The 100957-nt window shown below is 45.9% G+C and overlaps 1 protein-coding gene and 1 long non-coding RNA gene across 5 annotated transcripts; one reads left to right on the top strand and one right to left on the bottom strand.

Annotated features, from left to right (window-relative positions):
- Positions 1–26261: 26261 nt before the first annotated feature.
- Positions 26262–94273, bottom strand: LOC129826531 (methylcytosine dioxygenase TET3-like). 4 transcript variants are annotated; one of them, XM_055887377.1, is made up of 11 exons: positions 93536–94273; positions 83318–83377; positions 57214–60127; positions 44289–44379; positions 39595–39688; positions 37681–37889; positions 36051–36201; positions 34224–34313; positions 33170–33307; positions 32570–32924; positions 26262–32215 (listed from the first exon to the last, which is right to left on the bottom strand). In XM_055887377.1, exons 1-11 carry the CDS (start codon positions 93923–93925, stop codon positions 30543–30545), a joined length of 6165 nt encoding a protein of 2054 aa, XP_055743352.1. In that variant the 5' UTR covers positions 93926–94273; the 3' UTR covers positions 26262–30542. The 4 variants fall into 4 exon arrangements, with proteins under 4 accessions (XP_055743352.1, XP_055743355.1, XP_055743353.1 ...); XM_055887380.1 differs by lacking the exon at positions 93536–94273 and adding an exon at positions 84098–84188; XM_055887378.1 differs by lacking the exon at positions 83318–83377.
- On the top strand, positions 71347–74759 carry LOC129826534 (uncharacterized). Its single transcript, XR_008755042.1, has 2 exons — positions 71347–71858; positions 71975–74759. It is a non-coding gene; the product is annotated as an uncharacterized LOC129826534 (long non-coding RNA).
- Positions 94274–100957: the final 6684 nt, after the last annotated feature.

The raw sequence follows: 100957 nt of genomic DNA, 5'->3' as shown, positions 1-100957 counted from the left end.
GCTGTTTTTGTTGAAAAGTTTACATCTGCTCCAATGCTAACACCGATAAGGCATTCACCCAAACTGGATATAACAACTGGCGACATGTCATTGATAGCAACAAGACACTGGGGAGGCACGCATCAAGCAAAGAACATTTAAAATACATGGCACTTTGGACAGAAAGACAAGCAAGGAATGCACAGGGAGCGAAGATTTCAACACTTGTGAATACTGCACAGCTTGCAAGAAATCATATGTATTGTGGACATTGTGGAATTTCTCTTTGTCAACGAGCTTCCTCTCAGGGGAACTTTGGATGCGATGGATGGCGATGTTAGATTATACACTTAGTAAAGACAAGGAACTTGCTAGTGCCTTAAGGACAATTCCCCGCAATGCCACATACACCTCATGACATCCAGAACTAAATAATGGGACTCATGAGTAAGTTAGTCAAAGAGGAAATTGTGAAGGAGGTCGGTGATTCATGGTACACACTTAAAGTGGATGGGACTAAAGACCCAACTGGGTGCCAGAACATTTCAATTGTACTCCGTTACGTGGACAAAAACAATCTTGTTTGTGAGCGGCTACTGTCAATGGCAACGGGTAAAGAATGTGATGCTTTATCGCTAACTAACTTGGTCCTATCAGAGCTAACAAATGTTGGCCTTAGCACCGAGAAGATTCTTGTTCTATGTTATGAGTGAGCCAGTGTAATGTCTGGTAAACATGGGGGCATGCAAAAGGTAGTGCAGGACAAGCTGAATCGGGGAGTACTGTATGTGCATTGCTTTAAACACCAGCTGCATTAAGGCATAGTGCAAGCTATGTCCTCTAATATGTGTATTTCCCTTTACAAGTTTCTCAAGAAACCAACTGTGGCTGTGCAATATATGGGAGAGAAACTGAAACGGCTGCTTGAGCAGTGATGGACTGTGAGTGTCATTATAAAATCTCTGGATAGCATCATCCACCTGCTCAGAGAAATCAAGAGTACCCGCACCTACAGTACAGAGGTGCGCCTTGAGGCTGTGGGCCTATTGAAAGCTGTTTCCGAGCCGAGCTTCAGATCCATTGCCTTCATGGTCCACAAAGTCCTCAGCCTGCTCGACCCCCTAACAAGTTACTTCAGGCTGAAGCAATTGATCTGTACACTGGCATCTGAGTCGTCCACAGTGCCCACAATTGTGTGGAAAAACTGAGACGTGACAGTGAGTTTAATGAGTTACGGGAGAAATACAAGCACACGGACACCCCCCGCCTCTCCAAGCAAACGGCAAAGAGTAGAACATTTCCTGTTCCCCGCACTCGCCCTGAGGTGCGTGTTCCCAGCCCGGTACCACCAGTTCCGGCATCACGCACCAGGCCTACTGTGCGCCTCAGCAGGCCTGAGTCTCCCGTCTGTCCAGCGCCGCCTGAGTCTCCCTCCTGTCCAGCGCCGCCTGAGTCTCCCTCCTGTCCAGAGCCGCCAGGGTCTCCCTCCTGTCCAGCACCGCCGGAGTCTCCCGTCTATCCAGCTCCGCCTGAGCCGCCCGTCTGTCCAGCGCCGCCTGAGCCGCCCGTCTGTCCAGCTCCGCCTGAGCCGCCCGTCTGTCCAGCGCCGCCTGAGCCGCCCGTCTGTCCAGCGCCGTCTGAGGCGCCCGTCTGTCCAGCGCCGTCTGAGGGGCCCGTCTGTCCAGCGCCGTCTGAGCCGCCCGTCTGTTCTGAGCCGCTAGAGCCGCCCGTCTGTCAGGAGCCGCCAGAGCCGCCCGCCAGTCAGGAGCCGCCAGAGCCGCCCGCCAGTCAGCCACCGCCAGAGCCGCCCGCCAGTCAGGAGCCACCAGAGCCGCCCGCCAGTCAGGCGCCGCCAGAGCCGCCCGCCAGTCAGGAGCCGCCAGAGCCGCCCGCCAGTCAGGAGCTGCCAGAGCCGTCCGTCAGTCCAGAGCTGCCCTTCAGTCCGGAGCTGCCTTTCAGTCCGGAGCTGCCTTTCAGTCCGGAGCTGCCCTTCAGTCCGGAGCTGCCCTTCAGTCCGGAGCTGCCCTGTCCAGCGCCGTCTGAGGCGCCCGTCTGTCCAGCGCCGTCTGAGCCGTCCGTCTGTCCTGAGCCGCTAGAGCCGCCCGTCTGTCAGGAGCCGCCAGAGCCGCCCGCCAGTCAGGAGCCACCAGAGCCGCCCGCCAGTCAGGCGCCGCCAGAGCCGCCCGCCAGTCAGGAGCCGCCAGAGCCGCCCGCCAGTCCGGAGCTGCCCTTCAGTCCGGAGCTGCCTTTCAGTCCTGAGCTGCCCCTCAGTCCGGAGCTGCCCCTCGGTCCGGAGCTGCCCTTCGGTCCGGAGCTGTCCCTCGGTCCGGAGCTGCCCCTCGGTCCAGAGCTGCCCCTCGGTCCGGAGCTGCCCTTCGGTCCGGAGCTGCCCCTCGGTCCTGAGCTGCCCCTCGGTCCTGAGCTGCCCCTCGGTCCGGAGCTGCCCCTCGGTCCGGAGCTGCCCCTCGGTCCGGAGCTGCCCCTCGGTCCGGAGCTGCCCCTCGGTCCGGAGCTGCCCCTCGGTCCAGAGCTGCCCCTCAGTCCAGAGGCGCTCCTCAGTCCAGTGGGGCCCTTTAGTAGGGTTGCCAGTCCTAGGTTGGCGGCGAGGGTCGCCACTCAAAGGACGCTACTAAAGCGGAGTAAGACTATGGTGGAGTGGAGTCCACATCCAGCGCCAGAGCCGCCACCGCGGACAGATGCCCACCCAGACCCTCCCCTATAGGTTCAGGTTTTGCGTCCGGAGTCCGCACCTTGGGGGGAGGGGGGGGTACTGACACGTTCTGACGTTAGTTCTTTTGTATTTTCTTTGTTTTCGTATGGTCAGGGTGTGAGTTGGGTGGGTTATCTATGTTTTGTGTTTCTATGTTGGGTTTTTCGTTTGGCCTGATATGGTTCTCAATCAGAGGCAGGTGTTAGTCATTGTCTCTGGTTGGGAACCATATTTAGGTAGCCTGTTTTCTGTTGTGTTTTGTGGGTGGTTGTCTTCCGGGTCTGTGTGTTCCACACGGAACTGTTTTGGTTTTCGTTCGTTCAATTTATTGTTTTGTATTTCAGTGTTCAGTTTGTTCTATTAAAGTTTCATCATGAACACTTACCACGCTGCGCTTTGGTCCTCCTCTCTTTCTCCAGACGAAGATCGTTACAGAAGAACTCTGTATGAATAAGTTAGTTCTCTGCTTTACCCTGGTGGTGATACAGTGAATCCGTTTATACGAAAATGTACCATTTATCGCTTGAGTTTAATTGTCACGACTCCGACCGAGGCAGGCTCTCCTTCCCGTTCGGGTGGCGCTCAGCGGTCGTCGTCACCGGCCTATTAGCTGCCACTGATCCTTTTCTCCCCCTCCTTATGTGTTTATTGGTTACACCTGTTTTGTGTTTATTCTAATTAGTTGGGCTTTATTAGTCAGCCGGCCCGCCCGTTTCTTTGTGCAGGATTGTTATTTGTAAGCTTGGTGTTTGTTCGGACGTTACGTGTATGTTCAAGTTTGTTACTGGACTGTTTTCGGTCCCCGTGTCTGGGGCAGTTTATGTTGAGCACCCAGTGTCGAGTGGGGTGGACGAGGTTCTCCGTGTTTCATTAAATGAACATTATTATTGAATCCTCTGTTTTCCTGCGCCTGACTTCGCACTCCGACACCCAGTCATTACAGAATCCCGCACCTATTAAATGTCAGCAGGAGCAGCGGCCAACCCTCTCCCATCGATGGAGGAACGGGTGCTCCACCATACCACCGTTCTCCACCGTATTGGATCGGCTATGGATTCAATGATGGAGAGAATGGACTGATGGGAGAGGAGGGGTCTCCTCTCTCCACCTTCGGCTCCCCCAGCTCAGGACTCTCCATCCCCCGGCTCCAGCGCTCTCCGTCTTACCCTCCCGAGGGATTATGATGGAGCGGCGGCGGGGTACCAGGGGTTCTCACTCCAACTGGAACTGTACCTGGCCACCTTAAGACCCACTCCCTCGGGAGCGGAGAGGGTGAGTGTCCTCGTCTCCTGCCTCACGGGTCGTGCTCTGGAGTGGGCGAACGCAGTCTGGAATGGCCCAGACTCAGCGAAGGAGCACTACCCAGAGTTTACTCGCCGTTTTCGTGCCGTGTTTGACCACCCTCCAGAGGGCCGAGCGGCGGGAGAACAACTATTCCATCTCAGGCAGGAGAAGAGGAGCGCCCAGGATTACGCGCTGGAGTTCCGGACCCTGGCAGCATGATCTGGGTGGAACGACAGGGCCCTTATTGACCACTACTGGTGTAGTCTCCGGGAGGACGTCCGCAGGGAGCTAGCGTGTCGGGACACCGCTCTTTCCCTGGATGAGCTGATTGACATGTCCATCCGACTGGACAATCTGCTGGCTGTCCGCGGGCGTTCGGAGAGGGTCCACCACCCAGCACCTCCGCTCCCATTCCGATGGAGTTGGGAGGGGCCGTGTCGAGGGGTACCGGAGGAGGAGGCTCCCCCTGCACCAGCTGTGGTCAGAGAGGACACACGGCTGATCGGTGCTGGGGGGGTCGTCTGGGAGTCGAGATGGCAGGCAGAACGCTTCTCGATCACCCCAGGTGAGTCAGCACCAAACTCACCCAGAACCCCCTGTTGGTCACATGTTTGTCTTCATTTTCTTACATTTTTTCCCTCTTCCCAGCATAGGGCGCTAGTCGATTCAGGCGCAGCTGGGAACTTTATGGATCGCGGACTCGCTCTTAAGTTAGGTGTTCCGCTTGTGCCGATAGATTCTCGTGCACTCCCTAGATAGCCGGCCATTAGGGTCAGGGGTGGTCAGGGAGACCACGGTTCCCCTGGACATGGTGTTGCAGGGGGATCATAAGGAGCGTATCAGTCTTTATATTATTGACTCGCCTGCGTTTCCAGTGGTGCTAGGGATTCCCTGGCTGGTCCAGCACAATCCTAACATTTTGTGGAGACAGGGGGTTCTCCAGGGGTGGTCAGAGGAGTGTTCTGGAAGGTGTCTGGGAGTTTCCATCGGTGCCACGTCGGTGGAAAGTCCAGACCAGGGTCCCACGGTGTGCATTCCCCCATAGTATGCCGATTTGACAATCGCTTTCAGTAAAAAGAAAGCGACTAAATTACCACCTCATTGACCGGGAAGGGATTGTGCAATAGATCTTCAGGTAAACGCTGCGCTTCCCAAGAGTCACGTGTACCCATTGTCCCAAGAGGAGACGTTGGCTATGGAGACATATGTCACTGAGTCTCTGGGACAGGGGTACATTCGGTCCTCCATCTCACCCGTCTCCTCGAGTTTCTTTTTTGTGAAGAAAAAGGAGGGAGGTTTGCGTCCGTGTATTGATTATAGAGGTCTAAATGCCATCACAGTGGGGTTTAGTTACCCACTACCTCTCATCGCTACGGCAGTGGAATCATTTCACGGAGCGCAGTTCTTCACAAAACTGGATCTCAGGAGCGCGTATAGTCTGGTGCGTATTCGGAAGGGAGACGAGTGGAAAACCGCATTTAGTACCACATCGGGCCATTATGAGTACTGCGTCATGCCGTATGGGTTAAAAAATGCTCCAGACGTTTTCCAATCCTTTGTAGACGACATTCTCAGGGACCTGCACGGGCAGGGAGTGGTTGTTTATATCGATGACATTCTGATCTACTCTGCCACTCACGCCGCGCATGTGTCTCTGGTACGCAAGGTGCTTGGTAGACTGCTGGAGCATGTCCTATATGTCAAGGCTGAGAAGTGTGTGTTCTCCAAACGAGCTGTCTCCTTTCTGGGTTATCGCATTTCCATCTCGGGGGTGGTGATGGAGGGTGACCGCATTAAGGCCGTGTGTAATTGGCCGACTCCGACCACGGTAAAAGAGGTGCAGCGGTTTTTGGGTTTTGCCAACTACTACCGGAGGTTTATCCTGGGTTTTGGCCAAGTAGCAGCTCCCATTACCTCACTGCTGAAGGGGAGTCCGGTGCGGTTGCAGTGGTCAGCAAAAGCGGATGGAGCTTTCAACAGGTTGAAGGCGCTGTTCACGGATGCGCCCGTGTTGGCGCATCCGGACCCCTCTCTAGCATTCATAGTGGAGGTGGACGCGTCCGAGGATGGGGTGGGTGCCGTGCTATCACAGCGCTCGGGTACGCCACCAAAACTCCACCCCTGCGCTTTCTTCTTGAGGAAGCTCAGCCCAGCGGAGCGTAACTATGATGTGGGGGACCGGGAGTTGTTAGCGGTGGTCAGTGCTCTGAAGGTGTGGAGACACTGGCTTGAGGGGGCTAAGCACCCCTTTCTCATCTGGACCGACCACCAGAATCTGGAGTATATTCGGGCAGCTAGGAGACTGAACCCACGTCAGGCAAGGTGGGCCATGTTCTTCCGGTTTACGTTATCGTATAGACCGGGCTCCCAGAACGTAAAGGCGGACGCACTGTCCCGCTTTTACGACACGGACGATCGGTCCACCGAATCCTTCCCGCCTCGAGGCTGATAGCACCAGTGGTGTGGGAGGTGGACTCGGACATCGAGCGGGCGTTACGGGCGGAACCCGCTCCTCCTCAGTGTCCGGCGGGGCGGAAGTACGTGCCGCTTGGTGTTCGGGACAAATAGATTCGGTGGGCTCACGTCCTACCCTCCTCGGGTCACCCTGGGTGGCGAGGACAGTGGGGAGCCTTCGGGGGAGGTATTGACATGTCCATCCGTGGGTTGTGGGTGATTGTCTATGTTAGTTGCTTGTGTCAGCACATTTCTTATATAGCTTCACGTTCGTCGTTCGTTTATTGTTTTGTATAGTTTGTTCAGTGTTCTCTGTTTATTAAATTGATGATGAACACATACCACGCTGCATTTTGGTCCTCCGATCCTTCCAACTACTCCTCCTCAGACGAGGAGGATGACGAGCGTGACATCGACTTTTGGTCTGATAGCATAAGGTACTCGTGCTTTCAGAAACTTTGGTTTGGTGTCTGGCTTATTGCTAAACTTCACTGTAGTCTTTAATGCTTCCCAGCTCTCCATTAAATAATTATCCATGTTTCTTTAAGATGGAGGGTATGCCTGTGTATTCATGTGTCATTGTATGCACTGATGGCCAGTCCAGTGTGATTTTCTCCAACCACAAATGTCCCAGTAGTGATGGCTAGTCTCCTTTCACGATGTAGAGTGGCAGCTTTTCAGTTTGTCCGTTTAACTGAACTGTGACCTTAGTTATACCTCTCACGGCGACAGATTCACCTGTGTAAGTCTTTAACACGATGTGTGCTGGCTGAAGTGGAAGGTGTTTCAATGTCTTTTTGTGGACTGTGTCTGAAACAAGAGCTACAGCTGCCCCTGTGTCAACCTCCATATGATACTGGCTGCCCCTCTAGCAAGGGAGAGACATATTAGCTGTGCCCCCCCCCCCCAGAACCAGTCAGTATTTTCAGTGTGACTTCCTCATCTGAGGAGTGACTCACCTCTCTCAACAGCATGAACATGTCTATTTTTCTTTTGTTGGAATGTCTTTTTTTTCTTCAGTCTTTGATGTTTTCTCTGAACTCTTTTTGTTTCTACAAGCTTGTTCGATGTGTCCCTTTTACCACAGGCTCGGCAATCCATGTCCTTACACCAGCATGTAGACGGCTGATGTCCTACTTTGCCACAGCGGAAGCATGTGCCTTGATTTCCCTGTCTCTGATTTTCAGTTGCAACTCGGTGCACTTTTCCTGAAGAACTCAACTCCCGAGCCTCTTTAGCAGCAAGTTCCATGGACACACTGACTTCAACAGCCTTTGCCAAGCTCAGATTACTTTGTCAATAGTCGCTTTTGTGTAGCTTCACTCTGTAGCCCACATTGTAGTCTGTCTCTAATGGTGTCATTTAGAACATCATTAAACTCAGTGCGCGGATAGTTTCTTTAATGCAGCAGCAAACATTGTCACTGATTCTCCCTCTTCCCGATTTCTTCTGTGGAACCTTTCAGCATAATAACTAGTGGTTTTGGTAAAAATATCCACAATATCCCCATATTGTACGTCTTATTACCTGGTCTGTCTGGCTTGTTGCAGGCTGCATAGTAAATTATATGTCTTTGGCCCCATAACACAAAAATATGTAGGCACAATTGCAAGAACAAAATAGTCAAACCATTCTGTATATGAGCTCCACTGCTCAATACTTTCATCAAACTGTCTAATGTTTCCAACAATTCCAGACATTTTTAGTTTCTCAATAAGCTCCTGATTGTCACTCACTTCAATATTGTCCTCAACCATGACAATATTTTCTTCAGTCATGTAATCTTCATTCACTTCACTTACTAATGTTTCATCCTCAAGTTCGCTTATTTAGCAGTTTTTAATTTCAAAGTTCGCCTTCACGGTTGAGTAAATGTCCTTTCCTTTACTCACTCTATATTCCTCCCTTTTAAATCACCTTGTTTTCCTTCTCCGAAGTCCGTCTCAAATCCTTTTTTGTAGTGACGATGCTAACTCTGTCTCTTAGCTAGCTCAACTATGCACTTGCTTCTGATAACAATACACTGTGCTAACATTAACTTAGACTCTACCATGGAAGATAACAGTTGTAAAAACAACTTTTTCGGGACTGAATAGTCACTGTAGGTTCACACATACTCTTCACCACTTTTGTTATGTTTCATTGGTTTCCTAACCACACAAAAAAATTCAATTCAATGATGATGAGATGGGAATCAGTTCAACCAGTTCAACCATAGAAAGTGCTCATCTCAACGCATACAACCCCCATGATGCTCTGCAGCACAACTCCAATACACAACACTTGCCACTTCCAGGCAAGATTCCAGGAATCTGTAATACTGTGCAGTCAGTGTCTATACGATTAGGTGTGAATATGCTTGTTAGGTGGTCTCTCCCTCTAAGTTACTCTAACTAGCCATTCAGCTAACTGCTAACCTCTGTACTTAGCCTGCAAGCTAGCTAGCAAAGCTAACGGGATTGCAAACGGGTTAGCATAAAAATCTTATTTAACTCCAGCCAAACCCCCCCCCAAAAAAATCTAAATATTAGCTAGCTAACATTTATGAAGCCAGCAAACACGTTCCTCGCACACTAGGAACATATTCCCTCCAACGTTATAACAAAAAGGTTTAGCTCGCTCCCAAAACACACGTTTTCTGGAGACTTGTGAGCAAAATGCTGATGAAATCACCCACTGTATGCGTTTTTGGTAGACTGATTGTGTCCAGAACGAGGGTAAATCCACACACAATGCTTCTCTGACCTGAACACAATCAGACCTCAATGCAACTTTTGTGCATCTAGACTTTTCATCTTATTCTAATAGCAGAAGTCACATGTAAGTGTCAAGTGTAGACATGCCCTCAGTGGCTTGTGGTTAGAATGTCTGCCCTGATATCAGAAGGTTGGGGGTTTGATCACCAGTCATACCAAAGACTCTCAATATGGAACCTGATGCCTCTCTTGTTGGCACTTAGCATTAAAGGCCCAATGCAACTCTTTTTATATCAATATCAAATAATTTCTGGGTAAAAATTAACTACCTTACTGTAATAGTTTTCCATTCAAATTGACAAAAAAAAATGCTTTTTAGCAGATAACTTTTTTGCTAGGACTGTCTGGGCGGGTTCTGAGTAGGGAAGGGAAAAATTTCAACTAGCTGTTATTGGCAGAGACGTTTGGAAGTCTTTGTTATTGGTCAATTAACCAATTTACCTCCTGATGTCACCAGGCAAGCCGAAACTTCGGCCCATGCAAACCTGCTGATTATTAGGTCCTGTGTACAGTGTTGTAGTGGAGGCTATAAGCAGGTATACACTGTACACCCACTTATTTTTCAATGGACATTGCGTATACTCACTTCTTAAACCCCACAATGCATATCAAAGTAGTGTAGTGGAGGTATATGCTGTATCAATGAATAAGGTTGATGGAACAGATCAGGGCCCGGCTTCCCAAAAGCATCTTAAGGCTAAGTTTATCGTAAGAGCCTTCTTAGGAGCATCATTAAATCTCGGAGCTGTTTCCCAAAACGATCATTATTAATATTGCACTTAAACGCTCATAATGCCGGCCCCAGACCACTCGTAGAACAGCTAAGTGTGTGGTTAGATTAATTTTTTGCCCTCCCGTATAATTTTATACACAGAACATATTCGCTAAACATAGAACCACATGGTTTATGCATCTCTCTGTGAAGGCTGATAACTTCAGAACAAATATACTGAACAAAAATATAAATGCCACATGAAAAGTGTTGGTCCCATGTTTCATGAACTTAAATAAAAGATCCCAGAAATTTTCCATGCACACAATAAGCTTATTTCTCCAAAATTTGTTTGTGAGCATTTCTTCTTCTCCAAGATAATCCAGCCACCTGACAGGTGTGGCATATCAAGAAGCTGGTTAAATAGCATGATCATTACGCAGGTGCAGCTTGTGCTGTCGGCAGACATTCCTGCTGTTCCAGAGCTGTTGCCAGGGAATTTAATGTTAATTTCTCTACCATAAGCCACCTCCAATGTCATTTTAGAGAATTTGGCAGTACGTCCAACCAGCCTCACAACCGCAGACCATAAGTAACCACGCCAACCCAGGACATCCTCTCGGTTTCAACTGTACTGGGAAGATGGCGTTGTGTGGGTGAGCAGTTTGCTTATGTCAACGTTGTGAAAAGAGTGCCCCATGGTGGCGGTGGGGTTATGGTATGGGAAAGCGTAAGCTACAGACAACGAACACAATTGCATTTTATTAATGGCAATTTGAATGCACAGAGATAACGTGACGAGATCCTGAGGCCCATTGTCGTGCCATTCATCCGCCGCCATTCCATTATGTTTCAGCATGATAATGCACAGGCCTATGTTGCAAGGATCTGTACACAATTCCTGGAAGCTGAAAATGTCCCAGTTCTTCCATGGGCTGCATACTCACCTACATGTCACTCACTGAGCAGGTTTGGGATGCTCTGGATCGACGTGTACGACAGCGTGTTCCAGTTCCCGACAATATTCAGCAACTTCGCACAGCCATTGAAGTGGAGTGGGACAACATTCCACAGGCCACAATCAACAGCCTGATCAACTCTATGTGAAGGAGATGTGCTGCGCTGCATAAGGCAAATGGTGGTCACACCAGATACTGACTGGTTTTCTGATCCACACACCTAACTCTTTTTTAAGGTATCTGTGACCATTAGATGCATATCTGTATTCCCAATCATGTGAAATCCATAGATTAGTGCCTAATTAATTAATATCAGTTGACTGATTTCCTTATATGAACTGTAACTCAGTAAAACCTTAGAAATTGTTGCAATGTCTTTGAAATGTATACAAACAAACGATGTAGGCTATAAAAAGATACTTCAAATGAAAACTGAAATGACTGCATAAAAACAGTAGGCTATAGGCCTATTTCAATCATATTGAAATACATTTCCTGTTCAATGAATTGAGTTCTATTTTGCTACATGTGGGCTACTGCCTGTAATTTGTCTCAATATATTTCATGATGTGTAGCCTAACAGGTGAGCAATAATATTCCAATAGGGTTAGGAGGTAATATCTCTCTAGGAGCTGATCCGTCATCAGTATTGTGAAATAATTCTAAAGTTATAGCGGCAATCAGCAGTTGAAACATTAACAACGCACATCCTCGCCCCTTTCACAGTAAAAAGCTGAGGGATGGTGCTGGAGAAATTTTACCACTCTCAAATTCATAGAGAGAACTAAATCTACAAGGACTGACCATCCATGATATACAAATGATAGTTTAACCATGTTTTGAGGCTATATAGTGTTTGTTTACATTTACTTTCTTTACAAACATTGGCGTAAAACAAGCTTATATTTTGGGTTCTGATGCGGTACGACAGTTGAAATAAGCTCATGAGGCATTTACACTGAGTGAACAAAACATTAGGAACACCTTCATAATATTGAGTTGCACCCTTTTTGCCCTCCGAACAGCCTCAATGTTTAAGGGCATGGACTCTACAAGGTGTCTGTCAAAAGCATTCCACAGGGACGCTGACCCATGTTGACTCCAATGCTTCTCACAGTTGTGTCAAGTTGGCTGGATGTCTTTTGGGTGGTGGGCCATTTTTGATACACACGAAAAACAGTTGAGCGTGAAAAACCCAGCAGTATTGCAGTTCTTGACACACAAATCGGTGCGCCTGGCACCTACTTCCATACCCAGTTCAAAGGCACTTACATTTTTCTCTTGCACATTCACCCTCTGAATTGTGCACACACAATCCATGTCTAAATTGTCTCGAGGCTTACAAATAGTTATTTAACCATGTCTCCTACCCTTCATCTACACTGATTGAAGTGGATTTAACAGGTGACATCAATAAGGGATCACCTGGACTCACCAGGTCAATCTACTGTATCCTATGGAAAGAGCATGTTTTGTACACTCAGTGTATAAGTTATATTCTTCAAGAATCAATGCGTACATATCATTAATTTACAAGTCCAAAAATAGATGTAGCAACTGCAGATTGCCTCTTTATTAAGGAAAGATTTGAATGGAGATAACTGATCCAAGAGCAGCACTCTCTTTCTTTTGATCATATCAGTATCGACACATGCTCCAACGATGCACTTAGTGACCGTTCTCTCTGCGTGGCATGTTACATCTTCGGCCGTTGTAGGAAACAAGCATAGTTAAAACACTAGTAAGCAGTGTTTATCTCTATCTTAAACAGATGTCTATTTGATGGGGATTTTTAAAATATGCTAATTCGATTTCAGAAGGGGCGCGGACATCGACTCTAGGGGATAACATTGATCAAATGTTTTCACACGTTTACAGTGTTCGTTTCATCAACTGTTGTACAATATGATACAAAACACAAGAAAAACTTAATTTTCACTGTACGGGGCCTTTAAGGAGATGGATTGTGTGTAAAACCCTGCATCAGACTAGCTTCTTGTCCAGGGGGTGTACTTGTAAATCAAGCTATGTAACGCTAAAAACAGCCTATGGGCTGTCTAGTTTAGACAAGGCTTACTTACTCAATGCTTGTTGCTCTGTCAATCTAAGAGACCATGGTGCAGATGGAAATCACGTCTTTTTAGCATCCCCCCACAGACAACAGGCTGCCAATTAAATTCAGGAATGTTTGAACTGTGTCATGTAGAGCAGGTGGACAAGACACCGCTATAAGTGACGCAGGGAGACGGATGATCGCGTTGTCATGAATGGATGTTTTCTGGTTGATGTATTAATTATCAGATATTTTGGATGTTTGTATAATTGGGATGCAGTTGTTGACTTGGCTATTCAGATGGTTGGGTAAAGAGCATAAAGACACATTTCCATTCCATTAAAAAAGGATTAAAAGCTTTCTTTCTAATTAATAAGTACTAGAATTACTATATTATATTATTACAGCACTTTCATTAGAGCTCTTTACACAGGCCAAACTATGGATTATGGCCTAATTACGCGTATTTGAAATGGTGAATTAATGCCAAAATGGTTTACCTTTGTTTTCTTATCGATCTACACAACCTACTCCACATTTAAGTGAAGGAGAAATTACAGAAACATTTTCTCTTCACACCACAGAGTTAATACTGGTCTAAGCACCTTTGGCAGCCATTGCAGTCTTTTCTTGCCAGCAATGATTTTGCTGATAGCTGCTTTACTTAGAATGATTGTGAGTTATGTGGTTTCTTACCTAGCTAACTTATTAAAGTTGAATGCACTGACTGTAAGTCGCTCTAGGTAAGAGTGTCTGCTAAATTACCAAAATGTTAAATCAAAATGTCTATCTCATGTTAATTCCCGGAGGGATCACGTACGCATAGATCTACAAAAATGGATGCACTCTGTGTCCTGAAAGTCCCTTTGTAGACAGTATAAAGTGCCTTCAGAAAGTATTCACAGCTCTTGACTTAAAAAAAAAAATCATGTTTTACAGCCTGAATTAAAAATGTATTAAATTGTGATTATTATGGGGTCACTGGTTTACACACAATACCCCATAATGGTCAAAGTGGAATTATATTTTTAGACATTTTTACAAATTATTACAAAATGAAAAGCTGAAATGTCTTGAGTCAATAAGTATTCAACCTCTTTGTTACAGAAAGCCTAAATAAGTTCAGGAGTAAAAATGTGCTTAACAGGTCACATAATACGTTGCATGAACTAGCATTGCAGTGCTAGAGGCGTCACTACAGACCTGAGTTCGATCTCGCTGGTTGCAGCCGGCCGTGACTGGGAGACCCATGAGGGGGCACAAAATTGGCCCAGTATCATCCGGGATAGGGGAGGGTTTGGCGGTGAGCCGGGCCCATGCACGCTGATTTCGGTCGCCAGTTGTGCGATGTTTCCTCCGACACATTGGTGGGGCTGGCTTCTGAGGTAAGCAAGCAGTGTGTCAAGAAGTAGTGCGGCTTGGCAGGGTCGTGTTTCGGGGGACGCATGGCTCTCGACATTCACCTCTCCCGAATCCGTACAGGAGTTGCAGCGACGGGACAAGACTGTAACTACCAATTGGATATCATGAAAAGGGGGTCAAAAGTACCACATAAAAAATGTATGACTACATCATCTCTGCACTCTGCACATACAATTATCTGCTCAGTCGACCAATGAATTTCAAACACAGATTCAACCCCAAACGCCAGGGAGGCTTTCCAATGCTTGCAAAGAAGTGCACCAATTGGTAGATGGGGAAAGAATTGAATAGCCCTTATGAATTACACTTTGGATGGTGTATCTATACACCCAGTCACTACAAAGAAGTAAACCGCTAAGGGATTTCACCATGAGGCCAAATGTGACTTTAAAACAATTACAGAGTTTAACGGCTGTGATAGGAAAAAACTGAGGATGGATCAACAACATTGTAGGTACTCTACATACCTAATTGAGTGAAAAGAAGGAAGCAGAATAAAAAACATTCCAAAACATGCATCCTATTTGCAACAAGTCACTAAAGCGCTAAAGTGATACTGCCAAAATGTGGCAAAGCAATTCATTTTTTGGCCTGAATACAAAGTTTTATGTTTGGGGCAAATATAACACATTGCTTAGTACCACTCTTCATATTTTCAAGCATAGTGGTGGCTGCATAATGTTATGGGTATGCTTGGAAAGGTTGTAAAGGACTGGGGACAGAATTAAAAAAAAACAGAATGGAGCTAAGCACAGGCAAAATCCAAGAAAAAAACCCTGGTTCAGTCTGCTTTCCACCAGACACTGGGAGATTAATTCACCTTTCAGCAGGACAATAACACAAGGCCAAATCTACACAGGAGTTGAATAACAAGAAGACAGTGAATGTTCCTGAGTGGCCGTGTTACTGTTTTGACTTAAATCTGCTTCAAAGTCTATGACAAGACCTGAAAATGGTTATCTAGCATCGATCAACAACCAATTTGACAGAGCTTGAAGAATTACGAAAAGAATAATGGGCAAATGTTGCACAATCCAGGTGTGCAAAGCTCTTAGAGACTTACCCAGAAAGACTCACAGCTGTAATTGCTGCCAAAGGTGATTCTAACATATATTGATTCAGGGGTGTGTATACTTATCTAATCAAAATATATTAGTGTATTTTTGTTTTATTTTTTACAAATGTTAGAATTTTTCTTCCACTTTGACATTACATATTATTTTGTGTAGATCATTGACAAAAAAATGACAATTAAATATTTTTTAGTCCCACATTGTAACACAACAAAATGTGGATACTTTCTGAAGGTACTATATCTGCTAAGTAACATACACTATTATAAGTGACCCACGTTTCTAATATTGATTGAGGTACTACAGATACTGCACAAGGTAGTACTGTATTTTAAATCCCAGAAAATTTCTGATGCAAAAGTCTACGCTCTCTTCCAATTCTGTAACACTCTCAGACAACATATTGATGTTAATTACTATTTTAATGGAAGAGTGCCCAACTGCATAAAAAAGGAAGAACAGTACACAACCACAACAGTGGATTCATGTGGAGTAGTAGCCCGTTGTATAAAACATCTTATGGAGTTCACTGGTCTCTCGTGGAGAGATTAGGCGCGGAGATTAGGGTTTCACTTAAGATGTTTTATGCAACTGGACTCCTCAACTCTAAGACACCATCTGTTTAGTAGTCTGTAGCAGGGTTCTAGTGTGAGACAGACGATGCTGTCAATATGGGAGATGTATTGATGCTATATTGCTATAGGCTGCTCGGACAGCCCAGGGTTCTCACAGACTATTTGATTGATCTGGCATTGTGTCACCTCTGTCTTATGGATAGAAAGCCTGAGTTAAGCTAGGGCGCTTAAATGGTATCAGACTCAACAGGACACTGTGCACCTGTCCAGAGAGCATAATCAGGTGAGCTCTCAGGACAGTTATGAAACCTTTCCAACCTTTTTCTGAATGAATGACACTAACACTGTGTGGTGTCTGGTGTGAAGGTGTACTGAACTGTTCTACCATAGCTAGACATCTGGCTTGTGTAACTGATCAGGTCACCGACCTGGGCATGAAGACGTGACATCTACATAACAACACCTCACACTCACAAAGCAACTTCCAACCAATCGCTCTACCAAAACCATGGTCTTGCACTGGTTGAGCAAAGGAAAGTCTCAGGCAGGGTGAAGACACTGTGCAATGCTCGCTCTGGTGCTCAGCCAACCAACTAGTAATACTACATCTTAGCTCACACATGCACACATACAGTGAGGTCCGAAATTATTGAAACCCGTGATAAAGATTATAAAGAATTACTGTATAAAATAATTATTCAAATACAGCTTCAAAAAATGGGGAAGTTATATTATTTAATACTGATACCTCACCTTGCAAGGATAACGGCACTGAGCCCTTTTCCAAAATGTTTTATAAGTTAGAGAACACATTGGGAAGGATCTTAGACCATTCCTCCATATAGAATCCTTCCAGATCCTTGATATCCTTCACATGCACTTTATTTATGGACTGTCCTCCTTCAATTCAAACCACAGGTTTTCAATGGGTAACAAGTCCGAAGACTGAGATGGCCATTGCAAAATGTTTATTTTGGGGCCAATTAACCATACCTTTGGATTTTGATGTGTGCTTGGAGTTATCCACTTGCAGCCAAGTTTCAACCTCCTGGCAGAGTCAAAGAGATTTTTTGCTAAAATGTCCTGGTACTAGGTAAAGTTCATGATGACATTAACCTTAACAAGGGCCCCCGGGCCAGTGGAAGCAAAATAGCCTCATAAAATCAAAGATCCACCACCATATTTTACAGTAGATATGGGGTTATTTTCTGCTCATGCATTCTCATTTCGAAGCCAAACCCACCACTGGTGTGCGTGCCCATCTGACCAAAGCACCAGTTCCAATCCAAGTGTCAATGCAGTTTAGCAGGCATGTGTTGGATGACATGAAAATAGAGCTCTTTGAAGCTCTGTCGCAATCGTTGGACCAGCCAGAACAGAATCCCAATAGGATTAAGGTTTGAAACTCTCTCTGCCCTGGGGTAAAATAATATATTTCCCAGTACTTAAGTTTACTTTAGTTATTGCCTTAAAGTGACAGTGTTTAATTTGGGAGTGTTTGCCATGTTTCAGTGAACTTTATTTTGGGACATGAAGAGTTTCCAAGCTACCTGTTAAACTTTTTGAGTTAATAAATCCCCATTTGAGAACTGAATTGCCTTGCCTGACTCTTGGTTTTGCACTAACGCACATGACACACTCTTCCATCTACGGAGTTGTTACAACTTGTACAACAAAATCTCTTTCTCTCAGCAATTGTATTAGTATAAAATAGTATAACTTCCCAGTTGTTTAGAGCATACAATATAGCTACATTTTATAGTAATTTTTGCCTATCTTTAACAAGGGTGTCAATCATTTCGCCCCACTGTATGCACACACACACACACACACACACACACACACACACACACACACACACACACACACACACACACACACACACACACACACACACACACACACACACACACACACACACACACACACACACACACACACACGTGTGCAAGTAAGCATTTCATTGTACTGTGTACCATGTGTATCCTGTGCATATGACAAATACATTTGACTTCTATAGGGTACATCTGTTCCACTTGAGAGCAGTGGGTGTGTTTGACAATCTTAGCCTACAATCAACCTGCCATCATGGCTTAGAAATCCATTGGCTATGCTCCTTTCATCAGTACACTCCTAGAAAAAAAGGTGCAATCTAGAACCTAAAATGGTTATTTGGCTGTCCCCATAGGATAACCTTTTGAATAACCCTTTAGGTTCCAGGTAGAATAACCATTTTGGGTTCCATGTAAAAACCCTTTCCACAGAGGGTTGTACATGGGACCCAAAAAGAGTTCTACCTGGAACCAGAAGGGGTTCTCCCTGGAACCAAACGGGGTTATCCTATGGGGACAGCCGAATAACCCTTTTGGAACCTTTTCTTCTAAGAGTGGTAGCCATAGCAAACAGACTCTATCTGTATAGATGTGCTTCAATGATTTCAATGCATATTCAATGCATCAATATGCTGTGCAACCATCTCAGTGCTTTGCCTTGCATTCCAGAATGTGCATCACATTCCAAGAGTTTAACGCTCCATTAAACAATGCTCCATCGAAGGGGCGTTTGACCTTCGATCAAATGTGTTATCCATTAGACTGTATTATCTGTATTTCATTTTTATTTTAGTGCTGTAGTCTAACCTTCCAATACATGCAGGCCTGACATTAGGATAGCTATGAAGCTCATGTGCGAGAAAAAAATGATGATATTTTGGGACCAAATTAATGGTGAATTGATGAGAAATATATGAAGAAAGGTTTTCCAAGGGAAATGGCCTGGTACTGACATTTTCAGGGTTTTCAATAATTGCTGAATTAAGGATATTCTCTGTGTTAGCTGGTTGGGAAATGCTTCTAATATATAAAATAACACGTGGGAACCTACTGTAGATTTGGCACCTATGTAAGCAATTGTTTATGCTTTTGTGACGGTTTATGGAATTTGAACGTTTTGGCAGCATGGCCAGTCTTTGGCAGCAGAGTCAAACCACTGGGCACACACTGGTTGAATCAACATTATTTCCATGTAATTTCAATGAAATTATATTGAATCAACATGGAATAAACATTGTATTGAAGTCTGTGCATAGTGGAAAATGCCTTGTGTTATCGTGCTCTTGCTTTTGAACTTTAAATGGATTTTCCTCGATTGTCCGCTTAAAAATGACTGATCCCGGTCACTGTCATTACATCCTGCAGGGCTTTGACTTGCTAACTGTACCAAAAAATGGAGAGACACTCAGTCAATGACATTGAACAAAGGGAAAGTCTTCAGTTCCTATTGATTTCTGCCACAAAGTGCTTCTTGGCAACATATGCTTTTTGGACAATTATTTCCCATTGAAGACATGATTGAAGAAAAATAGTTTTTTGACCTCCCTGGACTGAACAATGAAAAAGGGCTGGACAAAAAAAAAGAAAAGAAAAGGGAATCCATCCATCCTGGCTCTTGAAACAGAGACAGAGAACGTGTGTTTTTCATAGCGTAAAGCAACAGGTGGTACATACATTACAAACTGTAACTATTTTTGCCCAAGGAACATGTAAACACAATGTTGAATGAATAGCACTTAAATAGAATAAAATATGGGATGTGTGAGATGTAACATACAGATGTAGGATCTTAATTGAACCTATATTGTCACAGAAACAGGATTTGAACGTTTAGTCCATGATGTTGCTTGATTGGTGGATCAAATTTGCTGATCAAAATGAGGCTACATGAAAAGCGGAATACTGTTAATATAACCATGTGTAACCATGCAGGTTTTCAGTGAATTTATGTAAATCATGAAGCTCATCCGCATATCCTATGGCACAGGAAAATTCTAAGCAACTAAGAACAACTAAGATCAAATTAAGATCCTTTACCTGTATGCATCAACTGACTTACTAGGAAAAGTGGGCATCCATTAGAAGGTTTAAAGGTACCAGCACTCCTGTGCATAGCATGTGTATCCTTATACTGTACATAGCAATAATAAAAACTTGGAACCAGCTTAAGCGCCGCTTAAGATACATTATGTGACGCACTGCTCTTTTTAGCAGCTGACTTTGTTGAAGCTAACCATCCCATCTCCTCCCTCAAATACACAGGCATTGAGCATGTTGCTCTACCAAGGAGAGGAGGTAACATTGAGATCCTACTACTACAAAGAGAGGCTTACTGGATATCCTATCTAACAACATTGACCCCTAGTGGTCTGAATATTGACTTTGATCTCAGACACTTCGAATGAACAAATTTTCCTTTATGAACAAGTCTTATAAATTGAACAAATATATATTTTTATTTTTACAGCTTATTAGCATACATCTAATATGTTCCCTCTGTTGATGATGTTCATTATATATTAAGGTTGAACCAATATTACATGTAACAAAAATTCAATTATGTGAAATTGAATGAAACAATAATTTATGAGGATGCTAATAGGATGTACAATATTCCATTATGTTTCTATATGATAACAATATATTTAATATGCAATATACTATTTTTTAACAGTTTCACTAATTCATTTTAATTAACTTAATCATTATGACACACCCCTCACTACTTCATTGGTTACACTAATTGCACTGTGTGTCTACATAACCTGGTTCAAGGATTCAATACACACCATGAGGAAGGCACAGTGATGCCGAAACGTTGGTAAATACCCGTTAAATTGCTGGGAGTTTACACATGGAGTGTACGACTTTCTTTATTTTAATAGTTTATAGTTTATTCGCCGTTAGTCAGCACCTCCACACAAACTATTATTCTGGGTGTGCGTCAGCTCATGTTTTTTGAATCTACTTTAAAGAATCTAAAATATATTTTGATTTGTTTAAAAACAAATTGGTTACTACATGATTCCATGTGTTATTTCTTAGTTTTGATGTCTTCACTATTATTCTACAATGTAGAAAATAGTAAAAATAAAGAAAAACCCTTGAATGAGTAGGTGTGTCAAAACTTTTGATTGGTAGTGTATACATATATGCCAAAAAATATATTGGGGATTGGAAATGATGCAATTACATTGATAGAATCCACAATCTATTTGCAATATTAAAGCTGTTCCACCCCCCTCAAATGATTATTATTTTTAAAACAACTGGACCTTGTCTCTTCAGATAGGGTCATTCTATTTATATGGTGCCTTCACCTTGCTTTTAGGAAATTGATTTCTGGAGAGGCCTGAAAAAGCACTGCGTCATTTGCGCTACACTCTGGCGGGCATACGTGCTGATCTGCCCTGAGTTCCCTCCAGATGTGAAAGTGTCTATTCATTTGAATGTATTCTATGCTTTTCTCATCTTCACATTTGAATGGCAGTTCAGCCCGGGGAATAAAATCATCATATTTTGCATATCATCATGCCTTGCCCCCTGCTCCTGGGCTCTTAGGACCCGATTCAGAATTACTGTAGGAAATCTATCTATTTTTTACACATTTTGATTTAAGCACTTCTCAGTAGTTGGTATTCAGACTTAACATATTTGCAGGTGGGTAACGGGCTTCGCAGATGTTGTTCTCTTGCACATGCTGAATAAATTGAATTCAACCACTGAAGCCCTCCCACTTGCTGGCCAACACATTTTCTCATTGAGTTTTTATTCAATAGTGTTTTCAGTACATTTATCTAAAGCTTTAAATAGGGTGTACCTTTAATTAGGATTTCCGGTAACACACTCAGCGTCATAACCATGTCATAATATGTCATAACAGCTGACATAACTTGTCTTAACCTGTCATAATATGGTCATACCACTTTCATGACCCATATACTTACATCTGTTGTAACATATATTGTGTTATTTTATGGTTGTTTATGACACCACACAAGAGTGTCAAAACCCACATTAATTCAAATGTGTTTTTCCCTGCCAAGAAGTTTCATTTCATTTGAAAGTTTATTTATTTTGCCCTTTGTTGTGTTATAATAAATGTTTTACAGTCATGTTTTTTTCATCATATTTTAAATAACTTGCAGGAAATGTAGTTTATGACACTGTCATGAAGCATTATGACCATCCTGTGTCACTTTACTTGGACTAAGAAAATGCACTTTATGACACTGTCAAGAACCATTATGACCATCATAATCATACAGTGCATTCGGAAAGTATTCAGGCCCCTTGACTTTTTCCACATTTTGTTACTTTACAGTATTATTCTAAAATGTGTTTAATAGTTTTTTTCCCCCTCATCAAGCAACACACAATACCCCATAATGACAAATCAAAAAGAGGTTTTAAGAAATTTTACATAAGTATTCAGACCCTTTGCTATAAGACTCGAAATTGAACTCAGGTGCATCCTGTTCCCATTGATCATCTTTGAGATGTTTCTACAACTTGATTGGAGTCCACCTGAGGTAAATTAAATTGATTGGAAATGATTTGAAAAGGCACAAGCTTGTCTATCAGTTGACAGTGGAAGTCAGAGCAAAACCAAGCCATGAGGTGAAAGATATTCTCCATAGAGCTCCCAGACAGGACTGTGTCGAGGCACAGATCTAAGGAAGGGTAGCAGAGCATTTCTGCAGCATTGAAGGTCCCTAAGAACACAGTGGCCTCCATCATTCTTAAATGGAAGAAGTTTGGAACCACCAAGACTTTTCCTATAGCTGGCCACCCGGCCAAACTAACCGACCCGATGGTCATCTTTGGGGATGGGAGAATCTTCCAAAAGGACAACTATCTCTGAAGCACTCCACCAATCAGGCCTTTATGGTAGAGTGGCCAGACGGAAGGCCAGCATCCCAGAGTCGCCTCTTCACTGTTGACGTTGAGACTGGGGTTTTGCAGGTACTATTTAATGAAGCTGCCAGTTGAGGACTTGTGAGGTGTCTGTTTCTCAAACTAGACACTCTAATGTACTTGTCCTCTTGCTCAGTTGTGCACCGGGGCCTTCCACTCCTCTTTCTATTCTGGTTAGAGCCAATTTGCTCTGTTCTGTGAAGGGAGTAGTACACAGCGTTGTACAAGATCTTCAGTTTCTTTGCAATTTCTCGCATGGAATAGCCTTCATTTCTCAGAGCAAGAATAGACTGACAAGTTTCAGAAGAAAGTTCTTTGTTTCTGGCCATTTTGAGCCTGTTTTCGAACCCACAAATGCTGATGCTCCAGATACTCAACTAGTCTAAAGAAGGCCAGTATAATTGCTTCTTTAATCAGAACAACAGTTTTCAGCTGTGCTAACATAATTGCAAAAGGGTTTTCTAATGATCAATTAGCCTTTTAAAATGATAAACTTGGATTAGCTAACCCAACGTGCCATTGGAACACAGGAGTGATGGTTGCTGACAATGGGCGTCTGTACGCCTATGTAGATATTCCATTACAAATCAGCCGTTTCCATCTACAATAGTCATTTACAACATTAAGAATGTCTACACTGTATTTCTGATCAATTTGATGTTATTTTATTGGACAAAAAAATTGCTTTTCTTTTAAAAACAAGGCCATTTCTAAGTGTCCCCAAACTTTTGAACGGTAGTGTATGTGGGCATAACTGACGGTGGCTACCGATAGTGGCTAATATTTAACATGATACAAATTGCAGTGAAAAGTCTAGGCATATAATTAAAACATTCTAGAAATCATAAATCAGCTCGGTCGGTTTGGGGCTATAATGTCATTTGCAAATGGATACAGAAGCCTATAGCTTGGGTCTCCATATTTCATATCTGCAAGTTATAAGGCCAGCATTTCATTTACTGTGGAAAAGGTGATATGTTGATATGCTTCCGTTTGCTGCCATGTTACTGGTTTCAAACGTGTCTTCATAAGGTAAAATGCACTATATATACACAAAACATATGTGGACACCCCTTCAAATGAGTGGATTCAGCTATTTCAGCAACACCTGTTGCTGACAGGTGTATAAAATCAAGCGCACAGCCATGCAATCTCCATAGACAGACATTGGCACTAGAATGGCCTTCCTGAAGAGCTCAACGTGGCACCGTCAAAGGATGGCACCTTTCCAACAAGTAAATTTGTCAAATTTCTGCCCTGCTGAGCTTCCCCGGTCAACTGTAAGTGCTGTTAAGTGGAAATGTCTAAAAGAGCAACAACGGCTCAGCCGCGAAGTGGTAGGCCACACAAGCTCACAGAACGGGACCGCCGAGTGCTGAAGCACATAGTGCGTAAAAATCGTCTGTCCTCATTTACAACATTCACCACTGAGTTCCAAACTGCCTCTGGAAGGCCCTTTCCTGTTTCAGCACGAAAATGTCCCCGTGCACTTGACTGGCCTGCACAGAGCCCTGATCTCCTCAACCCCATCGAACATCTTGCAGCTGTATTGGAACGCCGACTGCGAGCCAGGCCTAATCACCCAACATCAGTGCCCGACCTCACTAATGCTCTTGTGGCTGAATGGAAGCAAGTCCCCGCAGCAATGTTCCAACATCTAGTGGAGGCTGTTATAGCAGCAAAAGGGGGGACCAGCTCCATATTAATGCCCATGATTTTGGAATGAGATGTTCGACGAGCAGGTGTCCACATACTATTGGTCATGTGGTGTATATATAAAACAATTATAATTTATATTTACGATCCCCTTATCCAAACGGAATAGTCATTTATCTAGCTCGTATCAATTTGTAAATTGCAGTGCATGAAGAATGGTGTTATTTCTATCAGAGAAAAAGTCGATGTTGTTTCACTTGGAACCGACAGGTTGCGCGACCTTATTCATTGTGCATAAAGGTGGTGCAATTATGAGGGAATTAAGTCAAGTGGTATCTGTAGACACACCGCAACACCTTCATTTCTTTGATCTCCCAAAACGAATAGCGTTTGAATAGTATGCTATTCTCATGCTTAAGTTCAACGTCAGAATACACGTTGAGGAAGGTGCATAAGGAAAGGGAATAACATTCCATTTGGAATTGGCCCCTTATTGCACAAGTATATGTGCAGACAGACAGACACCTATAGAACATCATATTGCTTTGCTGCCCTCATGTGGACATGAAGAGTTAACTGAACCACGGTTTGTGTGATTGTTATACTAGTTTAAAACTAATATACTATTTACTGTCATACAAGGCAGAAAGTATTCAGACTTTGTCCACATTTTGTTACGTTACAGCCTTATTCTAAAATGTATTAAATATTTTTTCCCCTCATCAATCTATACACAATACCCAATAATGACAAAGTGAAAACAGATTTTTTGAAGTTTTAGCAAAAAAACAAAAACAAAAACAGAAATACCTTCTTTACATAAGTATTCAGAACCTTTGCTATGAGACTCGAAATTGAGCTCAGGTGCATCCTGTTTCCATTGATCATCCTTGATTGGGAGGTGGCCAAGAACCCGAGGCTCACTCTGGCAGTGCTCTGAAGTTCCTCTGTGGAAATGGGAGAATCTTTCAGAAGGACAACCATCTCTGCAGCACTCCACCAATCAGGCCTTTATGGTAGTGGCCAGAATGATGCCACTCCTCAGTAAAAGGCACATGACAGCCCGCTTGGAGTTTGCTAAAAGGCACCTAAAGGACTCTGACCATGAGAAACAAGTTTCTCCGGTCTGATGAAACCAAGATTTAACTCCTTGGCCTGAATGCCAAGCGTCACGTCCAGAAGAAACCTGGCACCATCCCCACGGTAAAGCATGGTGGTGACAGCATCATGCTGTGGGGATATTTTTCAGCGGCAGGGACTGGGAGACTAGTCAGGATCAAGGGAAAGATGAACAGAGCAAGGTACAGAGAGATCCTTGATGAAAACCTGCTTCAGAGCACTTAAGACCTCAGACTGGAAGGTTCACCTCCCAACAGGACAACGACCCTAAGCACACAGCCAAGACAGCGCAGGAATGGCTTCGGGAGGCTCTGAATGTCCTTGAGTGGCCCAGCCAGAGCCCGGACTTGAACACGATCTAACATATCTGGAGACCTGAAAATAGCTGTCCAGCGATGCTCCCCATCCAACCTGACAGAGCTTGAGAGGATCTGCAGAGAAGAATGGGAAAAACTCCCCAAATACAGGTGTGCCAAGCTTGTAACCCAATAAGACTCAATGCTGTAATCACTGCCAAAGGTGCTTCAACAAAGTACAGAGTGAAGGGTCAAAATACTTATGTAAATGTAATATTACATTTGTGTATTTCTTAACCAGTTTTTGCTTGTCGTTATGGGGTATTGTGTGTAGATTGAGGGGGGGAAACTATTTAATCAATTTTAGAATAAGGCTGTAATGTAACAAAATGTGGAAAAAGTCAACGGTTCTGAATACTTTCCGAATGCATTGTATATAGCAAAAATGTTGATCATAACACTAATTATTTATTTTTTTAATTTTTATTATCTCGCAACATAAAACAATATTGTGGGTTGTACCACATACATTATGTATTCACATAGTACACCATACATCTACAAAGAGAGACTGAACAAAAACAAAGACACAAATCTTTTTTTTTTTTTTTTTAACATACTGCATACTTGACATGAAAAAATAGAACCATGAACAATCTTTAAACTCAAAAAGGAATGTAGCTGCCAGATGTGATGTTTTGTTTATTTGGGACAGGATTTAAGCCTGAGCCAAGATTGAGTCCAGCTTGAGTCCACCCTGAGCCCAGCTTGAGTCCAGCTTGGAAGAGTGGGCAGATGGGGTGATCAATGTAGATCAGAGATCAGTACTGAGCAGATTATACATCCTGATAATATTTCTGTGTGTGTGTGGGGGGGGGGGTGGGTGGGTGGGTGTGAGTGTGTGAGAGAGAGAGAGAGGGAGGAGGGAGAGAGAGGAGAGAAAGACAAAGTATGAGATAAAAATTTAAAATATGTGAAGTGTGTATAGGTAAGGAGTTAGTGAGTGTATAAGTATGTAAGTAAATAAGTCTATGGGGGAGAAACATGCAGGTTGATGTTTATTGTCATAAGTCTTGCCCTGGAGGCAGAATTGAGCTGTTTCTGCTAGATGGGCCAGCTGCAAAGTCAACATTTGCTATATCGTAGAAATGTTTGAAAACAAAAATGTGCTTTTTGGTCTTCAATTAAGGTAAGGGTTATTAGGCATTAGGGTTAGCAGTGTGTTTAAGGTTAGGGATAAGGTCAGGTTTAAAATCAGATTTTATGACTTCGTGGCTGTGCAAGCTAATGAACACCCTGCAGAGCTGCCTCCAGTACATGAGTAATCTCAATAAATGCCAACCTGTAAGAAACATAGGGAGGGAGTATGCTCTTGTTGTTTCAATATCTTAACATTCTCCCATCACCATAAAAATGTACAACATACCCAAAAGAGTCATGTATAATAGCTTCCAGCACATACACTGCACCAAGTTTTTAATTAAGATAACAGTCTGTTCACTTCAATATAATATGATTCTTCAATCCCCATACCAGTTAAAGCGAGAATAGAGTTCCTTTTCAAGTAGCTTATGTGGACGAAGGATTAATAAAAGTTGTGTATGAACTGTGTGAGTGGTTCAATTCAACAGTTTTCTTCTTATTTTTTAATTACCTTGAACATGAATGGGAAATTCCCATTACATCAGCACCGGAGTCGTTCCCCATCATTGAAACTGCAATATTCAAAGAAATAGTTTATCTTATCATTCTAAGAGCTCAGAAAAATATCAGTGATATAATCATGTCCCCCCATTTTATTCCACAGTGAAGTTAGGGAGTAGCACCATAGCATTAGCCTCCCAAAATGTTTTGTACAAATCAAAAATGAATATGCAGTATATATGATCAGCACCCATTATTACATAGGTCATAAATATGCCTGAATCATTATAACTGTGTGTCGATCATGCATTGCCGTTGTTAAAGGGGGAGTTTGTTCTAACGGTGGGAATAGAATAGCCATATTCCCCCAGTCCCTAAATTAGTCAAAGTCCTGTTGGTCATGTCTGTGACAATCTACAACAACCAATAAAAGATATTACAAACTAAACTACCAGTTATTATCTGGTGTCTTCCATTAATACACTGCACCTTCAGTCTGGTACTACAAGTGTTAAGTTGTCATAGTTTTCCATTACTGTTACATCTTTTACTACTGTTAAAATCACTATCATTGATAATACCACATTAAAAACAAGTTACGGTGGTGACAACCTCTCACCTCAGTCTAACACAATGGACAAGACAGATTGCTGGGGCTACACCTCACCTCTGTCACTAGAGTTCTCTCATACAAGCACTTCTGACAACTTTGATTCTGCAACTGTTTGATTCTTGTGTTAAAAAACAAGAAATACTTTGTTTCTCATTGATTCTCAGAGTGGAATGCTAGATATCATACTCTGGCTTATAAATGGCCTGATTACTGATTAGGTCAATCTTTTCTCATGAAGGAAGGGTGGCTGGTTGGTTGCTGTCAGAGGTATCGTGTAGTACAGTACTTATGAAATCAGGACAGCAGTATTGAGTATACATCTACAGACATAACAACACATTGGAAATCACTGAGTTGTTTTCTGTTACTAAGGGCTGTCTGGCAAACTGACTGGACTAAAAAGCCTGGAATAATTTATGATTTAGTCATTATCCCTCAACAGTTAAATAATCTTACCTAAATATTTTAAATATGTACCTTTTTTTTTTTTTAAATCTCTCTTGAGAAAAAAACAAAAAACGTTAAAAAAACGAAGCTTCAAGTTGTCAATAATCTGTTCTCTTTTTTCTCTCAATGAAATCAAGATTAAAAGTGCTTTTATAAAATATTTTCTTCTGTATGTACAATTTCTATTAGCTATAACAAAACAAAAAAACAATAACAATAATCATCATCATTATCATGTAATAAATAATAAAAAAGTGGATTAAAATGAGTTTGTAGAGCACACGGGGAATCTGTGGACTAATATTTATCATGTTCCTCTGACCTCAGTGGTGCCTGTGTGTGTGTGTTTGTAGCGTTTTGCAACCATGACCAGTGTCTCTGCAACGTTGAGGTATAGAGAGCTCTATCTCGACCACTTCATAAGCACCAAGATTTCTCATCTCAAAAGTGAGCCCCAAGCAGGCTCTGGCTCTGACACGCAAGCAATGCAGAGGCAGCCATGATTGGTGAATAAGGATTTACTGGCTCTGTCGTGACAGTGTGTGCATAGAGACAACCCTTGCTCTGCTTCAAAACGAATAACAGCACCAGGCAGAAGCAGGACTCACTGACTGAGCCCTTTGTGTGTCAACATGTGTAGGGAAAGCACCAGTGTGTTTAGGAGTGCATTTCTGTCCACACACTATTCCCATCATTGTCTCTGGTTCCAGGATAAAGGGCTTGCGTGGCCCGTGCTGCCTGTGGTCATTGGAAGGACCAGACTTTGGCGGCCATACTTCGGTGGTTTAAAGCAGTAAGGCATTGCTCTGTGCTGGCTTGATGACAAGAGCTTTGCGTGTGTGTGTGTGTGTGTGCCCATGTGTGTTTGTAAGTGAGAGTTGGTTTCTGTGTGTATCAGTGCACCATTTTACAGGGGTCACTGCTGCCCTCTTGTGCTTCAAATAGAAAGCGCTCACTAATCCCCACAGGAGCCATAGAACTGGAGGGATAGATCTCTCAACCAACACCTGAAGGAAGATGAGGACTTCTAGTGCCTGTTGTTCTCACTCTACATCTATGCTATAAGAGCACCCTTATATTCAGCATCTAGTGCCGTGAAGAAGAGATGAATGGAGAGACTGATATCATCCCTGTAAAAGGGATAAAGATCAATGAAGCACCACAGCAGTAGAGTGATGCGGATCGGGGGGTGAGAGTACAAATGGAGAGAGAAGAACCCTTCTCTTCACAGCAAGGCAGACAGGACAGGAGTTGGTTTAAAAAAGGCTTGACTTTGGGGACGTTACTAAAAACCTTCCACTATGTGGGATGGTTCAGAGAAGTTTCTGTGGGTTTCTCTTCACTCTTTTGGTCAAGATTAATGATTCAAATGTAAAACATGTGTATGTCATGCTTGTTGGAAAGACAGTCTTGAAGAGCCTTGCCGTGTTGAGAAAGGCCTTTCTCCAAGTACAGTTACAAACATTTCAAAACCCCCTCCCAAAAAAGAAAAGGGCAGATATATAGAAATATGTGAAAAAAGCAAGACAGACCCCTCGGTAAAAAAACACAACATAAACAAAATAATAATTAATAACATGAAAAAACAACCACATCAATAAACAAACAAATCAAATCAGCATCTTCATAATAATAATAATACCTGTAATAACAACATTGACAGTAACAATAACAATCGTAATAATATTGATAATAATAGTAATAATTAGGAGGATCATTAAAATTCTAGGAAGAAGGAGAAGCAATGGAGTCCCTCCCGCAGAGGAGAGAGAAAGAGCACCACAGGCAGTGTGTCTGTCTGGTCCAGGGTCGGGCCCAAACTGCTGCCTGACATGAGGTAAAAAACAAACAAAACAAAAAGAGGAATCAAACCAGTAGTCCCCCTCCTTCCAGCCCAGAGCACCAGAGTGAGAAAACAGAGCAGGAGGAGGAGAAGGATGGAGAGAGACACAGGACTAAAGGAGGGGCTGAGATACTCATCTCTGTCCTGCTCAGCCCGCTCTCCCTCCACCAGCCTGTGTGTCCGTCTGTCTGTCCATCCTCACACAAAGTGGCTGTAGGGCCCTGTGAGGGTGGTAAAGGCATAGGGGGACACAGTGACCGTGGAGGTGGTGTGGTGGGTGGTGGCCAACCGCGTCACAATCCCCATCACTGGCCCCTCCATGGTCTGGCCAGGCCCCGGGCTGGCCCCTCCTGCCGTGGCCCCCAACTTGCGTTTCTTCCCAGGTTTGATGTCCTCGTAGGGCAGCCCCAGTAGTGCTGCCTCCTGCTGCCTCTCTCTAGCCCGCTCCGCCAGCATCTTCATCTTAGCCTCCCAGAGCCACTGGCCATGGCAGGGCTGGTTCATGTTCTTGTGCTGGTAGAACACCAGGGAGATGCGGGTGGGGTGAGAGCGGTCGGGCCTCTTGAGCGGCGTGGTGGCGTGCAGCTCACGCCGGGCACACTCGATCAGGATGGAACCGTGGGCAGGTGCCACCGCCACCCCTCCGATGCTGGGGTCCAGGAAGTTATGCTCGCTGTCCGACCACTGCTCTTCCTCGTCCAGGTCGCGACCTCTCTGGCTCTCGACGTCGCTCGGGGTCTCGGCCCGGTTAGGGTCCCAGCAGGCCTCTGGGGCTGGAGACTGTGTACCTGCCATGGATCCTTCGAAAGACTTCCAGGCCTTCTCCTGGAGACCTAGGGGGGTCGAGCCCTGACTCTCGCCCGCTTTGGAGCATATCTTGTCGGGGAAGCCTCCGGCGGGGCTAGGGCAGTACCCAGCAGGAACAATGCCCATGGGCCAAGCCTTAGGCTGAGGGCTGGGAGCAGGGCTGTCCCAGTGGCGGGGGGTGCTGGGGTGTGGGGAAGAAGAGGGTGACGGGGAGGGAACAGGGGAGGCCTTGGGGGTGTTGGGGCCAGGGTAAGAGTTCCACTGCTGGGGGTATGGGGAGGGCTGTTGTGGGGGATGCTGATGCTGCGAGTATGGAGACTGGGAAGTCTGGTGAGGTCCCTGCTGGTGGACCTGCTGCTTGTCTGAAGTGAAGGGAGCCTCCGGGGGGCATGGTGGTTGGAGGTTGCCTTCCCAGCTGCCTGGTACCATACTCCCGTTGAGCTTGTGCCCGGGCCAGGGCCCTTCAGGCTGTGGGGTGGGGATGGGAGTGTCGGGACAGCTCTGGGTATTGCCCCCCTCATACACTGGCACATCCATGGGCTCCTGCTTGATGACAGGGGTCCCTCTGTGGGAGGGCTCTGAGGAGACTGAGGAGGGACGTGATTGGTTATAGTCAGGCTGGTGGGGGTGTGGGTAAGCGTTGCATTGGTGTTGGTTGGCTGGGTCTCCATGCTGCTGCTCAGGGAGGCCTGGGCCTGAATAGGAGTGTGCCAGCCTGGCCTGGAGGCTCTGAACGTCTGGCTTCTTGTCCACAGGGCCGGGGGAAGCATTGTGCCCTGCGTGAAGCCAGGAGCTGTTGCGGCCCTCGTAAGTGAGCTCATGGGGGAAAAGTGGGTTAGGGTTGGGGGGATAGTTGTAGTAGCCGTAAGGCAGTGCTGAGGGTAGATTGGGGTGGTAGCCAGTGACAGGGCCTGGGGGAGGTGGAAGTGCAGGGGCCTGGCCATTGGAAGGGGGGCCTCCAAGTGCGTAGTAGCCAGGGTTGGAGGGGTAGACGTGGTAGGGGTATTGGCACTGGTCCACTGGCTCCTTCTTTATGGTGGGCTTCACCTCCTGCTTAGTGATCACTGTGGGGGAGAGTAGGCAGAGGAGAGAGGGGTGATAAGACATGAGATAATCATTTGCCTCTGCACAAATCTGTGGTTTTTATGGTTCACTTGGTTGGAGTTTTGCTTAGAACACCAGTAGTGGGTTTTATTCCTGAATGGGCTGCATACTGTATGCTGACTAGCTATAAGTCTTAACCCCGAGGTCAGTTTGGATTAAATATACACTATGACCATATTATTATCGTCATATCGTAAAGTTGGCTGGAGTTTTGTTTAAAACACCTGAGTTCTGGGTTTATTACTAGCATGAAGCTCACAACACTCATGAAGCCACTCTCCCATGTTTCTAGTAGAGTTCAGGGGTTATCTCGCCTTTATTGCCGTGCTGTTTGACAGGGGAGCCAGCGTGCCGGACCTCCGTCTTGATCACCGTCTTATCCGACGTCTCCGTGGGCAGCTGCTGCTTGGCCTTCTTCTTCTCCGAGGCGCGGTTCTTAGCGTCCAGGCGGCGCTGGCGGCAGGACTTGGCGGGCTCGGGCAGCTTGCGGACCTCACGGCGGAAGTTGCTAAGCACCTGAATGGCGCCAGTGCGCATCTTTTGCCGCTGGCCCTCCTCGCTGCCGAACTCGTCTGTGAGGGCGGCCTTGTAGAGGGGAAGTACGTGGAGCTGCTCGTCCTCTGGGATCTCCCCCACTGTACGGTTGTCCTCTTTAGTCAGAGTGCACACCTTGGGGAGGGGGGGGGGGGGGGGGGGGTTAGTGTGGGACACTCACTGTCTGTACCATCCAAACAGTCTCTATACCACCACATGCCCCTGCCACACATACACACATTCAAACACACACAGCAGAGCATCCATTCGATGTCCACACAAAGAGAGGGAAAGAGTGAGAAAGAAGACAGACTGAAAGCTATTAAGACAGTGACAGAGAGAGTGACAGAAAGAGAGAGAGGTAGGGCTGTGTGTCGTACCACAGTGCAGCCATTGTAGAGGTTGTGCTGGTCCTTGTGAGCGTGGGCACAGAAATCCATGCAGGCGGTGACACCAGAGAAGGGCCGGCCCTCCTTCAGACCCAACCTGCAGTCTGGAGCCGTCACCTCATTCTGACACTGAGGGACAGGAGAGGGGACACAGCAGGGTAAGCATGGGAATACTCTACAGACTATGTCTAACACTCATATCATCCTTGAGTTTCTATCGTGTACTTTTGGGGGGAAGTATACCAAGTAATTCTCCAGTAGAGTGTAAAACTACTGAGGGACACAGGGGGAAGAGGATGGTCAGCATGTCAAAGGACACCATGTTACACAGACTATACATTATGACACTGAGGGACACACAGAAGAGGATGGTCAGCATGTCAAAGGACACCATGTTACACAGACTATACATTATGACACTGAGGGACACACAGAAGAGGATGGTCAGCATGTCAAAGGACACCATGTTACACAGACTATACATTCTGACACTGAGGGACACATGGAAGAGGATGGTCAGCATGTCAAAGGACACCATGTTACACAGACTATACATTATGACACTGAGGGACACATGGAAGAGGATGGTCAGCATGTCAAAGGACACCTTGTTACACAGACTATACATTATGACACTGAGGGACACACAGAAGAGGATGGTCAGCATGTCAAAGGACACCATGTTACACAGACTATACATTATGACACTGAGGGACACATGGAAGAGGATGGTCAGCATGTCAAAGGACACCATGTTACACAGACTATACATTATGACACTGAGGGACACAGGGGGAAGAGGATGGTCAGCATGTCAAAGGACACCATGTTACACAGACTATACATTCTGACACTGAGGGACACAGGGGGAGGAGGATGCCATATCCAATAGCAACCTGTTACTACACACAACATATCAAAAACTCATAGCATCCTGCAGCTTGTGTTGTTTACTATTGGAGGGATAGACTACTATTTAGAGGGCTCTGGCGCTATAACTTAACAGCTGCAGCTAGGTGAAGGTGGGTGTGAAGGCAGGTGTTACCTGGTTATTGTATGCCTGTGGGGCCAGCTGCTTGTACAGGGGAGCCAACTCAGTGGCCAGATCCTGGAAGTTATCCCTGAGTTGATCCTCCTGACACACACACACACACACATACACACACACACACACACACAACAGGTTAGCATAACCACATCAGTAACAGTTTTATCTTGGTGTGGTGCTGTCAATTTTATTTTATTTATTTATTTTATTTAACCTTTATTTAACCAGGTAGGCAAATTGAGAACACGTTCTCATTTACAATTGCGACCTGGCCAAGATAAAGCAAAGCAGTTCGACACATACAACAACACATAGTTACACATGGAGTAAAAACAAACATATAGTCAATAATACAGTGAAAAAAAATAAGTCTATATACAATGTGAGCAAGTGAGGTGAGATAAGGGAGGTGAAGGCAAACAGATATATGTATAAATAAATAAAAATATAAAAGGCCATGGAGGCGAAGTGAGTACAACACAGCAAGTAAAATAAAAACTAAAAAAAACACTGGAATGGTTGGTTTGCATTGGAAGAAAGTGCAAAGTAGAGACAGAAATAATGGGGTGCAAAGGAGCAAAATAAATTAATAAATAAATACAGTAGGTAAAGAGGTAGTTGTTTGGGCTAAATTGTAGATGGGTTATGTACAGGTGCAGTAATCTATGAGCTGCTCTGACAGCTGGTGCTTAAAGCTAGTGAGGGAGATAGGTGTTTCCAGTTTCAGAGATTTTTGTAGTTCGTTCCAGTCATTGGCAGCAGAGAACTGGAAGGAGAGGCGTCCAAAGGAAGAATTGGTTTTGGGGGTGACTAGAGAGATATACCTGCTGGAGCGCGTGCTACAGGTAGGTGCTGCTATGGTGACCAGCGAGCTGAGATAAGGGGGGACTTTACCTAGCAGGGTCTTGTAGATGACCTGGAACCAGTGGGTTTGGCGACGAGTATGAAGCGAGGGCCAGCCAACGAGAGTGTACAGGTCGCAGTGGTGGGTAGTATATGGGGCTTTGGTGACAAAACGGATGGCACTGTGATAGACTGCATCCAATTTATTGAGTAGGGTTTTGGAGGCTATTTTGTAAATGACATCACCGAAGTCGAGGATTGGTAGGATGGTCAGTTTTACAAGGGTATGTTTGGCAGCATGAGTAAAGGATGCTTTGTTGCGGAATAGGAAGCCAATTCTAGATTTGACTTTGGATTGGAGATGTTTGATGTGGGTCTGGAAGGAGAGTTTACAGTCTAACCAGACACCTAGGTATTTGTAGTTGTCCACATATTCTAAGTCAGAGCCGTCCAAAGTAGTGATGTTGGACAGGCGGGCAGGAGCAGGCAGCGATCGGTTGAAGAGCATGCATTTGGTTTTACTTGTATTTAAGAGCAGTTGGAGGCCACGGAAGGAGAGTTGTATGGCATTGAAGCTCGCCTGGAGGGTTGTTAACACAGTGTCAAAAGAAGGGCCAGAAGTATACAGAATAGTGTCGTCTGCGTAGAGGTGGATCAGAGAATCACCAGCAGCAAGAGCGACATCATTGATGTAAACAGAGAAGAGAGTCGGTCCAAGAATTGAACCCTGTGGCACCCCCATAGAGACTGCCAGAGGCCCGGACAACAGACCCTCCGATTTGACACACTGAACTCTATCAGAGAAGTAGTTGGTGAACCAGGCGAGGCAATCATTAGAGAAACCAAGGCTGTCGAGTCTGCCAATGATATAGCAGTGCTGTGAAGGTGGTATCAGAGTTGTGTGTTCCACGAGCCCGTTCTCCACAATTAAGGTGCCACCAACCTCCTGTGAGATAGACCATAGATCTCGTGGTCCCTTACCTCTTGGGGGTGGTCTCCTGCCAGTCTGAACTTGCGGGGTGTTTTGCTGCGGGCGTACTTGCAGCCGTTAAAGTACATGCTCCAGGAGCAGCCGAAGGAGAAGGACGCTCCACAGCTGTCAGGGTCCTTGCCTTGGCACGCACACGTACGACTGCAGGCAGGCAGGCCAGGGGCGAAAGAGAGCAACAACACAGTCATCAGACACTGACACAGTCGTCAGACACTGACACAGTCCTCTTCATCATTCTGGAACAGATGCCTCAGTGCATATTGAATATCAGTAAAAAAAGGATAATGAAGTGATCTGCAGTCCAGAAGTAGAACTAGAATAACATATTAACTTATTCTATTATTTCAATCTACAACAGCGATTATCATGCAGATGTTTCGGCTGAAAGCCTCCCTCAGTCTGCCATCTAAATGGCAACACACTGCACTGTATAGACTCAAGTTTAATGCTAATTTAAAAGAAGAACATGAGCATATTCAGATAAGTGCTGTCACTTATTCAGATGAGCCATGGGTCTGTGCTGTCACTTATTCAGATGAGCCATGGGTCTGTGCTGTCACTTATTCAGATGAGCCATGGGTCTGTGCTGTCACTTATTCAGATGAGCCATGGGTCTGTGCTGTCACTTATTCAGATGAGCCATGGGTCTGTGCTGTCACTTATTCAGATGAGCCATGGGTCTGTGCTGTCACTTATTCAGATGAGCCATGGGTCTGTGCTGTCACTTATTCAGATGAGCCATGGGTCTGTGCTGTCACTTATTCAGATGAGCCATGGGTCTGTGCTGTCACTTATTCAGATGAGCCATGGGTCTGTGCTGTCACTTATTCAGATGAGCCATGGGTCTGTGCTGTCACTTATTCAGATGAGCCATGGGTCTGTGCTGTCACTTATTCAGATGAGCCATGGGTCTGTGCTGTCACTTATTCAGATGAGCCATGGGTCTGTGCTGTCACTTATTCAGATGAGCCATGGGTCTGTGCTGTCACTTATTCAGATGAGCCATGGGTCTGTGCTGTCACTTATTCAGATGAGCCATGGGTCTGTGCTGTCACTTATTCAGATGAGCCATGGGTCTGTGCTGTCACTTATTCAGATGAGCCATGGGTCTGTGCTGTCACTTATTCAGATGAGCCATGGGTCTGTGCTGTCACTTATTCAGATGAGCCATGGGTCTGTGCTGTCACTTATTCAGATGAGCCATGGGTCTGTGCTGTCACTTATTCAGATGAGCCATGGGTCTGTGCTGTCACTTATTCAGATGAGCCATGGGTCTGTGCTGTCACTTATTCAGATGAGCCATGGGTCTGTGCTGTCACTTATTCAGATGAGCCATGGGTCTGTGCTGTCACTTATTCAGATGAGCCATGGGTCTGTGCTGTCACTTATTCAGATGAGCCATGGGTCTGTGCTGTCACTTACTCAGATGAGCCATGGGTCTGTGCTGTCACTTATTCAGATGAGCCATGGGTCTGTGCTGTCACTTATTCAGATGAGCCATGGGTCTGTGCTGTCACTTACTCAGATGAGCCATGGGTCTGTGCTGTCACTTATTCAGATGAGCCATGGGTCTGTGCTGTCACTTATTCAGATGAGCCATGGGTCTGTGCTGTCACTTACTCGTCATTGAGTCCACAACGGCGGCTGGTGGGGTTGCCGAACTTGGTGATGGTGGCGGAGAGCTCTCGGTAGAGCTTGTCGCCTAGCGCCCGTGGCACGCCCTCCCACGCCATGATGAGGATGATGATGACAGCGTTGGGACAGTGGTGACCCGGCCGGGGACGCACCAGACACAGCAACTTCTCTGTCTCACTGCCCCGACGAATCACCTGAGATGAGGAGAGGGGGAAAGAGAGAAAGGGTGAGAAAGAGAGAGAAAGAAAGAGAGAGAGAGAAAGGGTAAGATCGACACCTGTCTTGTCTTCCCCCAGCTCCCTCCCACCTTGTGTCTATATTGTCACTAACAACCTGTCTTCTCCTCTACTCTCTCCATAGTGTTTGTTTTGAATCCATAAAGCCATTAGCAGGGTGTCAGAGGGAGTGACAGAGGTGGAGAACCCTAACTGGGAGGGAGAGGGACCAGGGAGACCCCCTACTGCTTTACTGTCTGGGGTTGAGGATGTGGTGTCTGAGGGGGTGATACTGTGGTGTCTGTAGGGGTGGGGCTGTGGTGTCTGTGGGGGTGGGGCTGTGGTGTCTGTGGGGGTGAGGCTGTGGTGTCTGTGGGGGTGAGGCGGTGGTGTCTGTGGGGGTGAGGCTGTGGTGTCTGTGGGGGTGTGGGGGTGAGGCTGTGGTGTCTGTGGGGGTGAGGCTGTGGTGTCTGAGGGGGTGATACCGTGGTGTCCGTGGGGGTGATACCGTGGTGTACGTGGGGGTGATACTGTGGTGTCTGTGATGTTGAGATTGTGGTGTCTGTGAGGGTGATGCTGTGGTGTCTGTGGGGGTGAGGCTGTGGTGTCTGTGGGGGAGATACTCTGGGGGTGAGGCTGTGGTGTCTGAGGGGGTGATACTGTGGTGTCTGTGGGGGTGATACTGTGGTGTCTGAGGGGGTGATACTGTGGTGTCTGTGGGGGTGATACTGTGGTGTCTGTGGGGGTGATACTGTGGTGTCTGAGGGGGTGATAATGTGGTGTCTGAGAAGGGTGGTACTGGGGTGTCCGAGGGGGTGTTACTGTGGTGTCCGTGGGGGTGATACCGTGGTGTCCGTGGGGGTGATGCCGTGGGGTACGTGGGGGTGAGGCTGTGGTGTCTGTGATGTTGAGGCTGTGGTGTCTGTGAGGGTGAAGCTGTGGTGTCTGTGAGGGTGAGGCTGTGGTGTCTGTAAGGGTGAGGCTGTGGTGTCTGTGAGGGTGAGGCTGTGGTGTCTGTGAGGGTGAGGCTGTGGTGTCTGTGAGTGTGAGGCTGTGGTGTCTGTGAGGGTGAGGCTGTGAGGGTGAGGCTGTGGTGTCTGTGAGGGTGAGGCTGTGGTGTCTGTGAGGGTGAGGCTGTGGTGTCTGTGGGGTTGAGGCTGTGGTGTCTGTGGGGTTGAGGCTGTGGTGTCTGTGGGGTTGAGGCTGTGGTGTCTGTGGGGTTGAGGCTGTGGTGTCTGTGAGGGGTGAGGCTGTGGTGTCTGTGGGTGAGGCTGTGGTGTCTGTGGGGTTGAGGCTGTGGTGTCTGTGAGGGTGAGGCTGTGGTGCCATCTACTCTACTCTTATTCATTTTTGCATGTTTTTTTAACCTCATGGCTCTTAGTATATAGAAGAGTATAGAAAATGCACAGAAAATAAGCCTAATGAAACATTGTGTGATGATATGAAATAGTTTTTGGTTGCCTACACTAGTGTTTTGTGTTAGCCCGACGAGGGCCAGTCTGTTTGTGCTACCATGCCAACCATTTACACTCATTTTCATGTTTGGCTTGACAATGACAACAATGGAGTTGGCAAGAGCCCAAACAGATCTGGGACCAGGCTAGTGTTGTGTAGGGTGGTCAGGCTTGGTTTGTTCTGTGAAAGGTATAGGTTCAGTTTGTTATGTATGGCTACTTGTACTCACCCACTTGGCGATGGGACATCCCTGAGAGCTCTTGCCTTCCCGGCCGGTATAGATCACCTTCTCAATACGGATAGCATCTCCCTTCTCTCCATACCTGCACAGAGAGACAGACAGCACAGTGTGAGTGTGTGTGTCTTACTGAACACAACAACACACAATCTATCCTTCTCTCTTTCTTTCTCTCTCTCGGAGGACCTGAGCCCTAGGACCATGCGTCAGGACTACCGGGCATGATGACTCCTTGCTGTCCCCAGTCCACCTGGCCTTGCTGCTGTTCCAGTTTCAACTGTTCTGCCTGCGGCTATGGAACCCTGACCTGTTCACCGGACGTGCTACCTGTCCCAGACCTGCTGTTTTCAACTCTCTAGAGACCGCAGGAGCGGTAGAGATACTCTTAATGATCAGCTATGAAAAGCCAACTGACATTTACTCCTGAGGTGCTGACTTGCTACACCCTCGATAACTACTGTGATTATTATTATTTGACCATGCTGGTCATTTATGAACATTTGAACATCTTGGCCATGTTCTGTTATAATCTCCACCCGGCACAGACAGAAGAGGACTGGCCACCCCTCATAGCCTGGTTCCTCTCTAGGTTTCTTCCTAGGTTTTGGCCTTTCTAGGGAGTTTTTCCTAGCCACCGTGCTTCTACACCTGCATTGCTTGCTGTTTGGGGTTTTAGGCTGGGTTTCTGTACAGCACTTCGAGATATTAGCTGATGTACGAAGGGCTATATAAAATAAACTTGATTTGATTTGAATAGTTTAACTGTATTGTATAGTGTTCATTATAAACTGGGTGGTTAAAGCCCTGAATGCTGATTGGCTGAAATCCGTAGTATATCAGACCGTATACCACGGGTATGACAAAACATTTATTTTTACTGCTCTAATCACATTGATAACCAGTTTATAATAGCATAAAGGCACCTCGAGGGTTTGTGGTATACGGCCAATATACCACAGCTAAATCAAATCAAACTTTATTTGTCACATGCGCCGAATACAACAAGTGTCGTCTTTACCGTGAAATGCTTACTTACAAGCCCTTAACCAACAGTGTAGTTCAAGAAGAGTTTAGAAAATATTTACCAAGTAGACTCAAATAAAAAGTAATAATAAAAAGTGACACAATAAGAATAACGAAGCTATATACAGGGGGCACCGGTACCAAGTTAGTGTGCGGGGGTACAGGTTAGTTGAGGTAATTTGTACATGTAGGTGGGGGTGAAGTGACTATGCATAGATAATAAACAGCAAGTGGCAGCAGTGTACAAGAGGGAGGGGGTCAATGTAAATTGTCCGGTGGCGATTTTATTAATTGTTCAGAACAGCCCTTAGCCGTGGTATATTGGCCATATAACACACCCCTGGTGCCTTATTGCTTAATTATAAAACTTTCACACCTAAAAACACCCCTTAGCTGTGGTATATTCACAATATATCACACCACCTCTGGCCTTATTGCTTAATAAGCAAGTAACCTATGTGCTTCTGCAAGACCATAATGTAAGCCTTTGTTCTCCATGAGAGTTGGACGTGTCTTGTCAAACAAAGACACCACAAGCTGGCTGACCCTGGCTGGCCAAGAGGAGTGTTCACAGGGCACCATTGATATTCACAGAGGCATGACAGTAGCAGCCAAAGCCCAACATAATCAGACCTAAATCTGACCCTAACCTTAACCCTTACTCCAACCCGAGCTGACAAGGTAAAAACCTGTTGTTCTGTTCCTGAGCAAGGCAGTTAACCCACTGTTCCCTGGGCGCCGAAGACATGGATGTTGATTATGGCAGCCTCCCGCACCTCTGATTCAGAGGGGTTGGGTGGAAGACACATTTCAATTGATTGCATTCAGTTGTACAACTGATTAGGTATCCCCCTTTCCCATTCCCTTAAAACCTTTTAGGGTCACAGAGTGTTTCTTGGTAGTCTTAAACAAACTACTAAGAAACAAAAGCATACACCTCACACACATTGTTATGGGCTTAAAAAAGAAGACACCTGTACCATGTCAGATATAATATATTACATTTTGAGTTTGCATCCCAATATTACATCACAGAAGACTGAAATATAACAAAGTCGTTTGACATTTTGCTTAAATATTGTTTAGTAATTTTGAAATTATGAAAAATATTAATAACGTTCCACCCATGAGGCCACTAGAGGGCGATTTGGTCATTTGAATGCAGGAAAGGGCTACTCCTAACCCTTACAGTAACCCTAGCAAGCGGTTGCATTTCAAAAGAGTTTGTTGATATACTATCTGCTATCTAGAACCTAAGAGTGTGAGCATCTGTAGATCATTTATAGGGGACTATTCAAATAAAGTGTAACCACGCGAATGCGTGTTTGCCCGGTTACGTTCTGGCGTGTCTCTCTCTCTCTGCACAATGTGCAGGGGGTTAACTACCAGCATTACTCAGATGTTCGCCCACAGCTCACCTTTTCCTCCCTGTGTATCATACATGTCATGTGGATGTCATGTCACCCCTGAGCAGGTCTACTATGGTGGGACACATGTGGCTCTGTCCTGAATGGGAACTCATTCACCAATCACCAGCCAGTCGGAAGGAGTGGGCTTGGCCTCCATAGGGGTGGGCCAATGGGGTCAGAGGTGGGTTCAGGGGTCGGGAGAAGACTATAGAGGGCTTTAGGTCTTAAGTCACCTCTCAAATAGAAACAAAGAGGGATCTTCCCCTCTTCTCCTCACCCATCCCCCGCATCTTCTACCCCGCCCTCTCTCAGGAGAGTGATGAGTCACTGGTCTATGGAAATATCCTCTGTTACTATAATGGCCAGTCACTCTCGGCCCGGTCCCCTATACAGCAATGTATGGGACATGCACTAAGCAGCCCCCCCCCATATTTAGTCAGCAAAAACACTGATCCCAAGACATTCCAGCTGCCAATGAACTATTCCTGTTTTGTCAGTTGAGATTTCCCCGACTTTTAGGGTACTGAATTGGTAAATGTGATTAAGTAGCTACTGTATGTAATGTTTCCATTCACTAGTTTCACGTTACAATACTCCCATGAGAAAGCCTCAAACCGAGTCTATCTATTTCCTAATGCAAATGTATCCCTGTTTGACTCTCTCTCAATGTCTCCCCCCTTCTTTCTCTCATCGCTCTCTACCTCTCTCCGTCTGTTCCTCTCCTCTGTCTCTTCATCTCATCTCTGTCTCTCCTCTGATTTCGCATTTCAGTCATTTAGCAGACACTCTTACCCAGAGTGATTTAAGGAGCAATTAGGGTTATGTGCCTTGCTCAAGGGCACATAGACATATTTTTCACCTAGTTGGCTCTGGGTATCGAACCAGTGACGTTTTGGTTACTGGCCCAACGCTTTAAACCGCTAGGCTACCTGCTGCCTCTCTCTCCTCATCTCCTTTCCTCTCACTGTGCCTATCCCTCTGTTCTGTCTAATCTGCTGATACTGATAGTTCCTGTTCCTCCTATTGGATTCTGGGTCAGGGATTCCCTGGGGACAGGATCAGAGGAGTGGGGAGGGGAGAAGGGGATGGAGAAAATGGAGAGGGGGATAGACAGCAGTGCTGGGGGAGAGGGAGAGAAATAAAGAGAGAGAAAGGGAGGCAGGGAGAGAGGGAGGGAGAGAGAGAGTGATGCTAGCTCAAAGCTGTGGGAGAGTTGGATGCCAAGACAACAGGCCATAGCCAGCAGCTCTGGATAACCTCCTGTTCACAGGCAAAGGTGACGAGAGAGGGAGAGGAGGGAGCGGGAGAAAGAAAGGGAGGGAGAGAAGGACAGAAAAGGAGAGGAGGAGAGGGAGAGACGGAGAGGGAAGGGGAGAGAACAGCTAACTGTTCCAGGAAAATCAGGAGGCTGCCATCAAGAGTTTTGTGGCTATAATCTAGGGGGCTAAAATTCCTGAACAAGCACACTACAACAGTATTCTGTAGTGTTTCCTCCACCCATCTATTCCCTGATATTTCTCCTCAGGTTAAGGTTATTTCAGTCCTTGCTCCTTTGCACTATGTCTTATCTATAGGGAAATACACTACATATACACAAACGTATGTGGACACAGCACACAGCTTTGCAATAAAACATTGTCAAATGAATGGCCTTACTGAAGAGCTCAGTGACTTTCAACGTGGCACCACCTCGGTCAACTGTAAGTGCTGTTATTTTGAAGTGGAAACGTCTTGGAGCAACAAAGGCTCAGTCGCAAAGTGGTAGGCCGCACAAGCTCACAGAACGGGACCGCTGAGTGCAGAAGCATGTAACAATTGTCTGTCCTAGGTTGCAACACTCACTACCAAGTTCCAAACTGCCTCTGGAAGCAATGTCAGCACAAGAACTGTTCGTTGGGAGCTTCATGAAATTGGTTTCTATGGCTGAGCAGCCGCATACAAGCCTAAGATCACCAATGCACAATGCCAAGCGTCGTCTGGAGTGGTGTAAAGCTCGCCGCCAACGGTCTCTGGAGCAGTGGAAACGCGTTCTCTGGAGTGATGAATTACGCTTCACCATCCGGCAGTCCGATGGACGAATCTGGGTTTGACGGATGCCAGGAGAAAGCTACCTGCCCCAATGCGTAGTGCCAACTGTAAAGTTTGGTGGAGGAGGAATAATGGTCTGGGGCTGTTTTTCATGGTTCGGGCTAGGCCCCTTAGTTCCAGTGAAGGGAAATCTTCGCTACAGCAAGTCTGCTCCAGAAGTCTCACCTGGTCTCCATCAGCTCTCGTATGGAGGCTACAGTGGGCCCGGAGCCCAGGTGATTGTAGTACGGACCCTCATCCTTCTCCAGGACTTGCTCTGGGAAGAGGAGAGAGAGAGAATTACAAAGAGTTCACAATGCAATATAGTACACCTCTAATTCAACCACATACTTTTTTACTTCCTCACAATAATATCTGTATGATTTGGATGAGTGCAGGGCTGTTCTGTGACATTGAAGGTATCAGAAGTAGTAGTGATTGCTTATTCATATCTAACAGGCCATGGAAACCAAGAGGGACCATAGATAGGTGTGACTGAAGATAGATGTAAAGCCACACACACTTCCTCTAACCTGAAACTGACTATGCTGAAACTGACTATGTTATAACTGGGGGGATAGTCGGGGTGGGGGCACTACATTAGAACCAAGGCTGTTTGAGGGAGTGAATGAATCAGTGTGTGGTATGTGGTGTGTGTGTGTGTGTGTGTGTGTGTGTGTGTGTGTGTGTGTGTGTGTTTAACTCTTCTTGTGGGGACCAGAAGTCCCCACAAGAATAGTAAACAAACAAACATTTGACCAACTGGGGATATTTTGTTAGTCCCCGCAAGGTCAAATGTTATTTCTACGGGGTTTAGGGTTAAGGTTAGAATTAGTGTTAGGAGCTAGGGTTAAGGTTAGGGTTAGGTTTAAGGTTAAGGTAAAGGTAAGAGTACAGGTTAGGATTAGAGTTAGGTTTAGGGTTAAGGGTTAGAGAAAATAAGATTTTGAATGGGACTTAATTGTGTGTCCCCACAAGGGTAGCTGTAATAGATTGTGTGTGTGTAACAAGGGAGGCTAGAGGATGAGAGTGTGTGTGTGTGTATCTGGTTGAGAGGCAATGAGATCACATTCCAGTGACACAGTGCAAGGAGGAACCAAGCAAGGCATGGTCAGAAGTAGGCGGGAAACACTACATTGGACTAGTAGCCTAAATAGAACTGTGTGTGTGAAAATTGTTGTGTGAGAGGCAGAAGTCGTCTCATTTTTGTAAGCAGCAGAGTAGAGGGCAGTGTAAAAGTATACTTGCTTCTCTGAGAGAGTAGGAGACAGATTTTTTGAAAGAGAAGTGTGTGTGTGTGAGGGAGGGAGGGAGGGAGGGAGGGAGGGAGGGAGGGAGGGAGGGAGGGAGGGAGGGAGTCAGGTTTAGGGCTGTGGCGGTCATGAAATTTTGTCCGCTGGTTATTGTCATGAAAAAAGACTGCCGGTCTCACAGTAATTTACTATTAATTAACATAAACATGTTTAGCATCTCCAGGCCTCCACACATACAAGCCAGTGATGCATGCCTTCGGAACATCTACGTTTAAAAAAGTCTAATGAATCAATTTAATATACACCATCACAATAAATCCATTATTTATTTTAGTCAGGTCTAAAGAAACATGATATGAAGAAAATGTATTTCAGGAGAACAGAATATGAGTTGGCCTACTGTATGTTAGTTATCTGGCTATGCTCCATGCCATAGGCTGTAGGCTTTTTCATTCAGCTGACAAGATATGCTTATAAGTCTCCTCCATTATCTTTATTTTATATGATTTTATAGTAAGAAGAATATAATTGAACTTCGCTGAATGAAATAGAAAGTATATTTTTCCCATTACGGAGTGAGTGCACATATGAAGTGGCTATGTTGAGTGTAAAAGTGATCATTTGAAACAGGTCCTATAGGGTACGTTAGATTAGAGTTATTTGGCAACTTTAGTTGTTAATAATACAAACCTTAGAAAGTCTTAGAAATCAGAACATATAGTATATGGGCTACATGATGTGACTATAGGCTATTGATGGTTTGATAAAGTAGCAAAAAAAGGTTGAGCTCTGTTCCTTGTCTCAGGCTGCACAACTGTTCTCTCAAGTATTCATATATTCAACCATGAGACTGTTCTCAATTTAATTTGGTCTTTACTAATATGTCAAATTAATTTTGATTTATAATTGGCCATTATCAAAACGGGCAGGAAGAGGGGCAGGGGAAAACAGACAAAGCATATTCTGAAAGTATTCAGACCCCTTGACTTTTTCCACATTTTGTTACATTACAGCCTTATTCTAAAATGTATTAATAAAAAACATGTCTCAATCTATACACAATACCCCATAATGACAAAGCTAAAATAGGTTTTGAGAAATGTTTGCAAATGTATTCAGACCCTTTGCTATGAGACTCAAAAATTAGCTCAGGTGCATCCTGTTTCCATTGATCATCCTTGAGATGTTTCTACAACTTGATTGGAGTCCACCTGTGCTAAATCCAATTGATTGGACATGATTTGGAAAGGCACACACCAGTCTATATAACGTCCCCCAGTTGACAGTGCATGTCAGGGCAAAAACCAAGCCATGAGGTCGAAGGAATTGTCCGTAAAGCTTCAAGAGAGGATTGTGACGAGGCACGGATCTGGGGAAAGGTACCAAAAAATGTCTGCATCATTGAAGGTCCCCAAGAACACAGTGGTTTTCATCATTCTTAAATGGAAGAAGTTTTGAACCACCAAGACTTTTCCTAGAGCTGGCCGCCCAGCCAAATTGAGCAATCGGGGGAGAAGGGACTTTTTTCAGGGAGGTGACCAAGAACCCAATGGTCACTCTAACAGAGCTCCAGAGTTCCTCTGTGTTGATGGGAGAACCTTTCAGAAGGACAACCATCTCTGGAGCACTCCACCAATCAGGACTTTATGGTAGATAGGCCAGACGGAAGCCACTCCTCAGTAAAAAGGCACATGACAGCCCACTTGGAGTTTGCCAAAAGGCACCTAAAGGACTCTCAGATAATAAGAAACAAGATTCTCTGGTCTGATGAAACCAAGATTGAACTCCTTGGCCTGAATGCCAAGCGTCACGTTTGGAGGAAACCTGGCACCATCCCTACAGTGAGGCATGGTGGTGGTAGCATCATGCTGTGGGTATGTTTTTCAGCAGGTAGTGACTGGGAGACTAGTCAGGATCGAGGGAAAGATGAACGGAGCAAAATACAGAGAGATCCTTCTCCAGAGCACTCAGGACCTCAGACTGGGGCGACAACCCTAAGCACACAGCCAAGACAACACAGGAGTGGTTTCAGGACATGTCTCTAAATGTCCTTGATTGGCCCAGCCAGAGCCCCGACTTGAACGCGATCAAACATATCTGGAGACCTGAAAATAGCTGTGCAGCGACGCTCCCCATCCAACCTGACAGAGCTTGAGAGGATCTGCAGAGAAGAATGGGAGAAACTCCCCAAATACAGGTGTGCCAAGCTTGTAGCATCATATCCAAGAAGACGTGAGGCTGTAATCGCTGCCAAAAATGCTTCAACAAAGTGAATGTGATATTTCCGGGGGGGGTTTTGTGGATACATTTGCAAAAAAAATCTAACAACCTGTTTTTACTTTGTCATTATGGGGTATTGTGTGTAGATTGGTGAAGAAGAAAAACGATTTTAATACATTTTAGAAGAAGGCTGTAACGTAATAAAATGTGGAAAAAGTCAAGGGGTTCGAATGCACTGTATTATCTGTATTCGCTAATCCAGTGCATGGAGGCCGCAAGCTTTTCCGCCAATCCGTTTTGTAGGCTACTTTGCTTTTATAGCGGAGCATATGCTTAATATGAGTAGTTAAGCATTAAATACAAGAAAATGTATTTCACGCCATACATCAACCACTATTTGAGGAGCATGCTCTCGCTGCCCGACAGGGGATATATATCGGTCAAACTCTGTATGCCTTGGGCTCTCCAACCCTGTACCCATGCTTAGTTTTGGAAACTATGTGAAATTTGTTCACGAAAATCGAAACAAAACATATACTACATGACCAAAGGTTTGTGGACATCAGCTCATCGAACATCTCATTCCAAAATCATGCGCATTAATTTGGAGTTGTTCTCCCCTTTGCTGCTTCAACAGCATCCACTCTTCTGTGAAGGCTTTCCACTAGATGTTGGAACAAAGCTGCGGGGACTTGCTTTCATTCAGCCACAAGAGCATTAGTGAGGTCGGGCACTGATGTTGAGCGATTAGGCCTGGCTCACAGTCGGCGTTCCAATTCATCCCAAAGGTGTTCGATGGGGTTGAGGAGATCAGGGCTCTGTGCAGGCCAGTCAAGTTCTTCCATACCGATCTCGACAAATCATTTCTGTATGGACCTCGCTTTGTGCACAGGGGCGTTGTCATGCTGAAACCGGAAAGGGTCTTTTCCAAACTGTTGCCACAAAGTTAGAAGTACAAAATCGTCTAGAATGTCAATGTATACTGTCGCGTTAAGATTTCCATTCACTGGAACTAAAGGGCCTAGCCCAAACCATGAAAAACAGCCCCAGACCATTATTCCTCCTCCACCAAACTTTACAGTTGGCACTATGCATTCAGGCAGGTAGCGTTCTCCTGGAATCCGCCAAACCCAGATTTGTCCGTTGGACTGCCAGCTGGTGAAGCATGATTCATCACTCCAGAGAACGCATTTCCACTGCTCCAGAATCCAATGGCGGCGAGCTTTATACCACTCCAGACGATGCTTGGCATTGCACATGGTGATCTTAGGCTTCTGTACGGCTGCTCGGCCATGGAAACCCATTTCATTAAGCTCCCAACTAACAGTTCTTGTGCTGAGATTGCTTCCAGAGGCAGTTTGGAACTCGGTGGTGAGTCTTGCAACCAGCCTATCACTTCGCGGCTGAGACCTTGTTGCTCCCAGACGTTTCCACTTCACAATAACAGCAATTACAGTTGACCGGGGGAGCTCTAGCCAGGCAGAAATTTGGTAAACTGACATGTTGGAAAGGTGGCATCCTATGACGGTGAAACATTGCAAGTCACTGACCTCTTCAGTAAAGCCATTCTACTGCCAATGTTTGTCTATGGAGATTGCAAGCTGTGTGCACAATTTTATACACCTATCAGCAACAGGTGTGTCTGAAAAAGCCGAATCCAATCATTTGAAGGGGTATCCACAATCTTTTGTATGGCATATTTACAACAGTTTAGTGTAGTTTAGTGTATTTAGTGTATTTCACTAAAAACTGTTGACAGCACGTCTGCGCGCTTGAGAAAGGAATAAAGGAGAGAGAAGGAGATGGATACTCATGATGGTGAGATATTCTGTACAGCTAAAGGTGATGTGTCACCCATTTCATTATGAAAATTTAAACAACTTCCTATTATTAGGCTATTCAAAATCAAATACAAATTCACTGTATAGGCTAGACCAAATATGTACCACAGACATGTTAAATCCGTTAAGTTTGATGTTTTTCTGCCATGCGTAATATGAGAGGCTGTATTGTATTATGGCACAATCATCATTTTAATTCAGATTTTTGGGGGGCTTTGGCTCATAAACATGATATGCCTAAGCTCTAATATGCATATGGATGTTTTGATTTAATCATCACATCAGAAAACGCTGTCCATTTCGTTGTTAGGCTTTGAAATAACATCCACAACAACCATGTTTTACACCGTTTCAAACTGCTGTTGAACTTGTTTCTTTAAATTGATCATCACAGTGAGGTGAGTTTTAAAAGTAAGATAGGCCTACTGTTTTGATGGTACCCTTTTGATGTGATTTCCAATAGCATTTGCACTGATGTCAGTGGTTAGATGGACAATAGAGCCCTGAGTACCAGGCAATTAGGACCTGATGGTCATTAGCAAGTTGGGTACTACCAAAGAATGTCCAGAGTGCATAAAAGGAGATTACTGTAACTCAACAATAACACAGAACTTTACTGCGTTCATGACTCATGATTGCCGGTGTGGTGGTAATACGGTCACAGCAACAGCCCCAGTCAGGTTACACATGGGGTGTTTCAGTGTGGTGTTGTCAGGGGAGTGTGTAGGCTTCACTATGGAGACCCATTGTCTGGCGTCCTTGGCTTTTGGTAACAGCCAACAGCCTTACAGCACAGCAAGTGTTCCCTGCATCTCTCCCTAAAGGGCTTTATTGGCATGGGAAACATATATGTTTACATTGCCAAAGCAAATGAAATAGATAATAAACAAAAGTGAAATTAACAATTACAAATGTACAGTAAACATTACTACATTCACAAAAGTTCCAAAGGAATAGAGACATTTCAAATGCCATATTATATTTATGTACAATGTTGTAATGATGTGCTAATAGTTAAAGTACAAAAGGGAAAATAGATAAACATAAATATGGGTTGTATTTACAATGGTGTTTGTTCTTCACTGGTTGCCCTTTTCTTGCTGCTCTGATGGCACACCGTGTACTCTCATGAGTGTCAGGTTCTTGTCCAGTTCTGACATTTAGGTCGCCACAGACTAGTACATGTCCCTGGGCCTGGACATGATTGATTTCCCCCTCCAGGATGGAGAAGATGTCTTCATTAAAGTCTGGCGATTCTATTGGGGGGATATAGGTAGCACACAAGGTCATTTTTCTCTGTTGACATCATTTCATTATTAATTTCCAGACAGATGTGAAATGTTCCTGTTGTGACTAATTTAATAGAGTGGGTTAGGTCTACTCTATACCAAATTAGCATACCCCCTGAGTCTATTCTCTGTTTCACACCTGGTAGTTTGGTGGATGGGACTTCCAGCTCTCTGTATCCTAGAGGGCAACCAGTTAGTCCATCTCCTCTATACCAGGTTTCTTCTAGGATGATAATGTCTGTATTTCCAATTTCTTTGGTGAAGTCTGGGTTCCTGCTCTTTAGACCAAAGGCAGATGACCTTAGACCTTATTTACTCCAGGATGATATGGAGAAAGTTTTGTGTTTCATAGTGTCTAGTGTTGTTTTCGTGTGGTTTAGGCTGGGACCATTACAGTAGGTGTGAGCAGAGCATGTTGAGCATCTGCTACATACCTCTTATGTCACGGGATGGTGTTTGGGCGGGTGTAATAGTGGGGGTTGGGCCTGTTCCTCTGCTCACAGCCTGGGCATATGTGCACCTTTTATGTTGAGGTCCTTGCTGCAGGGGCAGGGGGCATGGGGGGCAGAAGGGCATTGAGACTGATTTGGGGGGCCTATATAGGGTGTTGCTAGGGTTTGTTTGGGGAGGGGTCAACTGGTTGGGGTGGGGATGTGGCTGGTGGTGCTGTGGTCTGGGTGTAGGTCCTCTTGGTGTGGATCCTCCATCACGCAGTTCTGGGAGAGTGTCTGGCTGGTCTGGGAGGGGTGTCCGTTTCTCTGTTGCTCCTATATGAGGTGCTGGGGCTGCAGTTGAGGGTGACATCCTTCAGGGTCCTGGCAAAGGTGGGGACTGCTGCCTTGTAGAGGTGGACCTGGTCATAAAGGCTGGAGGAGTAGTGGGTCAGGTAAACATTTGGTTTTGAGGCACAGTCCCAGGAAATGCTTGCATTCACCCGCTGCATAGTGGCAGAGTGAAAGTATTTTTGTGGTAGCAGGGTGGAGATAACCACTTGTGCATTGGGGGAAAGTGGAAGAGGCTTTTTCAATCACTCCCTTGAGTGCTGTGGCCACACTTTCCTGCTGGGCTCTCAGGTCATTTGTGCCTGTGTGTATTATAATGTGGCTGGGGGAACCTAGTCGGTCCTCTGACAGCAGCGCCAGGGGACACTGGGTGTTCGGACACCAGAGTTTAGCCACTTGGTGTTTTGGAAAAAGTTTCCTCTCATCAACATATTTCCCATTTGAGTCAATTAGGAGTACAATCTCTGTCTTTTGTGTGTCCTTAGTGGGTGTGGGGGTGTTGTCAGGAGAGCTATCCAGTGGGCTGACAGAGGGATGCCAGTGGGGGGAGTCTGCTGAGTTGGTGGATCCTTCCTTGTCTGTCCTGCTGTGGCGTTAAGGCTGTGGTTGAGGTCTGAAGTGGGTTGTTCTATTGGCTTCTCTAGGGGGTGGCTAGCTCTCTCATGAGTGGTTATTTGTCGCACCTCAGCTTTCTCACCTCCTCCTGCAGTGCTGTTAGCTGGGCTGTGTGCTCCGGGGGGATGTTTGTCTGGCGTGTGTGTCTGTGCTGCCTAGACTGTGTGGACTAGCTCTCTGAGCTCCACCATGTCACTCTCCAGCTCAGTAAATTATTCCCTCTCGATGATGGAGAAGCAGTGCAGTTGTGTGACCTGGGTGTATTCAGTGCTGGGGGGTGACTATCTTCATCTGCAGGACAGTTTGAAGAGGTGTGATCAAACTCGCTCGGGGTGGGGGAGTCGTCACCAAGAGAACTTCTCATGCCATGCTCTCGCTTTGATTCATTCTGTCTCTCTCTTCCTTTCTGTCTTCCCCACTGCGCTGAGCACACTAAACTGTTTAGAGAAACACTGGCTCTGCTTACCACTGCGGAACACTTAAAAATGTTAAATTAACACACTGTCAGACCATTTAGACAACTGACACGGAACACTAGAATCCTTTGACCAGTAGTGACTTACAGGACTACAATATAGTCCTGTAATATAAACATACACTGCTGTAGACTACATAAACTACTATCCAGGTCTACAGTAGATCTACCACAGTACTTACTGTATATGTCAAGCTAGTCTCTGTATGTCAGAATCCGAGCAGTGGCCTAATTTTGACCAGTGCACTAAAAACAGGAAATAGGGTGCCATTTGGGACGAAGCCAAAGAGACTGTGTCCCGCTCTGTCAGACATGTAGCCTAGACAGAGTATCTGCTCTGTGCTGTCTGCCAGCCAGCCAGATCCACACAGCCAACCCACACAATGGGCACAATGGCTGCCCTATTGTTACCGCTGTCTCTCTATGCACATTGCACTGTAGCTTACTGGAGAGTAGTGGCTCGGGACGCACATCCCGGCAACATACACACACCCTGGCTGGCTAGCAACACACACTCAGACACACTCATGTCCAGCAAGAAGAGCTGGAGAAGAAGTGATTGGACCACCTGATGTACAGTAGTAACAGCCTCTATACACCAAGAAAAAAAGGTTCCCACAGGAGAACCCTCTTAGGTTCCAGCTAGAAACCTTTTGAGTTCCATGTAGAAACCTCTGTTCAAAGGATTCTACATGGAACCGAATCGGGTTCTACCTGGAACCAAAAAGGGTTCTCCTATGGGGACAGCCGAATAACCCTTTTCGGTTATAGAGAGTACCTTTTTTCTAAGAGTGTACATCGGCTGCTGTATAGCCTCAGCCTCTGCTGTACAGTATGTGAAATGTCTTCAATTAACAATAAATGGATGCGATCATAGGATACACTTCCACACTTCATCCCCTAGGTGGCAGCAATCGGGTCTAGGTGCTGAGCCAAGGTTTGATAAGCACATCAGGTTCTGCCAATGAACCCTCCAGAGTCTAAGCCCGGTCTAAGCCGAGGGAGGGTCTAAGCTAACATATGGAAATGTTTTAAGATGGTCATACCAAAGATCATTTAGCTATTTGATTTAACATTTTAAGATACCAAGAATCACATTGGCATTACTGCTATTAGCCAATAGAAACACATGGACTAACAGATTCACTACAACAGATAGATTTTTTTTAGATTTTTTTGAGTCCAAAGGAACTTTAGTTTTTTTACATGTAATTATCCCTTTATTTTAAGCACTGGTACTGTATACATAGGTGTGTCCAAACTAGTCAAAAGTTTGCACACCTACTCATTCAAGGGTTTTTTAAAATAACAGTGAAAACTATTAAATCAAAACTATGAAATAACATATGGAATCATGTAGTAACCACAAAAGTGTTAAACAAATCATGATATATTTTATATTTCAGATTCTTCAAAGTAACCATCCTTTGCCTTGATGACAGCTTTGCACACTCTTGGTATTCTCTCAACCAGCTTCATGTGGTAGTCACCTGGTATGCATTTAAATTAACAGGTGTGCCTTGTTAAGAGTTAGTTTGTGGAATTTCTTTCCTTCTTAATGCGTTTGAGCCAATCACTTGTCTTGTGACAAGGTAGGGGTGGTATAAAGAAGCTATACAGCCCTATTTGGTAAAAGACCAAGTTCATATTATGGCAAGAACAGCTCAAATAAGCAAAGAGAAAGTTTGTTCATCAGAGTTACCAGCCTCAGAAATTGCAGCACAAATAAATGCTTCACAGAGTTCAAGTAACAGACACATCTCAACATCAACTGTTCAGAGGAGATTGCGTGAATCAGGCCTTCATGGTCACATTGCTGCAAATAAACCACTACTAAAGGACATCAATAAGAAGAAGAGACTTGCTTGGGCAAAGAAACACGAGTAACGGACATTAGACATGTGGAAATCAGTCCTTTGGTCGGATGAGTCCAAATTCGAGATTTCTGGTTCCAACCGCCGTGTCTTTGTGAGACGCAGAGTAGGTGAACGGATAACCTCCGTATGTGTGGTTCCCACCGTGAAACATGGAGGAGGACGTGTGATGGCGTAAGGGTGCTTTGCTGGTGACACTGTGATTTATTTAGAATTCAAAGCACACTTAACCAACATGGCTACCACAGCATTCTGCAGCGATACGCCAACCCATTTGGTTTGCGCTTAGAGGGACATTCATTTGTTTTTCAACAGGACAATGACCCAACACACCTCCAGGCTGTGTACGGGCTATTTGACCATCTCAACCCAATTGAGATGGTTTAAGATGAGTTGGACCGCAGTTTGAAGTGCTCAGCATATGTGGGAACTCCTTCCAGACTGTTGGAAAAGCATTCCAGGTGAAGCTGGTTGAGAGAATGCCAAGAGTGTGCAAAGCTGTCATCAAAGCAAAGCGTGGCTACTTTGAAGAATCTAAAATCTAAAATATATTTGTGGTTACTACATCATGTGTTAGTTCATAGTTTTGATGTCTTCACTATTAATATACAATGTAGAACACATTAAAATAAAGAACAACCCTTGAATGAGTAGGCGTGTCAAACTTTTGACTGGTATTGTATATACAAAATTATGTGGACACCCCTTCAAATGAGTGGATTTTGCTATTTCAGCCACACCCGTTGCTGACAGGTGTATAAAATTGAGCACAAAGCCATGCAATTCCCATAGACAAACATTGGCAGTAGAATGGCCAGTGACTCAGTGACTTTCAACGTGGTACCATCATAGGATGCCACCTTTGCAACAAGTCAGTTCGTCAAATTCCTGCCCTGCTAGAGCTGCCTCGGTCAACTTTAAGTGCTGTTATTGTTACGTGGAAACATCTAGGAATAACAAAGGCAAATTGGTAGGCCACACAAGCTCACAGAACGGGACGGCCGAGTGCTGAAACGTTTAGCATCTGTCATCGGTTGCAACACTTACTACTGAGTTCCAAACTGCCTCTAAAAGCAACGTCAGCACAATAACTGTTCGTCGGAAGCTTAATGAAATGGGTTTCCATGGCCGAGCAGCCGTACAGAAGCCTAAGATCACCATGTGCAATGCCAAGTGTCGTCTGGAGTGGTGTAAAGCTCGCCGCCATTGGACTCTGGAGCAGTGGAAACGCGTTCTCTGAAGTGATGAATCACGCTTCAAAATCTGTCAGTCTGACGGACAAATCTGGGTTTGATGGATGCCAGGAGAACGCTACCTGCCCAAATGCATAGTTCCAACTGTAAAGTTTTTCATGGTTCAGGCTAGGCCCCTTAGTTCCAGTGAAGGGAAATCTTAAAGCTACAGCATACAAAATCCTGGGCATTCTAGACGATTCTGTGCTTCCAACTTCGTGGCAACAGTTTGGGGAATGCCCTTTCCTGTTTCAGCATGACAAAACCTCTGTACACAAAGCGAGATCCATACAGAAATGGTTTTTTGAGATCGGTGTGGAAGAAATTGACTGGCCTGCACAGAGCCCTGACCTCAACCCCATCGAACACCTTTGGGATGAATTGGAATGCAGACTGCGAGCCAGGCCTAATTGCTCAACATCAGTGCCCAACCTCACTAATGCTCGTGGCTGAATGGAAGCAAGTCCCCGCAGCAATGTTCCATCATCTAGTGCAAAGCCTTCCTAGAAGAGTGGAGGCAATTATAGCAGCAAAGGGGGACCAACTCCATATTAATGCCCATGATTTTGGAATGAGATGTTCGACGAGCAGGTGTCCACATACTTTTGGTCATGTAGTGTACTTCAATAAATTATTTTAAACGGGTACCGGGGACCTTAGGAAGAGTCTTCTGAGGCTTGTGGGCATCCTAGAGCAAAACAGAGAACGCCATCATGTTCATGAGAGTCTCAGCTTTCCAGAGGGGTCATTTAGTGTAGGCCAAACCGTTCGGACGCTACAGACGATTTCGTGAGAACACCGATTTTCGGGATGTCTCACGGTCTGTCACCTTTCACCGCAGATGTGGTGGATTCAGACGCGACCCATGCAAAAAAATATACCAGATATCTCTAGCTTAAACAGACAGATTTTGATGGGAAATTTTTTCGTTGTGTTAATTAGATTTCAACGGGGGCCGCGGCTGTAGGCTAAGGGTTAAGGTCCTCAGTCAGAGTGCCAGCTTGGAGAGCCGTGAGGCTGCTGGTTTTGGTTGCCATGAGGCCTTTCGTTTGTTTTGAATCTTTAGCTTGGGCATGCCTGTTTGTAGTTTTCCATTTTGTATGTTCATTTTTGTCACCATCTGAACCAACAATAATCCGCATGAACTGGCCGACCAAGAGGTCAAGATAGACAGAGCAGACCCTGGACCAAGGTAAGGTTGCTGTCTCCCTGGGCATCTAACGACGTCGTCAAATGCTGATTTCTCACATTAATGCACACATCAAGACCATATATCTAGGCCTAAGACCCCTAGACATAACAAGTGCAGAAGAATCTGTAGGCTAGTTATTGGTTTTGTAAGTCTTTTAAATGAGTTTGTGTGTTTCTTTACTATATACTTTTATTATATACCAAATATACCAACAACATTTGTGTGCAGCCCAAGCCCACTCACTGGGAGTGTAAAGCCATGTGTAACTCTGCGGGGCCAACAGTGGTCTAAATGTAGCTACAAACTGTTCAATACAAACACAGACACACACCACTCACCGACACAGTTGCAGGTGGGGAACTCAGCCTGGGGGTCCTTGGCGGGCATGTCTAGCAGACTCTTAATGGGCGTGTCCAGGTAGCGTAGTGGCGACTCAAGGAAGCCTTTTAGGGAGGGGTTAAGGGGGAATCCATCTTTAGTGGGGGTGTCGTCCTCACCCCCATCAGAGAATAATCCAGTGGTGGAGAGGACAGCTACGTTCCCATTGGTCTCAATCTTCATGCGTTTGGGCAGTGGGGACGGGGAGAGAGGCAGCTTGGTTGCCTCCCACTGCTCCTCCATGGGGCTCTCAGTGGAGGGCTGTGTGGTGGAGGTTACTTTACTCATACACCCTGACTCCTCCTTGTCCACCTCTGTGTCCTGGTCTGCTGGTGGGGCTGTGGTAGGAGCTAATGGAGCAGCGCTGGAGGACTGAGTGATGGTAGTGCTGGATGGTGATGGGTGCCTGGCTTGTCCTGAGTTACCTTTGGGCTGAGACTCTGTCACCACGGGCTGGGCTGAGGATGAAGGGGCCTGGTCCTGGCTCTGGATCTGTGAAGGGAAGGGCTCTGGGGCCGAGGATGAACTGTCCCCGAACTCTGCCTCAAACTGGCAGATCAGCTCCTCGAACTTGGGGTCCAGGGAACTGAGGCCTGGTATGGATTGAGAGGTGGTGGAGGTCTGTGTGGCGCTGGCCTCCGCTGAGCTTGCTGGGATGTCCAGGGCTACAGGGAGAGGCTGAGGGGTTGAGAAGTCTGGAGTGTTTACAGACAAGGCAGAAGGAGCGACAGAGGGTGCAATAGAAGAGTTTAAAATGGATACCTGAGATTGGGCTGGGGCAGGGAGGCCTGCGGCAGCCTGAGTGGGGTTACTTAGGAGGGGGAAGGTAGGGAGAGGGAGAGAACCTAGGTGGGCGCTGGCCAGAGGCAGGGCTCCGGTAATGGTGAGGGGAGACGGTTTTTGTATGGAAATCTGTCTGTGAGGCAGGAAGGTTGGCAGGGAGACCTTCTGCTTGGTCTTCTTGATGACTATCGTCTTGGGTTTGGGGCCTGGCTGGAGCAGCATCCCACCCCCTGGGTGCTGCTTGAGGAGCGGAGATGTCCCCGCTGTGCTCTTCCTCCTCTTGGTCTCCTGCTTGATGGCCACGGGGACAGGGTGGCCCTCGGGGCCCATCTGTTGGGGCCACCACTTGCGGAGGTTCTGGCAGGCCTTGGCGGGCCGCAGAGGGCAGAGGCCTGGGAGGCCAGGAGAGTTGGAGAAGAGGTTCCTCTTGTGGTGAAGGTGCTGCTGCAGAGCTGCCTGGGTGGAGTGGCGGATGGCTGCGCTGCCCGGGGAGAGAGGTGGACCAGGGTACCCAGGCTGCTGCTGGCCATTTATTAAGCTGTAGCAGCCCCCCATGGAGGCGCAGGCAGAGCTCTGGTACTCCCCGGAGTCTACCTCCTGCTTGACCCGAGGCATCCCTAGTTCCTGCTTGATGTGGTGCTGTGGGACGGGCAACTTGAAGGGGCCGTTTATGTACTTTCCGCCGGAGTCCCCCAGTAGCTGTTTGAGCTCGGACATGGGGTCGCCAGTACTGTGGCCATCGGACGGAGGGGCGAAGAGAGGCTGCTGGGAATCTGAGTTTATCCACTGGTTCCTCTGCTCTTGGGATCCCCCAGGGCCCTGCTGCTGCTGCTGCTGCTGCCACTGCTGGTGGTGAGGCAGGAGGCTGCCTGCCTGGGGCTTCCCGGGGAAGGGTGAAGTGGAGGACGGGAGAGGGGAGGCGTGAGCCGGATGGCCATGGGACTGGGGTCTGTGCTGCTGCTCCCACGACACAGGGCTCTGCTGGAGCTGGGGGTATAGGCCAGGAGGGACGGATTGTGAACGCGAGGAGGACAAAGAGGAGAGGGGGTTGGGGGAGGAGGGGACCAGGAGGGTGCCGTGCTGGAGGTGTAGAGGGGGGTGTTGGGGGTGGTGTTGAGGTTGGCTGGTGGAGGAGGCCTGGGCAGGAGGGACCACGGTCTGGGGGACAGTGGCAGACAGCTGGGTCAGGGCCTCGATGGCAATAGCCGTCTGCAGACTGACGTTCTTCTCCTTGGCGATCGAGAGGACCTGAGGGGAGCAGGGGATAGGGGCTGGATGTTGTCCCTGTTGATGTGGGTGTAGTGGTGGACAGGAGGGAGGGTTACCTCCATTGACATAGGGTTGGGGGTGGGGGGGCTGCTGTGAGTGTGGGGGCTGTTGATGAGGCGGCGTGTCAGCGGTCATCTTGGAGCAGGGCATGTTGTTGTCCCGCTCCTCCCCTGCCCCTCTCTGTTTGATCCTCTTCTCCAGCCACTCCAGGTAGTCCGGGCAGTCTGGCCCATCACAGTCACAGTTGGGGGGCTTGTAGCCGTGCCGCGCCTGGCTCAGGGCATTCTGCAGGGTGTTCAGGTCCTCTGGGGGGCTAGCCTGGTTTCCTCCTTCTGGTGCTTGGAGACTGGCTTGAGCCTCAGCCCCCTCACCAGTTCCCATCTCCTGGTTGAACTTCTCATACAGCTCGGCGGTGTGGGACTGGGGCTTAAGGTGACCTGAGGGGGGCAGGGAGCCCACACTCACACTGGCTGAGAAGGCTACCAGGTTGCGTGCAACCTCCATGTCTGCCTCATGGACAGGCTTCCCAAGAGTCCTACCAGTACTGCTCCACCCATTGGAATGCTGCTGCTGATGGGGTTGGGTGGCTTTGCTGTGCCCAGGTACACAGTCCTGTCCTGGGGAAACACTCCTTGACCGCTGGGGCTCCCTCTGAGGCTCAAGGCCAGCTCCACCCTCCTCATGGGTGTCCCTGGGATGCCGGCTCACCCCATTGGTCAGTTCCAGGCTCAGCAAACCGCCTTCCTCGAGGCGGTCATGTGACCCAGTTTCCATCTGGCCTCCTCTTCTGGGGCCATCCACTGAACGAGCGTCCGAAACAGTCTGAGTGAGAGAGTGAGAGGACACAAGTTAGGGACAAGGAACCAGAAAAACTAAATAGGAACTGTGCATCAACATGGAATAAACAATAGCAATCAATGTACAAAAATATATAGTTTAAACATGTTTACAACTAGTTTCTTCATTTGATCATCTTAATATAACATTATACTCAAACAAAACATTCACAGAGAACAGACAAATAATAATGATTATGATAGGGCACTTGCTAGAAATGTTAAAGTCACATCATTGCACAGTAATATGCACACTACTACAGTATTCAGACCATGTAAAGGTACCATCCCCCCCAAAGACACAAAGGATCATTGAAAAAGTACTCAAACACACACAATTCAGGGCCATTATCTCAACATCTTATCTATATGAGGAAGAACAAGTGAAAGGTGAAGGAGAATGAGGTGAACTACAGCATTCATTGTATTGTGCATATCTACCATTCACTTCTATAGTTACTGGTAATAAACTTGCAACTCAACTTCCCCGTTTGAATTAGAGGTCGACCGGTTAATCGGAATGGCCGATTAATTATGGCCGATTTGAAGTTTTCATAACAATCGGAAATTTTTGGACACCGATTTGGCCGATATTTATTTTTTACAGCTTTATTTAACTAGGCAAGTCAGTTAAGAACACATTCTTATTTTCAATGACGGCCTAGGAACAGTGGGTTAACTGCCTTGTTCAGGGGCAGAACGACAGGTTTTTACCTTGTCAGCTCGGGGATTCAATCTTGCAACCTTTCAGTTAACTAGTACAGCGCTCTAACCAGCTGCTTTACATTGCACTCCACGAGGAGCCTGCCTGTTATGCGAATGCAGTAAGAAGCCAAGGTAAATTGCTAGCTAGCATTAAACTTATATTATAAAAAACAATCAATCAATCAATCATAATCACTAGTTAACTACACATGGTTGATGATATTACTAGTTTATTTAGCGTGTCCTGCATTGCATATAATCGATGTGGTGCACATTCGCGAAAAAGGACTGTCGTTGCTCACATCAATGTATTTCTTAAAATCAATACACAAGTATATATTTTTAAACCTGCATATTTAGTTAATATTGCCTGCTAACATGAATTTCTTTTAACTAGGGAAATGGTGTCACTTCTCTTGCAACAGAGTCAGGGCATATGCAGCAGTTTGGGCTGCCTGGCTCATTGCGAACTGTGTGAAGACTATTTCTTCCTAACAAAGACAGCCAACTTCGCCAAACTGGGGATGATTTAACAAAAGTGCATTTGCGAAAAAAGCACAATCGTTGCACGATTGTACCTAACCATAAACATCAATGCCTTTCTTAAAATCAATTCACAGAAGTATATATTTTTAAACCTGCATATTTAGCTAAAAGAAATCCAGGTTAGCAGGCAATATTAACCAGGTGAAATTGTGTCACTTCTCTTGCTGTCACGACTTCCGCCGAAGTCGGCCCTTCTCCTTGTTCGGGTGGTGTTCGGCGGTCGACGTCACCGGCTTTCTAGTCACCACCGATCCATTTTTCTGTTTCGTTTTGTTTTGTCTGCATAATTACACACCTGGTTTCAATTCCCCTATTATGTTCCCTATTTAACCCCCTGGCTTTCATTTCTGTTTTGTCCGTGATTGTTTGTTACGTTAGTGGTTGTTGTTATTTCTTATTATTCCCTTTGTGGATTTTTGCTGTGATTTTGAGTAAACGTTTTGTGTTACGCTCAACACCTGTGTCCTGCATTTGACTCTGCTACTTCGCTGCACACAACCCTGACAGAATCACGGACCAAACTTCAAATGGAGTCAGCAGGCACAGCCAGCCCCTCTCTCCCAGTCGAGGAGCAAGTTCAACAGCACGCGACCATGTTACACAGTCTAGGGTACCGCTTTTCAGCGTCAGGGGTAGAGATGGAGAATGACCGCATTTCAGCCGTGTGTAATTGGCCGACTCCAACCACGGTAAAGGAGGTGCAGCAGTTTTTAGGGTTTGCCAACTACTACCGGAGATTTATCCGGGGTTTTGGTCAGGTAGCGGCTCCCATTACCTCACTGCTGAAGGGAGGACCGGTGCGACTGCAGTGGACAGCTGGGGCGGACAGGGCTTTTGGTCACCTGAAGGCTCTGTTTACCTCGGCGCCAGTTCTGGCTCATCCTGATCCTTCCTTAGCATTCATAGTTGAGGTGGACGCGTCCGAGGCGGGGATAGGGGCTGTGCTGTCTCAGCGTTCGGGTACGCCACTAAAGCTCCGCCCCTGTGCCTTCTTTTCGAAGAAGCTCAGCCCGGCGGAGCAAAACTATGATGTGGGGGACCGGGAGTTGCTGGCTGTTGTCATGGCTCTGAAAGCGTGGAGACACTGGCTTGAGGGGGCTAGACACCCTTTTCTCATTTGGACTGACCACCGCAATCTGGAGTACATACGGGCAGCGAGGAGAATGAACCCTCGCCAGGCAAGGTGGGCCATGTTTTTCACCCGTTTTGATTTCACCCTTACCTACAAACCAGGTTCCCAGAACGTTAAGGCAGATGCACTGTCCCGGCTGTATGATACAGAGGAGAGGTCCACAGATCCCACTCCCATAATTACAGCCTCTCGCCTGGTGGCACCGGTGGTGTGGGAGGTGGACGCGGACATCGAACGGGCGTCACGTACAGAGTCCATTCCACATGACTGTCCAGCTGGGCGTCTGTACGTTCCGTTTGATGTCCGCGATCGTTTGACCTGTTGGGCTCATACGTCACCCTCCTCTGGTCATCCTGGTATCGGTCGGACGGTGCGCTGCCTTTCTGGGAAGTACTGGTGGCCCACTTTAGCTAAGGACGTGCGGGTTTATGTTTCCTCCTGTTTGGTATATGCACAGTGCAAGGCACCTAGACATCTGCCCAGAGGGAAATTACAACCCCTTCCCGTTCCACAGCGACCATGGTCACACCTATCGGTGGATTTCGTGACGGATCTTCCCCCGTCGCGGGGTAACACCACGATCCTGGTCGTTGTGGATCGGTTTTCTAAGTCCTGCCGTCTCCTTCCTTTGCCCGGTCTCCCTACGGCTCTACAAACTGCGGAGGCTCTGTTCACCCATGTATTCCGGCACTACGGGGTGCCTGCGGATATAGTTTCTGATCGGGGTCCCCAATTTACGTCTAGAGTCTGGAGGGCGTTTATGGAACGCCTGGGGATCTCGGTCAGTCTTACCTCAGGTTTCCACCCCGAGAGCAACGGGCAGGTGGAAAGAGTAAACCAGGATGTGGGTAGGTTTCTGAGGTCCTATTGCCAGGACCGGCCGGGGGAGTGGGCAGCTTACATCCCCTGGGCCGAGATGGCCCAAAACTCCCTCCGCCACTCCTCTACCAACCTATCACCTTTTCAGTGTGTGCTAGGTAACCAGCCGGTCCTGGCACCATGGCATCAGAGCCAGATTGACGCTCCTGCGGTGGATGAATGGTTTCGGCACTCAGAGGAGACTTGGAACGCTGCCCACGTACGGCTACAACGTGCCATCAGGAGACAAAAAGCGAGTGCCGACCGCCACCGCAGTGAGGCCCCGGTGTATGCACCGGGGGATCGGGTCTGGCTCTCGACCCGAAACCTACCCCTTCACCTGCCCTGCCGGAAACTGGGTCCGCGGTTTGTGGGGCCATTTAAAGTCCTGAGGAGATTGAACGAGGTTTTTTATAGGTTACAACTCCCCCCTGATTACCGTATTAACCCCTCGTTCCATGTGTCTCTCCTCAGGCCGGTGGTGGCTGGTCCGCTCCAGCAGTCTGAGGTGCGGGAGGTTCCTCCGCCCCCTCTTGACATCGAGGGGGTCCCGGCGTATAGCGTAAGAGCCATCATGGATTCTAGGCGTCGGGCGAGGGGCCTTCAGTACCTCGTGGAGTGGGAGGGGTACGGTCCGGAGGAGAGATGCTGGGTACCGGTGGAGGACATTCTAGATCCATCTATGTTACAAGAGTTTCACCGTCTCCACCCAGATCGCCCTGCACCTCGTCCTCCGGGTCGTCCTCGAGGCCGGTGTCGTCGCGCGTACTGTCACGACTTCCGCCGAAGTCGGCCCTTCTCCTTGTTCGGGTGGTGTTCGGCGGTTGACGTCACCGGCTTTCTAGTCACCACCGATCCATTTTTCTGTTTCGTTTTGTCTGCATAATTACACACCTGGTTTCAATTCCCCTATTATGTTCCCTATTTAACCCTCTGGCTTTCATTTCTGTTTTGTCCGTGATTGTTTGTTACGTTAGTGGTTGTTGTTATTTCTTATTATTCCCTTTGTGGATTTTTGCTGTGATTTTGAGTAAACGTTTTGTGTTTCGCTCAACACCTGTGTCCTGCATTTGACTCTGCTACTTCGCTGCACACAACCCTGACACTTGCGTTCATTGCACGCAGAGTCAGGGTATAGGCAACAGTTTGGGCCGGCTGGCTCGTTGCGAACTAATTTGCCAGAAATGTACGTAATTATGACATAACATTGAAGGTTGTGCAATGTAACAGGAATATTTAGACTTATGGATGCCACCCGTTAGATAAAATATGGAACTGTTCAGTATTTCACTGAAAGAATAAACATTTTGTTTTCGAGATGATAGTTTCCGGATTCGACCATATTAATGACCTAAGGCTCGTATTTCTGTGTGTTATTATGTTATAATTAAGTCCATGATTTGATTGAGCAGTCTGACTGAGCGATGGTAGGCGCCAGCAGGCTCGTAAGCATTCATTCAAACAGAACTTTCGTGTGTTTTGCCAGCAGCTCTTCGCAATGCTTCAAGCATTGCGCTGTTTATGACTTCAAGCCTATCAACTCTCGAGATTAGGCTGGTGTAACCGATGTGAAATGGCTAGCTAGTTAGCGGGGTGTACGCTAATAGCGTTTCAAACGTCACTCGCTCTGAGACTTGGAGTAGTTGTTCCCCTTGCTCTGCATGGGTAACGCTGCTTCGAGGGTGGCTGTTGTCGATGTGTTCCTGGTTTGAGCCCAGGTAGGGGCGAGGAGAGGGACGGAAGCTATACTGTTACACTGGCAATACTAAAGTGCCTATAAGAACATCCAATAGTCAAAGGTATATGAAATATAAATCATATAGAGAGAAATAGTCCTATAATTCCTATAATAACTACAACCTAAAACTTCTTACCTTGGAATATTGAAGTCTCATGTTAAAAGGAACCACCAGCTTTCATATGTTCTCATGTTCTGAGCAAGGAACTTAAACGTTAGCTTTCTTACATGGCACATATTGCACTTTTACTTTCTTCTCCAACACTTTGTTTTTGCATTTAAACCAAATTGAACATGTTTCATTATTTATTTGAGGCTAAATTGATTTTATTGATGTATTATATTAAGTTAAAATAAGTGTTCATTCAGTATTGTTATAATTGTCATTATTACAAATAAATAAAAATAAAATAAATCGGCAGATTAATCTATCGGCTTTTTTTGGTCCTCCAATAATTGGTATCGGCGTTGAAAAATCATAATCGGTCGACCTCTAGTTTGAATGTCAACATACTGTATATTACCAGTCTATACATGTCAATTAGCTCTCTGTGTTGTCAACGACTGTCTACTATATTGGCCAAATGAACAGTGTTGTCTGAATCAGGTTAGCCAAGCAGGATTCCTGGTTTCTGATCCTTTGGTCCTGAACCTCTCCCCCCTCAGGCCTTTATAACAAGGGACTATTTACTGTATCTACTGTACCTCTACAAGACTGCAGCATTCAACACCTGTATGTCATATCACCATGATATAAGACTAGACACAATCAATGCATGATGTCTCAACAAATGCAACACAAATGTGTGAAGGATCGAGAGGGCAAAGATGTAGCAAAGAGTAGCTATTGTTAGTATATGGTTACGTTCTTGATGCCCTTTCACAAGTGTGCTTAATAAGATGATAGTAGTTACAGCCTTCGATTAGCGTCCGTTAGAGGTAGAGCATAATACTGATGATCTCATCTGGGGGTTGAACCTGCTCATCCATTTCATTAGCTGTGATGACATCACTGTTTACTAGACCTGCAGAAGGGAGGCTGAAACACTATGGAGAGGATCTGACCTGGCTGATGATTTGAGGGAAAAACAAAGTGACATTTTGACAGTGCAACCAAAGCAGTGCTGTTGTCAAAACACTCTACACTGAGTGTATAAAACATTAAGGACACCTGCTCTTTCCGTGACATAGACTGACCAGGGAAATCCAGGTGAAAACTTTTGATCCTTTATTGATGTCACTTCAAATCAGTGTAGATGAAGGGGAAGAGAGGTTAAAGAAAGATTTTTAAGCCTTCAGACAAATGAGACATGGATTGTGTATGTGTGCCATTCATAGGGTGAATGGGCAAGTCAAATAATATAAGTGCCTTTGAACAGGGTATGGTAGTAGGAGCCAGGCGCACTGGTTTGTGTAAAGAACTGCAACACTGCTGGTTTTTTTTACGCTCAACAGTTTCCTGTGTGTATCAAGAATGTTCCACCACCCAAAGAACATCCAGCCAACTTCACACAATCGTGGGAAACATTGGAGTCAACATGGGCCAGCATTTCTGTGGAACGCTTTCAACACCTAGTAGAGTCCATGCCCCGACATATAGAAAAGGGGGGGGGGGGGGGGGGGGGTTGAAACTCAATATTAGGAAGGTATTCCTAATGTTTGGTATACTCAGTGTATATTGCTGCAGCCCTCTCAACATGACACTGACTTTAAAAAATGCAACAGATCTCTGCTTGAATCGTGTATCTGCACTGTTATCACGCACAGTTAAAGGGAAACTTTGGGATTTTGGCAATGAGAGAATGCCAAGAGTGTGCAAAGCTGTCATCAACGCAAAGGGTGGCTACTTTGAAGAATCTCAAATATAAAATGTGTTTAATACTTTTATGGTTACTACATGATTCCATATTTGTTATTTAATAGTTTTGATGTCTTCACTATTATTCTACAATGTAGAAAATAGTAAAAATAAAGAAAAACCCTGGAATGAGTAGGTGTGTCCAAACCTTTGACTGGTACTGTATGTTCAACCACTTCTACACAGAGACACAAATCTATGTCACACTAAATATAAAAAAAAAATAATAATAATACATTTAACACTTTTTATTTGCCTCTGAACATCTTCAAATCTTATTCTAGAAGTTGTACCTCTACAATAGCCTAAACTAAATAAGGAAGTATTCAACATGGCACTATCTAATGGACCTGCCAGAGCAGAGGGCAATGACATTGAGGCTACAGCAGGTAAGTCCTGCCCTATTGTCCAGACAGACATTAATAAAGCCTGAAGCATTGTGAGCTCAGACAGACAGAGCTCTATAAGGATTAAACACAGTCATAATAATGTCCACCTCACATACGTACAGTATGCTGTACACACACACATGTACTACACACACATGCACGCACACACATGCACACAAACATTCACAGTTTACTGTACACACATATACAGGTACACATAAAGGTAGGCTACACCATTAAACATGTCTAGAAGAGAGGAACTAGACTGGTTTGTTGTTTGAGTTATGACCCAACAGTCCTGTGTACAATGCTAGTCAGTTTACAATGCAGACTTGATCATATCGACAGTATGTTCACAGTGAGAACACAGCTCTCGTTTGTAATTCATATAGTTGGTTGACAGCTGAAGTAGAAAGACATCCTGCTTTTCCCGTGGTTTGAATATATTTAAATGGGCCTTTTGAAGTGTCTTATTGGACGGGCCGCTTGCTCAGGCCCTTATAATTCACCTTTTGTTCCGGGTGTCTGGTGGGGGTCCCTGGAGGGGTGGGGGGAGGACAGCCGGCCGACGATAAGTGAGAGGCCCCAATTTGCCCGACCGCAGACTGATCAGACTGAACTGAGACGGGGTTATGTGTAACAACAGTTTGGATAACTAGTCTGTTGAATCAGCGTGGACAATAAAATGCACAACCCAACAACCCACAGTCAGTCACATGCTCACTTTTCCTCTTTTCACACAGTTGATATACTGACACTCTTTTTCTCTCTTAAACACATACAATAACAATTGTATTGTTGCTTTGCACGTCTCAAACTGAAACTTACAGGGATCTGCTGTGCAAACAATAACACAACCATAATGACAGTTCTCATAACCGGTTAACTGGGACTTTCGAGATACATTACATGACCAAAAGTATGTGGACACCTGCTCATCGAACATCTCATTACAAAATCGTGGGCATTAATATGGAGTTGTTCCCCCCTTTGCTGCTATAACAGCCTCCACTCTTCTGGGAAGGATTCCTACTAGATGTTGGAACAGTGCTGTGGGGACTTGCTTCCATTCAGCCACAGGAGCATTCGTGAGGTCGGGCACTGATGTTGGGCGATTAGGCCCGGCTCTCAACCGGTCTTCCAATTCATCCCAAAGGTGTTTGATGGGGTTGAGGTCAGGGCTCTGTGCAGGCCAGTCAAATTCTTCCACACCAATCTCGACAAATAATTTCTGTATGGACCTAGCTTTGTGCACGGGGGCCTTGCACAAACTGTTGCCACAAAGTTGGAAGCACAGAATCATCTAGAATGTCATTGTATGCTGTAGCGTTACGATTTCCCTTCACTGGAACTAAGGGGCCTAGCCCGAACCATGAAAAACAGCCCCAGACCATTATTACTCCTCCACCAAATTTTACAGATGACACTATGCATTCAGGCAGGTAGCGTTCTCCTGTTATCCGCCAAACCCAGATTCGTCCGTCGAACTGCCAGATGCTGAAGCGTGATTCATCACTTCAGAAAACGCGTTTCCACTGCTCCAATGGTGGTGAGCTTTACACCACTCCAGCTGATGCCTGGCATTGCGCATGTTGATCTTAGGCTTGTGCGCGGCTGCTCGGCCATGGAAACCCATTTCATGAAGCTTCTGGCGAACAGTTATTGTGCTGACGTTGCTTTTAGAGGCAGTTTGGAACTCGGTAGTGAGTGTTGCAACCGAGGACAGACAATTTTTTACACGCTACGTGCTTCAGTACTTGGCGGGCCCGCTCTGTGAGCTTGTTTGGGCTACCACTTCGCGGCTGAGCCGTTATTGCTCCTAGACGTTTCCACTTCAGAGTAATAGCACTTACAATTGACCTGGGCAGCTCTAACAGGGCAAAAATTTGACGAACTAACTTCTTGGAAAGGTGTCAGCCTATGACGGTGCAACGTTGAAAGTCACTGAGCAACAACGGGTGTGGTTGAAATAGCTGAATCCACAAATTTTAAGTGGTGTCCACATATTTTAGTATATATAGTGTATATTTAGCCAAATGAGACTGTCACGAATACCTTCTCTCTCTTCATACACGCCGTACTACACACTGCACTATACACACTGTGGCACGCTCACACCTGCAGGTACCTACCACGGTGCTTCTGACAGTGCAGACCACGTGCTCCAAAAAGTATTTACAGCGTGCCAGAGCCTACTCTCTCCTGCCAGGACACTCAGTCACACACACGGCGCTTCCATCCAAAACATCAACACGCCAAACTAGAAGAGACTGCCTAACCTGTTAGACACCATAGTCACTGAGACTAGTCCCTTCAAACAACATGCAACTGTACCACTACACGTCAGTCCCCACCTCCACCACACCAAAACAGATGCCCTCAAGGTTGACAGCACAAAGCAAAAAATTAGGGAGGGAGGGGAGACAAGAGGGTGGGGAGATGGGCATAAAGCCTGGGAGTAGACAGCTGAACATAAATCCACACATTTAGACACACTCCCTCCCTCCTTCTCCCACCCCCAACACAAACCCCACTCCCTCCCTCCTTCTCCCACCCCCAACACAAACCCCACTCCCTACCTCCTTCTCCCACCCCCAACACAAACCCCACTCCCTCCCTCCTTCTCCCACCCCCAACACAAACCCCACTCCCTCCCTCCTTCTCCCACCCCCAACACAAACCCCACTCCCTCCCTCCTTCTCCCACCCCCAACACAAACCCCACTCCCTACCTCCTTCTCCCACCCCCAACCCAAACCCCACTCCCTCCCTCCTTCTCCCACCCCCAACACAAACCCCACTCCCTCCCTCCTTCTCCCACCCCCAACACAAACCCCACTCCCTCCCTCCTTCTCCCACCCCCAACACAAACCCCACTCCCTCCCTCCTTCTCCCACCCCCAACACAAACCCCACTCCCTCCCTCCTTCTCCCACCCCCAACACAAACCCCACTCCCTCCCTCCTTCTCCCACCCCCAACACAAACCCCACTCCCTCCCTCCTTCTCCCACCCCCAACACAAACCCCACTCCCTCCCTCCTTCTCCCACCCCCAACACAAACCCCACTCCCTCCCTCCTTCTCCCACCCCCAACACAAACCCCACTCCCTCCCTCCTTCTCCCACCCCCAACACAAACCCCACTCCCTCCCTCCTTCTCCCACCCCCAACACAAACCCCACTCCCTCCCTCCTTCTCCCACCCCCAACACAAACCCCACTCCCTCCCTCCTTCTCCCACCCCAACACAAACCCCACTCCCTCCCTCCTTCTCCCACCCCCAACCCAAACCCCACTCCCTCCCTCCTTCTCCCACCCCCAACACAAACCCCACTCCCTCCCTCCTTCTCCCACCCCCAACACAAACCCCACTCCCTCCCTCCTCCTCCCACCCCCAACCCCACTCCCTCCCTCCTCCCACCCCCACTCCCTCCCTCATTCTCCTACCCCACTCTCTCACTCCACCCCACTCCTTCCCTCCCTTCCTCCTTCTCCCACCCCCAACCCCACTCCCTCCCCTGCCTTCCCTGCCTTGTCTCTCAGAGAAAACGTGAAAAAGGAACCATGAGAAAAAAAACAGCAAAGAGCCCCAGACAGCTCCAGTACTTACATGGGTCTAGACGTCCTGACAGTCGTAGTGGAGAAACACAGAGGGGAGAAGAGGTAAAGAGGAGCATGGAATAGTGGTGCTATAGGACAAGAGCCACTAGCAATCTGGTGGAGGCTTTTTTTTATAGTCAGTGCGGCACATTCACACACACCTCCCCCAACCAACCAACACACGCTCGCTCTCTGTCTCTTCTTACGGCCGTCGCTTTCGGTTCTCTCCCTTTTCCTCTCTCATTATCCCTCTCTGCTCCTTCCTTCCTTTTTCTTTCTCTTACGCTCAGTCTGGATCTCCTTGCAGCCCCCACCTTCCCCTCTCTCTCTCCCTCCGCTCCTCTACCTCTCGCTCAGTCAGTCTCTTTCTCCCTCTCCTCCCCCTCTCTCTTCTGTGTGTGCAGAGTGAGAGGCCATTTTCTGAGGCACAGTGGGCACGTAAGAGAGAATGGAGGAGTGTGCAGCTAGCCGCGAGAGAGAGAGGGAGAGAGGGGGGGAGGCTGGGAGGCTAGTGGCAGCCCTAGAAACAGCAGCACATTGCAGCAGAGCTGTTACCAGGCAATGCTCTCTCTCTCTCTCCCACACAAACCCTTATTGAAAACTAACACTTTGAATACATAACAGTGTGTTTCATAAAACATGATGTTATGTGTTTTAGTCTATCCAGTAGCGTCTAATAATTTGGATATCTGAGAGCGGAGCGGTTTTTGAGCACGGAGGTGATGGAAGCCGCTAGTCGCAGGCGAACGCCAATCTCAGCAGCCCTCTCTGGACATTAACAGGAAAATTTAAAAAATGAAAGAAAAACAACATGAGAATCTCTGTAGGTGGTTTGAATCTGACCGATTCAGACTCCTCTTTCTCCTGCGAGACAAGCTGTACTTCCATCTTTAGGTCTGTTTCTGTCATAGTCCATTGGCCGCCACAAAGCCGATGACCATCTCTCTGTTTGTTTCTCTGCCTTTTACCACAACTATGTTAATAATAACTATTTATTTATTTCTCTACAGGTCTGTTACCTTCACCGCTGGCTGATGTGTCGCTCATTACGAGGTAATACCGGGGGAAGAGGAGCAGTCTAGGACTTGTGAAGGCGAGACAATGCACAGCGAGTCTCCTAAATACCAGAGGATAGCGATGGCTTGAGATGACTTTAAAAAAGGTGCAAATACGTTTTACACTCAATCGTTTCTAATGCCTTTCATTTCTTGATTCATACACGTGAAAGACAAAGAGAATGGAGAATTGAATGTGATTGAGAGAGAGTGATAAAGACTAGAGGACTAGAGGCTGGGGAACAGGACAAGCAACGGTCGACGACAGTTTGGCAACATACTAACCACAGGGATAAAGGAAGCTAGAGAGACAGTAGAGAGGAGAAGAACATAGAGGGGAGAGTAAGGAGAGATGTTGAGCTACAGAAATGCAACACTCACACACACACATAACAACCTAGTAAGTTGTCTTATTCATGTGACTTCGGCTCTAGCAAGAGAGGAGACCATGGATAAGAGAAGGAAGAGGGAACAGAGATCGAGCGGCTTGTCGCTTGACAGAGGACGTCCGCAGTGACATGGTGGTACTAGAGACGTCGACAAACAGCAACATAATTTGCACCAAAGCGTAAGAGGACAGAAACGATTCCGGCGTCTCTCCTTCTCCATGGCGTGGCTGCTTTCCCTCTCCTTCCAGTCGGCCGGGTTGGTCTTTCAGTCTCACTCGGTCCCTCCAATGTTTTTCCAACGTTATCCCCTCACCATTGCTCAGCTTTAGCACCATCGTCGCTGGCTCGCTCCACTTGTTCATGCTACCACTCTGACCGCCCTTCTCTGCACCTTCTCTTCTCTCTGTCCTCACTCTCTCCTTCAGCAGCACTGCTAGAAGTTTGGAATCGTATTTATGGAAGAAGAGGGGGAAAAAACATGGCCGACGTCTCTTCTCTCCTCCATGCAGATGAGATCCTTGTTGGCTCCTGCGCAGTATCGTTCTCTTATTATCCCTCACTGAGCATGTGAGCGCTGCGCACTTGCTGGATTAACTTGAGTAACCTCTCCCTCGATCTCTGTCTTTCACGCTCTCTTTCGCTCCTGCTTTCTCTCTCACTAGTTCGGTTTCCGTCCCTTCCTTTGCTTTCCTTCGCTCCACGTTCATTGCAGTCAGTGTCTCTCCAACCCGTTCTGAGGCTTTTACTCTCTGGCCCTGTTGTTCACAGTCCTCCACCAGCGCTGTCTGGCACACACTCACACACACACAACCCAAAGACAAACACGGCACAACCCAAGCCGGTGCCTAGTAAAGGGAAGTTTGTTATGTCACATGCCCAGGAAGCACCAATGAAAGAGAGAGGGCAGGTGGGCGTGAGAGCTAGTGAAAGCATGTAGTTATGACATAGCTGTTACATCATCAGAATCTCACAACCTCGCTCTCACCCTGCCCACCCGCTCGCACAGGCTGGGCGGATGTGTCATAGGACAGTGTGTAGACCCCTTCCCCCATCACACACACTCTCATTCATCCACCCTCCTGACTACTACGCTTTCTCTCTCCCCCAGTACAGTGACACAGCATTTCTTGCGCTTAAAGCGAACTTAACCCTCTCCATTCTCTAGAATAGCACACACTCTCTTGTTGTGAGCAGATGAGCATGTAAAACAACAACAAAATAAGCTAACTGTGTACCACCGTGTACCACTCGCCAGTTTTTAGAACCAGAAATGCTACATTATTTGACACTTGAATACAACATGAATATGAATTCACAATATGAATTTGATTAGCCAAACCTATTTCTAAAAAGTTGTTCTCGCTATGTCATATAGACCAAAAACCAAAGTTGGAGTTCGGTGAAATAATCGTGATGCTTTTAAGCAACTAGTTGGCCACTATATACAGCAGATGCATCTACTAATAGCAGTCTACACTCCAATTCTCCTGTCAGAACTATACGTTTTTTTAAATTCATTTCTTTCCAAAAAAGTAAGCAAACATAATCCATGTTAGTTACAGTAACCCTGAGGTAGTTTTAGGTTAGTGCTACTGTTTTGTGATAGACCGCCTGGGAAGAACAGACCAGCAGGCATCATACCTCAGACAACAGACCTACTTATCTAGTATGGCAAGACCGCCACATCCCTGATGAGCCCTATTGGCCCTGGTAGTCACCTAAGTACGTCAGAGTCACTTCAAAGTTGACGGCCATGTCCGGACTCTATTGTGGACCCATAAAGGGCTGTTTTCTGGACACAGATTAAAGAATTTCCATTGAGTTTGTTTCTAGTCCAAGACTAGGCTTAATCTGTGTTCAGCAGTGGTGCGTATTCATGGATGCCAAGGGAAGCCAGGCTTCCCATAAAGTAACACACTCCTCCCCTCCAGCTTCCCCAGTGATTTTACCCACGCACCCTTACTGGTGTCCAGTAAACCAGCCCTTTATACGTAGGATGGGGACAAACTAACATCCACTCTTTTCAAAGTGAAATGTGGATGATTTTTGATTTATTAGGATCCCCATTAGCCCAAGCCAAAGGTGACAGCTAGATTTACTGGGGTCTGATACATAACGAAAAGGACTTTACAGACAAAATACTTTACAATTTACATACATTTAAAAACATGAACATGTAGTGTGCATGCATCTATCAGTTATCAGCTATACATGTCAGTACATACACACAACAAGTAGGTCACTTGGGGGAGAGGTGTTGTGCCGTGATGTATTTCTGTATTTATTTTTTATGAAACCAGGTTTGCTGTTCATCTGCGCTATATAAGATGGAAGGGAGTTCCATGCACTCATGTCTCTGTATAATACTGTATGTTTCCTTGAATTGTTCTGGACCAGGGGACTGTGAAAAGGCCCCTGGTGGCATGTCTGGTGGGGTAAGTGTGTGCGTCAGTGCTGTGTGTAAGTTGACTATGCAAACTATTTGTAGTTTCTTAGAAAAACAAGAAGTGACGCATTCAGTCTTTCCTTAAATCTTCGCCAAGAGAGACTGGCATGCAGAGTATTAGATGAGTGAGAAAAAATATCAATATAATCCATTTTGAGGCTGTAACACAACATAATGTGGAATAAGTCAAGGAGTATGAATACTTTCTGAAGGCCCTGTGTGTTCTCCTAAAGCCCTAACAGACATAACAACCTTGTTTACTCTCTAACCACAAAGCACACAACTAGCACATAGACCACTTTCAAGGACTTGATAGAAAAGTGAGTGCTCTGCTCTCAAAACAATACAGGGTATTTCCATAGCAACGATAAACTGACGTAGTGAATAATAACACCACAGGTGCTGGTTTGATGAGGGACACCTAAAGAAGGAGAATGTGATGATTCCAAAACCAGAAGGACAATTCAACACGTACAGTAGGAGTACTCTATTTGAACATGAGGTGTGTGGTATGTGGCATCTGAGAAATGAACTTAGACAATCATCAGGAGGTGTGATTCAACACCTCTGCCTCTCTCCATCTCTCACTCTTCCACACACGCACAAAGCAGAGTATTGGCCTTTTAGGAGTGCTGACAGTGTAGAGAAGTGCAGCTGTGTTCACATTTTTACCATGACTACGAGTCTGACTCATCTTCTCATCCAACCATTCACCCACACTGACAAGAAAACAACACACACACACACACACACACACCAACACATGAATGTACCTACTTTACCAAGACCAGTGGAGGCTGGTGGGAGGAGCTATAGGAGGATGGGCTCATTGAACTGGCCGGAATGTAATAAACGGAACGGAGTCAAACGTGGTTTCCATATGCTTGATGTGTTTGATACCGTTCCATTTATTCCACTCCAGCCATTACAATGAGCCCATCCTCCTACAGCTCCTCCCACCAGCCTCCACTGATCAAGACAGGTGGGGTGAATCTCAATGATGTAAATGACAAAACATGACAAACAGCGCATATGATTTATTTCTACAGGGTACAGAGGAGCCCAGCTCTCAGTGTAGAAGATGGCAGGTGTAAGACATCAAGTAGCCCTAGCGGATGATGCAACCACATGCAACCCTCTCCCCTCATGTGTAGGGAGGCTTGTGTCAGAACAACCACCTTGTCTTCCATTCAGGTCCCATCTTCTCTAACAGCAGAGGACTATGCAGTATACAGTGCATATCTTCTTATGAGGAACACAGCCTAGCTCATCAATAGATGACAGAGTCCAGACACCCAAATCAGATCATTGCTCTGTGTTCCTGACAGAGCAGGGTCCAACCCCCACTCTAATGTCTTCCTGTCAGTCCCTGACCCACATTACCACATTACACACCCTCCTCCCCTCCAGCCTCATACCATCAAGGTCATCTGTTCTGACACACATGCTCCATGTGACACACACACACACACACACAGAGACATGCATAAGCACACAGGCAGAGAAACACACACAGGCAAACACACTAAGGGTCACACAAACAGGGGAACACACGCAAATGAACATTTAGAGGTTTGTTCCTCTATCTGTACACAGAAGAGTAAATACTGCAGAGTACAGGCTGGCTGGCTGGCTTGTGTAACACATTGGATTGTGCAACACATTGGATTGTGCTCTCACTCACACATACACATTGACAGAGGGTCAGTGGGTGCATTGGTGAGGATGAATGCTGAGTGGTACTGAAAGTGTAGCATAGAAAACAGAATAACAAAAATATCTGAGAATCTATCCTCATCCATCTTTCTGCTCACTAGTTCTGTTTTTCCTTTCTTTCTTTTATTGATCCCTCTCTGCCAGTGATTTCACTATTCCTCTTTCTCCCTCCCTCCCTTTCTTTCTTTTTTACTCTGACCCTGTCCTCTCCTCTGTGTTGTCTCTCACCCTGTCCCCTCCTTTGTGTTGGCCCTGACCTGTGGGCTCCTCCTCTGTGTTGGCCCTGACCTGTGGGCTCCTCCTCTGTGTTGTCCCTGACCCGTGGGCTCCTCCTCTGTGTTGTCCCTGACCTGTGGGCTCCTCCTCTGTGTTGTCCCTGACCCGTGGGCTCCTCCTCTGTGTTGTCCCTGACCTGTGGGCTCCTCCTCTGTGTTGTCCCTGACCCGTGGGCTCCTCCTCTGTGTTGTCCCTGACCTGTGGGCTCCTCCTCTGTGTTGTCCCTGACCTGTGGGCTCCTCCTCTGTGTTGTCCCTGACCTGTGGGCTCCTCCTCTGTGTTGTCCCTGACCTGTGGGCTCCTCCTCTGTGTTGTCCCTGACCTGTGGGCTCCTCCTCTGTGTTGTCCCTGACCCGTGGGCTCCTCCTCTGTGTTGTCCCTGACCTGTGGGCTCCTCCTCTGTGTTGTCCCTGACCCGTGGGCTCCTCCTCTGTGTTGTCCCTGACCCGTGGGCTCCTCCTCTGTGTTGTCCCTGACCTGTGGGCTCCTCCTCTGTGTTGTCCCTGACCCGTGGGCTCCTCCTCTGTGTTGTCCCTGACCTGTGGGCTCCTCCTCTGTGTTGTCCCTGACCTGTGGGCTCCTCCTCTGTGTTGTCCCTGACCTGTGGGCTCCTCCTCTGTGTTGTCCCTGACCTGTGGGCTCCTCCTCTGTGTTGTCCCTGACCTGTGGGCTCCTCCTCTGTGTTGTCCCTGACCTGTGGGCTCCTCCTCTGTGTTGTCCCTGACCTGTGGGCTCCTCCTCTGTGTTGTCCCTGACCTGTGGGCTCCTCCTCTGTGTTGTCCCTGACCCGTGGGCTCCTCCTCTGCTCTGGGCAGGAACAGAAAGGGACACAGCGAGGGACAGAGAGAGGGACACAGAGAGGGACACAGAGAGAGGGACAGAGAGAGAGGGACAGAGAGAGTCGTAGGGTGGCAGTGTAGGTTATCCACCTGACTCTGCCCTCCCTGACACGAGGCATGTGCAAGCCAGCACGCGCACACACAGCCCACCTGGGGGTGTGAGGTCTGCCTGCCTGCCCCACTCCACCACTCCTCAGAAAGGGAGAGAGGAGAGGAGGGATGAGGAAGGAGAGGGGAGGGAGAGGCCAGGGTGGAGCCACCAAAAACACTCCAGCACCAAGAGAGGGGGAGGAAAGTGAAGAAAGAATAGTGTTTTAAAAAAAGAGTGGTCTTTGTGGGAAAGACTTGGGACTGAACGGAAAATAGAGGGAAATATGAGGAGGCAAGGAACGGTTGGATGGAAGAGGGGAGAGAGATGGGGGGGAAGAAAGGGTGAAAGGGTTTAAAGTAGTGAACAAAAGGAGGAAATAATACCCTTACAAACGGTTCAAATACTGTATTTGACAAACAGTGGAATGGATAGCAGATGATGTCACTGTAGTTAGATGAAGTCACACTGTTTAAATCCCACAATAGCACTTCCTTTCAGTTGGAATACTTTCAGTTGGATTACTTTCAGTTGGAATACTTTGGGTAGGAATCTGACCAAGACCCATGCATCAAAGACAGACAGACAACAAACAGTAGGCTACAGCAGTACAGTTTGGGAAAATATTAGAAAATAGTACAACTATGGTGCAACAATAACACCAATGGGGGAGAGCTACAGAGAGAGAGAGAGAGAGAGGTGGGAGAGATAGTACTAGAGAGAGGAGGGTGAGAGAACTAGAGAGAGAGAGAGAGGTGGGAGAGATAGTACTAGAGAGAGGAGGGTGAGAGAACTAGAGAGAGAGAGAGGGGTGGGAGAGAGCTACAGAGAGGGGAGAGAGAGAGCTAGAGAGAGGAGGGTGAGAGAACTAGAGAGAGAGAGAGGGGTGGGAGAGAAAGCTAGAGAGAGGAGGAAGTAGAGAGCGAGAGAGAGAGAAGAGAGAGGGAACTAGAGAGAGAGAGAAGTGGGAGAGAGAGCAACAGAGAGGAGAGAGAGAGAAATATAAATATATAGAGAGGGAGTTAAAGGGAAAGAATAGAGAGAACCTTCCTCTGCACAGTGGCATGTTGCCAGCCTTGTCTCTCCCAGGAGTCAGGCTAAGATTAGCTCCCCATATGTTCAAGTCAGGCGTAGCCCGTTTTAAAGGGCCAACGCTCGCCTTGCCTGTAGCACTGCAGAGAACACACCATCCATCCCTGTGCTCTGTCATGCTTTACATCAACCACTACATACCATACATATCCAATAACCATGACGTTTGTGGTAAAATATCTAATGTTTTCAAGCCATATTGTATCGTCTATATACCAGCTTGTAGCCTAGCAGATTGTATCCATGTGTTTAAATAGTTTCCATAGAATCATGAACAATAGACATGTCACTTTTGGAGCTACAACACGCCAGACATAACCCAAGCAACACACCAGACATAACTCCAAGCAACACGCCAGACATGACTCCAAGCAACACGCCAGACATGACTCCAAGCAACACGCCAGACATGACTCCAAGCAACACGCCAGACATGACTCCAAGCAACACGCCAGACATGACTCCAAGCAACACGCCAGACATGACTCCAAGCAACACGCCAGACATGACTCCAACCAACACGCCAAACATGCCTCCAAGCAACACGCCAGACATGACTCCAAGCAACACGCCAGACATGCCTCAAAGCAACACGCCAGACATGCCCCCAAGCAACATGCCAGACATATCTCCAAGCAACACGCCAGACATGACTCCAAGCAACACGCCAGACATGACTCCAAGCAACACGCCAGACATGCCTCCAAGCAACACGCCAGACATGCCTCCAAGCAACACGCCAGACATGACTCAAAGCAACACCTCAGACATGCCTCCAAGCAACACCCCAGACATGACTCCAAGCAACACGCCAGACATGACTCCAAGCAACACGCCAGACATGCCTCCAAGCAACACCCCAGACATGACTCCAAGCAACACACCAGACAAGACTTCAAGCAACACACCAGACATGACACCAAGCAACACACCTGACATGACACCAAGCAACACACCTGACATGACACCAAGCAACACACCTGACATGACACCAAGCAACACACCTGACATGACACCAAGCAACACACCTGACATGACTTCAAGCAACACACCTAACATGCCTCCAATATTGTATCATGAAAACTCAAAACAAAGCTACAGGGATACGTTCTAAATCGTGACATGTATAATCATGGTTTGGCAGGATGTATGACAGTACTGTACACAAACAGTTCCCAGTCTGAGAGGGAGAGCCAGCAGAGGGGTGAGAGTTAAACACATGCCACTACAGCCTCTTCCTCCTCTTCCTCTTCCTCCATTCATTTTTTGTTAACTGCAGCAGGCACTGCTGGCCCTCAGCCATTCTGTACTCCAGGAGAAACCAGACGCCGGCCGGCACGGGCGAGAGCCACAACACTACAACCATGCTTCACCATATACAGGGCACCGTAAACGTAGGCCAAGCCATTGGTCCTCAGTCAGCCCCACACACGGGTGCGATGAGGGGGAAGAGACACCACTGGCAGGAGCGTCCATTATAGAGCATTCATTAGAGCAGAAACGTGCAACAGGGATGCTGATGATACTCAATCCCTTCTTGACATTTGAGTGGTCCCTGTAGACTGGGGAGGGGGAGGAGAATGAGTTGGTGAATACAGAACATGAATCAAAATGTCATTTCGGTTCCACTGAGGCTCAATATGTTTCATGCACATCTTGGTTCAGGAGTATTATGGGGTGACAGACACTTGATTTCAAGTGGTATTCATACAGGTTTTATTGAGAATTAAAGAATATCTGACGTAACCAGTGGAAATATAACCAAAATGAATAATTGTTCTTTGTGCTCTACAGATACGTTCCTAAGAACTTGTGAGCTGTTTTCTGCAGAACACAGGTGCATTGTGATTCTTCATTGAAAGCTCTGTTTGTTCTCTACATGTGAGCAGTCTTTTCAAAACTCCACCTTCTCAATCCGTTTGTCCATGTTTGTCCATGTTCTGCCATGGACAAACAGTCCATGGCCTATTGCCAACAGGCATCAGTTGACAGTGATAGGTCCAAGAAAACAAGCTGAATGGAATAGCTATCCTGCAACACCACACGCTTCCTGAAAATACTACATACACACCGCTCCCCCGCACACACGCAACCCATCTCAACACATCACCATCCTAGAGGGAGGGCCTGGGTTAAAATTACAGCCATGATGTCATCTGCCACTCACTGTTGCCACAGAAACGAGGTCACGGCTAACCCTTTCTAATCAAGGGAGGGGATTCTGCAACATGGCACCATATTCCATTTATAGTGCACTACTTTTGACCATGACCCATAGGGTGCCATTTGGAACACACCCTGGTTAAACCAAACCTGCTAGCACTGTACTTTCCATCTGTAGTCAGAAACACAATGACTCAGTGTCTTTGTTCCATCCACCTTTCCGGTTTACAGTCTACGTGTATTTGCGCATGGTGCAGGTGCACATTTGATGAATGAAAAGGAAACACTTCGTTTGAAGAGAAATCACACCAGCGCAGTCTGTGGTAACTAACATTGCTCTAGCATTTCCTGAAAAGCTACTACAAAGTGTTAGAACCCTACTACAAAGCCCAGTATAACCCTTCTAGAACTGAAATATATACATTGTATGTGTATATTTGTATATCGTATGTATATACAATGTAGAAATAAAGAGTGAAAACTAGATTTTTATAGAGTATGCTGAAGTGATCCTTCAACAGGGGGATGTTTGTATAGATGGTGTGAGCTGGCCTTGACTATTTTCCAGAATTACGTTTTAGCATTTGTGGCACAAATCCCATCTCATGGGACCGATATTAGCATTTTTCGCGCATCAGGTCCAAATCATCCAAAAATATCTCAAATTGATTGCGAAGCTCACCAAAGTCACGTATAGATGATTGGAACATGCACAAACAATGCTAATAACGGCCCCATGACTTGAATGGGAATTGTGTCACAAATGTTAACATGTTAGCATTTGGAAACACTGCCAGACACTGCCAAATAAACTAAACCCAAGTATGGATTGCTGTCATACCTTGTACATAGACTGCTTACAGGGTAAGGAAACCAATTGGTCATTTTGTAATTTGGGTGAACTCTCTCTTTAATCATGACAACAGATGGTGGCCAAGAGCCTTAGCTGATAAGAATGTAGCCTATCAGCAAACCTGCGGAAGTTCACTGAGGTCAAAACTAACATGACAACCATTTCTCTGACTGTCTGAACATGTCTATCTGAAACCATGAAGACAGTCAGTTCAACAAGAAAAGCCTACAACTAAATTCTGCCCAAAATAAAGTGACTATACAGAGTATACAGAGCTATACATGTCAAAACTCAACATTGACAACCAGTCTAACAATGACAGAATGCTCCAAAAACAGGTGCCAGAATATTGGACATTAATCAGCTTTGCCAGTCTCCTGCTATAAACAGACTATCAGTTCAGCAACAGCACGGACAGAATATAGCAGAGATTCACTCCTTATATAAACACACAAGCGTGCCACGACTTGGTAGACCAGGGAACAGCAGCCGCCAGCGCTTAGAGGCCACGTGCTACAGGTTACTACACACACACACACACGCGTGTCTGTGTGACCCACTAACTTTTAGCTCGGCTGACTTCAGAACTCTGAGAGGAGGGCCTGCCCCCTGTCTCCTCCTCTCCTCTCCTCCTCCTCTCGCTGGCCGCCTTTCTCAGCACATGCCTGACTCTGCCGCCAATCGCCACCCAGCCCGGGACGCTTTAAAACCCGACCCAGCCTTGCCGCCAGCCACTTAATCACAACAACCTAGTGCACAACGCAGCCGCCAGAAAGCCTGAGCGCTGAACTAGCAGCCATGCAGCGAGCTAGAAGGGGAAGAGAACTAACTACACACTGCACTACAGTATGTGTTGGTTTACACGCCTGACTTTAAACAACTCTCCTCTATGACACAGAGCTCAGACAACTCTGAACACAAACCAAACATGGTCACCGGCGTGAGAGCCAACATACAGATGCCATGGGCACGACAGTAGATGTCTATTTACTGTGTGTCTGTCTGTTTGTAGATCAGGGGCTAGTGTAAAGCTCACTAATATGATGCATAAACACGAACATGTGCTTTCACACACACACACACACACACACACACACACACACACACACACACACACACACACACACACACACACACACACACACACACACACACACACACACACAGTAAAAAAGCTGCAGCAGTATATAGCCTACTTCCCTTCCCAATGTATGGAAACCTACTACTCTAAACCTACCAAACTACTCGTCTTTATTTTAAAATAACAACACCAAGACAACAAAACAGACAAGAGACATCACAGACAGATGAGAGACCAGATGAGAGACCAGCAGGAACACAAGAACTGAAGCTCTCCAATCACACTAATAACAAAGAAATAGACCAGATATTACACCCACCAGCTCTGTCTATCTGCCCCAGGTCGAGTCTCTTACCTCTGTCGCCAGATTGGCCTTTACAAACCAGGCTTTACTGTTGTCCTCAATATGTCCCACCTTTTCAGACATTCAAAACAGGTAGAAAGAGAGAGGGAAAGAGAGGAGGGAGGGAGGGAGAGAGGGGGGAGAACAACAACAACCTTTTTAAAGAGGTGTCACTCCACACATGACTGCCTAAAGAATATTTATATTCATTCATCTATACCTATATAATCCCATTCTCACATTCTCCCCTACTGACAGACAACAACCCTAACACATATCACTTCTATTTGTCTTCAAATGCCAAGCTGGTGCTTCCCCACTGCTATGAGCAAGAGTGAGAGAGCAAGGATTCTGTTTAAATGATCAAATTATGTAATGCTTCATGAAAGAGGATAGCCTCTATTCACGATTGTAGCTACTGTATGTGCCTTTAAATATCACCAATATTTCATATCAATTTAATATTTCAGGTAAATGGTCATGCATGATTACATCTTCATAATTCATATACAGTTTATATTCATGTATAGATGACTGTCAATGAGAGAATAAAAGCAATGTTCAGACACTGCAATGGGGTTGTTACATTTACTGTAACAGCAGTAATCATTTAAGTAATGAAACAATAGCAGCAGTTTACATTTGTCCCCCTAACCCTACCCCCATCTAGCTGTTTAGTGCCGGCAGTGTTTTGTCTCCAGCTAACCCTCCTGGTCTCTCCGCCCCCCCTCTACTCTATCTCAAATATACCCCCCTCCAGGGCCGGCATTCTGCCTGGTAATTAATATTTACCCCGTGAGCCAATCTGCCTTGGTGTGCTTCTCTCTCTCTCCGTCGGCTGGCCGAATCCCCATCAGAAGACTCAAGCTTCCTCTCGTCTAACCCCTACTATCACTCTCTCTCTTGTCTTTGCTCCAATCCATTCAGGAAGCCATCTTGTGTTTTAAATCCTGCTTTACTTCAGCCCAAGTACAAACACACATTCTCTCTGTCCCTCCCTCTCTCTCTCTTGCTCGTTCCCCTACACCAATAGGTCTACCGCGCACACACACGGGAGAGGATTTTTTTTAAAGCCAGCCTCTGATCGCTTTCACTGCTGCACTACACACTACCTCCTCCCACTCCCTCTTTAATCTTTTAACCCCCCTCCTCCCTCTCTGTCTTTCCAGCGAGTAAAGCTAACTGCATTTCTGTTGTGAAAACTCCCCCCTACCCCTTCTTCAACCATACACTCGCATGAAAACACACACACACACACACAACCGGCGAGACGTCACGCTACACATAGCACACAAAGAGAGTCAAGCAACCAATCAGCAGCCATCCTGAGCTCTGCTGCTAGGGTGAAAGAGAGAGAGAAAGAGAGAGAGAGACAGAGAGAGACAGAGAGAGAGAGAAAGAGAGAGTGAGAGAGAGACAGAGAGAGAGAGAGACAGAGAGAGATGGAAGGTGGACTGGGGGATGGGACCTCTCTATGGCTGTCAATTATCTCCTGGAGCTCGGCTTTCCTAAACAATGACTCTGGTATGTGGTATCACTGAGGACCATCTGTGTCAGGGCTGCCTGCAATAACTGGACTGGACTGCACAGTGCAGAGTGCGCATGCACACACACACACACACCCTGTGTAGCGGGGGAACAGACACTCACACAGCACCACAGCCATTTAAACATGCTGACTCAACATCCACATACACGGACAGTGTAATGTAGCAAACACTAGTCATTGACAAAAGTTAAGATGAAATTAAAGAAAACACATTGCCTATTTTGTATCATTCTGGTAGACAAAATAACCCCCAAGGTTATACAATAAAAGTGCTCCCCCTCCATTCTGCAGAGTTTTTCTCTTTTAGGAACCTGACCATGCGAGACTAATACACCGATCATATCTAGGAGGTCTGTGGGGGAAGTGTTTTGCTAATGTCAGTTTAAAGGGAGAGAGGTCCTGCTAGTACCGTCTCAGACCCAGGTAAAAGGTTCATATGCTCTCTGTTTAGTTTTTACTGACACTTGTAATGGGTCTGTGAATGCCAGTGAACTATTGGCATGAGCAGAGTTGTATCTAGGGTATGCCAGTTTCTTATACTTCCCAATCAGAGTGCCAGGCAACAGATGCTACGATATACTGTATATGGGCTTACCTGGATATAGTGTTGCTGTAGTGTCAATCTTTTTATTTTTTTAGAAGTGAAAATTCTTTGTTGAAAAAGCACAAATCACCAAAACAGAATGACGAAAAAATGGCATAGAGAAAGATGACTGAAAAAGAGAGGGTAAAAGTCAAACGGATTGAACGAGTTCATGTTGAGGACAGACAGATTGAAAGAGAGAGAAAGAGAGAGAGAAAGAGAGAGAGAAAGAGAGAGAGAAAGAGCGGGACTGGAGTGGTAGTAAAGCCGTCAGTCAGTGAGTAACACAGCGTTTGTAATGTCTGTCTGAGCCACAGCCTCTCATATGGCAGGTGTGTGAAATCCCCTGCTCTGAAGTCACTCACTGGAGATGCTCGCTGCCGTGTGTGTGTGTGTGTGTGTGTGTGTGTGTGTGTGTGTGTGTGTGTGTGTGTGTGTGTGAGAGAGAGAGAGTCTGAGTGTGAGTGAGTGTGTCATGTCTGCTCCCGCTCTTCCCCCCTGGTGCTTGAGGGCGCCAAGCAGCCCTGCATCACGCACTCCTGCCATCTATTACGCACACCTGCCTTCCCTCGTCACACGCATCAGCGATATTGGACTCACCTGGACTCATTCATCACCTGTTTATTTCCTCCCCTATATTTGTTAGACCCCTGCTCTGTTCCATTCATTGTTTTTGTCTTTGTTACCCTTGTGCTGACGCTGTTCCTGTCTGGTTCCATGTCCGTTCCTTATTAAATGTTTGACTCCCCGTACCTGCTTCGTCTCTCCAGCGTCATCCCCATGTGACAGACTGTGTGTGGGGGGGACAGTGAGAGCAGATGCGCAGCGTGGCTGTGTTATGGGTGGTGACCGACCAACATCAGCATGCATCTGACGGTGTGCCATGGCTTTCTTGTGTGTCTGTGGCACGCGGGACAGCATGCTCTCGCTCTGTAGCGCTTACAGTAATCGAGTGTTAAAAATATATCTGTAATAAGGTCTGTTAGTCTCGACTCAGAGTCGCATGTCTAACGCAGAAGTTTGTGGACTGCTCAGTCTCACGTAATGTACCGTATATCTCCAACCCATCTCAATACTCAGTACTGACTGACCTGGTCACATTACACCCGGTAACCCCAGACGGCCCTCACCATTTCTTTACACACACACACACACACACACACACACACACACACACACACACACACACACACACACACACACACACACACACACACACACACACACACACAATCCCATTTGCTCAATGACATTACTGTAATCCTGATATAAAAAACAAGCACACCCATACCTAAATCTCAGCGTATTCCCACATACCCTGTCAGTCAGTCTCCCTCACCCCCACTCACACAAATGACAGTGCCTGGTAACACAGGCCTCACAATCCTCCCTATCAACCCTGCTTATACCAGACTGAACAAATTAAACAAGAATGAGTGGTGTTCAGTCTGGTGTAAACAGGTTACCAACCCCCCCAACACTCTCCTCAGTCACCCAGTCCTGTGACAACCCACCTCCACTCCCACACCCCTCGAGACTGAGGAACAGAATCAGGGGGAGGGAGACTCACTTTAATGATGAGTTGTAAAGATCTACAATTCAAAGGAGGGTGGGGGGGTGTGGTGGGTGTCCGGCTGTAATTACAACACTATTAACAGTATTATTTCAGGTCCGACTCCATCCACCCTGTCCTCTCATGTGACCATGCCTCTGGTCTCTAGAACCTCCGGTTAATCCCTAATAACAACCACTCCCCTCCCTCTGCAATAGCACAAACACACCACTGGCTGTCACCCATCAATACATTGGACTAAGAGAAGTGTGATCGCTCCTGTCATATGTACTCACACTGCTCACAGCTTATTAGGCCTGGTTCACAGTCGGGTATGTGATCAAAACCTGCCACATGGTTACTGTAAGAAGATGTCTTCTAAATGACTTAATTTTTATTTTTATTTTACTTGGCTTAATACAGACTAAATAAAAGAGGCAGTAGACCTATAAAACACCATATACATCTTTAAATATAGAGTAATGTACAGTTGAAGTCGGAAGTTAACATACACTTAGCATACACTTAGGTCGGAGTCATTAAAACAAGTCATTAAAACAAATTTCTTGTTAACAAACTATAGTTTTGGCAAGTCAGTTAGGACTACCTTGTGCATGACACAAGTCATTTTTCCTACAATTGTTTACAGACAGATTATTTCACATATAATTCACTGTATCACAATTCCAGTGGGTCAGAAGTTTACATACACTAAGTTGACTGTGCCTTTAAACAGCTGGGAAAATTCCAGAAAATGATGTCATGGCTTTAGAAGCTTCTGATTGGCTAATTGACATAATTTGAGTCAATTGGAGGTGTACCTGTGGATGTATTTCAAGGCCTACCAAACTCAGTGCCTCTTTTCTTGACATCATGGCAAAATCAAAAGAAAATCAGCCAAAACCTCAGAAAATAAATTGTAGACCTCCACAAGTCTGGTTCATCCTTGGGAGCAATTTCCAAATGCCTGAAGGTACCACGTTCATCTGTACAAGCAATAGTACACAAGTATAAACACCATGGGACCACGCAGCCGTCATACCGCTCAGGAAGGAGATGTGTTCTGTCTCCTGGAGATGAACCTACTTTGGTGTGAAAAGTGAAAATCAATCTCAGAACAACAGCAAAGGAAGATGCTGTGAAGATGCTGTGAAGATGCTGGAGGAAACAGGTACAAAAGTATCTATATCCACAGTAAAACGAGTCCAATATCGACAACCTGAAAGCACTCTCAGCAAGGAAGAAGCCACTGCTCCAAAACCGCCATAAAAAAAGCCAGACTAAGGTTTGCAACTGCAAATGAGGACCAAGATGGTTCTTTTTGGAGAAATGTCCTCTGGTCTGATGAAACAAAAATAGAACTGTTTGGCCATAATGACCATCGTTATGTTTGGAGGAAAAAGGGGGAGGCTTGCAAGCCGAAGAACACCATCCCAACCTCGAAGCACGGGGGTGGCAGCATCATGTTGTGGGGGTGCTTTGCTGCAGGAGGGACTGGTGCACTTCTCAAAATAGATGGCATCATGAGGGAGGAAAATTTATGTGGATATATTGAAGCAACATCTCAAGACATCAGTCAGGAAGTTAAAGCTTGGTCGCAAATGGGTCTTCCAAATGGACAATGACCCCAAGCATACTTCCAAAGTTGTGGCAAAATGGCTTAAGGACAACAAAGTCAAGGTATTGGAGTTGCCATCACAAAGCCCTGACCTCAATCCTATAGAACATTTGTGAGCAGAACTGAAAAAGCGTGTGTGAGCAAGGAGGCCTACAAACCTGACTCAGTTACACTAGCTCTGTCAGGAGGAATGGGCCAAAATTCACCCAACATATTGTGGGCAGCTTTTGGAAGGCTACTCAAAACATTTGACCCAAGTTAAACAATTTAAAGGCAATGCTACCAAATACTAATTCAGTGTATGTAAACCCACTGGGAATGTGATGAAAGAAATCAAAGTTGAAATAAATCATTCTCTACTATTATTCTGACATTTCACATTCTTAAAATAAAGTGGTGATACTAACTAACCTAAGACAGGGAACTTTTACTAGGATTAAATGTCAGGAATTGTGAAAAACTGAGTTTAATTTCATTTGGCTAAGGTGTATGTAAACTTCGACTTCAACTGTATATAGGCTGAAGTAGTCTTGCGTGGCCATCCTTCCAAATGATATGCCTGGTCTCCCGAGGCTAAGGCAATAAGGGTGTAAACACCATGAGATGTGTGGCCAGCTCTCATCTGGAGAGGACAATGATGGATGGAGATAGATAATAATAATAATTTAAAAAATAATAATTCAGGGAGCTAGTAGTTGATGGGAGATGGTCTTCCACAGCCAGACCATGATGCAGTTCAGTACATGAGTAGAGTGAGCGGAGATGTCGACGATGGTCTAGCCAGGGAGTGAAAACATCAGACAGGCAGGCCCGGAGCTTTTCGTCAGGCACCGCTGTCTCTGAAGTTCACAGCTAGTACTTCTCCTCTGTAGGAAAGCTGGAACATCCACTACCGAAAGTGTAGCACTCACTTGTGATGCTTTGGCAGCTATAAGCGCCTGAGAGACCACCACACCTCGGCAGTAATCAGTAAGTGTCCTATGCGGCGAGCCTCTGTCATCCCCTCATACAGTCCACATCCTTCCAGAAACAGGGGCAGGTGGAATAAAAAGCCAGTGCTGTGTTGATCAGGCGTTGATGCATCATTCAAATTAGATTGGTCAGCTAGCTAGCCAAGCCAAGCAAACCGACTTCCCATCATCAGTCCTGCAACTCCATGGGTCACCACCAGATATTTTAGCTCAACCTTAAACAGGTTTTCACCCCCCACTATTTTTATTTTATTTTAAATGCAACAAAAAAAACACTTAAAACTAACAAAAATATGAACAATATTTACAGAGCTCTCTGCCAAGGCTTCCTCACGGCTCCATTGCAACCACGGATCTCAAATGAGATGATGGGATGTGGTTGCCAAGGCGATGGGGACTCAGAAAAGACAGAGGTGAAGGGGATGGGAGGGAGCTGTTCAACCTCTGTGCTTAATACAGTTCACCTAAAGAGCACAGCTACAGCCTCTTCTCTCTGTCCATCCTACTCATGGCTGGCCATTACAATCTTACACTGTAAATACAGTCCGCGTTATAGCATGGCCCATACAAACACCCACCGCCCACACACTCTATCCCTGTGTGTAAGAGTGACGAGGGAGGGAATTCTCAGGTTCAGACAGACAGACAGACATTATTAGTCACACATCACCTATAACTCTGATAGCTCTAATCACACTGTTACCAGGGTGCAATGGTTTGTTTCGATGAGAAAAATCACCATCAATATACAGGTAACTACCAAAATAAAGGAAATACTCCTGAATTTGTATAAAAATGCCCAATTGGCCAATATTTTGTCTACCATGGCTAGAAGAGATGTCAGTGACTTTGAAAGAGGGGTCTCAAAGGACCATAGGGAGTTTAAAGTGTGTGTGTGTGTCTCAGTCACCTGATCTCAACCCAATTGAACACTTATGGGAGATTCTGGAGCAGTGCCTGAGACAGCGTTTTCCACCACCACCACCACCAACAAAAAAACAAAACATTTATTGTAGAATAATGGTGTCACATTTGTCCAATAGAGTTCCAGACACTTGTAGAATCTATGCCAAGTCACACTGAAGCTCTTTTGGTGGCTTGTGGTGGACAAACACCCTATTAAGACACTTTATGTTGGCGTTTCCTTTATTTTGGCAGTTATATGTATATACACTGTTAATTTGTTGGTCTAACTTATAACTAGATCTACAAAGCTAAAAAGACAGATACAGTATAAGACAGAAACAGACAGATCAGTATTAATGGTTAATACAAATGATTTGGGGCAGACACTAGTCGGGATCAGACCCTAGCTAGGCCTACTCCAGGTTAAACAGAGGTAGAGTTACCCTACGAGGTCACTGGTCTAATCTATGGTGGCCATAAACATTCTACTTCTAACAACAATGGCACTGAGTGAAAACCTGTGGCATAGGATCATCTTTCCAGTCCATAAACACTAGCTGAGCTGCTTCTGTATTCCTCTCTGAGACAGATAGAAGAGGTCATCATGAGTATCATGTTAGATATAGCTGTGTGTTTCTACAATGTTGGTCCCTGAATATAGAGTTACTGTAAGTCAGGGGTGTCAAACTTATTCCACGGAGGGCCATGTGTCTGCAGGTTTTTGTTTTTTCCTTTCATTTAAGACCTAGACAACCAGGTGAGGGGAGTTCCTTAACAATTTGTGACCTTAATTAATCAATGAAGAACAAGGGTGAAGCAAAAACCTGCAGACACTCGGCCATCCCTGGAATGATTCTGACAAGTGCTGTAAGTGAATGCAGGACGATAAATTAAGATAAATCCATGAATTGAAGTCATTCCCACTAAAGCAGGACTACTGAAATGTCTGGGTTACAAGTTACAACTCCTCTCCATGACCCTCATCTTAAATATGACCACATTTGAGGTCTAGGTAACCAATCACAGACTGGGAAAGTGACAGTGTGAAAACAAAGGGGACAGAGTGACAGAGCAGGGGAGGGCAGTCCAGGAGGTAAGCCAAGATTTCCTGTAATTGACTGAACCTCTTCCCCCCTCCTCAGATCTTGTCCTCTGTCCCCAAGGCTATAGGCCACCATGTCCAAAATGTTTTCCATGTCTCTGTGTACAACCCCCCTCCCCTTTCTTAAACCCACACAGAGAGGGGAGAAGGGAGGAAAGAGTAGATGAGCAGCAGCTCTTTCCTGTGGCCTTGCCTAGCCAGTTCAGTTTTTCCTGAGCCCTTCCTCCTCACTGCTGACTATTTATTTACATTCTTCCTGTCCTCCTGCCTCTTAGCCCCATCCCCATCCTGTGTACACCCCCCCTCCCCCCCTCCTCCTCCCTCCGGGGCCCTGGTCCTAAGGTCAACCCCCACACCCTCCCTCCACCGTTGCACTGACCCTAAGGTCAACCCCCACCCTGATCCTACCTTTCAACCCCATCCCCCGTCCTGTGTACGCACCGCACACACACACCCTCCCCCCTCTGTGACCCTGGTCCTAAGGTCAACCAGCACACCCTCCCCCCTCCTCCCTCTGTGACCCTGGTCCTAAGGTCAACCAGCACACCCTCCCCCCTCCTCCCTCTGTGACCCTGGTCCTAAGGTCAACCAGCACACCCTCCCCCCTCCTCCCTCTGTGACCCTGGTCCTAAGGTCAACCACCACACCCTCGCTACTCCTCCCTCCCTGGCCCTAAGGTCAACCCTCACTCTGAGTGGCCCTGGCCCTAAGGTTGACCCCCACCCTGGGCTCCAAAGGGAGCTAGAAGGAATTCTACACTGCTGCTGTTTGTTGAATGGAAGGAGGAACCAAACACGACCCTCATCTTCATTATTCCACAAACAGAGCTAATGGAGACAGTTGGGGTGGTTGCTTACATTGGCACAAAACCTCAGTACTTGGCCAAACCAAAATGTAATGTATTAAGCTTTCTAGAAGTCAAAATCTTCTGCAATACATGTATATCTATTTTTATTTTATTTATTTTTTACATCTACACACGCACATTGCCACAGGCACACACACCTCAGTGGACATCTCATCTGTTTCCCTGACCTTTAATGACAAACCGCTGTTCAAACAGGCTGGAAATCTGCTGAGTAATTATGACTGGTTTACAACGTCTGTCTGGTACAAGGACAGGTCCACTAGTTGCTCAACAACTTAGTTGTCTAAGTTGTCCATTCAGACATGCTATTTGGAGCACACCAACAGGGGTCCTACCTCCCCCATTGTTTTGTACTAAACAATGACAATGGTATAGCCTGGGTACCAGTCTGTTGAGCTAACATTCTACTCCTTGTACTCTGTGTCATATGCCAAAGATGTTTAGCATGACAGGAGTGGCAAGGAGTGGAATGATAGCTAAACAGACTGGTAGAGACTAGCAATGGTAAGCTGTTCCTAGGTAAACATAGGTGAGTTTATGGATAGGTAAGATGAGGTGTGTGTCATTTGGGTGGACTATTCCCATAGCCAGGCCTTGGGGTGCCTGTCCAGACCTGACAACTACATCATTTCCAGGGTGGATCCAGACAGGGGCTTTAACATCAGTTTGTTATGACTTATGTGGTCTGATGAAAACCTAAGACAGCCAGCTACATGCACTTTAAAATCTGTCTTTGTCAAACTCAAAAAGGAAAGTTAGCTGTTTTAAAATGAATGTGATTAATCAGTTATGGAACACAAATACCATCCTCCTCTGCTGTGGTACGTCCACATATGGCCATTATCTGTATACAAAACTCAACCTATAAAACCTTTAAATGTTTTAAACCTTTAAACCTTTAACTGTTAAATTGATATGGATTATGACATTTACATTTTAGGGCCCTATATCTTAGAGAGACATTTTCAATTTCCCTCAACCAGCTCCAAACAGTCTCACACTGACATAGGAGAAATAGCCACTGGGAATATATTATGCAAATGTGTGTTAGTTAGAAGTCTGGTCAGTCATTTACACTCACCTCCCAGTCCTTCTGTCCCTTCATCTTCAGCTGGTCACATTTACGCAGCTTACAGATCTGCTTCCCAATCTTACGGTTCATACAGTTGCTGCAGGTGCCACAGTTCTCCTTCTGCATACAGGGGCCACACACGCCGCACCGCCTCCTCTTCTTTCCCTGGAGGGCCGCGAGGGCCTCTCCATGGGTAGGGGGGCCGAGGGAGAAGAGACCCCCCTGCTGGTGCTCAGTCTGGATATATTTGTAGTGAGGGGACAGGGGCATTCCCGGGCCCTCCATGGCTTTCCCCGGGCCCCGCAGAAAGATCTGGGTCGCGGTCTCGTCACCATCCAAGGAGAATTCATAGATGTCCTGGAAGTGTGGGGGGCCAGGCCCTCCCTTGGCCCTGTGCATGCTGACAGACAGTCCAGCCTAAAGCTTAGCTGCACTGTCCTGGTGGCAATGTGAGGGATAAAAACAGAACAGCACAGCAACAGAGTAGTGTAGTCTAATGGTCTGGAGTTGGGGAGGTACTTGTTGTAAGAGCTAAGAAGGGCTAATGAGTATGTTAGTCCTGTCCTGTCAGTCTCCTGGTTGGGCTGCAGGATGAGATAGGTCATTGGTGATAGGGCATATTTCCCAGCTACCCAGAGGGATGGACAGGGGTCAGCCATAACCACAACAGGGGAAGAGGTGTCAGAGGAGCCATGGTCTGGTCTCACCTGTCCAGCAGTAGCCTACCTGGGTGCTTTCTGAAAGTGGGAATAGACGGCATGGGAAAGAAAGATGGAAAAGAACAGTTAGGCCTACTTACAATGAAAAATTTAAATGTGTCTGTTCATAACTGTGGGAAGATGTTTTGAGTCGGGGGTGCTGGGGGGGAAGAGAAAAAAATCCTTCATCTATAATCGCATTTGCTGATGGCAAACAGTTGAGCAGAATCATTTTGGACATTTCCGTACAATGGATTTTTTGTTGTTGCATGGTCTGGGAAAAACATTTGACTTTTTAAAACGCATTTCTACATACATATTATAATATTTGTTTATATCATACAAATGGCCAAATGCAGGCTACTGTTCAACTCACTAATCAGGTAAGATGCAATTTAAAAAACGTTTTTTCTTCTCGTATTTATAATCATAATCCTTATTATTGTATATCATTGTTATTATTGTAGGCCTATTTATTAATCTAAACCAGTTCTTTAAATATGCAAAACATGTTTAGTTTCATTCTGTTGAGGCATTTTCATTGGCTAAATTAAGTTCGATATGTCTTTTCAATTGTGAGCTACGTATTTAGTTTAAGGCCTTTTATTAGCCTATTGCTGTCATTTTTTGGGTACGGTAGGCACTAGCTTTTCTAGGTAATTGCTGCAATCTAACTTTTGTGAAGGTTTAAACCAGTTCACAAGTGTTTTGTTTAATTCTGATGGAACTTTATTTAGCAAAGAAAATGGCTCAACTGTAATGTTGTGTTTGCAGCGATATAATATCCTGCTTGTCGTTTCCCTATAAACAACGGCTTGATTTACTTTTGATTTTACCCTAACACCTTCACAAAAGTTTGGGGTCACTTAGAAATGTCCTTGTTTTTGAAAGAAAAGCTCATTTTTTGTATATTAAATTAACATCAAATTGATGAGAAATACAGTGTAGACATTGTTAATGTTGTAAATGACTATTGGAGCTGGAAACGGCTGATTTATGGAATATCTACATAGGCGTACAGAGGCCCATTATCAGCAACCTCCTGTGTTCCAAGGGCACGTTGTGTTAGCTAATTCAAGTTTATCATTTTAAAAGGCTAATTGATCATTAGAAAACTAATTTTGCAATTATGTTAGCACAGCTGAAAACTGGTGTCCTGATTAAAGAAGCAATAAAACTGGCCTTCTTTAGACTAGTTGAGTATCTGGAGCATCAGCATTTGTGGGTTCGATTACAGGCTCAAAATGGCCAGAAAAGAACTTTCTTCTGAAAGTCATCAGTCTATTCTTGCTCTAAAAAATAAAGGCTATTCCATGTGAGAAATTGCCAAGAAACTGAGGATCTTGTACTACTCCCTTCACAGAACAGCGCAAACTGTCTCTAACCAGAATAGAAAGAGGAATGGGAGGCCCCGGTGCACAACTGAGCAAGAGGACAAATACATTAGTGTCTAGTTTGAGAAACAGACACCTCACAAGTCCTCAACTGGCAGCTTCATTAAATAGTACGCGCAAAACACCAGTCTCAACGTCAACAGTGAAGAGATGCTAGCCTTCTAGGCAGAGTTGCAAAGGAAAAGCCACATCTCAGACTGGCCAATAAAAAGAAAAGATTAAGATAGGCAAAAGAACACAGACAATGGACAGAGGAACTCTGCCTAGAAGGCCAGCATCCCGGAGTCGCCTCTTCACTGTTGACGTTGAGTCTGGTGTTTTGCGGGTTACTATTTAATGAAGCTGCCAGTTGAGGACTTGTGAGGCGTCTGTTTCTCAAAGTAAAACACGTAATAATAAAACTAATAATAAATACACAATGAGTAACGCTAACTTGGCTATATACTCGGGGTACCAGTACTAAGTTGATGTGCAGTGGTACAAGGTAATTCAGATATATACGTACATATAACTAGGAATAAAGTGATAGATAATAAACAATAGCAGCAGCGTATGTGATGAGTCCCAAAATAAGTTAGTGCAAAAAGGGTCAATGCAGATAATCCGGGTAGCTATTTGGTTAACTAACCGACTTGCCAAAACTACAGTTTGTTAACAAGAAATGTGTGGAGTGGTTGAAAAACGAGTTTTGATGACTCCAACCTAAGTGTATTTAAAACTTCCGACTTCAACTGTATATTTAGCAGTCTTATGGCTTGGGGGTAGAAGCTGTTCAGGGTCCTGTTGGTTCCAGACTTGGTTCATCGCTACCACTTACTGTGTGGTAGCAGAGAGAACAGTCTATGACTTGGGTGGCTGGAGTCTAAACATTTTTAGGGTCTTCCTCTGACACTGCCTGGTATAGAGGTCCTGGATGGCAGGGTGCTTAGCCCCAGTGAAGTACTGGGCCGTACGCAGTACCCTCTATAGTGCCTTGTTGGATACCAAGCAGTTGCTATACCAAGCGGCGATGCAGCCATTCAAGATGCTCTCAAATGGTGCAGCTGTATAACTTTCTGAGGATCTGAGTGCTCATGCCAAATCATTTGAACCTCCTGTGGGGGAAGAGACGTTGTGGTTCCCTCTTCACGACTGTGTTGGTGTGTGTGGACCATGATAGATCCTTAGTGATGTGGACACCATGGAACTTGAAGCTCTCGACATGCTCCACTACAGCTCCGTCAATGTGAATGGGGGCGTGCTCGGCCCTCTGTTTCCTGTTGTCCACAATCAGCTCCTTTGTCTTGCTGATGTTGAGGGAGTTGTCCTCGGACCACACAGCCAGGTCTCTGACCTCCTCCTTATAGGCGGTCTCATCGTCATCAGTGATCAGGCCTTACACAGTCATGCAGTCGGCAAACTTAATGATCGTGTTGGAGTCGTGTGCAACCAGGCAGTCGTGGGTGAACGGGAGGGGAGTACAGGAGAGGACTAAGCACGCATCCCTGTGGTCATCTGTACTTTGTTGAAGCACCTTTGGCAGCGATTACAGCCTGGCGTCTTCTTGGGTATGACACTACAAGCTTGGCACACCTGTATTTGGGGAGTTTTTCCCCATTCTTCTCAAGCTCTGTTAGGTTGGATGGGGAGCGTCGCTGCACAGCTATTTCAGGTCTCTCCAGAGATGTTAGATAGTGTTTAAGTCCGGGCTCTGGCTGGGCCACTCAAGGACATTCAGAGACTTGTTTAGAAGCCACTCCTGCATTGTCTTTGCTGTGTGCTTAGGGTCATTGTCCTGTTGGAAAGTGAACTTTTGCCCCAGTCTGAGGTCCTAAGCGCTCTGGAGCAGGTTTTCATCAAGGATCTCTCTGTACTTCGCTCTGTTCATCTTTCCCTTGATCCTGACTAGTCTCCCAGTCCCTGCTGCTGAAAAACATCCCCACAGCATGATGCTGCCACCACCATGCTTCACCATAGGGATGGTGCCAGGGTTCCTCCAAAAGTGATACTTGGCATTCAAGCCAAATAGTTCAATCTTAGTTTCATCAGACCAGAAAATCTTGTTTCTCATGGTATGAGAGTTCTTTAGGTGTCTTTTGGCAAACTCGAAAAGGGCTGTCATGTGCCTTTTACTGAGGAGTGGCTTCCCTCTGGCCTATCTACCATAAAGGTCTGATTGGTGGAGTGCTGCAGTAATGGCTACCCTTCTGGAATCTTCTCTGATCTCCACAGAGGAACTCTGGAGCTCTATCAGAGTGACCATCTGGTTCTTGGTCACCTCCCTGACCAAGGCCCTTCTCCCCTGATTGCTCAGTTTGGCCGGGCGGCCAGCTTGGTGGTTCCAAACTTCTTTCATTTAGGAATGATGGATGCCACTGTGTTCTTGGGGACCTTCAATGCTTCAAAAGAAATATGGTACCCTTCCCCAGATCTGTGCCTTACACAATCGTGTCTCGGAGCTCTACGGACAATTCCTTCGATCTCATGGCTTGGTTTTTGCTCTGACATGCATTGTCAACTGTGGGACCTTATATAGACAGGTGTGTGCCTTTCCAAATCATGTCCAATCAATTGAATTTACCACAGGTGGACTCCAATCAAGTTGCAGAAACATCTCAATAATGATCAATAGAAACGGGATGCGCCTGAGCTTGTCACACCCTGATCTGTTTCACCTGTCTTTGTGATTGTCTCCACCCCACTCCAGGTGTCACCCATCTTCCCCATTATCCTGTGTATTTATACCTGTGTTCTCTATTTGTCTGTTGCCAGTTTGTTTTGTTTCATCAAGCCTACCAGCCTTTTCGCCTCTGTTCCTGTCTATCGATTGTTCCTGTTTTCTAGTTTCCCAGTATTGACATGTTCTACCTGCCCTGACCCTGCCTACCTTTGCCCCACCTATCTTGATTACTGACCTCTGCCTACCCTGAGCCTGCCTGCTGTCCTGTGTCTTTGCCCCACCTACCTGGATTACTGACCCCTGCCTGCCCTTGACCTGTCTTTTGCCTGCTCCTGTTGGAATAATAAACTGTTGTTACTTCGACATTGTCTGCATCAGCGTCTTACCTCAAACGTGAGAGAGCTCAATTTCGAGTCTAATAGCAAAGTGTCTGAATACCTATGTAAATAAGGTATTTCTGTTTTTGTTTTTTTATATAAATTTGCAAGAATGTCAACCTGTTTTCCCTTTGTCATTATGGGGTATTTTGTGCAGATTTATGAGGGGGGGAAATTATTTGATCCATTTTAGAATTAGGCTGTAATAAAACAAAATGTGGAAAAGGGGAAATGGTCTGAATACTTTCCGAATACATTGTATTTGGCACGCATGCTGCCCAAATTGTGGTCTTCCCAAGAACTGCTTGTGATAACTTTATCCACAGCTCTACATTTTATTTGAAGCTATTGATCCTCTGCAGCTAAATTATGTAGTATTTTGAATTATTGTATGTTCAGACAGGAGTAATATCATTTTGGGCGGGAAAAAAAATGTATAGCCTAATTTTGCCAAAATTATTTCAATTTATCAGCGGGTGCAGCAGCACACCTACTTCCCGCAGCTATCTGTCTGTTCCATTTAGGCCTATAAACTCTGGGAAAAGATGACACGCCATACTAACAAAACAAACTCACCTGTCATTTCCCCCAACAAACCTTAATCAATAACTGCTTTACTGGGAAAGACATGAATCTCACTTAATGACAGTTATTAGTAGTCTAGACCTGTAATTTGAAATGGCTGGGGATGCCAGAAAGATGTCATGCTCATGGGTCGATATGGGAATATGCTGAGTTCTATAATGGCGAGTCCTCCCACGAGGAGGCTTTGTTTGCCCTCTCTCTATGAATGAGAAAGGGGGTCTCGTTGAACCCGCGACGGTGCTCTTTGTTCCACAGTCAGACTCCAGTCAGCCGTCAATAAACTGCAATGTTGTTTTAACTGTGTCGATAACCCCGCCGTAGGCAACTTGTTTCTCCGTGGCAGTAACATTACGCTCATGTTGAATCACTGCTGTAGCATGCAGCTGTGCATATAAAAAGACACACTGAAATATGTATAATGAGACTTTCTAATTGAATGAGCTCGAACGACTGATATAGCTTAGTTATTATTAGGCTCACTAATATACTGAATACTGTCAACGTGTCTGAAATTCGAATGCAAATGCTTTTTTTGGCTTCGTAAAACGTAAAAGTATCAGTGTGGCAAATCGCCCTGGAGAACCGAAAATGTTACTTCTTACTTTACTATTGCAATATTGTCAATCATCCCAAACATTTTTTTGAAAGTCGTTATTTTTGCTACTTACTTTCTTCGTAGTCTTGCGCAGAATCAGTCAGATGCAATGGAACGTTTCCACAAAGTAACACGCTCCGCTACCCTTCCCAAATAAGCACGTGGCTTATTCAGCAATTTATAACCGGTCCTTTAACTTGCAGCAAAGCCACCGCTGCACAAGACTGTTACAGTCCCGTTATTACTTAAGTACAAAACCATTTTTATATAGTTTACAGAAGTGTCAGGTAAAAGGGGTGGAGGGGGAAAAACATCAAATAAGGAAGCCCCCCCTAGACTTTCAAAACATCACCCCAGGAAGCAAAATAGACAAAAACAACGATTAAAGGATAAAAGTGAGAAAAACACCAGATACAACAATACACAATTAGATGGGATCATTACATTTACATAAACCCTATTATCTGTCAGATCGAACACGTTATAAATCTGTTAGGGCATGTGTGAAGTCACAACTAATAATGGAGTTTATCAGTGGCCCCAATGTGTATTTGACTAATTGCTTTACTGGTGAGAAACTACTTACTTTCACTGGGCGAAATAGCCTACACGTCTAGATTTCTTTTGACAACAAGCTCTTAGGCTGTTAGAAAGGTTTATGGTCATAGAAAGTAAAGTAAATAGAGAAAATGTAGTTAATAGGATACATACCACGTTTGAGGGTGGTTCTTTAAATGTTTCGACTTTTCACCTTAGATAACGTTTTTTTAAGTGAGTGGGAAAAAACAGCTACAACTCCCTCTTCAAAGACTTAGCAAAAGTCTACATACTAATATTGAAATGTTATTCGAAGGTGAATTATAATAATGTGAAAAGTTATTAAAAATTGCAATGGACAAGTAACTTAAACAGCAACTCAACTCCCAGAATAAAAACAAAAAACAACCAATAACCCAATAAGTGATCAGATTAAGAAGAAAAATCGCGATTGTCTTACATTTATTTAAACACTTTTTCGCGTATGAGTCGTCGAAAGTCTGAGGTCTGGTTAGAGTTAAAAGTCGAAGAGGAGAAGAAAACGTTGTGTTGATGTTAAAGTGATCATCAAATTACGGAATGGAGT

Source organism: Salvelinus fontinalis, chromosome 28 (genome assembly GCF_029448725.1).
Source record: "Salvelinus fontinalis isolate EN_2023a chromosome 28, ASM2944872v1, whole genome shotgun sequence".
NCBI classification, from domain to species: Eukaryota; Metazoa; Chordata; class Actinopteri; order Salmoniformes; family Salmonidae; genus Salvelinus; species Salvelinus fontinalis.
The sequence above is the reverse complement of the archived record's forward strand: the minus strand, read 5'-3'. Positions and strand labels throughout refer to the sequence as shown.

Excerpts from the sequence above, each read along its gene's own strand:
- LOC129826531 (XM_055887377.1), bottom strand. The coding sequence starts at position 93,925 with ATGCACAGGGCCAAGGGAGGGCCTGGCCCCCCACACTTCCAGGACATC. Across the intron at positions 83,378-93,535 it reads AGGGACAGAAGGACTGGGAG|GTGGGACATATTGAGGACAA; the intron begins GTGAGTGTAAAT and ends ATGTCTGAAAAG. Across the intron at positions 44,380-57,213 it reads CCCCACCTGCAACTGTGTCG|AGCAAGTCCTGGAGAAGGAT; the intron begins GTGAGTGGTGTG and ends TCCTCTTCCCAG.